The sequence below is a fragment of the Stegostoma tigrinum genome, unplaced genomic scaffold, assembly GCF_030684315.1.
Source record: "Stegostoma tigrinum isolate sSteTig4 unplaced genomic scaffold, sSteTig4.hap1 scaffold_195, whole genome shotgun sequence".
NCBI lineage: Eukaryota > Metazoa > Chordata > Chondrichthyes > Orectolobiformes > Stegostomatidae > Stegostoma > Stegostoma tigrinum.
The window spans coordinates 83,047-227,225 of NW_026728134.1; the positions used below are offsets into that span (position 1 = coordinate 83,047).

General features: G+C 44.7%; 3 long non-coding RNA genes across 5 annotated transcripts; 2 read left to right on the forward strand and 1 right to left on the reverse strand.

Annotated features, from left to right (window-relative positions):
• Positions 1–6,720: 6,720 nt before the first annotated feature.
• Positions 6,721–69,529, forward strand: LOC132207891 (uncharacterized). Of its 3 annotated transcripts, XR_009443971.1 has the most exons (5): positions 6,721–6,908; positions 8,013–8,144; positions 15,306–15,517; positions 17,049–17,162; positions 69,214–69,529. It is a non-coding gene; the product is annotated as an uncharacterized LOC132207891 (long non-coding RNA). The 3 variants fall into 3 exon arrangements; XR_009443970.1 differs by lacking the exons at positions 15,306–15,517; positions 69,214–69,529 and adding an exon at positions 19,446–19,642 and having other exon boundaries at positions 6,732–6,908; XR_009443969.1 differs by lacking the exon at positions 15,306–15,517 and having other exon boundaries at positions 6,734–6,908.
• Positions 69,530–89,131: 19,602 nt separating this feature from the next.
• Positions 89,132–94,906, forward strand: LOC132207883 (uncharacterized). Its single transcript, XR_009443954.1, has 3 exons — positions 89,132–89,228; positions 89,590–89,699; positions 92,706–94,906. It is a non-coding gene; the product is annotated as an uncharacterized LOC132207883 (long non-coding RNA).
• Positions 94,907–95,202: 296 nt separating this feature from the next.
• Positions 95,203–100,656, reverse strand: LOC132207884 (uncharacterized). Its single transcript, XR_009443955.1, has 2 exons — positions 98,044–100,656; positions 95,203–96,774 (listed from the first exon to the last, which is right to left on the reverse strand). It is a non-coding gene; the product is annotated as an uncharacterized LOC132207884 (long non-coding RNA).
• Between the last annotated feature and the right edge of the window lie 43,523 nt (positions 100,657–144,179).

Below are 144,179 nucleotides of genomic sequence, written 5' to 3' on the forward strand. Positions count from 1 at the left end.
ATGAGATTTTTCTCAATTGTCTGATTCTATGTGGTAGCAGCCATGAAAGGCCTGATATATTCCAAAGTACTAGCCAATGGCACTTGTTTGTCTGTTCCATCAACTGTGTTCAGAAAGTTTTTTTCAAAACCGCATCTCTCATAAAGTATCAGCACTCACTCAACCTGGGACTGCCCAGCTGTCTCTGAAAACATCCAGCTTTTTTCAAATGGTCAGTGCCAGATTATTCCAGCTGTTAATCACCGTTATCTTAATGAAGCTAATAAAATGGATACAGCTTTCCCTTCATTAGAATAATGTATTTTAGCTGTTATGTTGTCATTCCTCAAAAGAACAATAAACTCCTTGTTCCCAAATGCACATTTTGATGATGTATTTGTTTTCCTGCCAGTTCTTAACCTCCACTCCCTTCCAGTGCTGTTTCCATGATCCGGTTCCATGTTTGTGTCACTCGAATATGCATTGTCAAAGAGACTGTTTCTGTTTGAGCCAGGATTGTGAATGCTCACAAACTAACAGAACATATTGACAGGAGATTAAAACATCAGCAACCCAACTGTACTGAAACCGAGTCCTCAGCACCATTTTATGGTCCTCAGTTACTGCAGTCATGTGTCGTTATTCCAAAAGATGTGGGCACCATTCAGGTTTAGCTGATGAATGGCTAACAAGAGTAGTCCTTCAGTGCTGTCTGGCAGGAATTATCTCCAACAGGAGGCAAACCAAAAGCCCTCCCTTGATATTCAATGAAATAATCAACTTCCAGAAACAAATATCCTGCATGTAACTATTCATCAGAAATTCACCAAATCATAGAGTCAGAAAGTTGTGAAGAACGGAAACAGAGGCTTCAGTTTCACCTCGTCCGTGCCAACTACATATTCCAAATAAATCTTCTCCCATTTGCCACCATTTGGCCCATATCCCTCTAAACCCTTTCGAATCACATACCCATCCTTTCAAATGTTGTAATTGTACCAAAATCTAGCACTTCCCCTTGCAACTCATTCCACACACACTCACACCACCCTCTGTGTGAAAAAGTTACCCCTGACGTCCCTTCTCAATATTTTCCAGCTTACCTTAAACCCACACCGTGTAATTTTAGACTTCCCGACCCCAGTGAAAACACCTTGTCTGGATGCCCTATCTATTCCCCTCCTGACTTTACAAACATCAGTAAGGTCACCCCTCAGCCTCCGAATCTCCAGGAAAAAGTTTATTCAGTTGCCCCCTGCAGCTAAAACCTTCCAACCCTGGCAACACCGTTATAAATCTTCTCTGAACCCTTTCAAGTTTCACAACATCCTTCCGATAACAGGGAGAGAGAATTGCATGCAATATTCCAAAAGTGGCCTAACTAGTGTACAGCTGCAACAGGACCTCCCTACTACGATACACAATGTACTGGCCAATAAAAGCAAGTTGTACCAAATTCTTTCTTCACTATCCTAGCTGCCTCTGAATCCACTTTCATGGAACTATGCGCCCACTAACAGGACACGTTTTCCAGCAATACTCTCCAAGGGCTTACCATTTAGAGTACAAGTCCTGCCCTAATTTGAATTCCAAAACACAGCACATCACATTTATTCAAAATAAACTCTATCTACCACCTCGTGGCCCAGTGTCCCATCTGAACAAGATCCCATTGTACTCTGAAGTAACCTTTTTAAGTGTCCACGACATTTCCAATTTGGTGAAATTCGGGCTGGAAGTTTTCAAGGTCAATTAGGGCTGATCTAGCTACATTAAAATCCCAAATGAATTCAAAAGAAAGTCTGATTTTCCCGAAGATTATAAAACAATGTAGACATTTGTAATGATCTATCGAGCTAATCACTGTCTTTGATGTTGTGGGATATATTTGCAAAACGCAGTTCAAGCATAAAGTGAAAGAAAAAAGCAAAATCTCAGGTCACAGATAATTTAGATAACTCAGCATTTGAGAAGCAGCTGGAGGAGCATTCAAAATGCCAGAGCCTAGTGGCTGTAGACTTCTAGGAAAGTGTGATTAATGCAGTTTTGTTTGTTTGACTGGAATAGACATGCTGAGCTGAAGGTCCTGTTTGTCAACTGAATGACTCTCTGACCTTAATTTTTGAAAACAGAAAATACAGTCTTACAATTTCCATATGTTGTGAGCATCAAATGTTGAGGATTACGCTGTCCAAGGCCACACAGCATCCTGGTTTGGATATATATCATTGTCCATTCACTGTCACTTGCTCAGAATCCTGTACTTCTCCATGAAACATATCTGTTAGTGTCCCTGGGTTTCATCATCATATTCTGAATGGGAATTAGACAGAGGCAATAAATGCTGCTCTTGTCAATGAAACTCATCTCACCAGAACAAATAAAAGTAATCTGTTCTATTAAAGACATATATTCAGCCCAATCTGTTTACTAAAGCAGTTTTAATGAGAATTTAACTTTGTTCTATTCCTCTGTTCTTTCTGGAAAACCATGAAACTTTCCCGAATATTTTCATAGTGCTGTTTAAAAATCGGATTTGGAAGTTGTACCCATTGTTCTGAAAGGGAGAGCCTTCGTGGCCACATGAATTCTTTCCTTATTTTCCAGTTTATGAAGACAATAGACGTACAAACTTGGATCAGAAGTAAGTGATCAGAAAAATCAAACCCAGTCTGCCATGCCATGAGTTCTTGAAAGATCTGGATGTGGCCTCAAATAAACATTCCTCTCCACCCCTTATAACATTAGTGTGCCATTCTTAGTCAAGAATCTTTCTGCCTCTCCCTTAAGAATATTCAATTTTTTATCCTCCATCTCTCTCTGGAAAGACTTCCATAAGCACACAATCCTTTGAAAGGGTAAAAGAAATAAGTCACCATTGTCTAACTGAGATATTCTCCATTTTACAGTCCATCCACTGTTCACAAATGGAAATATTGTTTCAGCATTCAACTTGAAAAGACTGCTCAGAATATTTTGGGTTTAAACAAGACCATGTGTCATTCGCCTAAAGTCCAATAAATCCAGGGCCAGTCTGGTTATGATTTCCTCTGAAGATAAATATTTCTCACAGGAATCAGTTCAGCCAATCATCTCTGGATAGCTTCTGATTTCATCATGCCCACAGTGCTCTCAATGCAGTCTCACCATTACCCTGGAAAAGCTTCCAAAAACTTCCCTCTTCAGCCTTGAAACTGCTCGACCACATCCTGAACAAACCAGGTACTACTGCCACATCACCTTTCTGCGTCCCTGCCTATGGAACCAGATCATCCCCATTGGACTACAGTCCACATTCAAGCCTTCCCAATTTGACCCCGAACGTGACAATGTCTACATCCAGAACTTCAGAAGCGTTCAGTACATTAAGACATTTCAGAAGTGTTTCTCCCTGTGCCTCCTGAAACACACACTCGCAACAATGCGCCGGCATCTCCAGGCACTGCAATCCAGCCTTCCCCAGCTCAGAGCCTCCCTCTCTCAGACCTGCAAAGGAGCTCTGTTTTCTTTTATTCTTCGTAGGATCCACAACCTGAACTCACAATTCTACTCAGCTTTAGTGGACACAAAAAACCATAAGTACAGTCAACTTACTGGTGCCTACCATCCAAAACGGGCTTCCTCCACCACCCAAATCGCCAACCCTACCCAGGAACTCCCCCACAATGTGCCCGCCACCATTGGCCATGTGGCCACTGTCGGAGCCACCAGGAAAGATGTCACATCCTCCGCCGCCGGATACACCGTTTCCAGGACAGTGAATGCCACTGCCTCCATTTCCGAGTCCAACACCATAGACACTGAGGACACACCTACCGTCACCGCGGCTGCCACCTCTTACCATGCTCCGCCCACCGCCGATGCAACTCCACCCACTGCCACCGTACGTAATTCTGCCCACTGCTGACGCTGACGCAACTCCACCCGCCATTGCCGAAGCAACTCTGCCCACCGCCTCCACAGCCAGCAGCTCCAGAGGAAACAGAAAAACTGAGCCCTGCCAAGTCTACACCTTCCCTTCCTTACTACCCCCCTTACTGAGGACGAACGGTCAGTCCTCAGTAAAGGGCTCACCTTTGTCCCCCTCCACCCACAATTCAACGAGAACCGCTCATGCTTGGACGCTGAGTAGTTTTTCCACCGCATCCGCCTCCACGCTTACTTCTTCAGTCGTGAGCCTAACCCTCCCTCTACTGGCCCCTTCTCCCTCCTCCAACGCACCCACCCCTCCTGCACACCATCCCAAGACCCCCGACCCTCCCTCAACCGCTTCATCATTAACTGCCGTCATGACATCAATCGCCTCGACCTCTCCGCCCCTCCCACCCACTCCAACCTCTCCCCTGCAGAACGTGCAGACCTCTGCTCCAATCCCAACCTCACCACAAAACCCAAGGACAAGGGAGGCGTAGTTGTAGTATGGTGCACTGACCTCTACATCGCTGAGGCTGTATGCCGACACTCCTACACCACCTCCTACTGTCTCCTTGATCATGACCCCACGCCCGATCACCAAACCATCGTCTCCCAAACCATCCACAACCTCATCAACTCAGATGACCTCCCACCCACAGCCTCCAACCTCATCATTCCCCAACCCCAAACTGCCCACTTCCATCTCCATCCCAAAATCCACAAACCTGCCTGCCCTGGTTGACCCATTCTCTCCGCCAGCTCCTGCCACACCGAACTCATCTCCACCTATCTGGACTTCATTTTCTCCTCCTTTGTCCAGGAACTCCCTACCTGCATCCGTGACACCACCCACACTCTCCACCTCTTCCAGAACTTACAATTCCCTGGTCCCCAAAACCTCATTCTTACCATGGACACCCAGTCCCTGTGCACCTGCATTCCCCATACAGATGGCCTAAAGGACCTCTGCTTCTTCCTGTCCCACAGGCCTGACCAGACCCCCTCCACTAACACTCTCATCTGCTTAGCCAAACTCGACCTCACACTCGACAACTTCTCTTTCAATTCCTCCAACTTCCTACAGATGAAGGGGATGACCATGGGTAACCGCTTGGGCCCAAGCTATGCCGCCCTCTTTGTAGGTTACGTGGAACAATCCCGCTTCCGTACCTACACTGGCCCTAAATCCCTTTTCTTCCTCTGTTACATTGACGACTGTATCAACGCCGCCTCATGCTTCCAGGAAGAGCTCAAACAGTTCATCCACTTCACCAACACCTTCCACCCCAACTTTAAGTTCACGTGGACAATTTCTAATACCTCTCTCTCCTTCCTTGGCCTCTCTATCTCCATCTTCAGCAACCACCTAGAAATCGATATCCATTTCAAGCTCACCAACTCCAACAGCTACCTAGAATACACCTCCTCCCACCTACCTTCCTGCAAAAATGCCATCCTCTATTCCCAATTCCGCCACATCTGCTCCCAGGACGAGGCATTCCACCACTGTGCATCTCAGATGTCTTCATTTTTCAAGGACCACAACCACCTCTCTCAGTGATCGAGAACGCCCTCAACCATGTCTCCTGCATTTCCCACAACTCATCCCTCACACCCCCTCCCCGCAATAACAACCAAAACAGAATCCCCCTCCTCCTCACGTACCACCCCACCAACCTCCAATCCAACGCATCATCCTTCGACACTTCAGCCATCTGCAATCCAACCCCACCATGAAAGACATTTTTCCCTCCCCACCCTTATCTGCTTTCTGGAGGGACCACTCTCTCCATGACTCCCTTGCCTGCTCCACACTCCCCTCCAGCCCCACCACACTCGGCACTTTTCCCTGCAACCGCAGGAAGAGCTACACGTGCACCTATACCTCCCCTGTCCCCCCCATCCCAGACCCCACATCTGTTATTGCGGTATACTGCATCCGCTGTTCCCGTTGTGTCACCCTCTACATCGCGGAAACCAAGTGGCGGTTTGGGGACCACTGTGCAGAACACCTATGCTGGCTTCACACTCAACAACTGCACCTCCCAGTCGCAAAACATTTCAAACCCCCCTCCCATTCCTTCGACGACATGTCCATCCTGGGCCTCCTGCAGTGCCACAACGATTCCACCTGAAGGATGCAGGAACAGCAACTCATATTGGGAAACCTGCAGCCCAATGGTATCAATGAGGACTTCACAAGCTTCAAGATCTTCCTACCCTACCGCATCCCAAAACCAGCCCAGATTGTCCCCACCTCACTAAACCTGTTCTTGCCCCAACCTATCCCTTCCACCCACCCCATTTCCTACCTCCTAACCTCATCCCGCCCCTTGACCTGTCTGTCCTCTATGGACTGACCTATCACCTCCCTAACTCCCTACCTACACTCACCTTTCCTGGCTCCATCCCCGCCCCTTTAACTTGTCTGTCTCCCCTCCATCTATCTTCTCCTCTCTCCAACGTCTATCCACCTCCCCATCTCGCCCTATTTATTTAAGCCCCCTTCCCCTCCCCAACATCTGATGAAGGGTCTAGGCCCCAAACGTTGGCCTTCCTGCTCCTCTGATGCTGCTTGGCCTGCTGTGTCCATCCAGCCCCACACCTTGTTATCTCAGATCCTCCAACATCTGCAGTTCCTACCATCTCTGTTGGAAAAGCTCAGAGATCATGGGAACTGCATTAAAACTGCCCGAAACACCAGCTTTTGTGCCCCTGAGATGCTGCTTGTCCTGCTGCGTCCATCCAGCCCCTCACTTTGTTTTGGTGGAAAAGCTCAGCCTGTCTGCAGCATCTGTGAAGGATCAGGCAGAGTTTAACGTTTCGGATCCGGGGACCCGCCCCCAGAATTGTGGCCTCGTCCTCTGATTGGTTGGAGAACAAGCACATCCGGGGCCTTCTTCCTGTTCCGCCTCTTGCTTGTTATTGGTCGTTAGATGTTTTGGTCAGCTATGGAGCATGCGTATTGGGAGGGATATCCGGAATGAAATGGTCCTCCATGAGAGCCACAAGCGGTGAGTACAGGTTGAAGGGGAGGGCAGCTTCGGTGCTGTATTCGAGTAAGAGGGCTGCATGACAGCTCAGTTTAGGTCTCAAGTCTCAAACAGGGGTCTTCTGGTGCTGCGTGTAGATTGCAGAGAGCCTCAGGCTTCCTCCCTGAAACAGGCCCAGACTGTCCTGTGAGAGGGAAAGCCCTGTCAGGTTTTACCCTGTCAAGCCACTTCAGAATGTGATTACAGCAATGAGAGGTGTTCTCAGTAAAGCAGAACTCCAATGTGCACTCATTGGTTAGAGGTCTTTCCACTGTGACCTGTGTTAGCACCCTCGCTGAGTTTTTAAAAGTCATTTTGGCTTGAACCTGTGAGTTGAACGGTGACGTCTGGGCTGTGAGCAGCAGTTGTGCTTAAAAAATACAAAATCAATTATTGGTTTCTGAGGCCAGGCCTGAAAGTTAATTGCTGGATGTTTCTTATTCAAAAACTGTGTAGACTCTTGGCCATTAATAAGGTCAGCATCTGAGAACAGGTGCCAGCAAGTCTGGGAGGGAACATGGTCAAACAGAAGGACTTTACAACAGGGGCTTTCTGAGAAAAGGTATTTATCTGCTGATGTGACAGGGTAAAGATTTGACAATCCTCTGTCCATGTGAAACAGTGCATCATGGAAACTGCTTATGTAATGTGGTCAGTTTTGTTTTTTTTTAATTTATCTTGTGACTGTCTTTGGTGTGAATGGGGCTGGTATCAAAAGCTAATGATTTAAATCATTGCTGTGTACACTGGACTGTTTGCAATATGCTTGTCCTCGTGCCTGAGACTGATGGAAAAGTGTCCGTCTTCATGCACATCTTTGCTGAGCTGACTGCTGGTGTGGCAGAGGCTCAGAGAAAGACCAGAGTGGAGGGAGAGAGCTGCACAGGGTGTGGCTGTGTGGTTTGCATATTGGGGTTATTCTTCGCCCATCACCCCAACACAAAATCCAGCCAGTTGTTTCTCTCATTGTCCCTCTTCCCCAACTTTACCCCCTCCTGTACCCCCAGCCACTGTCCCACCCCACAGGTCCCCCAGTATCAGCAAACGTCCAAAGATATTTCTGACATACTATGTTGCTTTTCTCAGGGCATTCAACAACTTGAAAACTGGATTGAAAATGAGAGACAGAGCAGCCACTCCAGAAGCTTCCAAAATCACGCTGCACCTTCTTGAACTGCTGCGATCCATGTGGTGACGTAGCTCCCATGTTGCAATTTGGTAAGGAGTTATAGGATTTTCATCCAGTGGTGATAAGGTTGTGCTGATATTTGTGTCAGTTGTAATCATTTTGTTCTTATTCCACCTTCACCATATTAGAAACATAGAAAATAGGAACAGTTGCAGGCCATTGTAGCTTTTGATCCTTCTCCGATAGTCACTTTGATCATGGCTGATCATTCTACTCAGCCTCTTCCCACGTGATAGTCATACCCTTTGATCCCTTAAGCCCTCACAACTATAATATCGTCGTCGTCGTCATCATCATCAGCATCAGTGTTTGGCCTTAACTGCTTTCTGTGGCAGCAAATTTCACAGGGTCACCAGTCTCTGTTTTTTTTAAAAAAGGTTTCCTCATTTCAGCCGTTAACAGCTTAGCCCATGCCCCTAAGATCTGACTCCCTGGTCATTGACAACATCCGTCCTGAATTTAGGCTTGTTAGAATGTTATTGGCTTCTGTGAAATCTTTCCTCATCCTTCTAAACTAGGGCGGCACGGTGGCTCCGTGGTTAGCACGGCAGCCTCACCGCACCAGGGACCCAGGTTCGATTCCAGCCTCGGGCAACTGTCTGTGGAGTTTACACATGCTCCCTGTGTCTGCGTGGGTTTCCTCTGGGTGCTCCGGTTTCCTCCCACAGTCAAAAGATGTGTAGGCTAGGTGGATTGGCCATGCTAAATTGCCCGTAGTGTTCGGGGGTACGTGGGTTGGAGGGGGATGGGTCTGTGTGCGATACTTCAAGGGGTGGTGTGGACTTGTTGGGCCGAAGGACTGTTTCCACACTGTAGGGAATCTAATCTAATCTAAACTCCCGTGAATTTCATCCTAACCAATCAGTGCTGGACTTATACGTAAGTCTTGCCATTCCAGGAATCAGTCTCATCAACTTTGTGAATAGCGTCCATAGACAGAACATCCTTCTCCAGATAAGAATTCCAAATTTGCACATACCATCCCAGGTGTGGTCTCACTAAGATCCTGTACAATTTCAGCAAGACATCCCTGCTCCTGTACTCAAATGCTGTCACTCTGAGGGTCAAAATACCATTAGCCCTCTTTGCCCCCCGTTGCACCTGCATGCTTACTGTCAGTGACTTGTGTTTTCCTAGTTTTGTAATCCAACTGGATAGTCTTGAACTTATCCACATTATATTTCATCTGCCTTGCATTTTTGCCCCACTCACTCAACTCCAAGTCACACTGAAGCATGCTTGCATCTTCCTCACAGATCACTGTCCTAATCCTACAAGCTTGCAGATACGATATTCAAGTTTTCTCATTTAAATAGCTAATAGACGATGTGAGTACCTGGCGTCCATCACTGACCCCTACACTATCACACTGGTCACTGGCTGGCACACAGAAGCAATCAGATCTCATATGCTTTAACTTTATTTGCTAATCTCTTCTGTGGGACCTTTTGAACGCCTTCTCAAAGCGCACATGAGCATCATCCACTGGATTTTCAACTCCAAATGAAACTTTCCAGCAGTTTTGTCCAGCATGACTTCCCTTTCATAAATCCATACTGACTCTAATTCTGTTACTGTCTTCCAGTGTTACATTAAGGTCTATAATTCTCAGGCTTCTCCCGACATCCCTTCTAAAACAAAGGCATAATATTAGCCATTTCTGGCCATCTGGCGCCTCACCCATATTTATAGATGATACCAACATTTTTGCAATTTCTTCCCTTCCCATAATGTCTTGGGATACATTAGATCAGGTGCTGAAGATTTATCCATCTTCATATTTCCAAGACATTTAACTCTTCCTCTCCTGCAACATGAACTGTTTCCAAAATGTCAAAAATTATTTGAGTTCTGCAGCCTCCTTCGTTCCAACTTGTCCATGCCGACCAGTTTCCCAAACTGAACGAGTCCCACTTGCTTGTGTTTGGTCCATATCCCTCTCAACCTTTCATATTCATGTACCTGTATAAATGTCTTTTAAATATTGGAAGTGTACCTACATCTGCCACTTCCGTTGGCGGTTCATTCCACATAGAAACAACCTTCTGTTTGAAAGAGCTCCCACTTGTCTACCTTTAAATCTTTCTCCGCTCCCTTTAAAAATATACCCTCCAGTTTGGACTCCCCTCTACAAGGGAGAAGACCCTTGCTGTACACATTATACCCCTCATGATTTTATAAACCTCTCTAAAGTCATCCCTCAACCTCCTATTTTCAAGTGAAATCCTAGTCTCTCCTCATAACTCATACCCTCCAGTACTGGTAAACTATGGACTGTAAGTGTGGCATGAAGCCACCCAGAGTAGAAAGTTAATCCAACCACGAGAAGCATCACATAGTCTCCATCTGTTTGGCCCTTCGTCAAATAGTTTGGCAAAAGGGACTGTCCAACTTCATACATAGAGAGTGAACGTTTCAGCTGGTTTTCTCCAGCCCCCTAGTCTTGAAATACCTCACGTGAATGAAAAGGGAACTTCCATTCACCTTATCTGTACTCTTCATGATTTTATAAACATATAAGTCCACGCCTCCAATTCTTAGACTGCAGTGGAAAAAGATCCCAAGCGATCAAGCCTCTCCTTAGGACTCAAAGCCTCCATTCCTGGCAACATCCTGATAATTTTTTTCTGAACCCTTCCAAGCATGATGATATTCTTCGTATGACAGGAGATCCGAAGTAGACACATTATTCCAGAAGAGGCCTCACTGATGTTCTGCACAACTTCAACATCACATCCCAACTCCTATACACAAAAGATCTGAGCAGTGAAGGCAAGCAGGCTAAACACCGACTTAACCACCCTTTCTACATGTGATGCCAACCTCACAGAATTAAGGGCCTGAACCCTGAGGTCTCTCTGTTCGACAACACTAACCCCAAGACCCTACGTTTAATTGTCTACGTCCTGATCTTGTTTGTTTTACCAAAATGAAATAACTCGCCTTTATCCAAATTAAACACCACCTGCCATTCTTCAGCCTGTTGACCCTATAAATCAAGATCTCTTTGTAATCTTGGACAGCCTACTTCGCTGTCCACTATCCTGCTTATTCTGGTGTCATCTGCAAACTTACTGACCATGTCTCCACTATTCTCATCTAAATCGCTTTTTTATATAAAGTCAAACAAAATTAGAGCGAGCACTGAACCCTGTGCAACACCTCTGGGAACAGGCCTCCGGTCTGATAAACAACCCTCCACCACCAGTGTCTGTGTCCTGTCACTAAGCCATATTTGTATCCAGTTGACAAGCTCCCCCCGAGTCCCATATGATCTAACTTTACTAATTAGTCCTCCTTGTGGAACATTGTCAAAGGATTTAGTCTTCTCAATATAAACTACTTCCACCACTCCGCCCTCAATTATCTTCTTTGTTACTTCTCCAAGAAAATCAATCAACTAATCATTCCTATCTCTCCAAATACATAAATCCTACATTTCACAATTACCTTCAACTACATACCCAAAACCGAAGTCAGACTCTCAGCTCGATAGTTCCCAGGCTTCTCCTTATGTCCCTTAAACGAAGGCACAATTTTAGCCACTCTCCAGTGATCTGGCACCTCACTCGTAATTATAGATGATACAAATATTTCTGCAAGGGGGCCCCATGTTTTCTCTTTAACTTCCCACAACATGGTTTGATGCACTAGAGCAGGACCTAAAGGTTTAAAGTCAGAGTGTAACACAGCACGGAAACAGGCCCTTCGGCCCAAACTGGTCCATGCTGACTCTGTTGCCCACTCAACAAGTTCTAATTGCCTGCATTTGGTCCACGTCCCCCTACAAACACTTTCCATCTATGTACCTGCCCAAATGTTTTTTTTAAATTGTTCTTTTTGAGCCTGTCTCAACCACTTTCTCTGGCAGCCCGTTCCAAATATGCACCACTCTCTATGTGAAGAAGTTGCTCCTCGCATCCTCCTTAAATCTGCCCCCTCTCACCTTAAATCTGTACACTCCAGTTTCCCATTCCCCATCCCTGGGAAAAAGACTACATGCATTCTTCCTATCTAAGCCCCTCATGATTTTATCCACCTCAGTAAGGTCAGCTCTCATTCTCCTACATTCCAAGGAATAAAATCCAATCCTGGCCAACCTCTCCTCAGAACCCAGGCCTACTATTCCTAGCAACATCCTTGTAACTCCTCTTTGCACATTTTCCAGTTTAGCTATGCCTTTCCTGTAACAGTATGACCAAAACTGTGCACCGCACTGCAAATGTGGCCTCTCCAATGACTTGTACATCTTTAATGTCCCAACTCTTATAAGCACTGCCTTGACCGAAGAAGGCCGGCCTGCTAAATGCTTTGCTCACCACCCTGTCTACCTGTGATGCTGCTTTCAACCAACTATGTACTTGTACTCCTCAGTGTCTCTGTCCCACAATACTCCTCAGAACTTACGATTCACTGTATGGCTCTGACCTCGGTTGAACTTTCCAAAGGCCAACACCTCACACTTAGCTGTATTGAATTTCATTTGGCAATCCTCAGCCCACTTCCCGCTGTAATTTTTGATAACTTTCACTGCAATCAGTGATACCTCTTAATGTTGTATCATCCGCAAACTTACTAATCATGCTGTGTACATTCACATCCAGATCGTTTATGAAAGTGAAAAATAACAAAGGTCCCAGTACTGACCCCTGTGTTACACCATGAGCCACAGGACTCCCGTCCAAGAACCAACCTTCAGCCATCAGGCTCTTATTCCTACCATCGAAAACATGAGCTAGCTCTCCCTGGATCCCGCACAACCGAACCTTCATGACTAGCCTGCTGTACAGGTCCTTGTTAAAGGCCTGACTAAAGTCCACATAGACAGCATTCTCTGCCTTACTCTCATCAATCCTCTTGCTTACCTCTTCGAAAAGCATGAATAGATTTGTCAGACATGATTCTTGTGCACAAAGCCATGATGACTATCCCAAATCAGACCTTGAATATCCAAGCATTTGTGCACCCACTCTCTGAATATCTTCTTCAATGCCGTGTCTACCACTAGTTCAATGGACTGTAGTCCCCTGGCTGGTTTTTGCTACCTTTCTTAAACAATGAGACAACACTAGGCACCTTCCAGTCTTCTGGAATTTCAGCAATGGCAAAAGATGAAGCAAAAATCTCTGCAATTTCTTCCGCAGCCTCCCGCAGTGTCCGAAGCTGGACTTCATCAGGTCCAGTGGATTTATCAACCTTAAAGTGCTTTAAGGCTGTAAACACCTCCGCGATGGTCCAGAACATCCCCACTTACTTCCCTTTTTTTCCTTAGCATCCATGATTCTCTACTTAATAAACACTGAGAAGAAATTCATTAAAATCTCCCCCATCTCGGTGAACTGTTTTCAAACCAAAATATTTCTACTCCTGACTTGTCTAGCCTCCATTTCTTTCTCAACAGTAAAAACTGATGCAATATATTCCTTTACGATCCCTCTCTCCTCCTGTGGTTCAACACAAAGTTGACCTTTTTCAACTTTATGGAGCCCTGCTTGCTCTCTCGGTGCTCTCTTCCTCTAAATGCACTTGCAAAAACTCTGAATTATTCTGAAGCTTATTTACCATGGCAGTTTCAAGTTGCTTTTTTGCCGTCCTGACGTCCTGTTTAAGAATTCCCCTAACACTATTTACACTGTTCAAGATATTCATTTGAGCCAAGTTGTTTGCATCTAATAATTTATTATTATTATTTTCTTGACTGAAACCTGAGTATCTTTTTCACCCATTGTTCTCTAATCCTACCAGCTGTACCTTTCACTCGAAAAGGGACATAATGACTCTGAATTATCACACTTTTGAAAGCCTCCCACTTATCAGACATCCTTATACCTGCAGTCTACTCCTGATACCTTTTGAAAGTTACAAGAACAGAAGTTGCTGGATCAGCTTACCAAGTCTGCCAGCATCTGTGAGGAAAAATCAGAGTTAACATTTCGGGTCAGTTGATCCTTCCTCGGAACTTTTGAAAGTTCTTGTCTTATATCATTAAAATTTGCCTTCCTCCAATTGAAAACTTGTAATTTTTTTCTGGAAGACACATCCTTTTCAACAACTGTTTTAAAACTGATAGAATTACTATCACAAGATTCAAAGTTTCTCTGTTCTGCCACTTCAGTCACTTGCTGTGCCTTATTAACCAAGAAAAGCTTTTTATTTTCATAGGAACATTGATTTATTGGTAAAGAAAACTTTATTGAACACATTTCACAAATTACTCACCATCCAAATCTTTAACACTCTGTCAACCCATTTAAATGTTTGGAAACTGTAGATCACTAACTATTATAATCTTATTATTCTTACACCTATCTGAGATCTCTCGGCACATTTGTTCCTCAATTTCCCTCTGACTATTAGGAAGCCTATGGTACAATCCCATGAGATGATCGTTCCTTTTTATTTCTAATTTCAACATATGTTTTCATTGGATGGTGTTTCTAAAATATCTCTTCTGGTGATAGCAGCAATGTTTTCCTTATTAATAAAAGCTACTCCCTCACCTGTTTTGCCCCCCTTTCGATCTTTCCTCTGAAATCTGGAACATTATTGCAGGAAAAATATCTTGCAGGAGTTGGATGAAGTGGAAAAATTCTTCCTACCAAAATGAATGGAGCAAAATATTCATTAAATGGAATTCTGAAGTGCAGAAGAATTTAAATTAAGAAATTGAGTTTCAGAGTTAGTGTGCAGATATAGAATGTTATCAGAGGGTCATACAGCATGGAAACAGGCCCATCGATACAACTAGTTCATGCCGACCATGTTCCCAAACTAAACTAGTTCCATCTTCCTGCGTTTGGCCCATATTCGCACTCAACCTTTCAAATTCATGTACTTATCTGAATGTTTTTTGAACATTGTAACTGTACCCACATCCACCACACTGAGCACTCTGTGTAAAACAAAAAGTTGTCCGTCATGTCCTTTTTAAATCTTTCTCCCCTCATCTTAAAAAAATGCCCCTGGTTTTGAAACCCCCCACCTGAGGGAAAATACCTTTGCTATTCCTTATCTGTGTCTCTCATTATTTTATTAACCTATATAAGGCCATCTCTCAACCCCTTAGCTTCCAGTGAAAGAAGTCCCAGCCAATCCAGCGTATTTTTATAACTCAAACCCTCCATTCCCAGCAATATCCTGGTAATTTTGACCAAACCCACTCCAGTTTAATAATAATCTTCCCATAACAGGACGACCAGAGCAGCACACAGTCCGACCGAAGAGGACTAGCCAACATAACTTCCCAAGTCCTGTACTCAGACCTGAGCAATGAAGACAAGTGTGCTAAACGCCTTCTTAACCACCCTGTCTACCTGTGATGCAAATTTCAAAGAATGATGTACCTGAAACCCGAGGTTTTTTTCTGTTCTGCAACACTACCGAGAGCCCAACCATTAATTGTGTAAGTCCTGCCTTTGTGAAGTATTGTGTTGTGGTAAAACAAACATTTATGCAGATAAAATTCAATCTGCCATTTATCAGCCCATTGCTCCAATTGATCAAGATCTCTCTGAAATCCAGAAAGCCACGAGGCCATCTCCCTTGTTATGACAACAAGTAATAATCAATTAAAAGATGTTCTGCTTCATTTGTACAAGGAAGGGGTCAGACCAAATCTCAAATACCGTATCAGGTTTTGGCCTTCCGTTCTTTTATTCAAAGTGTCTCAGAGGAGGTTTACAAGATTGAAACCTGCAATCAGTGGGTTGTCTGAGGAAGATGGACTGGGCAGGAAAGATGGTAAAGGATTTGTCAGGAGCTGCTGATTAAAACAGGAAACTCATGTGAGCCAGGATATAGGGTGTAGTGAAGTAGAGTCTGTTTGGGTTGAGCTGAGAAACACCAATGGACAGAAAATGACCTTAGTGCTGCATATGGACCCCAAGCTGCAGTAATATTGGGGAAGGCATTAGGGTGGAATTGAGAGATACAAGGCATAAAGTTATGGCTTTAATTACAGGTGACTGCAACCTACTTATAAATTGCCCAAATCACACTGTACCAGTACAGTGCAGGAGGAATCCTTAGTGTCTATACGGTACAATTTTATGAATCAACATGTTGAAGAAGCAGATGGGTTTTGTACAATGAGGATGGAATAATTGACAATCCAGTTGAGTATGGGCCCTTAAGGTTGGATGAGTGACCACAATAGGATAGAATTCTTCACAAAGCTGGAGAGTGATCATGGGATGTGCGGGAGTGGAATGTCTTATCGTGGGAGCAGATGCAACGGAGGCGGAGGAATTGGGAATAGGGGATGGAATTTTTTGCAGGAGCGTGGGTGGGGGGGAGGTGTATTCTAGGTAGCTGTGGGGGTCCTGCACTTTGTAACAGTACAGTGCAGGAGGAATCTTTAGTGTCTATATGGTACAATTTTATGAATCAACATGTTGAAGAAGCAGATGGGTTTTGTACAATGAGGATGGAATAATTGACAATGCAGTTGAGTATGGGCCCTTAAGGATGAGTGACCACAATAGGATAGAATTCTTCACAAAGCTGGAGAGTGATATTGTAGTTTCTGAGACTCAGGTCCTGTAATTAAATGAAAGAAGTTAAAATGGTATGAGACACGAGCTAGTTGTGATAAATGGTGAATCAGTGTTTAAATGGATGATGGGAAATGGGTAATGACAAACATTGAAAGAGGACAATGACAAGCTGTGGAAGTTATTCATCGCAGCCTGGCATAATAACAAAATGGGAAACATGATCAAACCACAGCACAGAAATGGAAATGAACAGGTATTAAATTTAAGGAAGCAGCATACACAATTAGGCCAATAAAACAACTGACAACAGGATTGGGAGCAGTTTAGATTTCTGCAAAGGGAAACAAAGGGATTCAATCAGAGTGACAAAACAGAACATGAGTGCATGCTTGCAGGGACCATACACCCAATAAAATGTTGTTTTATATTCATTTACAGGACATGGACTTTGCTGGCTTGGCCAGAATTTATTGCCCATCTGTGATTGCACAGAGGGCTATCAAGTGTCAGCTGCATTGCTGTACGGCTGGAGGCACTCACAGACCAAACCAGGTAAGGATAACAGTTCCTTTCCCTGAAGGATATTAGTGAGCCAGATGGGTTTTTCCTGACGATCAACAACGGTTTCATGATCATCATTAAACTCTTAGTTGAAGATTGGCAGTGAAAGACTGGTCAAGAAGAATATAGGCTCTCCTTACAAGCAGAAACAAGGAATTTATAATGGGGTGCAAAGTGATTGCAGACCAATTAGATATGTCTGACGTTTTCAATAAGGAGGATACAAATAACGTCCCAAAATTAAGGGGGATCACAGGGTCTAATAGGAAGGTGGAATCAGTATTAGTAGGAAAATGATATTGGGACAACTAATGGGATAACAGGCAGATAAATCCCCAGACACTGATAACCTTCATCTCAAAGTACCTTAGGAAGTGGCTGTAGAAATAGCAGATTCACAAATGGTTTTCCTCCAAATTCTCTAGACTCAGTTTTTATGGATTGGAGGATCGCTAATGTAACCCTAATATGTAAGAAGGGAGTGAGAAAGAAAACAGGGAATGTGCATAAAATTGATAGTTGAAAAAATATTTTCGGGTCAGCTATAAAAGATGGAATAACAGTGCACTTGGAAGGTAGTGTCAAGATCAGCCAGAGCCAGTGGAGCCTTTTTCCGTGCTGTAGACTCTGCGTTGGACGTGAATTCCCTCTACACCACTCACCATCCTGACTTGGAAATGTATTGCTGGGTCAAAATCCTGAATTCTCTCCCTCAGAGCATTATGCGTCCACCTACCATTCATGGGCTACAGTGGTTCATGGACACAGAACACTGCCACCTTCTTAATGACAATTAAACACAGCCAGCAATGCCCACAGGATTTTGTTTAAAAAAAAACTATCGAGGCCAAGTGGGAAGGTTGAATTGAAGACTAAATAGATCAACTTTGACCTTTTTGAAGCTCGAGAGGCAGAATGGATAACTGATTCCTAATTTGTGTGTTCTCTACTCCTATTAAAATGCATCATCTCACCAGGAATGATGTATTCCCTGTAAGTTGGAAGGATGACAGCTGATGTGATTAAAACTTTTCAAATGTAAATTGAAGCTGGTCGGGGTGTAGAGAGGAACTAATCCACTGGGTGAGTGAAGTGGGAGCACAAACACCCTCCTCACCCACAGTAATCAGACAAGACTTGAGCTTCTTTGTCCTGCGGTTTATTCAAACGTAGGAATGAGGAACAAGTGTGGGTCACTCGGCCCCTCGAGCCTGCTCTGCGACTCAATAAAATCACTGCTGATCTAATTTCAACCTCTGCTCTATGTGCCTATATATCTCAGAATATCTTTCATTGTCTTGGTCAACAAGAATCTGTCTCTGCCTTTAAAAAAAAATAGATGCTGCATCCACTACCTTTTTACGAAGGGAGTCACAAAGATTCTCAGCCCTCAGAGAAAATAAATGTTCCTCACTATTTCAAATGGACTCACCCTTACCTTTCAACAATGACCCTCAGTTCTAGATCCTTCCACAAGAGGGACCATGTTTTCACCATGCATCTGGTCAGGTCCCCTCAGGATCTTTCATGTTTCAATTTAGTCTCCTCTTTCTTTTCTAAACTCCAGACAATACAGGCCGAGCCTGTATTTTCCTCTAGATCATTCCAGATATTAGTCCATTGAATCTTCCCTGAAATGTTTCATAACAACCTTCTTTAAGTCGGGTGACCAGAACTGAACACAGTACTCCAAATACAAATCCCACCAGTGCAAAAGGGGAATTAATTATCGAAAGGAGGACCATGAATTCCGACTTGCTTACAGGAATGCATTTTCAGCAAGCCTCGGTCATTTACACGTATCCAGTTACAGAGTGACACAGGTTATGGTCAGATAGGTGTACGGTTTGTATTGTTACACCGACAGCATTGTTGTGGTCTCACTGAAACCTCCCACTCTGGCTCTGCACAAATAATGATTGGCTCTGCAGCCAGTTCCCACAGCCTGATTTGTCCTGTATTTTTCATCTTCTGTCCTTTCAAAGATATCAAATGATCCAAGTGAAATAGCTCAGCAGGACTGACAACATCTGTGAAGGAAAGAACAGAGTTAATGTTTTGAGTTCGGTGACCCTTCCTCTGAACTTCAGAAAGGATCATCAGACCTGAAACATTAACCTGTTTTTTTCATTCACAGATGTTGCCAGACCTGCTGAGCTTTACTAGCAAATTATTTTTCACTCCTGATCTACAGCATCTGCAGTTTCTAATGATCCAGGTGACAATCTAGCAGCTTTCATTCTACTTTTAACTGTTGTAAATTTATTTTTCCAGGGAATTGGAAAGGAAGTATTTACTGACAGGCTGCTCAACTCAAACTTTGGATCAAGAACTGTCAGATTCACTTCATTCTCAGGAGCTTTGAACATTTAAGGAACAAGTGTCATTCACAGTGAAGAGAAACCATACAGGTGGTCTGTGTGGACAAGCCTTCAGTCAATTGTCTGGCCTGTCGATACGTAAATGCAGTTCCCTGGTTTCTCTGTGCTGTGCGTGTCCTTGTCTTTGTCCAGATTGGGCGATCAGGTGAAATCGAGACAATGCAGAGAGAAGGCCTATTTTTTTTTTCTTGTTGTGAATGTGTTTTTGTTCTTCCTTATTCTCCCGTAGAATGTGGGTATTGCTGGTCAGGACAGCATTTGCTGTTCATCCCTAATTTACCTTGAACTGATGTCAGAGGGCAGATAGGGATCAACCATGTTGTTGTGGGCCTCAAGCCACTTGTATGCCAGACCAGGCAAGGACTTCCCTTCCAAAGGGACATGAATGAATGGGATTTCAGGAAATTAAAGCCATGGCCTCTGTTCCTGAAATTCAAGTTTACTTTCCAGATTTTATTCATTGAATTTAAACTCCAGCAGCTGCTGTGTCTCAGTCCCCAGGGATTATCACCACTGCACTGCTATCTCTCCGCTGTATTGCCTTACTGTAGAGGATAATGTTCACTGTTCAGATCATCCCAGAGTGACAGAACAGGAGAAGGCCATTTGGACCATCACACCGGTGTTGGTTCTTGTTGAGAAAGGGATTGAGTGAAAGGAAAAAGTACCAGCTGATGCATGTTTGCAACATTTACAATGTGTGTCCATGTCAGGATAAATGTGGTTTAATGTAGATTGAAGTGGTTACTGAGAGCAAGAAGCTGATGCAGAGACAATGTGAGCAAAATTAACTTAGCTGCTAACAAACATCAATTTGTTGGTGACGACAGCAGAGAATGGTTTCAATCCAGTGACCTTCTGGGTAATGGGCCCAGCATGCTCCCTTTACACCACACCCTGCCAGGTAACTCAACTGGAACACATTTGACTTCCTTCTTGCTTTCGAATGGCAGTGCGCACACACACACACACACACACACACAGACTCACACACACCAATGTATGATTAACTTACACACAATGTCACAAAGCTGCATTAGAACATTATTCAAACGAGCCACCACACACTGCAGCGCAGAGCAGAAGAAAATCACCTATACAGCGTATTCAAAAAGAATGGGAACCCTATGAACACAGTCTGCCGATTCCGCAGCAATAAACCCAAACAAACAGGCAAAACGGGCTCAGAAACCATAACCACGCTCCCCTACATCAAAGACATTTCCGAAATGACTGCCAGACTACTCGGACCTCTTGGCATCAGGGCAGCCCACAAACCCACCAGCACACTAAAACAGCAGCTAATGAACTTAAAAGACCCTAAACAGACAACAAACAAAACAAACGTCATCTACAAAATACCTTGCAAGAACGGTGACAAACACTACATTGGACAAACTGGCAGAAAGCTAGCCACCAGGATACATGAACATCAACTAGCCACAAAACGACATGACCCACTATCATTCGTATCCTTACATACAGATAAGGAAGGACACCACTTTGATTGGGACAACACATCCATCCTAGGGCAAGCCAAACAGAGACACGCACAAGAATTCCTAGAGGCATGGCATTCCAACCGGAACTCCATCAACAAACACATTGGCTCCAAATCAATCTACCATCCCCTGAGAAAAAGAACAGGAAATGACATCACCAACCCAAGGAAACCTAACCGGATAAATAGAACGCGGGACATAACGCCAGTGCTTCATCGGAGGCTCACTGATGATGTTACCTAGAATGATGACGCAACGTCTGAAAAATAACCTTCCAGCTCAGCGAGCAAACTCACATCCAGAACAGTTCAAGATCCAACAAAAGAAGCTAGTCTTTTTACAAATTCTGTTCATACCAACATCGCTCTGTGATATTTCCCACAGCCTGATGACCTAATATTCCCTGCTCCATGTTAATAAAAGCAGCTCTGGGTGAGGTTCAAGTTCACAGCCTCGGCATTTTACGCACCTCTGTACCATCACAGAAGGACCGCACGCTCACCGATTGTGTGATAGGAACCACAAAGTAGCCCAGAGCGCTCATTGCCATTCCCCATTTCCCGTTGTATCCTCGTATCTGGGCCACTGCGGCTCTGATTCCAGGCCTGGGAACTGGGATTATCTGGTCTTCTGCAGCAGTACCTTGTGCGAGGGAATTTTGGTGAGGTTGCTGATGTGAAACAGACAACAATAGAAGGACACAGTACGGCCTCACACACTGGCCACACTGTCATACATCAAGAATATATTAGAAGTGACAACAAGACCCCTCAGACCACTGAGAGTCATGGTGGCCAGACACACCCACAGCCGCTCAATGACAAACACGTACAAGAATTAAAGATCCCATTCCCACAACATGCAGAACCAATGCAGTTTACAAAATACCATGCAATTACAACTGTAAACATTACATCGGACAGACAAGAATAAAACTAGACATCGGAATTCAAAAACTTCAACCAGCAGCAAAACGGAATGACAAACTCTCCTCAATATTGAGACACGCAGACAATGAAGGCCATCAGTTCAACTGGGACAAGATAACCATAGTAGCCGAAGCCAAACATAGACACACACAGGAATTCCTCGAGGCATTGTTCTCCATCCGTCATGCAATCGTCAAACATAAAGAATTGGACCCCATTTACAAACCCACACAGATCAAAACCAGAAATGACACTCCTCACCATAACAGAGCAAACAGTATAAATTCCAAGTGGAGGAGAAAAACATTGTTTCAACGGAGGCTCTACTGATGATGTCATGTAGCATGGTGATGAACCATCTGAACAAGAACAAGCCAGCTCGGCGAACAAGTCAACAACTCACCCACAAACTGAGCTATAAATCTTTGCCAAAACTTTGAGCCGAGTTCAGCGTGAGAGCTGAAGACCAGTTTTCCTGTTTACCCTGGTACACAGATCACTCCGGATCAATCACCCACATTGACAATCATTTGTGTGTTGCCCTTTCCATGTCTCACCTTGGTTCAGCTTTCTGAGGGGTTCCATGCAATTTTCATTTTGCACATTTTACTGCGGAGAGTTTTGCAGCCTCATTTCAAGACCATTGAGTTTACAAACAGAAAGAGACCATTCAGACCATCACCTCTGCTCTGCCATTCAATGAGATCCTGTCTGATCTGCACTTTGTTGCCTTTCCCCATAATCCTTGATACTTTTATTGCTTAAAGATCTGTCAATCTCAGCCTTAAATATACTTATTGGCCCAGCCACAACAAACCTCTGCTGCAAAGAATTCCACCAATTCACAACTGTCTGAGAGAAAATTTCTTCCTCATGTCTGGTTTAAATATGAAACCCCACTCTGACATGAGATATTCTGGTCCTAGACTGTCCTAGAACGGAACCAACCTTTCTGCAACCAAACCGTTAATTCTCCAAAAAACCTGCATGTTTCAATAAGGAGCAAGGTTTTTACTTTGCAGTACAGTGTTTGGGCAGATGAAGGAAATGAATTCCAGAGCTTCAGAGCGTTAGAAAAGGATTTGCAGATCAGAAACTTGCTTAGATACAGCAAGATCTAAGCGTGCCACTTGATTCTTTAATCATTCATCACTGGATAATATTGGTCTTTGAATGTCAGTATTGAGAAAAATAAAAGTAACATTAAGTTACTTCCTTTCATCTCCCAGTAACTATTGCCCAATATCTTAAATCTCTGTTTCTAATAATTTTACGATCAGTGAAGAGGAACAGCTGCTCTTTACCTACCTGATCTAAATCTATCATAAACCTAGACACCTTTGTCAAAGATCACCTCAGTCTCCTTCGCTTTATGCAGAAAAGCTTCAGTTTCTCCAACCTGACCTTACAACTAATATCCCTCAGTTCCTGAATCATTCTGATCAATCTCCTTTCAATCACTCCACAGACCCTCACATCCTTGGTGCACACCACCCGTTTGTGCAGACGCGAATGCTCTGTGTTCAAGTGGGTGATGTTATCACACACGGGCAATTGCTTAGTGACATCACCCCAATTCATGGGCATTTCATGAACTGTGGGTTTCCTCTGACCCCAATGGTTCTGATGCCTTTTGAGCTGCAGACTCCAGCATTTGGTTTTAAAGTTGAAGACAATGAATTTATTTCAGTATTTTTAACCAGTAATGTACACATTTTGTATCAGAGATAATGGGAACTGCAGATGCTAGAGAATCTGAGATAACAAAGTGTGGAGCTGGATGAACACAGCAGGGCAAGCAGCAGATTAGGAGCACAAACCCTGACGTTTCGGGCCTAGTCCCTTCATCAGAAAAGGGGAATGGGGAGAGGATTCGGAAATAAAAAGGGAGAGGCGGATCAAAGAGGGAGAGTGGAGAAGATAGGTGGAGCGGTGAAGGCAACGGAAAAACTGCTCGATGTCCAAACATGTTTGGTATTCGTTGATGTGTGTGTAGAGGGGGATAAAGGTGAGTCCCTGACTGAGGACTGACCATTTGACCTCAGTCAGTGGGAGGTCTAGGGGTGACGGTGAAAACTCGGCAGGGTTCAGCGTGGCTGTCTCCTCTGGGGCTGCTGGCTGTGGAGGCGGTGGGCTTTTTGGCCTGCTGTGTTCATCCAGCTCCATGCTTTGTTATCTCATGTACATATTTTGCTTCACGTGCTGTTCTCAGTTATCTGACTCTGGTGTTGGTGTGATGTAAATCACGTCCCACTAACTTGAGTATTTTGCAGAGGTGACTAAGAAGATTGATGAAGGCAGAGAGGGTAAACATTGTTTGGATGCACTTCAGAAAGGTGTGTGAAAAGGTTCCTCATGGTAGACTGGTTAGATCACATGGAATACAGTGGAAGCTAGTGGTTTGGTTCCAAGACTGGCTTGAAGGCAGGAGGCACAGAGTGATCGTAGAGTGTTATATATCGGACTGGAGACCTGTGACCTGTGGTTTGTCACAAGAATCAGTGCTGGGACACTGCTTATCCATAATTTTATATAAATCATTTAGATGGAAGCATAGGAGGGATGGTTAGTAAGTTTGCAGATGGCCCCAAAATTCATGTTGTTGTGGACAGTGAGGAATGTTATCGCAGAGTACAACGCGACCTTGATCAGATGGGCCAATGGGCCGAGGAGTGGCAGATAGAGTTTAGTTTAGATAAATGTGAGGTGTTGCGAATTCGTAAGGCAAACTAGGGCAGGACTTATAAGTTAATGGTAGGGCCTTGGGGAGTGTCACCAAACAGAGACATTGGGGTGCAGATGCATAGTTCCTTGAAAGCGGAGCCACAGTTAGACAGGGTGGCAAAGAAGGCATTTGGCATGCTGGCTTTTATTGATCAATGTATTGACTATCGGAGTTTGGACGTTCCAATGCAGATGTACAGATACTGCACTCAGTTATAATATCCCTGCTACAGGGAAGTTGTTGAACTGAAAGGTTTCAGAGAAAAAAAAGATTTACAAGTATGGGACATGGATTGAATGGTTCGAGCTACTGGGAGAGGAGGCTGAATAGGCCGGGACTGATTCCCTGGTACGTCATAGGCTGACGCGTGACCTTACAGAGGTTAATAAAATCATGAGGGGCTTGGATGGGGTGAATTGGCAATATCTTTTCCTTAGGGAAAGGAATCCAAACCTGAGAGCATGGGTTTAAGTTGAGAGGTGCAAGGTTTAAAAGGGACCTGAGGGACAGTTTTACATGTAGAGAATGCTGCATGTATGGAGGAGGTGGTACAATCCCAGCTCTTAAACAGCATCAGGATTGGGAAATGAATAGGAAGGGGACAGAGGGATATGAGACAAATACTGGCAAGTGGAACTAAAATTATTTTGGATATCTGGTTCGAATTGACAAGTTGCAGCATTCAGTCTGTTTCCATCCTTTATATCTCTACAGCTCTTGGATCTTAATTTGCAATTCTAAATTAGCAGATTGTAATTGGAATGTTTGGAGTCGAAGCCAAACCATTTGTGACTTATTCAATGTACTGAATTTCATATCCACCATCCATGAAGGGATGGGAGTGATGTTAGGGATGTTGGAGTGGCTTGGGAACCAGAGTTCAATATATTCCAGATAAGATGGATTAGTCTAAGAAAATCTATTTATAATTGTGACCCAGTACTTCCTGACAGTGATATTACTTGATCAGAATTAGAATTTGTTTCAAGTATTTGATTTGATTTGGGAAGAGGCAGGCATTTTTTGCATTGCTAACAGTTCAGTTTGTTTAGTGTGCAAAATAGAACAGCACAAAATCAGACCCTTTCAGCAACTGCAGGCACATTGACACTGCAGGCAGTTGCACATTCCAAAGAAACAGATGGGGTGGGATCGGTTTGGAGGGAGGGGGTGGTGATTTGCCTTTTTTGCAACAAAGCGTCATATTTAATCGAGGGAGATAGACCCAATGTCTTCAGCGAGTGGTTCCTGCCGGCTGTGCACTGCCTGAGAGGGTGCTGGAAGCAGAATCATTCGTGACACTCAGGAGAGAGTTGAATGATGAGAGATTTAATAGGGCATCGGTAAGAGCATGGTGGGTGGGATTGGTGAAGTTGCCCACACAGACAGCTGATGCAGACAGTGACAGGCTGAAGCACCTTCCTCTGTGCTGGGACATTCTCTGAGTGTGCGGTTCTGTACCGATTGTTGCTGCAATCTCACTGACCCTCTGCTAGGCAGGGAGCTGGTTGATGAGGCTTGTTAGTGACATGCCCCACCTGATCTGATTGGTACATTTCCAATGATCTACACTCATTGCGAAGAGATTTTTATCGAAAAAGGTCTTGAAAAAGTACTGGTGTAAACTGACTATCGGTTTCCCCCGCTTCGGAAACCCAGGAGTACAGGAACAACAGTAAAAACTGTCAGCAGTGATTTACAAGTCTTTGCACTCACTCAGGCTGATGGAAAATATGGAAGGTAACTGGGATCTAAGATATTCCAGTATTACAATGGCATTGCTTCTTGCCTTTTTTTGGCTAAGATCAAGGGTGTGTTTTTACCTGTTCTTATAATTGTGGACTAAGATAAGGTTAGAGCGAGTGTGTTGGAGGTGGAAGGAAGTTGTCAGGTTGATTGCAAGGGTGCACAATCGGTGCATCTTAATGCTGGTTTTGGCCTAACGCTGGTTCAGGGGAGCAGCAAACCTGCAACGATGGCTGCAGCAAGTGCTCGGGCCCCAGGTCAGGGGGTCCGGAACACCATCCATGTTTCCGTGAAGAAGGTGGATGAAGGTGTGGACTGCATCTTCTGTGTGAAGCGGGTTCTTTTGGACAGTTGTGGGTTTGCTGCTGCAGACATTTACTGCCTGCAGGATTTCCCTGGAGGAGGTTTTTAACCATGTAACCTTCAGGAATGCCAAGCTCTGCGAGCGCTTCCTGGAGGTTTTCAAGGAGAAAGGAGGTGAGGGGCCCCCACTCTGCATTGACCGCTGTCCTACTGTTTGTGATGCCTGCGCCGAGGAGCCATATCGTGACTGTACACATGTACAATCCGTATGTGCCAGCAGCTGATGTCCTGGCCTTCCTTGGAAGGTACGTGAAGGTGGAAGGGGACCTAACCAACATCCTGGACCCCTTTGGGATCTGGACAAGTAAGAGGCAGGTCAGGGTGATGCTGAGGATGAGCATGGACGGGAACATCATACATCCATCAGCCAGCTTCGCGATTGGCGGGAGCAAGGACTACCTGACTTTCGCAGGGCAACCCAAAGTCTGCCATGCCTGTGGTAGGTCAGGTCACGTGGCGGCCGACTGCAAAGTCACCATCTGATGGAACTGCAAGGAGGAGGGACACCTTGCAAAGGATTGCCCAAAGGAAAAAAAGCTGCAACCTTTGTAGGGAAGCAGGCTACATCTGCAGGCCATGACCGCGGCGGGGGACCACCTACGTCCAGGTCGCTAGCAGGGGCAATGCGGGGCAAGTCCCCGCCGCCCCCGTAGGAGAGGCATGCACCAGGCCCATGCAAGGACCTTTGTCCTACTGCGCAGGAGGGACCAGCCCCACAGGATGGAACCGAGGCAAGCAAAGCGCCCCTGCATGTTCCACTTTCTCCGCCCCACCCCTCCGACAACCCGGAGTCGATGGAGGCGGCGACAGGTGACCCAGGGGAGTGGACAACGGTCCGGAAGCCGAGGAGGAAGGCGCGCTGGAGGGCCCCAGCGGGTCCAGAGTGAGAGGTTGGCCGTCCTGCAGCAGCTTCCACCCCTGCTGGCTAAGTCTAGGCCAGTCATTCTAGGTGGAGACTTCAACTGCATCATTGATGCAGATGGAAGATCCAGCGTGGGGACAGTGGGTGGGGAGAGTAAACTAGACGCCACGTCCAGATTCCTGCTGTGAAGGACGCCAAGCTCCGACGTCTTCGGCACCCCTGCAGATGGAGCACAGAGAAGATACACCTGGTCGCGGACAGACGGGTCTATCCGCTCAAGGGTAGACTTCCTCTTTGTGTCACGAGCGTTCCTCGGTCAGGTCCACTGGCATCGAGCCGGTGTTCTTCTCTGACCACTGCCTCCTGCTAGCCGAGTGTCACATACTGGACGACCAGCAGGCCGGCAATGGGGCGTGGAACATCAACACAACTCTGTTGACGACAGAGAACGTTGAGGAGCTTAAGAGGGAGTACGCCGGTTGGAGAACCGTGAAACCCCTCTTTGAGTGTCCGGGCAACTGGTGGGATAAGGTGGAGGAGACCATCAAGAGGTTCTTTGTGCTCAAGGGTGTTCGGAAGGTGAGAGAAAGGCGGGGAAAGCTGTCGCGACTCCAGAAAAGGACGCAGAACCCGCTCCTTCTGCAGTCGATGGGGGTCAATGTCACGGAGGACGTCTGCAAGGTGAGGGGCCAGCAAGCCTCCCCCTTTGCCACGGAGGCCTCCAGGTTAATATTCCGGTCCAGGGTCCGCTCCGTGGAGCAGGACGAGATGTGCTCACGTTTCTTCTTTCAGGGGGTGCACAAAGAGCTCTGTGCTCAGCCGGCTGAAGGAGACCGATGGCTCGGTGACGTCGTCTTGGCCTGACATTTTGAGGATCAGCAGATCCTTCTATGCCAGACTGCGTGACGCGAAGTCCACGGCCAGCACAGCCTCCGACTTGCTCCTGTAATCTATCACGGAGGTCTTAGACGGCGGCACGCGGGAGTGGCTGGACCGGCAGTTATCCCTGGACGAGCTGAGCAGAGCCCTCAAGTCCTTTGAGAGGAATAAGACTCCCGGGAGCAACGGCTTACCAGTGGAGCTGTATTCCGCTCCGTGGGACCTGGTCGGCCAGAACCTGCTGGAGCTGTACGATTGTGCGCTTCAGGCAGGGGAAACGTGCAAGTCCATGAGGAAGGGCATCATCACCCTCATTTACAAGAGGAAGGGGGAGAGGGAAGAAATTAAGAATTGGCGTCCCATTTCACTATTGAACGTGGACTACAAAATCCTGGCCAAGGTCATAGCCAACCGGGTCAGGTCTGTCCTGGAGTTGCTGATTCACCCTGACGCAACCTGTGCTGCGCCGGGCAGGAAGAGCGCTGAGAGCCTCGCGTTCATCGGAGATACAATCGCCTACGTGCAGGACAGGCGGGTGGACACCTGCCTCGTCAGCCTGGACCAGGAGAAGGCCTTCGACAGGGTCTCTCAGGCTTACATGAGGGACGTCCTCTCCAAATTGGGATTCGGGGAGGGCATCCACAATTGGATCTGGCTGCTCTACACCAACATCATTAGTGCAGTCTCGATCAACAGGTGGGAATCGGACAGTTTTCCCGTCAGATCTGGAGTCAGGCAGGGCTGTCCGCTCTCTCCTGCCTTGTTCGTGTGCTGTGTGGAGCCCTTCGCCGCATCCATCAGGAAGGACGTGAGCCTGAAGGACGTGACTATCCCAGGCTGCGGAGGCCTTCAGGTCAAGACCTCCCTGTACATGGACCATGTCACCGTCTTCTGCATCGATCGTCTGTCGGTGAGTAGGTTGTTGGAAATCTGCGGCCAAAGTCAATCGGGGTAAGAGCGAGGCCATGTTCTTCAGGAACTAGGACGACCACTCTTTCATCCCCTTAACCGTAGGGACAGACTACCTGAAGGTGCTGGGTGTTTGGTTTGGTGGAGCTGGGGCGTGCACTAAGAATTGGGAGGATTGTATCACCAAACTGAAGCAGAAACTGGGCAGGTGGACGTTCCGGTCCCTCTCCAAAAATGATAAGAACCTGGTTGTCAGGTGCGAGGGGCTTTTGGTACTGTTGTATGTGGCGCAAGCCTGGCCTATTCCCTGGACCTGTGCCGCTGTGGTCACCCGGGCCATCTTCCACTTCATTTGGGTGTCGAGGATGGACCGGGTCCGCAGGGACACCATGTACAAAGACCTGGAAAATGGGGAGAAAGGGTGTACCAAACGCGAACCCTCACCGTGATGGCTACCTTTTGTGTGCGGCTGCATCAAGCTGTGCGTAGATCCTCAGTACGCAAACGCCAAGTGTCACTCCTTACTGAGGTTCTACCTGTCCGTCCTCGGTGTGGCAAAGGATGGGCATGGCCTCATTGCCGCAGAACACTCCAAGTAGTTGGACCGTCCTCTACCACCTGTCGTTCGTAGAGAAATTTTTGAAAGGATACACCTTTTTGACTACAAGGCTGTCAGGCAGTGGTCAGCACGTAGTATCCTCGAGACCCTTCGGGAAAAGGAGAGGGTGGATCCCGTCGTGTGGGTCCCCACGCAGACTGCCAAAGTCATTTGGCAGAATGCCTCATCGCCAGAACTTTCAAACAAGCACAAGGACATTGTTTGGCTGGCGGTGAGAGGGGATCTGCCAGTGAGATCCTTAATGCATGCCCAGAATCTCTGCGCCACTGCGCGCTGCCCTCGAGGTGGCTGCGGGGGCGACAAGACTGTCTATCACCTCCTTCTGGAGTGTGCCTATGCACAGGAGGCCTGTAGGGGGATGCAGTGGTATTTGTCGAGGTTCATTCCGAGCAGCTCCGTGACGTGGGACTCCGTGCTCTAAGGGCTGTTTCCCGGGACGGACACCGAGACCGACATCAACAGCGCCTGGAGGACCATCAATGTGGTGAAAGACGCTCTTTGGTCTGCCTGCAACTTGCTGGTATGTCAGCTGAAAGAACTGACCCCGACCGAAAGTTGCAGACTGGCGCACTCCAAGGTCCAGGACTACGTGCTGAGGGACGCACTGAAGCCTGGGGCAGCTGCTGCCAAGGCACGGTGGGGAAAGACCACCGTATGAAGCCCCTCGTCCAGAATAGAAAAAAGGGCCCTATCTGGTAACTGTGCCCAGCTGGCGCCTTCCACAACTGGTCAGGGGGGCAACTGGGACCATGCGGGGTGACGACTGCCGGGGTATTTTCTTTGCTTTGTTTTTTTTCTTCTTTGTTTTGTTTTTTCTTCCTTTATTTGGAGTACGTACCACCTGGGTAACCCGGTGCGGCTTGCATGACTGGGTAGGTGTATAAATATGGTGGCCATGGGCACCCGCATGGGCCACAGCTATGCCTGCCTCTTTGTAGGTTAAGTGGAACAGTCCGTCTTCTGCACCTACACAGGCCCCAAACCCCACCTCTTCGTCCGTTACATTGATGACTGTATCGGCCCGCCTCTTGCTCCCCAGAGAAGCTCGAACAGTTGATCCACTTCACCAACACCTTCGACCCCAACCTTCAGTTCACCTGGGCCATCTCCAGCACATCCCGCACATCCTTCCTGGATCTCTCAGTCTCCATCTCAGGCAACCAGCTTGTAACTGATATCCATTTCAAGAAAACAGCTACCTAGAATACACCTCCTCCCACCCACCCTCCTGCAAAAATTCCATCCCCTATTCCCAATTCCTCCGCCTCCGCCGCATCTGCTCCCACGATAAGGCATTCCACTCCCGCACATCCCAGATGTCCAAGTTCTTCAAGGACCGCAACTTTCCCCACAGTGATCGAGAACGCCCTTGACCGCGTCTCCCGCAACACATCCCTCACACCCCGCTCCCGCAACAACTGCCCAAAGAGGATCCCCCTCGTTCTCACACACCACCCCACCAACCTCCGGATACAACGCATCATCCTCCGGCACTTCCGCCATCTACAATCCGATCCCACCACCCAAGACATTTTTCCATCCCCACCCGTCTGCTTTCCTGAGAGACCACTCTCTCCATGACTCCCTTGTTCGTTCCACAATGCCCTCCAACCCCACCACACCCGGCACCTTCCCCTGCAACCGCAGGAAATGCTACACTTGCCCCCACACCTCCTCCTTCACCCCTATCCCAGGGCCCAAGATGACATTCCACATTAAGCAGAGGTTCACCTGCACATCTGCCAATGTGGTATACTGCATCAACTGCACCCGGTGTGGCTTCCTCTGCATTGGGGAAACCAAGCGGAGGCTTGGGGACCGCTTTGCGGAACACCTCCGCTCAGTTCGCACAAAAACAACTGCACCTCCCAGTCGCAAACCATTTCCACTCCTCCTCCCATTCTTTATAATGACATGTCCATCATGGGCCTCCTGCAGTGCCACAAAGATGCCACCCGAAGGTTGAAGGAACAGCAACTCATATTCCGCTTGGGAACCCTGCAGCCTCATGGTATCAATATGGACTTCACCAGCTTCAAAATCTCCCCTTCCCCCATCGCATCCCGAAACCAGCCCAGTTCGTCCCCTCCCCCGACTGCACCACACCTCCAGCCCAGCTCTTCCCTTCCACCCACTGCATCCCAAAACCAGTCCAACCTGTCTCTGCCTCCCTAACCTGTTCTTCCTCTCAGCCATCCCTTCCTCCCACCCCAAGCCGCACCTCCATCTCCTACCTACTAACCTCATCCCACCTCCTTGACCTGTCCGTCTTCCCTGGACTGACCTATCCCCTCCCGACCTATACTCTTTCCACCTATCTTCTTTTCTCTCCATCTCGGTCTGCCTCCCCCTCTCTCCCTATTTATTCCAGAATCCTCACCCCATCCCCCTCTCTAATGAAGGATCTAGGCCCGAAACGTCAGCTTTTGTGCTCCTGAGATGCTGCTGGGCCTGCTGTGTTCATTCAGCCTCACATTTTATTACCTAGGTGTATAAATATGTTTTTTTTGTACATCTTATGAATAAAGTACATTTTTTTCAAATAAAAAAAGCGACGAAACTTGTGAAAATGAACCTTCCAGCTCAGTGAGCAAATTTAGATCCAGTCTTGTTGTCTATTCCAAAACATAATACCATGCCACAACTACCATAAAACATGGCATTGGACAGACCGAAAGGAAATTAGCCATCAGAATATGTGAACATCAGCTAGCAGCAAAATGGCACAATGAATTCTCCTCAATATCTGTGCATTGAGACAATGAAGGCCGTCAATTTAACTGAGGCTAAGTGGCCACAGTAGCCCACGCCAAACACAGACATGCATGGGAATTCCTGGAGGCATGATTCTCCATCCATACTTCAATCAACAAATATATAGAATTGGACCCTATTTACAAACCCACACAGATCACAACTGAAAATGACAGTACTCACCATAATGGACCGGACAGCATAAATTCCCAGCGGAGTAGAATAACATCGCTTCAAAGGCTGTCTCCAGGCACGCTGACAGAACGCCTGAACAAATACAAGCCAGCTCGGTGAGCAAGTCAACAGTCTTATCCACAACCCGAGCTATTGATCTTGGCCAAAATTTTAGACTACATTTTTCATTCTGTCCCATTGGAGAACAATTCTTTGTAGCTCACAAAACTGCTACTTCAAAGTAACATCAAAAAAAAAGTCCAAATGAATGCGTTGATGAGGGGAGTTCTGGCCAGTCCTGTCGATGTGGGGATCACCTGACGCATGCAGAGTGCTTTCTGACTAGAGCTGTACCAGATGAGTGTCAGATACACAGATAGACTGGGCAAATAGATTTACATCACAGCTCACATCTCCCAGCCTGGGAATCTGAGGCGGTGCTCAGACATTTAAGTAATCAGCCTCAATATCAGCTCAGCAAGATCTCACAATTGCATTTGCAGATACAAACCATTTTGTTTTACAATTTCATGATGCAATCAGGAAAATCCATGATACAAAAAGTAACCTCCTTCTCACTCCACACCCTTTCTACCTTGGTACCATCCTACAGGTAATAAACATCCCCCAATCTCTAACATTCTGCAGGATCCCACCTTTTCCTACATTTGCACTATTCTCCCATGTCTGCAAATGTCCCTTTCTCTGGAACATGTCCAGGTTCTATAACATTCCTATCTCTGAAACATCCCGAGAACAGCATCGGAGGTAAATGGAGGTGACTGAGATCAGGATGATTTTGTGCACGTGAGAATTTTACATAAATACGGAGGGTTGCAATCACAAGAAGGGGTTTCAGGGAGCTAAAAAGCATATGATCTGAATGTGGTAATACAAATAGGAAGGGTTGTCAGGAGTAGAGGAGATTACACAGACGTCAATAGATGTCAAGATTGGGAGGGCTGTGCTCAGTGGATGAGATTTCATACGTAGACAGGACCTTAGAACTAAGAGGAGTTCACATCAAGACAGAGATGTAGGAGCTGCATGAGTTCATTGTTGGAGGTTAGGAGGGCTGGAGCAGTTTGCAGGGGTAAGGATGCTTATAGGATGGGGGTGCTTTACAAAAAACAGGGAATGTTTTATGGAATGGTGCATTGTACACAGAAAATAGGATCCAAAACAGAAATGGACGCCATTAGCGACTGAAGAAATGTGATGAAACTCGGACAATTCATGTCCCTTCAACATCTTTGTATTCTCTATGCAACTCACAATCCCATCTATGTTTATGCCATTAACAAACATGGAAAAATTTTATTTGATCTGTGCGTCGAACTGATTGATAGATACTGTGAATAGCTGGAGCCCAAACATGAATCCTTCCTCTAACTCAAAAGGTACAGCCTGCAAACACACAAATCAACAAAATTATAAGCACATGCTTTCCCATCTGTTAAACAATTTTCAACACATGCCAGCACATCACCTCCAAGTCCACGTGGTCCAAATTTATTAATTTGCTTTTCCAGTGGGAACCTTTAATATACATCTGAAAAAGCAAATAAAGTTTCCTCCTACCATCATTTTTTAGGAGATAGATATAATAATTCTACGTTTGGATGTCATAATGGAAAATGACAATTTAGTACTGAAGTTAAGTGTCTAAATTTGAGGAATGCAGCTTATTATTAGATTACCTCTACCATTAGGCATTATCACTTTCATTAGACAGGACCTGGCACATATAGATGTGGGGAGGAACTACTTGCATTTGAGTCTATATTCGGAAAGTGGAACTGTTATAAAGTGATACAATGAGAATGCTTGATAAAATAACAAGGTGTAGGGCTCGATGAACACAGCAGGCCAGGGAGCATCATAGGAACAGGAAAGCTGGCGTTGAGAGTCTGGAACCTTCTTCAGAAAAAGGGGGGGGGGGGGGGGAGAGGAATGGGATTCTGAAATAAATTGGGGGGAGGTGGTGGTGGTGGATGGCTAAAAAAGCAGATTAGTGGAGAGGAGATGGACAGGCCATGGAGGCAGATCTGGAGCCAGTCAAGGTGAGTGTCGGCAGGGAGTTGGGATGGGGACGGTCAGTTGTGGGAAGATCGACAGGTCACAGAGGCGTGGATGTGGCTGGTAGGTAGGAGGTGGGAGTGGGGAGTGGTCAGTGAGGTTGGAGGAGCAGGAAGTTGGGAGAAGGGACGGAGAGGTCAAGGAAGAGGGGACAAGCTTCGCTGGTTTTGGGATGAGGTCAGAGGTGGGGAGATTTTTAAGCTTGCAAAGTCCACACTGAGACCATTGGGCTGCGGGGCTCCCAAGCAAAATATGAGGTACTGTCCCTGCCGCCTTCAGGTGGCATTGTTGTGGCTCAGGATGGTGAGGATCTCCAACATGTTCCAATTAATAAGGAGCAAGAATTAAATGCTTTTCAAGCATACTGGTGGATAAATTACCAGCGCCCATTAAAATTTATCCCAGGCTACTATAAGAGGCAAGAAAGGAGATTGCAGAGGCCTTGCAGATATATTTAATCGCTTAGTGGCCACCAGTGTCGTGCTGAATGACTGGAGGATAGTTAATGTGTTTAATTTGTTCAAGAAGGGGAGCAAAGATTGGCCAAGTAATTGCAGAAAAGATAGCCTGACATCGGTCGCAACAAAATTACTGGAAGAAATTCTGAGGGAAAGGACAAATCAACACTTGCAAAGGAAGGAATCATTGGGCTCATCAGCAGAGATTTCTTCAAGAGAGATCCTGTCTGATGAATTCAGTTGAGTTCTTTCAAATTTTGCCGAAAAATATTGATGAGGTCAGTGCAAATGGAATGGTTTGAATGAAAATCAGTGAAGCCTTTGACAATGTTTCACATGGAAGGCTGATTCAAAAGGTAGGAACCCATGAGATTGAGACAAGTCGGCAAAAATAGATCCTACACTGGTGGAGAGTATTTTTTTGTGATTGACAGCCTTTGACCATCAGCAGACTGCAGGGATCGCTGCAAGGCCCACTACTGTTTATTCTGTACATTAATGTCTTTGTTGTGAAAGTAGATGGTATCATCAGTAGGGCTGTAGATGACAAAAGTTGGACGCGCTGTCCATCGTGAGGTGGATGGTCTCAGACAAACGTCTGATATTGATCAGCTGATAAACTGAGCAGCGCAATGGCAGATGGAACTTATTTCTAATAAGTTTGAAATAATACACTGTGCGAGGTATGGCATGAAGGACATACATAATGAACAGTAGGTACAGGCAGAGTACTGAGAAACAAAAAGGACCTTGGTACACAGCGTGACAGGGTGGTGAAGACACATGAACTGGGGCCACGTCCTCACAAGGTGAATTAGTAGAGGTACCCGAAAGGATCTATCCAGCCTAGGAGGGGTGTTGGACCCGAAACAGCAGAGACGGGCAAAGACGTTGAAGACAGCAATTTAAATAGACAAGACAGGCAAAAGCATGGCAAGAAATGAAGTAAAAGTGATTAATTGAACTGTACTTATTTCCATGCAATGGACTTGACAGGAAAGGCAGATAAACTCAGAGAATGGATGAGGACATGGGATTGGGACAGCTAACGTATTACAGAAAAATAACAGCTGAGGGAAAGAAAAGGCGAGCAGCTCAATGTACCAGGGTACAGACACCACAGGAAGGTTCGAAGGGGAGGCAAGTTAGGAGGGGAAGAGGTATTTTTGAATTGGAGAAACATGACGGCAGCGTTTAGAGAGAATATTCCAGGGGTTTGCCCAGCAAAACTATTTTTGTGGAACTGAGAAATAAGAGTGGGCAATTGCTTTGGTATAATTGGACAACCCAACAATTGGTGTGAAATTGAAGAGCAAATATGTTCAGAGGTCTGAGCTATCTATCAGAACAATGGGGGTGTAATGGTAGGGGATTATAATTTTCCAAATTGAGACTGATACCACACAGTGTTATGTGCTTTCAGTGGGTGGAATTTGTTAAGTGTGTTTAAAAATAACTCCCTCAAACAATACTTAGATAGCCCGACTGAAGAAGGGGCAAAATCAGACCTCCGCATGAGAAACAAGGTTGGGCAAGGGACTGATGTGGTATTGTGGCAGCACTTTGGCAAAGAGATCACAATTTTATTAGTTTGAAAACAGCAATGGAAAAAGATTGGCCTGGTGCACAAAATAAAGTTATAAAGTAGGTCAAGAGCAATTATGATGGTATTTGACGGGAATTTTCAAAAGACGGTTGGGGAGGCTTTTTGCAGGGGCATCTGGCAAGTTGGAAGCTTTCAAAAATGAGAGGTCAGAGCCGGCATATTCCTGTTAGTGTGATGGACGATGCTGACAGAAGTAGGAAACTCTGAATGACTTGTGATATAGAGGCTCTGATCAAGAAAAATGGGACACTGCTGGATCAAATGAATCCCTTGAGGACTATGGGAGTGTAGGGATAAACTTTATGAAGGAAATCGGGAGAGCAAAGATGGGGTATGAGATAACTTTGGCCGATAAGGTTAAGGAGAATCCGAAGAAATTCAATAAGGATATTAAGGGCAAAAGAGCGACTGGGCAGAAAATGGGGATTTGTACAGATCAAAGAGGCCACCAACATGGGCAACCACAGGAGATGGGTGAGACGCTAAACAGTATTTCATATCAGTACTCACTGTGGGGACAAACTAGTAAATTCAGGTAAATAAAGAGTAATATCCTGAAAAGAGTCTACACGACAGAACAGTGATGTTAATGTCTTAAAAAGCTTGATCAAGTGTACCTGATGTCTTTTGGGGAACCAGGGACGAATCTGTTGGACCCCGAGCACAGATATTTCACTCAAGCACAGGAGGTTGTGGGGTGACCATTTACAAGTTAATTAATGCCTGAGGAGCATCAATAAGATGAATAGCCAACATCTCTCCCCCAGGGTAAGGGCGCCCAAAACTAGAGGCCATAGGTTTGAGTTGAGAGGGGAAAGGTTTAAGGAGACATGAGGGGTAACATTTGCCACACAGTGAATGGTGCATATATGGAACGAGCTGCCAGAGAAAGCTACAACATTGAAAAGATAATGGGGCAGGTACATAGACAGCAAAGTTTTGAAAGGATATGGGCCAAACTCAGGCAAATGTGACTTATTCCATTCAGGAAACCTGGCACTTATGGATGAATTGGGTCACATAGTCTGTTTCTGTGCTGCAAAATTCTATGACTCCAATTACTGGAGAAAGAGACGACTAAGACGAGACAAGTTGCAGACATTGAAGCAAGTTATAGAGATAGGGATAGTAGTCAGGATTGGAGTATATTTCAAATGTATGGAGGGACTGTCGAGCGGGGAGGTGGTCACAGAAATAGGAGCAGTTAGTGGAGTTGGTACAGTTGAAGACTCTGGTCCACAAGAGTCTACATTTGACCACATAGACACAGTCATAGAGGAGGAACACAGAGCAGAAAGATCAGAGGCAGCATTACCGCCCTCTTGTTGGAAATTTGCTTTCACTTTTATGTTGATCCTCACAAAGACAGCACAGGCCTGCAATGATAACTGAACTTCCTATGCTATCTTTGGAAGGCATACTACAAAAATGCTTAAAGTAGGCCTCCCATGACAGTAGTGAACGAGTTTGGCTCAGTAATTAGGGAAAGAAGTCTGCCATTCTCACTTGGTCAGGTCAGACCCACAGGGATGTGGCAGATTCTCAACTACCTTCTGGCTTGCTGTGCCATTTCATTCAGTTCAAAGCAGTTTAGGCTGTGTAATAAGTGCTCTCCAGGCAGAGACACGCACATCTCATGAGTGAATAAATAATAACTGGAACCACTGTCCTGGTCAATCAAGTCGGCAGATTTATGGACAGGCCTGTAAACTGACAGAGGGGATGCTGAGACTGGGGTCAGGAGAAAGGAGATTCCCAGACCAAAGCAAAAGCTGAAGAATTACAGCAGCACGGTGATGTTGGTGAAGACAAGCAGATCGGGATAGGAAGCAACAAAACTGTACATTTGTGAATTGGTATGTGTTGGGGAATGTTGGTAAAATGTACCTCACAATGTTCCTTTTGGGAAGGGCAAGTATATGCAGTAAGATAGTGTCATTCGAAGGGGAGCTCGGAGATTGTTTGTGTCAGCGTTCCTTTGAATAACACGTTGTGCAACAGGCTAGGGACGTAGCTGTCCCAGATCGTCCGCTGTATCATGAAGTTGAGCAAATGAGTAATGTCACACCGAGAGATCCTCAGGGAAATAGTGAAAAAGTGGAATTCAAAGGAAGTATGAAGTTTTGAAGTGATCATACAAATTACAAACAAAAAGAAACAAGGCCAATTACATGAGTTTTGTGGCGGGGGGGGGGGGGGGGGGGGGGAGAGAACCGGCCAAGTTAAACAGTGTAAAGAGACTGTAATGTATGGCCGCAAATGAACACAGAAACACATTTGAAGGAACAGTGTAAAATATTAAAAAGATATTCCACTGAAACAGGCAAAATCTCAGCAAGAAATTCCTATGTGCATGTCACTCGGAGTAAATGATCAGATGCAATTAATACAGGCTGAGAAGACAACCAAAAAATACCCTAAAATTCTGAAGAGGAACAATGTGGTTCAAAAAATGACAGCAGACTACCAAAGTATAGAAGTCGGTGTTAAACAGATTGTAAGGGGTCTCTTCGCAGGAGGAACATGGTAGGAAGTGGAATCATTGTTGGGGTTCCATGAGATGACAGGATCAAGGAGTGTTGAAGGTAGTGAGAGCGTTGCAGAGTGTGGCATTGGCCTGAACAATGTCACAAACCTAGTACGAATTGCTGCACTGTTTGCAAAGGTTGTGGAGGGAAATACACCCTTTTATTTCTTCATTCCTGGGACTCGGCTATCACTGGATGGGCCAGTATTCAGTGCCTATTGCACTTTTGAGTTAAGAGTCAGCCATTTTGTTATGGATCTGCAGTCACATGTCGGCCAGGCCTGTTCAGATGCTGTTCCCCAAAGGGCATTCGTCATTGAGTTGAGATTACTTTTTCTTTTACAAAAAGATGATCAACAACGGACATACCATTCATGATTATTTTTATTGAATTCTAATTCCACAATCTGCCCAGGTCCCCAGAACATTATCTAGGTCTCTGGATGAACAGCCCAGTGGTATTATCACTAGACTGTGGCCGACCCCATAATGGAGTTGGTTGAGGTGATATGGAGTGTTACAGAACATGGAGACCATTACAACTGCAAAGCACGTTGTGTAATCCATAACAGGCTTCAAAAATGGAAACTGTCAAAGCGGTATGAGATATACCAGAGGCCAACAGGGCAGGTGGCGATGAAACAGGTTCGATATTGTGAGGAGATGTCACAACAGGAGGATGTTAGGGCTTCTGTCATTTACAGACATAAGGAATGCTGTGGGGACTGGATGAAGTCACAGTAATGAGGGTGTGTTTGTTATTTGAGGAGGAGGTGCCAACATATATGCAAAAATGGAACATTCACCGAGCACACAAAGACACACGTATGAATAATCACAATAAAGATCAGCTCCACATTCATGACAGTTGTGTGTGATCTTACTACTCCAAACTCCACAGCATAAAACCTGCTCTCCACACAACACTGACTATTTACAATTCATTTGATGAAAATTAGATCATAAAAATCGGCCATTTGAAGTCCACAGGATAAATAAAAGCTCCCCACAGATCATGCACAATTTGTAATTCACAACATATGAACCAGCAGTCCACACAGAATTACCGAGACGCAGGCGTGAAAGGATGGGGAGGATTTAAAGAGGAGGGAAGAAGAGCTGAACGAGATGTTAAATGGGTGAGAGTGTATGAGCGGAAAGAACAGGGTGGATAGACTTGGATTGTTTCTGCTTGAGGGTCAGTGGCTGAGCGGGCAACTTGTCAAAATATATAAAACTGAGAAGCAAGGATAGTGAATAATCGGAGTCTTTTCCCTCAGGTGAAAAATATCAAATACAACGGTCATAAGTTTAGGCTGAGAGGGGAAAGTTTAAAGCAGACATGAGAGTTTTTAGAGAGGTGAGGAAGTGCCTGGAACAGATTGCCAGGGTATTTGGTCAAAGCAGAGATGAGAGTAATGTTTAAGAGACATTTGGACAGATACATCAATGGGCAGGGAAGAGCGGAATATGGATTATGTGCAGCCAGATAGCATTATTTTCAAATAGTATCATGGTCATCGCAGAAATGATAGGCTGAAGGACCTGTTCTGGTTCATGACTGTTGTATGCCCTATACCCTAACAGGTGAAATTAAAGCTTTAAAATTAAACAAAGAACTGTGAAATCTGAAGATCTGAAACAGAACAGAAGTTGGTGCACAAAGTACGTAGGTTGGCAGCATCTGTGTAGAGAATTGAGCTCTTCAGAAATGAGAGACATACAGATGCACACACACAGAGACATGTCTAGCCATTAAAAAAAACAAAGAATAAACTCAGTTCCCCGCAGAGAAATTAAAACCAGCTCTGCACACACAACTGACCAGAGTCCACAAGGTCAATTGCAGCCTTCAAACAGAAATGACCACAGTCCACAGAATAAAATCAAGCTCTACAGGCAGAACTGACCATTTACAATGTGTAGGATTAACCAATGCCATACACAAAACTACCTGCTTACAGTCCGCAAGATAAATAAAAGCTTCCCAGACAGTATTGACCATTCTCAGGTCACCGGTTGAGAACCAGCTCAATTGATCCACCTAACCATTCAAAATCCAGGGATTAAACCCAAACCCTAGACACAATTAGTGAAACACAATTTGTTGGTGTGAACCCACTCCACACTTCTGCAGTGTTGGGGAAAACAAACAAAGAAGGAAAAAAGAAATTAAAAAAAAGAAAAAAGATAGCAAAAAGAAACCAGCACTTTTATAATCTCCTGAGTGCTGGAGAATGACTGAGAGCTGGCTGGGCACAGGCAAAGTTCTGTGCAGGAGTGAATAAAGGGTGACTTAGTAATGGCATACCGGCCTCGGTGCAGTTGTATAGAACATAACAGCACAGTACAGGCCCTTCGGACCTCGATGTTGTGCCGACCTGTCATACCGATCTCAAGCCCATCTAACTTACACTATTCCATGTACGTCCATATGCTTATCCAATGACGACTTAAATGTACCGAAAGTTGGCGAATGTACTACCATTGTAGGCAAAGCGTTCCATTCCCTTACTACTCTGAGATAAGAAACTACCTCTGGCATCTGTCCGATATCTTTTACCCCTCAATTTAAAGCTATGCCTCCTCGTGCTCGCCATCACCATCCTAGGAAAAATGCTCTCCCTATTCACGCTATCTAAGCCTCCGATTATTTTATGTTTCAATTAGGTCACCTCTCAACCTTCTTCTCTATAATGAAAACAGCCTCAAGTCCCTCAGCCTTTCCTCGTAAGACCTTCCCTCCAGACCAGGCAACATCCTAGGAAATCTCCTCTGCACCCTTTCCAAAGCTTTCACATCCTTCTTATAATGCGATGACCAGAACTGTACACAATACTCCAAGTGCGGCCGCACCAAAGTTTTGTACAGCTTCACCATAACCTCTTGGTTCCGGAACTCGATCCCCCTATTAATAAAAGCTAAAACACTGTATGCCTTCTTAACAGCCCTGTCAACCTGGGTGGCAACTTTCAAGGATCTGTGCACATGGACACCGAGATCTCTCTGCTCATCTACACTACTCTGAATCTTACCATTAGCCCTGTACTTTGCCTTCCGGTTACTCCTACCAAAGTACATCACCTCACATTTGTCTGCATTAAAGTCCATTTGCCACCTCTCAGCCAAGCTCTGCCGCTTATCTATGTCTCTCTGCAACCTGCAGCATCCTTCGTCACTATCCACAACTCCACCGACCTTAGTGTTGTCTGCAAATTTACGAACCCATCCTTCTACGCCCTAATCCAGGTCATTTATAAAAATGACAAACAGCAGTGGACCCAACACCGACCCTTGAGGTACACCACTAGTAACTGGTCTCCAGGATGAACATTTCCCATCAACTACCACCCTCTGGCTTCTTTCAGCAAGCCAATTTCTGATCCAAACTGCGATATCTCCCACAATTCCATTCCTCCGCATTTTGTACAATAGCCTATTGTGGGGAACCTTATCGAACGCCTTGCTGAAAGCCATTTACACCACATCAACCGGTTTACTCTCATCTAGCTGTTGGGTCACCTTCTCAAAAGAACTCAATAAGGTTTGTGAGGCACGACCTTCCCTTCACAAAACCGTGCTGACTATCCCTAATCAATTTATTCTTTTCTAGATGATTATAAATCATATCCCTTATAACCTTTTCCAACACTTTACCAACAACTGAGGTAAGGCTCACTGGTCTATAATTACCAGGGTTGTCTCGACTCCCCTTCTTGAACTGGGGAACCACATTTGCTATCCTCCAGTCATCTGGCACTATTCCTGTAGACAATGACGAGTTAAGTATCAATGCCAAAGGCTCGGATACACACAATAGCAGTTTACAACACAGGACTGACCAATGGCAGCCCACAGGTTGGAAACAAGTCCTCTCGCAGGACTGACCATATGCAGTCTGCAGACACACAAGAGCGAAAAATCAGTGTACAGCACTAAAAAAAAACTTGTTCTGCTAGGAAATGAACTGTTTGCTCTCCAAATACTTCTATCAAAAAAAAGTAACACTTCACACTTGAACAACCGCTGGCAGTCCACAGAATGAAAACAATCACAACCGAACAAGCAGAGACCTGGGCACTCACAATCCACAAGAAAATAACAGACTGCTCCGTGTACAGAACTGGCCATTCATCATTCACAGGATAAAATAAATCTTCCCAAACACAGGACTGATATTTTGCAACGAAAAGGAATTTTAGAAACAACAACATTTCATAGAATGTATGCTGCCCATCTACATTGCACAGGTCATCAATGTCAAAGAATATTCTCCTCCTGCCTGGGTGAATGCAGCTCCAACAATACTCACTGAGCTTGACACTAACCAGCACAAAGCAGCCTCATGTTTGGAATGATATTTACTCACTTCACGCGTAACACACTGTGACAGCAGTGGCTACAAGCTACAAGGTTCAGCAGCTGCAGCTTTTCACAAGACCACAAACAGCCTGGAAGAAAAACAACAGGTGTACGACATGAGCAGTATTTCCAAGTGCTCCTCCAAGCCATGCTCCTTCCTCCCAGCGCCTGTGGCTGTCTGCACTGCCAACGGATTGCAGTGGGTCAATCAAGGCAGCTCACAAATAAAAACAGAAGTTGCTGGAAAAGCTCAACATGTGAAAAGAAATCAAAGTTAACATTGCTCAGAAGCACCACCACCTTCTCCAGGCAATTAGAGATGGGAAGTAAATGTTGGCCAAGCCACGTATGTCCACATCACATGCATGAATGTGTGCCAAAACTCAGACAATTCATGTCTCCCTTCATCCCCTTTGCATTCTCTGCACAGCTCACAATCCCATCTATGGTTTGGCCATCAATAAACACAGAAACATTAGTTTTGATCTGTACATCTCATTGATCGAGCGATTACGAATAGCTGGAACCGAAACATGAATCCTTCCTCAAATTCACAAAGTACAACCTGCAAATTCACAAATCAACAATTCATTAGCATGTGCTTTTCTGTCTGGTAAACAATTCTCAACGCATGCCAGCACATCACTTCCAAGTCCATGTGGTCAAATATGCTGATTTGGTTCTTCAGTGGGACTCTGTTAAAATGGATCTGAAAAGTCAAACAAAGTTTCCTCCTACCTCCAATTTTTTGGGGATAGAGATAATAACTCCAAGTTTGAATGTCATTATGGAAAGCGAAAAGGATAGTGCAGAAGTGTCTAAATTTGAGGAAAACAACCTATCATTACACCACTTCTATCACTCGACATTATCACACACGAGGCAGGAGCTGGCACGTATAGACTGGGGGAGGAACTGCTTGCAGTGATTCTATTTTGGAAAGTGAGACTATTTTCAAGAGATACAATGAGAATCCAGGATCACTGTGTTCCATGAATGAATGACTTGAGGATGAATGAGCATGAACGACAAAGGCAGCAATATCATGAGTTTCATAAAGAAAATATAGCACAACGAAAAAGGGTAAAGCCCTTCAAAATTATAGTTTACAAAAGGAGGTCCTTAAAATTGGAGAGCAAACTATGGCCATGAAATGTCTTTGGCAGGTACTGTTCAGGAGAAAAGCCACAAGGTGTTTTATATGTATACTTAGAGTAAGAGAATTACCAAGGAGAGTGGAGCCTGTTAGAAACCAAAGGGGCAAATTGCCATAGAGTCAGAAGTAAGTGAGGTCTTGAATGAACACTTCTCATCTGTGCTCACAAAGGAGAAACATGTTGTAGCTGTGGATTTCAGTTAGGATGCTGAGGATCTAGAACGTGTTCAGACAAAAGTTGGGGGTGTTGTCCATAGTGAGGTGAATGGTCTCTCACTACAGTCTGATATTGATCAACTGATAAACTGAGCACAGTAATGGTGGATGGACATTACTTCTAAGAAGCATGAGGTAATACACTGTGGGAGGTATGCTCAGTGAAGGACATACATAATGGGCAGTAGGTACACACAGAATACTGAAAAAACAAAAAAAGGACCTTGGCACAAAAGTCCAGAGATCACTGAAGGTGTCAGCACAGAGACGGTGTCGGGGCAGGGGGTGAAAGCACCTGTACGGGGTGCGGGGATCACATGTTCTGGCAAGGTGAATAGTTTGAGGCATTGAAAGTATTTAAACCAGCCTGTCAGGGGTGTGGGAGCCTAAAGAGCAGTGAGGCAAAAGAGAGGCTGGCACAGAAGTTCAGCAAAACAATTTAAATAGACAAGGTAGGGAAGAGCAGGGCAGGATATGAGGGAAAATTGATGAATTAAACTGCATTTAGATCAACACAATGGACCTGACAGGCAAGGCAGATCAACTAAGGGCATGGATGGGGGCATATGACTGGGATATCAAACATCTTACAGAAACACAGCTGAGGGAAAGAAAGGACAAGCAGCTCAATGCTGCAGGGGGCAGGCGCTACAGGAAGGATAGAAGAGGAGACAAGATAGGAGGAATCAGGAAAACATGATGGCTGTGCTTAGAGAATATTTCTAGGGTTTGCCCAGTGCAGTTATACTAGCAAAACAGAAAAATTAGAACGGGTGATCACTTTGGTGCAATTGTCCTACAGGCCCCCAACAGTCGGTGAGAAATTGAGGAGCAAATATATTGAGAGATCTTAGATAATTCTGAGAATAATAAGGGTGAAATGGTCAGGGATTCTGAATTTTCCAGACCTAGACTGGTACTGCCAAAGTGTGAAGCGCTTCGATGGGAGGAATTTGTTAAGTGTGTTCAAGAAAACTCTCTCAAACAATATGGAGATGGCCCGATTGGAGAAGGGACCAAACCTGACCTGCACGTGTGAAACACGGTCGGGCAAGGACTGTGGTGTTATTAGGGAAACACTTTGGAAACTGACCACAATTTTATCAATTTGAAAATAGCTATGGAAAACGATTGGTCTGGTTCACAAGTTAAAGTTATAAGCTGGGGTTAGACCAATCTTAATGGTATTTGATAGGAATTTTCAAAAGATGATTGGGGAGGCTGTTGACAGATAAAAAGGACATCTGGCAAGTTGGAAGCGTTTAAAAAGTGAGATAAAACGAGAGATCAGGGCCAGCATGTTCTTGTTCGTGTGATGGGCAATGCTGACAGTAATAGGAAACACTGGATGACTGGTGATAGAGAGGCTCTGGTCAAGAAAGAGGGGACACAACTGGATCAACGCATCCCTTGAGGAGTATGTAAGTTTAGAAATACACTTTATGAAGGAAATCCGGAGGGCAAAAACAGGACACGAGATAACAATGTTGTGCCAACCTGTTATCCAACTAAGATCAATCTACCCTGCATACGTTTCATTTTACAATCCTCCATGTGTCTATCCAAGAGTTGCCGAACAGTCTCTAAATTATCTGACTCCACGACCATTGCCAACAGCGCATTGTACACGCCCACCACACTCTGTGTGAAGAATCTACCTCTGACATCACCCCCTGTACCTTCCTCCAATCACGTTAAAATCATGCCCCCTCATAATAGTCATTTCTGCCTTGGGAAAATGTCTCTGACTATCCATTCTCTCTCTTGCCTTTCATCATCTTGCACACTTCTTTCAAGTCAACTCTCATCCTTCTTCACGCCAATGAAAAAAGCCCTAGCTCCATCAATCCTTCCTCAGGAGACCTGGCCCCCAGTCCAGGCAGAATGCCGAATTCTCTTCTGCACCCTCTCTGAAGCTTCTACACCTTTCAACTGATGAGGTGACCGGAACTGAACACCACATTCCAAGTGTGATCTAACCAGAGTTTTATCGACCTGCAGCATAACGTCACGGCTCTTAAGCTCAATTAAAGCCAACACTCTATATGCCACCTTTACAACCTTATCAACTTGGGTAGCCACTTTGGGGGAATCTATGGACGTGGACCCCAAGATCCCTCTATGCCCCCACACTGCCAGGAATCCTGCCATTTGGCCTGCATTCTGCGCTCTGCATTCAAATTCGACCTTAAAAATGAATCAGTTTGTACTTTTCTGGATTGAAGCCCATCTGCTACTTCTTTCTCCAGCTCTGAATCCTGTCAATGTCCTGTTACAACCTCCAACAGCCCTCGATGCTGTCCACAACTCCACCAACCTTCGTATCATCGAGAGACTGACTGACCCACACTTCCACTTACTCACTCAAATCATTCATAAAGTGCACAGGTCCCAGAAAAGATATGGAGAAGCAAGGTGTTTGAGATTCTAAACAGTTTCTCATCAGTACTTACTGTGCAGAAACAAACAAACAAACAAAGAAACCTACAGCACAGGAACAGGCCCTTCGGCCCTCCAAGCCTGCATCCTCTGTCTAACCTGTCATCTATTTTCTAACGGTCTGTGTCCATTTGCTTCCTGCCCATCCATGTACCTGTCCAAATATATCTTAAAAGGTGCTAACGTGTCTGCGTCCACCACCTCCGCTGGCAACACGTTCCAGGCGCCCACCACCCTCTGCCTTATCTAGACAGAAGGACTAGTAAATTCAGGGAAATAAAGAGCGATGCATTGAAAAGAGTCCAAACGACAGAAGAGTGCTGTTGGAGGTCAAGAAAAGCTTGAAGAAGTGTATCGGAGGACATTGAGGAAACCAGGGCTGAAATTGTGGGAACCCGAGCACAGATATGACCCTCAAGCAGAGAGGCTGTGGAGTGACATTTTAGAGGTTCATGAATGCCTGAACTGCATATAAATGGTGAATAGACAAGGTCTTTGCTCCCAGGGTAGGGGAGTCCAAAAGTACAGAGTATCGGCTTGAAGTGAGAGTGGAAAGTTTTAAAACAGACCCGAGGGGTAACGTTTCCCACACAGAGTCGTGCAAATATGGAACGAGGTGCCAGAGGAGGTGTTGGAGCTAAGTACAATCACAACAGTGAAGAGACATTGGGGCAGGTACACAGACAGGAAAGGTTTGTAAGGATGCAGGCTCAACGCAGACAAATGTGACTTGTTCAGTTTGGGAAACCCGGTCAGCATGGACGAGTTGGGCCAAAGGGTCTCTTTCCATGCTTCACAACTCGATGACTCCAGTTACTGGAGGAGGAGATTCCCGAGATAAGGCATATTGCACAGACTGAAGCAATTTACAGAGATCAGGATGGTGGTCAGGATTGGAATATGTTTCAAATTTATGGAGGCATTGCAGAGAGGAGAGGCGGTGACAGAAATAGGAGTTAGAATGATTGAAGACACTGGTCCACAAGACATGACACAGACACAGTCATGGAGGGAAAGCACAGAACAGGAAAATCAGAGACAGCATTACCGTCCTATCGTGGGAGATTTGCTTTCACTTCTGTTGGGCTGATCCTCACAAAGACAGCACAGGCCTGGATTGATAACTGTGAACTTCCTCTGTCGTCTTCGGAAGGTACAGTATCTCAAAGCTGAAAGTAGGCCTCCCATGATGACGTGTGATTGAGTCTGACTGTAATTAGGGGAGAAAATCTGCCACCCTCACTTGGTCAGGCCTACATGTGACTTCAGACCCACAGGAACATGGTTGACTCACAACTACCCACTGAAATGGCACAGCAAGCCATTCAGTTCAAGGGTAGCTTGGGGTGGGTAATAAACGTTGGCCAGCCAGAGACACCCACATTTCGTGAGTGAATAAATAATAACTGGAACCGTGCTGGGACCAGTGTCCTGGCCAATCATGTTATAATGTTTGTGGAGAGAGCTTTAAACTGACAGAGAGGATGCAGGGACAGGGTTCAGGGGAAAGGAGATGTCCAAATCCAAACAGAAAATGTGATTGGAACAGCATGGTGATGTGGCTGAAGACAAGCAGAAAGGGACAGGAAGCACAGAGCTTCACAGAAACCATACATCAGTTTGTGACAGGAACTTGTAGTATAAAGTACATGATAATGTTACTTTTTGGAATGTTCAAAGTATGTGCAATAAAATGGTGGCATTCGAAAAGGAGCTTGGAGAATATTTTTGTCAGTGTTTCTTTGAATAACATGTTGTGCAACTGGCTAGGGACGGAACTATCCCAGGTCGACTCTTGTGTGATGAAGCTGAATAAATGAGTCATGTCACACAGAGATCCAAAGGGAAATTATGAAAAAAGTGGAATTCAAAGGTATAATGAAGTTTTAATGTGACCAGACAAAGAACAAGCAACAATTAAACAGAAACAAAGCCAACTGTATGACATTGAGAGGGGAAGTGACCAGTGTAGACAGAGTAAACTAACTGAAATGCAAATGAACAGTGGAAACATTTGAAAGAACATTGTAAAATATCCAACAAAAAGGGCATTCCATTGACAAAAGCTCAGCAAGAAATTCCTAGCTGTGTCTCACTCAGGGTGTAAAGGAATATATTCAATTGAAAGAGCCCCAGAAGACGACAAAAAAAAAAGAACAAAATCAGAAGAAAGAGACTGTTCAGCAAAAGACAGCTACCAAAGTATGGAGATAATGGGAACTGCAGATGCTGGAGAATTCCAAGATAATAAAATGTGAGGCTGGATGAACACAGCAGGCCAAGCAGCATCTCAGGAGCACAAAAGCTGACATTTCGGGCCTAGCCCGAAACGTCAGCTTTTGTGCTCCTGAGATGCTGCTTGGCCTGCTGTGTTCATCCAGCCTCACATTTTATTACCAAAGTATGGACGCAGGTATTAAAGGGATTTACGAGCAGAGGAATGTATTAGGAACATGAAACATTGTCGGGATTTATTGAGATGATAGGAACAGGGAAAGTTGAAGGTGCTGGAGGTGATGAGTGTGTTACGGAAAGTGGCAAGGGCCTGAACAATGTTACAAATCCAGGAGGAATTGCAGATCTGGAGGTGTCTGTAGAGGTAGGGAGGGAAATATGTACTTTTATTTAAATCATTCATGGCATGAGGATGTCACCAGCTGGTCGAGCAATCATAGCCCAACACTAACTGCCACAGCACAGCTCAGAGTCAGCCATGTTGCTGTGGGTCTGAAATCACATGTCAGCTGGAGCAGCTAAGAATGTCAGATGACCTTCACTAAAGGACACAAGTGAACCAGTTAAGTGTTTCCTGATAATTAAGAATGCTTTTATGGTGACCTCATGGATATCCTGTACAGCCACAGCACGACATCCCAATCTCCTATTCCCAATGCTCTGGCCAATGAAAGCAAGCATGCCAAATGTCACCTTCATCACCCCATCTATCTGTGACACCGCTTTCAGGGAACTATGTATCCGTGCCCCTAAGTCTCCCTGCTTGACAACACCGTCTAGGGCCTGAACATTAGCTGTTTGTGTTCTGCACTGGTTTGTTTTTGCAAGATTCAACACTTCACATTTATCCACCTCAATCTCCATCTGCTATTCCTCATCCAATCAACGTGATAGATCATGATCTCACTGAATTCTTAGATAACCTCCTTCGCTGTCCATGATACCACCAATTTTACTGTCACCCACAAACTTACTAAACATGACTCCTATATTCTCATTCAAATCATCAATATAAATGACACATAACATAACCGAACCTGGTGGCACACGCATAGGCCTCCAGGAAGAACAAATCTCTGCCAGCACCCACTGTCAAGCCAATCTTGTACACAACTGGCAAGCTTTTAGATGACGCCATGTCATCTAAACTTGCTGAGAACCAAGTACCACTCTGCCTTCATCTATCTCCTGGCTACCTCCTCAAAGCAAAATCAATCAACTTTCTGAGCCATGATTTTCCACACACAAAGCCGTGCTGACGAGCCCTAATCAATCCTTGCCTTTCCAAATGCACGAAGAGCCAGTCTCTCAGGATCTCCCCCAACAAACTACCCACCACTGACGTCAGTGTCACTGGTTTGTAGTTTCCAGGCTTTGCCTTGCAGCCCCTTGAGTGATGCAACAACATTACCCACCCTCCAGTCTTCTGACATCTCACCATGGCTGTTGATGATATAAATATCTTGCTGGAGCAGCTCACAATTTCTTACCTAGCCTTCCACAATGTCCTGGGATAAACCTGATCAAGGCCTGAGGATTTATCTGCCTTTGTGCATTTTAAGACTCCTAACACCTCATGCTCTCAATTGTGGACTCTTTTCTTGTGATCACAATTTATTTCACCAAGTTCCTGAGGTGCTATATTTTTCTACACAGTAAATACTGAAGTGGAATACTTGTTTAGGATTGTATCCATCTCTAGTTATCCCACATATAATGGCTTTGTTGATCGTCAAGAGGCCCTATTCAGTCCCTACATGCTCTCCAGCCCCTGTTCAAACTCGTCAAAATGATTTTGAAAATTCAAGTTAACCATATCTCCCTAATGCCAATCCCCTCCCTCCCCTTACTTATTCTGCAATTGATAGCCACACCTAAAAAAATGCAATCGAACAGGATCATCAAAAAATTCCCTTTCATAAACTCATGTATCTTCTGTTGTTTCAAAGGGTGCAATTATTGTTTATTGTCATATTCTTTACAAATACAGTCCAGTACATTTCTAACTTACTGTCAGGCTCAGTGTTGGCTTCAGACTGACTGCACAAAGCTTTTCGGGAATTTATAAGTATCAATCTGAAAAAGGGCGCTTACAGGTTCAGCAGGTCATAGAGAAGGCAAATCAAATTCTGACAATTATTAAAAAGGGAATGAAGTTTAAAAATAGGGAGTCCTTGCTAAAATAAATAAGTTGTGTCAAACTATACCAAGAATATTATGAACAGTATGACAGCCCTTTGGAAAGATATCCTTGAATTAGCGACAGGCCAGATAAGGTTCACTGGGCTTATCTTGGGAATGGAGGGATTTTCTAACGAAGACAGGTTAAGTCGTCTGAGCTTGTCGCATTGTCATTTAGAAGAAGGAGGGAGAAATATAATGAAATATTTGAGATTCTTAGTGTTTCTTTTCCCCAACGGCATTAAAAATAAAACGGTATAGCTCAGCACCAGGCCCTTCAGGCTACCACGGCTGTGCCTACCACAATGTTATTCTAAACTAATGCCATCTGCCTGCACATTGTCCATATCCCTCGATCCTCTGCCTGTTTATTGCATTTGTCTCAATCCCACACAACTTCATTCATGCGCCCCACAGATCTCATTTGAAATTTCCTCCATGCCGGGCACCCAAGTATTTGACATTTTTTTCACTGGAGAAAGAGATTTTGACTATCCACATTATCTGCTAGGGTGATTCTTTTCTTTCCTCCTTCCTCTGCTTTTAACCAGAATCCAGGCTGTTTGAGTTCTTTTTCCTGTCCAAGCTGCTTCATCTGCAACTGAATCCTAGCCATTTCCAAAGAGTGTTGTCAGTCCCTTCCCTTTCCTCACAGACGAGGGTAACCCCAACTCCAGCCTGTCTGCCAATTCCAACAGCTTTGCCGTGGTCACTTTTTGCAAAGACCCCAAAGTCACTGCTTCCACCCCCAGAAATCTGAGTGATGACTGAAAGAGCCATTCCTACACAAGGCACCCCCTGTTTAAACCAAGGGAATGCAACACCCGAACCAAAAGACACTGACAACAACCACTCACCACCCTGGAGTCAATTAACCCGAAACCCAAAGTGGAATTGTAGAATTATTGTGGCAAGAGCGCCCAATCTGTTATGGGCCAGGCGGGAATTTCCTCACAAGATTTTAACAAAGGAGCCGAAACCCTAATTTTGAGATAGTCAGAAGGATAACCAAGTGTGGGGCTGGATGAACATAGCAGGCCAAGCAGCATCTTAGGAGCACAAAAGCTGACGTTTCAGGCCGAGAAACTTCATCAGAAAAGGGGCCATTTCTGATGAAGGGTCGAGGCCCAAAACGTCAGCTTTTGTGCTCCTAAGATGCTGCTTGGCCTGCTATGTTCATCCAGCCCCACACTTGGTTATCTTGGATTCTCCAGCATTTGCAGTTCCCATTATTCCAACCTGAAATGCCAACTTTTCTGCTCCTCTGATGTTGCCTGGCCTGCTGTGTTCTTCCAACTCCACACTTACCTTTCGACCCTAACTTTCTTATTTTAAGAGGCAGATGTCATGTGGGTGTTCCAGGTATGATGCACTTGGTTTGAAGCAAAACAAATTTATTTAAACACGACAATTAAAACATGAACAGAAGAAAGTGGAATTTAGAATAACAAAATATCGGAAAGCCTAACACACCCAATACAGTAACTATTACAAATTAACTGCTCCAATCTTGTCACATCCCATAAACACACCCGTTGGCTAAAAGGTAATTTCAAACACAGATTCTTAAAGGCAGAAGGGAACAACATCCAGAGAGAGATTTCCGAGAAAGCCAGTTAGGAATTATTTACTGAAGCTTGCAAACCTTCTGGACGCACAAACCTCATGGCTGCTCCAGCTGAAATATAACTAGAGAGCCTGAACTGGCCACTCCTCTTTCATTGTTAAGTTTCTTTTAAAACAAAAAACCTAAAGGCCTCCTAAAACCCCTGAAACACTTCCCACTTCTGCCTTTACAAGCAATCTTCAAAAAATAAATGACAAAATAACCTTTTTAAAGTCACACACTACACCCGCCTACCACGAGCTGAGACCCTTGTAAAAGTGGAAGCAGCTTCAGTTCATCCAGTATGGTGCTACACTCTGTACATACCCATGAAAGACCGATGCATCCCCTGGGACCCGCCATAAATACTGATGCAATCCCCAGGACCCCTGGAACCCACTGGAAACACCAACACACTCGCTGAGACCCACAGTAAAAACTGATGCAATCCCCAGGACACCATGGGACCCCACCGTAAATACTAACACATTCCCCATGGTCCCTTTAACATCCTGGCCTGCTCACTGGGGCCCCTTAACATACGTAAGAACATAAATATGAATAAGGAGTAAAAGTAGAAGATATCTGCCCACTCAAACTTGTGCTACCAATAACTATGACCATGGCTGGTTCTCGAACTCGGGCCTCTGATCCAGCTGACTCCCTAATATCATGTGCTCTCTTTATTCCCGTAATTCGATTAAACTTCTTCTTGGAAACATTGAATGGTTTGGCCTCAACCACTTTCTGTGGCAGTGAATTCCACAGACACAGAGGCAATGGCCCAGTGGCATTATTACTGAACTATTAAACAACAGAGCCAGATAATATTCTGGTGAATATAGGTTCTGGGGACCTGGATTCAAATCCCACCATGGCACAGGGTGGAATTTGAATTCAACAAATACCTGGAATTTGGGGTTTAATGATGACCATGAATCCAGTGTTGATTATTGACAAAACCCATCAGGTTCATTAATGTCCTTCAGGGAAGGACACTGCCATCCTTACTTGTGCTGGCCTACATGTGATTCCAAGCCACAACAAAGTGGTTGACTCTTAACTGCCCTCTGGGCAATTAGGGACGAGCAATAAATGCTGCCTAGCCAGAGACGTCTTCATCCCATGAATGAGTGAAAAATAAATCTCTGGCAAAGACATTTTTCCTCATTTCAGTTCTAAGTGGCCTATCCTGTGTCCTCAGACTGTAAGCCCTGCTTCCAGATTCTTTAGTCATCGGGAATATTGCTCTTACTGTTATTATGTCTAGACCTGTCAGAATTTTGTACATTTTCATGAGATCCACCCTCATTTTCATAAACATTGAATACTCTCCTAATCAATCCAACGTCTCTTCATGTGTCAGTCCAACCTGGTATCAGTCTGGTAAGCATTGCCTCTATGGTCAGGACATCCTTCTTCAGATAACAGAAGCCAAAACTGTACATCGTACTCCAGATACAGTCTCACAACGGCCCTGCACAAATACAGCAAGATCTCCCCGAATCCTCTCCCTATTAAGGCCAACATACCATTTGCCTTCTTCAACCCCTGCTGCACCTGCACCCACTGTGTAAATACGAACACGCTCACTGGGGAATCTCTATACACACTGACTCATTACCCCACAAATCCTTTATAATTATGAACACACTCCCAAAGGCACAAATTCCTGAAACTGTCCTTGGACACACCTGAAAATTACCGTCAGTCACTGGAGACTCACTGTGGTCTCTCTGTGGAAGCCTATTACGCAGACACACCACCACCGGACCCATGTAAACATGGACACCATCTTATGTAAACGATGACACACTGTCAACAACATTCTGTGAAATACACCCTGTGAGAATCCTGGCAAATACTAACAATTTCCTTATGAGAAGCCTCTACAAACTGACACCCTTCTTGGTGATTCCTTGTGAACTCTACCTCATTACATTGGAACACTTTTTAAAATACTGACACGCACACAAAGATCGCCTGTAAATACTGACAGTCCCACTGAACTCAAGTAAACAACATCAGAAGAAGGGTCCCAACCTGAAATGTCAAGCTTTCCTGCTCCTCGGATGCAGCTGGGCCTGCTGTGTTCATCCAGCCTCACACCACGTTATCACCAGAGTCACCCTAGACCGGCTGTAAATGCTGACAGACTTCCCTGGAGACGCACTGTACAGACTGTTGTATTCCATCTGGAACACCCAGTAATTATTGACACGTTCCCTTTGGATTCGCTGCAGATACTGATATACTGCCCAGAGACCCCTCAACATACTAACACATCGTGCACAAATTCCCTGTCAACATTACTCACTCCCCAGTCCCTCCTGTAGATACTGAAACACTCCCAGTCAGGTTCCCAGAAATTGTTAACACACTCCCAATGGATTTGTTGTAAATATTGATGCACTCTCCTGGGATTTCCTGTAAAAGTCCGTCACACTTCTCAGGAATGCCCTTTAAATATTAAGGCCCTCCCCAGAAACACCCAGGAAATGCTGAAAATCCTCCCAGGACATGCTGTAAATACTGATGCATCCCCTCTGGAACCCCTGTAAATATTAACACACTCATCCTGACTTCCCTGAGGATACTGCTTTTAGAGATACAGAACCATATTGCCTAGAATCAGATCCTTCAGTCCAACCAGTCCATGCCAACCATAAACCCAAACTGAACTGTGACCAAGCACAGGAATGTGGGACGTGCCCCTCTGAATATTTCTTATTCATGTACTTACCCAACTGCCTTTTAAATGCTGTAACTGTACCCGCACCCAGTACTTCCTCCGGAAGGCCATCCCGTACATGAACCCTGTGTAAACAAAAATAAAATTCCATGCATTTATTAAAATCTTTCTCCTCTCCCCTGGTAAGTATGACCCAGCCTTGAAATCCCCACCCTCTTGAATTGCAATCTGCCATTCACTTTATCAATACCGCTCAGGACTTTTAAACCTGTCGGGTTACCCCTCAATCTCCTCTGCATGGGATCCATCAAAATGCTGTCACGATTCCCTGTAAATACTGACGCACTCCCCAGGGATACTGTATTAACATCAGAATCTCCCCGAACACCCCCGCTGTAAATAGTGATACACTACCAGGGACCCCCAAGTAAATAATGACAAAGTCCCTCTGGACCCACTGTATATATTGAATGAATACCCCAGACACACTGCCAATACTGTCACACTCCCCAAGGATACCTTAAATACCTTTCACTCACTGCAGTGAGGACAAACTCCCCAGCAACTCCCTGGGGTACTGAGATAGTTCCAAGTGATCATTCTGTAAATAGCACCCCACACAATCACTGGAAAAATTCTATAGATATTGACTCATTAACCACAGGCTCACTGTGAATATTGACACACTCACTGGGAAACCTGCACAAGTGCTGATTCAAGCAGGACCCAGTTTAAAAATCGACAACAGTAAAACATTTCGACCAATCCTGCGTTTCTGGGCAGAATCCTAGACTTCCAAACTTTTCAAAGAGACAGTTGGACTGAATCTGCGAGAAAGACACAACACAATAATCATGCCTGGGAACGGAGATTGCTGTGTGGGTTTATTGAGATAACAGGGTGTGGAGCTGGATGAACACAGCAGGCCAAGCAGCATTAAAGGAGCAGGAAAACTGACGTTTCGGGCCTAGACCCTTCTTCAGAAAATTATTGTTCGGCCTGGAATCCCATGTTGCACCTCCTCACTTAAAGGACAATTAACCGAAACCAACAGACCCTGATCCAAAAGGAACTGATCCAAGACAGCTTTTACACCTCGGGCTATGCAGCACAGATAGTACGGAGCCTACAGAGATACTTGACATTCCAATCCATTCACACACGCTCTAACCATCGGAAAGCTAATTAACCTCAGAAAAGAACATCAAGAGCAGAGTGAAAACTACAAATCTGGTGTGAAGTTAATGGGACTCTCAGTCAGTATAACTGCCAGCCCCGATCTTATGGGAGGAGGAAACTGAACAAAGAGCTTCCGAACACGGGATCCAAACTTTCTGAACTGAGAACACCATCAGCAAAAACCTGACCCAGGCCATCCAAACCAGACACTGACCAGCACAAGCAATCATTGACTTCACCGAAGCCACGAGTCCTCAGTCACAACCTGAGGTGAGAACCCAAAAGGTGAACAGAAATGGCTACTCACCAAAACACACCTTTGCGCATCAGCCGACTCAACCCAAACGTACAAACCCACACAGTCCCAAGTCTTCATCCAGGCTCTAGGTGTGGTAATCCAGAGGGACCACTGGGACTTGAAAAATCACATTCTGGGATGGGAGCAGAAACCCTGAGATCCCAAATTCCAACATCGGTGGCAGTGCATTGGGACCCTATTGGGAGCAATTCAGGCAGACAGTGTAAATGCTTGTTTTCTGTGTGTCAGTAAATAATGTCTAATAGTGGTGGTCTCTTTCCATAGTGTATTGTATTAACTTCATAGAATTTACTGAGATACCCATTTCTTAAATTCTAATTACCTTTATGCTACTAAATAAAGAGAGATTCCTTTGCCCTTAAATACTTGTCTAAAGTCTCCTCATTCACATCCCCATAAATAAATCTAGTGTTCAGAATCACAGGTTTGGGAGCCGCTTAGACATCAGGAAAGTTCTGCAAACCAGAATCCGATACTCATTCCCCACAGACACTCTGTAAATAATCATACACTCACCGGAGGTTCTCAATAAACACTGACACCTTTCCACAGGCACATTTTGATCGTCCCCATAAACACTGACATTCTCCCCCCCGCACCGCCCCCCCACCCCGAGAAAACACTGATACATTTCCCAAGGAGCTCCCTGAAAACAGTGACATGTTTCCTCAGAAACACCTCTAAGGACTGATACATTCTAGATCCCACTTGAAATGAAAACTACAGGCACATCCATAAATGATTAAAATGAACTATCGAGACAACACAGTTCAATTACTTCTGTGAGAACAGTGACGACACTTCAAGCAGTCTAACCTTCACTATAACTAAATATTTTGTCAGGAATGTGTTCTGAGGGAAAATGTGGATAGTGGATCTATGCCGGTTTGTCCCATATATAGGGAATGTGTCTACATTGAGATCCTCTTACTCAGAATCATGAAGCTGGGGCGTGGGGAAAGACAGGACTGTTTGAGTACGGTCGAGCACATCTGACTGTGTTAATCACAAAAAATAGCCTCTAGGTTTGAGTCCTGTCATGGTCAGCGAAGATCAGTGATCGTGCCCTGATTCCCTGCGTAGGAGAAAGCCTTCCTGATCTTCAACAAAAAAAAAACAGAATTTTCAATTGAAGATTCCAGTGTATCAGAACTCCCGTCCAGTCTCAGCAATGAACAACAGACACTATACCCAGACATCACCGAGACACAGAAAGCGTCTTTTCTGTTTCAGTAGTGCACTCTCAGTGCCACAATCAAACAAACGGGAAGATTGCTTCTCTGAAAAAGAACTTCAGGAGATAGAGATAACAAGGTGTAGACCTGGATGAACACAGCAGGCCAAGCAGCATCAGATGAGCAGGAAGGCTGACGGTTCGGACCTCGACCCTTCTTCAGAGACTGAGTCAGATTTACATTATTTCACACCTGGAGCCTGACTTGCAGTTTAACATTGATAATGGGAACTGCAGATTTGGAGAATCCAAGATAATAAAATGTGAGGCTGGATGAACACAGCAGGCCCAGCAGCATCTCAGGAGCACAAAAGCTGACGTTTTGGGCCTAGACCCTCTCTGATGAAGGGTCTAGGCCCAAAACGTCAGCTTTTGTGCTCCTGAGATGCTGCTGGGCCTGCTGTGTTCATCCAGCCTCACATTTTATTATCCTGCAGTTTAACATTGTTTGTTCCAAAGGAGAATCACATCAGACCTGAAACCTGAACTCTGTTTCTCTCTCCACATGTGCTGCCAGATTGGCGAGGTTTCTGCAGCATTTTCTGTTTTGTTTCAATTTGCCAGCATCCACACTTCATGTGAGTCACATCACTGTTGACTTCTCAGCACTCATCCAGTTTTTGCAACGTGTTTTGATCCCCTTAGCATCACAAACATTGCAAACCATTTTTTGGAATGTGGTCAGATTCACTTCTTGAGGTGGACATGATCACAGATTCACAGGTATTTGAGTGAAGATATTTCTGCTTATCTCAGGCACTCAGGCTGTTCTACCACTTTCAGACTGATCCATAACGTTACATTCCTATCAGCAAAGATAGCTGCCAACATGTATCCTGTCACTGTCTTTGGTAATAACATACAGTGCAAACAGAACACCTCTTTATTCACATGCAATACAGGATATCCAGATTTAGCCTACTCAGTCGCACCTCATTATAATCTCCAGTTGCAAGAATGAGTCTGGTGCCCCTGTGTTACAATCACTCAAATGCTAATGATTGCTTCCTTAAGTGTGGAAAACAAATCTACACACATTTGTGTATCTCTGGCTTCAGAAGGTTCTACAAAGTACATTGATGGAATTCACACTGCAATGAACACATCCTTTTTCCAGGTGCTCCAGTAACATCATGTGTAATTTGGAGACAAAAGAACACTGTGTTCTAGGGAACGTAATCCCATAAATGACAGGCTGTTGCACACAGCAATATCACCCCCTCACAAATACAAACCATTGTCTTATGTTTTAAATCAAAATGCTAAACAGAAAAAAAAAGTCACGTAAAAAAAAAAATCACTCCTCGTCACTTTAATGAAAGAATTTGCTGATAAGATAATGCTAAAAAAAGTACAATACAGACAGACGGGGTAAGTTAGTGTGGCGAACTGGTGAAACCGGCTCATAACGACTTCAGACTCCACAGTGAAGCAATAGATTTACCGAATCATTTACAAAAATAGCTCAGCAACAAAGGGTTGAATTCTCATAAAACTGACAAGTACCATCAGATCGACAGGTAGAGATTGGAATTGTTCAGAAAAAAAAACTTTCCAGATACACTGGTGGATGGTGTGTGCTAGAAACCATTCTGAGTGAAATAACTTTATGATCGAACACTTATTCACTGAGAAATGAATCTCTGCTGCGCCAAAGAAAAGCCGGTGCATAGTTTACTGGCCGCCTGATTTGCAGGCAAAGGAAACCTGATCCCAGGACTCTCGGGTAAATTACACTGTTAGTGACAGCCCATCATGCACAAGAAGAGCCTCTTACACTGAGAACAGAACAGATTATAGTTAAACAGACAAGAATCCCAACATGAAAATCTGCCACTTATTCTGATGTCATCTGCAAACCTACCTCCGACATTCACAGTCAAACCATTGATGTAAATGACAAAAAGCAGCATCCTTTTGTCCCCGACTGTCCATCCAGGTTTAACTTTGATCCACATGTTGCCTCTATGAACAACATGAACATGTAGCCAAAATACTTGGACTTTTAAACTGTCAGTTATAACTATGTAATCTTTTTCAATTCAATGATCATTTGGCTTCTATATATTTTTCAAGCTACTTTGAGCTGTGTATTTACAATTAGTTCCTGGGGAAAACTCTCTCTTGTGTATTCTGTTGAATAAACACATTTTCAACCTGTATGCTCCTTGGTCCGATTATCTTAGCAAAATGTAAATATTTTTAGCCAATTACAGTAATGATCTTTTAAATGGCTAATTCATAATCACAATTAATTTCTAATTATTCCGAGTACAGAACACCTTGTAAACCAAATTATTTTTCTCAGAGCCGATATTATATATCTTTACAGTTTACAGTGCAGTCATCCAATTATTGCATTGGTCCATTATCACAGTGAAGCTAAAATTAAAGTCTTCTTTTTAATTGACATCATTGTTACTGTATTCTTGAATTACAATGACTAGCGTAGTATTTTAGAAACATTAAACAAGGCTGGATTTTCAATACAAGAATTAGTGCAAATAATCATATTGCTTATTTTGTTAATTATTGTTAGCTCCTAATGATTTTTTTTGCTGTGATCACATTAATATCACTTTAATAATCAGTCTACTTTCAGCTCTGTAGATATATAAAATGAATGTCAAGTTATTATTAAGTGAAGTTTAAAATGTCACACTTTGTTCTTCTGTATTCTAATAATCACAGAATATGTTTCATTATTATCAAATCCATGAATCAAAGTAAATATATTTCACTGTACAGTTTAACAGGCACCATGAATATCGACTAATTGTCTCTCGGCCCCTCTTTTATATTTCTCCTCCAACATTCTGCTCTGTGAGCAGAATATTAAACCAGTCAGTGATCAGCTGTGGATCCTAATCACGTAAGTATCTTCAATATTTACCACACTTTAGGCAGACAGTAAACCCCAGAATCGCTCTTGGCAATATAATAAGAACAATGAGGGAGAAGGGAGCTGTGCTGAATTCAGTGGACAATTGACAGACCTCATCCACACCTGGGAGGGGTTGAACCGCACAGCAGGACATCGTGGTGGAAAAGTGGGGCACGAGGGGAAGCATAAGCCCAAGGTGGCCAAAACGGATTCTGAATGGGCCCTATCTAAGGACAACAACAAAAAAAAAAGGCCTCGAGGGGTGGTTGTTACAAATTGTATTGGATTGCAAAAAGAAACTGATCATGAAGATGATCAGGAAGGGTTAAGACCTGGGCGCCCTAAAACCAGAGCAGAGACCCTGGTGGAATAGACAAGAAAAATATGTCAATATGAGAAGGCAGCTGTAACTCTGACAGCCTCCATCAGAAATATGACCAATGAGAAATGGGAACAAGCAAAGGTGGCAGCTCTTACACGAGGGCTTAAAGCAAAAGGTCAAGATGGTTGTTATAGGAAGGGAAGGACGATAACACTGACTCAAATGGGTTGGATGACAAAACACCCATTTATGGGCAGAGGGACAACAATGTGTGGGATGACCTGGAAGTGTGAGAAGGCAGTGCCTATGGCACCGTTGTGGATCAAAGTTAAACCTTGGACAGACAGTGACGGACAAAAGGACGTTGTTTATTGTCATTTACGCAAATGATTTGCATGTGAATATAGGAGGTAAAGTTTGCAGATAACATCAAAAGCAGTGGTGTAGTGAATAGTGAAGGAGGTGATCTCCAGAGTACAATCACATCCTTACCACATGGGCCAATAAGCTGAGGAGTGGCAGATGGAGGTTAATTTAGATTAATGTGAGGTGTTGCATTTTAGGAAGGCAAATCAGTGCAGAAGTTATGGATTTAATGGGAAGTCCCTGGGAGTGTTGCTGCACAAAGAGATCTTGGAGTGCAAGTTCATAGTTTCTTGAAAGTGGAGTTGCAGGTCGACAAGGGAGGGAGGAAGGCATTTGGTACGTGTGCCTTCATAGGTCAGAGTCTTGAATCTAGGAGTTAGTGTGTCACGGTGCAGACATATTGGGCATTGCTTAGGCCACTTTTAGAATAGTGCATTGAATTCTGATCTCATTGTTACAGGAAGGATGTTGTGAAACTTGAAAGGTTCAGAAAATATTTACAAGGACGTTGCCATGATTGGTGGGTTTGATCAGAAGGGAGAAGCTGAATAGGTTGGGGCTATTTTCCCTGCAATGTTGTCGGCTGGGGCTGGGGGGCACGAGGAGGGGGGGGAGAAAAGAGGTGGGGAGTCAGTGCTTACAGAGGCTTCTATGTCATGATGGGCATGGATTGGGGTGAATGGTCAAGATCTTTTTCCCAGGGTTGGGAGTCCAAAACCGGAGGGTATCGGTTTAAGATGAGAGGAAAAGAGTTAAAAGGGATTTAAAGGAGCAATGTTTTCACACAGAGGGTGGTGTATGTATGTAATGAGCTGCCAGAGGAAGCAGTCGATGAAAGTAGAATTACAACATTTAAAAGTCATCTGGATGGGTATATGAACAAGAACGGTTTAAAGTGATGTGGGCCAAATGCTGGCACATGGGACTGAATGAATTTAGGATGTTTGCTCGGCATAGAAGACTTGGACTGAAGGGTCCATTTCCATGCGGCACATCTCGATGACTCAGTGATAGATGAAGTGAACCTTTTCAGATGCAGATTGGGAACGTGACATTCTGGGGGTTGATTTCTGAAAACAATGAGGAGCATCTCACGTTGTAGATTCCCGAACTACGACGGGGGACCCTCCAAGCAGGACATGGGAAGGAGGAAAAAGAAGGCTGCATCTCCAGAGTAGCGACACTGTAGGGAGACTGGGACAGTCAGGCAATCTGGGAAGTTACACTTGGGACCCAATCACAAGCAGGAACATGGGTTATTATCTGTAAACCCTGGAAAAGATCAAGGGCCCTCTCATTCCACCACAAAAACAATACCCCATCAAAGCTGGGGCTGAGGAGGCAGCAATTGTGATCATGAACAATTGGCCGAAGCAGGTAATTGTCAGACCGACAGCATCCCAAACTAAGATAATAAAATGTCAGGCTGGATGAACACAGCAGGCCAAGCAGCATCTCAGGAGCACAAAAGCTGACGTTTCGGGCCTTACCCTTCATCAGAGAGGGGCATGGGGTGAGGGTTCTGGAATAAATAGGGAGAGATGGGGAGGCGGACCGAAGGTGGAGAGAAAAGAAGATAGGTGGAGAGAGTATAGGTGGGGAGCTAGGGAGGTGATAGGTCAGTCCAGGGAAGACGGACAGGTCAAGGAGGTGGGATGAGGTTTGTAGTTAGATGGGGGTGCGGCTTGGGGTGGGAGGAAGGGATGGCTGAGAGGAAGAACAGGTTGGGGAGGCAGAGACAGGTTGGACTGGTTTTGGGATGCAGTGGGTGGAGGGGAAGAGCTGGGCTGGTTGTGTGGTGCAGTGGGGGGAGGGGACGAATTGGGCTGGTTTTGGGATGCGTTGGGGGAAGGGGAGATTTTGAAGCTGGTGAAGTCCACATTGATACCATTAGGCTGCAGGGTTCCCAAGCGGAATATGAGTTGCTGTTCCTGCAACCTTCGGGTGGCATCATTGTGGCACTGCAGGAGGCCCATGATGGACATGTCATCTAAAGAGTGGGAGGGGGAGTGGAAAAGGTTGGCGACTGGGAGGTGCAGTTGTTTGTTGCGAACCGAGCGGAGGTGTTCTGCAAAGCGGTCCCCAAGCCTCCGCTTGGTTTCTCCAATGTAGAGAAAGCCACACCGGGTACAGTGGATGCAGTATACCACATTGGCAGATGTGCAGGTGAACCTCTGCTTAATGTGGAATGTCATCTTGGGGCCTGGGATAGGGGTGAGGGAGGAGGTGTCGGGGCAAGTGTAGCATTTCCTGCGGTTGCAGGGGAAGGTGCCGGGTGTGGTGGGGTTGGAGGGCAGTGTGGAGCGAACAAAGGAGTCACGGAGAGAGTGGTCTCTCCGGAAAGCAGATGGGGTGGGGATGGAAAAATGTCTTGGGTGGTGGGGTCGGATTGTAGATGGCGGAAGTGTCGGAGGATGATGCGTTGTATCCGGAGGTTGGTGGGGTGGTGTGAGAGAACGAGGGGGATCCTCTTTGGGCGGTTGTGGCGGGGGCGGGGTGTGAGGGATGTGTTGCAGGAAATACGGGAGACGCGGTCAAGGGCGTTCTCGATTACTGTGGGGATAAGTTGCGGTCCTTGAAGAACTTGGACATCTGGGATGTGCGGGAGTGGAATGTCTTATCGTGGGAGCAGATGCGGTGGAGGCGGAGGAATTGAGAACAGGGGATCATCTGCCAATGTGGTATACTGCATCCACTGTACCCGGTGTGGCTTCCTCTACATTGGGGAAACCAAGCGCAGGCTTGGGGACCGCTTTGCAGAACACCTCCGCTCAGTTCGCAACAAACAACTGCACCTTCCAGTCACCAAACATTTCCACTCCCCCTCCCATTCTTTAGATGACATGTCCATCATGGGCCTCCTGCAGTGCCACAATGATGCCACCCGAAGGTTGCAGGAACAGCAACTCATATTCCGCTTGGGAACCCTGCAGCCCAATGGTATCAACATGGACTCCACCAGCTTCAAAATCTCCCCTTCCCCCACCGCATCCCTAAACCAGCCGAGTTCGTCCCCTCCCGCAACTGCACCGCACAACCAGCCCAGCTCTTCCCCTCCACCCACTGCATTCCAAAACCAGTCCAACCTGTCTCTGCCTCCCTAACATGTTCTTCCTCTCACCCATCTCTTCCTCCCACCCCAAGCCGCACCCCCATCTACCTACTAACCTCATCCCACCTCCTTGACCTGTCCGTCTTCCCTGGACTGACCTATCCCCTCCCTACCTAAACTCTGTCGACCTATCTTCTTTTCTCTCCATCTTCGGTCCGCCTCCCCATCTCTCCCTATTTATTCCAGAACCCTCACCCCATCCCCCTCTCTGATGAAGGGTCTAGGCCCAAAACGTCAGCTTTTGTGCTCCTGAGATGCTGCTTGGCCTGCTGTGTTCATCCAGCCTCACATTTTATGACCTTGGATTCTCCAGCATCTGCAGTTCCCATTATCACTGATACTATAGCATCCCAAACTAATTCACTGAAGCCTGATGACTCAGATTGCCTCCCTATTGATTATACCTCCCTGAACACATCTGTCTCTGAACAGTATCCTACAGTAGCAAAAGCACACTGTACTTAACAGGCTGAAATCGCAACAGGATACTATCTCAGTCCAGATCTGTACCTGTGGACCTGGAATCCCAGAATAAGAATACTCTGAGGAAAACAGCACACATGTTCCCAGTTGTTCTGGCAATTCCACAATATTCCAGCCATATTCCACTGACGTATGGTTCACGGAATTAGCCAAACTGATCTTACCAAGACCTCATCACCTCAGTCAGTCAGAAAGAGCATATCTGGATCTTCAATAGAGTATTGAGTCACATGTGCCAGGCAGGGCTTAAAATTAAACCACAGAAAGCAAATTGGAATGACAGGGAGTGATTTGTCTGGGATATCAGTCAGGTAGGGACACAGGATAGTCCCGCAAAAACAAAAGAATGCGATTTTCAACTACCCAGTCACACACCGTGAAAGGAAAAAGGCAAACTTGAGGGTTGTTTAATTATTGTAGGAATTATGCGGAAAATGTTCAGAACTGGCACAACTACTAAAAGCCCTGACATCAGCCAGGAGCCAGAGAGTCAACATATACACAGACAGTCCTGATGACTTTGGTATAGTTCACGACCATATATTGGCCTGGCCTCAGCGCGGGTACGTCACCTTGTCTGGAGGCCACATACAGCACGAAGACCAGATTAAAGAGTTGATGGAAGCAGCTAATTTTGTGACTGAAGCAGCAGTAATGAAGATTAGAGCTCACAGGAAAGTAGAAACCCCACAACAACAGGGCAATGAGTATGCGGGTCAGGCAGCTAAAATACTTACTGAAACAGTACAGATATTTGAGGAAGTGGCAGTGGCAGCAGTTACTGGAGGAAGAAAAGTAAGTTTGAAGACATTTCAAGAAACAGCCCCACAACACGAGAAATGTGAATGGGAAAAGGGTGGGGCAATGAGAGGACAAGATGGAATCAGGAAGACATAGGATCAGACAGTGCCACCACATACCATCGGCTGGCCCATGCTGGGTGGTATAAAATGCAATATCAGATGCCTCATTGCTGGTGGTGGCCTGGAGTAGGGGATGATATAATAAAGTGTTATCGAAGACTCTGCACACAGTGTCAGGGAAAAGATTAAATGCAGACAGTAGCCATAACCCAGGGGGCTAATGGGAACAATTGCAGATGGATTCAACGGGTTCCCGACCCCAGAAAAATAAATGCTGAATGTCTAAACATATAGAAACAGAAAAGTAGATGCAGGAGTTGGCTATTTGACCCTTTGAGCCTGCACAACCATTCAGTATGATCATGACTGATTGTGTAATCTCAGCATAACATTCCTACCCTCTCTCCATACTCCTTCCTTCCTTAAGCCATAAGGGGAAACAACCAGCTCCCTCTCGAATATATCTAATTCATTTGCCCCAATAGCTTTCTGTGGGAGAGAATTCCACAGGTTCACATTCTTGGTGAAGGGATTGCTCTGCATCTCAGTCCCAAAGGCTTTATTCTTAGACTGTGACCCCCAGTTTGAGATTTCCACATCATCCGGAATACTCTTCCTACGCCTAGCCCATCCAGGCTCATTAGAATTTTATGTTTCTATGCCATACCCTCCTCATTCTACTAAATTCCAATGAGTACACACCCAGTCGATCCGGTCTCTAACCCAGCTGATCCAGTCTTTTCTTAGATCATAGATTGTAGAATCCCGACATTTGGGATGGGTCATTCAGCCCATCAAGTCCACACAGACCCTTTGAAGAGGGACCCAGTCCACCCTATCCCTGTAACCCCACAACTACCATGGTTAACAGATTGAGCCTGCACATCCCCGCACGCTATCAGTAATTTTACATGGCCGCCTCACCCGAGATTTACTGGGTGCGTGGAAGCATTCCCCTGCAAATTCTCAAAAAGGGACACATTTACAGGGAAAGTAATTAAACAGTACGTGTGCTGTTAGGTACTAAATGGAGATTCCATCTCCCGTACCAGCCCCAAAGTTCACGTCGAACAAATTAACCAAACACTGGAAACTGGTCTAAGACCCTGAAAGAGACAAGGCAAGGATGGTTTAGAGTACATCCCACTATTCGAATGAAACTGAGGTTGACCCCCTTTTGAATTTGTGACTAGACAGGCTATTCAGCTGCGGGAGGGTGTGGTAGGAGAACAACTGGAAACGTGCGATGGAAATAATAGGGTGAAACAATCTGAGAGAGAACTGGCAAAACAGCTGCATGAGCGGTGAGGGGAAGTTGGAGACGGACAGAGAATCAGAGATTTAGAAAGGGAGCATAGCAACATCTGAGCTGGCATTCCTAATCCAGGAGATCAGGTCCTGGTGAAAGTATTATCCCATCATGTGCCACTGTGACCACGATGGGTCAGCCCCTACTAGGTGATTATTACAGTGAGATATGCGCTCTTGTAGATATGAAAAAGTGGGGGCCAAAGTGGAAGCAGTGGTTCCAACTGAAGGTATACAAAGTCCAAACACAACCATTCACCCTTATGGCAAGTTGTGTTGGGTTCCTGTTCTTTACAGGCTGGTGGCCACCGCCATCACCCGCTTTGGGAATTATTCATATTCAAACCTCACTGGCCTTTGTCCTAAGCCCATAATTCAGGCTTGATTATATGTAATACTTATTGGGGTCCATATTAATCAATTCACTCTCATTCTTATTTCAGTCTGCTGCATGCCTGCCACAGCCAGCTTCACCCCTTCCCTTTCCATACTGCCACGAAGCCCATTTCTATCACTATCACTCCTAGAGTCATGTGCTGCACACAATTCACAATTTAACCTTCTCATTACAGAGCCAGGAGCGGGGACAAAAGATGGCTGTAAAAACGCAGTAATTAGGACTGCAGAAGGGCCACCCAGTGATCAACGGAAAAGTGGCAGAAACAGATTACAAAATAGAGTGAAGATGCGGTTATGGCGCCTAGAAATTTGAAGAATATAAACAAGTTTCTTTTAATGACATGGTAAATTTGTGAAGAGATTGAATTCCACAGATGAGAGTGAAATTCAAATTGATGCTGTCTCACTAAGTAAAGAAAATTAGTGATGCAGAGTGTTTAGAGAAGAGGCAGTAAAGATTTATCCATGAGTTAAATACTGATTCAAAACTCACTGGCCACATCGGAGTGCTGGAGTGTGTAACTGGAACTGCAATTCAGAGAGACTGTTTGTTTGATTTCTCAGGTCAAGTGAGAGAGCCGCTGTTCCCAATCTGTCAGCTGTCACAGAACTGTAGTAACGTTAGAGTTTATTTTAAAGAACTTACAATAAGTAGTAGAAATTAATATCATTTCTAATCTTATGAATTTGGGTTAACAGCGAAAATAAAGCCCAACCAAATTTGGAAGAGCCCTCAGTGATAACGGAGCATTGAGGTTATTCGTAATTAATGTGGTGCAGCTGGTAAATGTTTGGGAAGGAGTACAAAACTGTCAGGATTGAAATGTGATTTAACAACAGGTATTCTAAAGGCAAATAATAAAGGAAACAGTTAAACATCAACAGACTGTGGGAGCACCAAGTTCTGTAGAGCCATTAACCATGCGTTTACTGGACTGGATGTATCGCTTAGGCAAATATGGCTAACAATTACATTATAACATTGCGTGTCATTGCTGTAATGTGAAATGCATAAAAATGTTACACTTGGTTGGGTGGAGTGAGACAGCACCAGAAAATCTCCCACAATGAATTGCTAAGGAGCTCCGCATAAAGGTTGCTCATGCTGCTGAACCCAGAACACAAGACTCCTGTTTGATATTTCACCCGTCAACAGTTGTGGAGTGTGTTTTTCTGACTGGAGGTCAGGGCTAGCGCTGTCCCACAAGGATCAGACCTGAGACCATACACACACGCACACGTAACTGTGAGGTGATGCATCCTGGGAGGCCAATTGCAAGGGGAGCGTAAACAATAAATGGAAGAACCCTGAGTAGCACTGATATACAGATGGATCTGTAGGTCCAAGTCCATAGGTCTCTGATAGTGGCAACACCTATGCATAAAGTGGTAAAGGAGGACTATGGCATGCTGGCTTTCTTCTGTCAGGGGGCTGAATAGAAAGTTGTAATTCGGCCACCTTTGGAGTGATGTGTGCAGTTTCGATCACTACATTACAGGAAGAGGGTGGAGGCTTCGGAAAGGTTGCAGAAGAGGTTTACCAGGATTTTGCCTGGCTTGGACAAACTTGGATCGTTATCATTACACAGAGCGAGGGGCTGAGGGGCGACCTGAAAGGGAGACAGTGGACACTGAGCCTTTTTCCTCAGGTGAAAATGACAAATTCTAGGGGCAAATGGATTAAGGTTAGAGGGGGAAAGTTTAAAAAAAAAAAGAGTTGTATGAGGCACGTTTCTTATACAGGAAGTGATAGGCGGCCACAATGTACTCTCTTGGGAGGTGATAGAGGCAGAAACGATCAATCACGACATTTAAGAGGCACTTGGGCAGACATATGAACAGGCAGGGAAGAGAGGGATATAGATCCTGTACAGGCAGATTGTATCACTTCAGAGTGGCATCAATATTAGAACAGATGTGGTGGGCCAAAGGGCTTCTTCCGGTGCTGTACTGTCCTGTTTTCCAAGTGGCAGGAATAGTGGAGCCACAGTTAATATTTTGAATAAACATCTCTTCTTTAGAACACACAGTGAGTTTATGCATCTTGAGGGAAACAACGTGGAAGGGGAATATATATTTGAATGGCACAGACGCAAAGTGCATGGAGCGGGGAGTTACTATGTACAAATCTTTATCGAAGAGAGAACATAACTAAAATGCATTGAGGAGACTGTGTGGGATCTTGGGCTTCATTAATGGAACCTGCAGTTTCATCAGAGTTCGACATATGTTCAGCTGTACGACCCAGCACTGTTAGGAGAGATGTGTGACTGTTAGGATAAGTAAGAATGTCTCCAGTGGTATCCCTCTGCCAGATATTCAGCTTTTGGAACTGTTGAAGGACGTGGTCTCTCTGAGGAAAACGGAATGGCCAGTCACTTTTTCGACACTTGGAATGATTCTTATGTTATGCAGAATTTCGGGAGATTTAATAGAATTATTTTTGTAGGGGACTCTCCTGTCAGAGGCTTAAACAGGAAATTCTATAGCAGTGAGTGTAAATTTAGGATGGTTTGTTAATTGCCTTGTGCTCAGATTAAGGACGTCTCGAAACATGTCAAATCTCTTGTCAAAGGTGAGATTGAGAGGCCAGAAATTATTGTACACATTGATAGCAATGACATTTTTAGGGAAAAGATTAAAAGCACTACAAAGTGAATTTGATCAGTTAGGTAAAATATTTAAAGAAAAAACTTGATGAGTCGTGCTTTCTTGTTTACTCCCAATGCCAAACGAGGTAGGGAGAACAAGGTTAAAGGAGACAAATCGATGGTGAAGATCTCGTGAATTGTTCAGGGATTCAGGTTTTTGGACAATTGGAATGTCTTTCGGGGTAGAAAAGACAAAGAATGGTCTAATGTAAACTGGAAAGGGATCAAGATCTCAGCAGGGAGCTTTGCTCATTCCATTAAAGGAGACTTTATATTGACAGAGATGGGGAGTGGGGGAATTATACGTAGCAGCGTAAACAGAAGGATTGATGAGGAACGTTCTGAATGTGAGGAGAGCACAGCAATTACAAAAGAAAGATGAGAGAATCAGAATATGTAGTAACTCTGAAGAACTTTTCTTTTCAATGCAACGAGTCTTAAAGTTAAAGCTGATGAACTCATAGCTATGACAGAAACTTGTCTGTGAGATGGACAAAACGGCAGCTCACTGTTCTAGGTTTTAGGTGATGTAGGAACAATAGAAAGGGTGTGTGTCTGTGTGCATGTGTGTGCTTAACAGCAGGAGCCAGAGAGTAATGGCAGAGGGTTGCTTTTCAGACTGGGGGCCTGTGACCAGCAGGGTTCCAGCAGGATCAATTCTGGATCCTCTTTTGTCATTTTATATAAATGATTTGGATGAGAATATAGAAGGTACAGTTCGTAAGTTTATGGGTTACACCAAAATAGGGGCATAATAGACAGTGAAGAAGGTTACCTAAGATTACAAAGGGATCTTGATCAAATGGGCTCAAAAAAAACCATATTGTATTCAATCTGAATAAATGTGAGGCGTTGAATTTTGGTGTAACAAACAAGGGCAGGACTTATACAATTAATGGTAGGGCCTTAGGTAGTGTTTGAGAACAGGGGACCTATGGGTGCAGGTACATTTCTTTCTAAAAGATTGCATCACATATACCCACAGGGTGGTTAAAAGGCATTTGGCATTCTTACCTTCATTGCTCAGTCCTTGGAGTATAAAGAGTTGGGATGTTATCTTGAGGTTGTACAGGACATTGGTGAGGCCTTTTCTGGAATACTGTGTCCAGTTATAGGAAGGATATTATCAAACTGTGCATTGTTCTGAACACTTACCAGGATGTCGCCTGGCATGGAACAATTCAACTATAAAGATAGGCTGGAACTTTCTTCATTGCAGTGTAGCAGGTTGAAAGGCAATCTGATAGAAGTTTATAAAATAATGAGAGCAAAAGATAAAGTTGATGGTAGTTGTTTTTAGGTGGGGAATTTCAAAACTAGGGGACATATTTTTAAGGTGAGAGGAGAAACATTTAAAAAAGTCACGAGGCTTTTTTTTTAAAACACAAAGGGTGGTTTGTGTGTGGAATGAACTTCATAAGGGTGTGGTGGATGCAAGTATAATTACAATATTGAAAAAGCATTTGGATAGCTACATGAATGGGAAAAGTTTGAAGGGTCAGGAGCAGGCAGATGGAACTAGTTCAGTTTGGGATTATGTTCAGCTTGGACTGAAGGGTCTGTTTCTAGAGGGTCTGAAGGCTCTATGACTCTGGCTTTAAGAAATAATAGAGGTAATGAGAACACACTCACGGAAAAGATGCTGAACCTTGATAAAGATCTGGTGAGGTCACAGTCAATCATTGCATCCAATTCTGGTCAGAAAAGATACGAGAGCCCTTTAAGTTGTGGAGTACAGATTTACTGTGGTAGTTCATTGAGAAAGAAAACGCTTCCAACCCCCAGGTCCTCAGTGCAAAGCAGGGACCATTCTGTCCGAAACACGCGGGGCTTTGGGGCCAATAAATATTCTGGCGGTAACCTGGGCCTCTCGCGGCCTGAAGCCTGCAGCCCTTTTCAGTTTACTGAAAACGCATGACCAAGAAGCTGTAATTCGGATCTACAGTTGTACAGAAGCGGTGATAAAGTCTCCCAGACCACACTAACCTTCACTGTTTCCCAAATAGCTTATTCTTTGTTCCTTTACCAGCTCCGACAAAACCGGCAATCACCAGCGTACGGCGGTCAGAATGACGCTGCGCCTGCGTGCAAACACCGGCCGGAACGTTGCTGTTCTGAGGAAGGGTCACCGGACACGAAACGTTAACTCTGATTTTTTTTTCACAGATGCGGCCAGAGCTGTTGAGCTGTTCCAGTAACTTCTGTTTTTGTTCCTGATTTACAGTATCCGCAGTTGTTTCGGTTAAGATTGATCACGTGTCGTCGCACGCCCCCACCCCGCCGCACCAGATCTGTCCTCCAGTCCCACCCCTTCCTTTCTATTGGCCGAGCCCGCTGCCAATCACACGTGCGCTGGGCTTGGGGAGGGGAGAAGAATGTTTCGAGTTTCCCGTTTTCCCTGCTGTAGCTCAGCTTCAGGAGTGAGGGTAACAAAGTGTGGAGCTGGATGAACGCAGCGGGCCAAACAGCATCTCAGGAGCACAAAAGCTGGTGTTTCGGGCCTAGACCCTTCATCAGAAAAGGGGGATGGGGAGAGGGTTGTGGAATAAATAGGGAGCGAGAGGGAGGCGGACTGAAGATGGAGAGAAAAGAAGATAGGTGGAGAGGAGAGTACAGGTGGGGAGGGGATAGGTCAGTCCAGGGAAGACGGACAGGTCAAGGAGGTGGGATGAGATTACTAGGTAGGAAATGGGGGTGTGGCTTGAGGTGGGAGCACGGGATGGGTGAGAGGAAGAACAGGTTAGGGAGGCAGAGACAGGCTGGGCTGGTTTTGGGGTTCAGTGTAGGGAGGGGACGAGCTGGGCTGCTTTTGGGATGCTTGGTATTCCGCTTGGGAACCCTGCATCCCAACAAGCTTCAAAATCTTCCCTTCCTCCACTGCATCCCAAAACCAGCCCAGCACGTCCTCTCCCCACACTGCATCCCAAAACCAGCCCAGCTCGTCCCCGCCTCCCTAACCTGTTCTTCCTCTCATCTATCCCCTCCTCCCACCTCAAGCCGCACCTCTATTTCACATCTACTAACCTCATCCCGCCTCCTTGACCTGTTCTCCAGATCGACCTCTCCCCTCCCCACCTCCACTTTCCCCTCTCCACCTGTCTTCTCCTCTATCCATCTTCGGTCCGCCTTCCCCCTCTTTATTTATTTCAGAACCGTCTCCCCATCCCCCTCTGTGAGGGGTCTAGGCCCAAAACGTCAGCTTTTGTGCTCCTAAGATGCTGCTTGGCTGCTGTGTTCATCCAGCTTCACACTTTGTTATCTTGGATTCTCCAGCATCTGCAGTTCCCATTATCTCTGTTCAGGAGTGATGGTTCATTGTGAGTTCGGGAAGAAATGTGTCTCAGCTGCTCTCGTCCATGGTTCACAGCTCCTAGACTCGGAACACTGCAGTCAGTTAGAACAACGGGAATGCTGAAAACGGGCTGTCAAGATTAAGTTTCCAGTTTGAAAATGATTGTGGCCATGATGGTCCGAGAATGTAAAGCCTTTGAGTGATAATCCTGTTCCTCTCAGTGTAAGCCAATAACAGCAACGATTTGCATTATTATGGAAAGTTTCAGATATTTATCAAACTAAAATGTTTCAAGCATTGAATAAAAAGGTTTATTTTACATTGTCTATCTTAAAGAAGTTTTAAGAGATTTAAGGAGGGAATTCCAGAGCTTGTAGTCTCCACAGCTGAAAATGGTGAATGTTGTGTTAGAATAGGGTTTCGGAAAATGTTTGTAGCAAGTGTGCCTGGAGGGGTGCCAGGAACTCATTGGGTCTTAAGGCCGGAGGAGTTTAGAGAAACTGCAACAGACGCCACAGCTGTACAGGAGGTGTCTGCTGCCTGAAACAATGTGATGGATACTGTTCGGAGGACAAGTCAGTCAAACCGAAACTTTAGGCATGATTTCTCTCTACAGATGTTGTCAGACCTGCTGAGGTTTTCCAGCAAATTCTATTTTTGTGTTAATAACAGGTACTGTATCATGCCCTTACAAATTGTCACTGATTTCTGGCAAAGAGGTCTTGGTCTGATTGGTACTTACTGGTGTTCCAGAAGAGGGTGTTGACCTCCACACAACGTTGTAGACTGGCACATTCAAAGTCTAGGACTTCATGATGAGGACTCAATAAAGCTTGGGGGGAACTGCTGCCAAGGTGCAGTGGGCAACAGCCACTGTACAGGGCTACCTGCTAAAGTTAAATGGGTGTCCATTCAGGTAGTGGACCCTCCTGGTGCCTGGAATGCATGTAAATACAGGTTGGGTGAAGTAAATAATGCCTTTGGTTTGTTTGGATGCAGACATAGAGTTGTGCTGCATGGACACACACCCTTCAATCAGCCCATCCATGCCAATCAGATATCCTAAATTAAACTACCCCCATTTGGCCCACAACAAAACCCTTACTCCTTATGTACCCATCCCGATGCCTTTGAATGTACTTGCCTCAGCTTCTACCATGTCCCATGCTATCTCATTTCATACGCTCAGACCTTCTGCATGAAAAATTGCCCCATATGTACCTTTTATTTCTTTCCCCATCACCTTTAGCGTATACACTCTTGTTTTGTACTCCCTCACCCCATGGAAAAGACCTTGTTTATTTACCGTATCCATACGCCTCATGATTTTATAGACCTCGATAAGGTCACCCCTCAGTCTTTGATGCCTCTCTGACAAACATACCCCACCAACCAGGCTATTCAGCCTCTCCCTATAGCTTAAACCTAGCCACTCTGGCAACATCATTGCAATTTTTTTTTTCTCAACCCTTTCAATATCCTGCCTGTAGCAGGGAGAACAAAAGTGCACACTGTATTCCAAAAGTGGACTAACCAATGTGCTGTGAAGCAACAACATGACCTCCCAAGTCTTCTACTCAAGGCAATGACAAATAGAAGCAAGTGCAGCAAACACCTTCCTCACTATACTGCCCTTAGGTTCATCTGAAGCAATTATCTCAGGCAATTGGTCTTCAAAATTACGAACCTCATCTTTAATGTCCAGTATGGACCAGCCACTTGTTAGTTTAATCCTGTATTATCATTCATTTCAGTTTTACTAGTGTTCCCTGATGCCACACAAATTCAAGTGAGTCCCATTTTGTGATATCACACCACAGCCTCGTGCCAAACATCAACATGATTCAAAGTTTGAGTTTCTGGTTAATTTCAGTATGGCACCTTGGAATTCAAATGGCTTTTGTAAAGTTAGTTGTAATTCAGAATTCACAGAGAAAGTAAAAAGAATGTGAATAATATGATTGGTATCCAACAATCATAATTACTAAAAACTCACATTCCAATTTTTCACGCTATTTTATCAAATGTATTATCAGGTATGAAGATGCAACATGAATGTTGGAAATTTGTCAAATTCAGAGCCTGACTAAAGTCTGAGTCTTTATAAAAAGTGAATGCAGTCTGAAAATTAGATCAGTTTCTGGCTCAACCTTCACATAAATTGAAGTTGCATCATTTGAATGGGCTGTATATCACACAGTCACTAGTTTAGTGAAAGTTTTAGTCTCCGTTTGTTGGGTAATGTATGTTTGGTTGATGTGCTGCTGTGTATATACATATGCACACACATACATACACACAAGACTTTTTTTTAAGAATAAAGTATATTTTTGGAAAAGGAAAAGGTCTGCAGCAGAGTGGGGACATTGAGGTAACTGCTTCCCAAGGGAGGAGTGATGGAGGACACAGGGAATTCGGTTCTCTCTACAACCAAACCAACTGAGTGCAGTTTGGTTTCGGGAAGTGGTGTTGAATGATCCTAGAGAAGTTACTTCAGTGCATATTGGTCTTGGTCAAAACTATTGCTACTTTCCACCAATGTTGAAGGGAGAGAATGTTGAAGGTTGTCATTGGAGTTTGATTCACATAATTGATGCAGCACACAAGGAAACCATTTGACCATACTATCTGCACTAGCCTTCAGAAAGAGAATATCTCACCCAATACCATTCTCCTGCCTCTGCCTCTAAACCTGTACATTGTTCCTTTGCAGCTAATAGACTAATTCCCTTATTGAATAATTTGATTCATGGACAAAGATTATGGTCTGCTTTGTGCAGGATGAATTTGAGTTGCTTAGTATTTTTGAAGCTGCACTAATCCAGGCAAGTGGGGAGTATTCCATCACATTGCTGACACATGCCTTGTCGATGGTGGGCGGACTGTGAAGTCATTGTAAATTTCCTAGCCTCTGACCTATTGTAGTCACAAAGTTTATATGACTGGTTACGTTCAGTATGTGGCCAAAGAAAACTCCAAAATGTTGATCGTGCAGGACGCAATGATGAAAATTCCCTTGATTGTCATTGCAAGTTCCTTAGATTCATTCCTGTTGCAGATGACCGTTGCCTGGCAATTGCCTGTAATCATTCCAAGACTCGATCTTGTCAAAGTCTTGCTCGACATGGATATAGACAATTTCAGTGATTGAGGCAAACTGAATAGCCTGGAATATTGTACAATCATCAGGGAATATCTCCATTTCTGACCATCTGAAAAAGGCAAGCTCGTTGATAATGCAGCTGAAGGCGTGAGATGCTGAAGACACCACCCTGAGGAATTCTTGCAGAGATGCCCTAGGGCTGAGATGATTGGACTCCAATAAGCACAATCATCCTCTTTTTTTGATCAGGAGTACTCCAACCAATGTAATATTTTCACACTCATTCAAATTTTGGTCCTGGATACGACACTCCATCCAATGCTTCCTTCATATCACAGGTTTCTCTGAGTCAACAGTACATTTATGTTCTGATCGGCTGAATCCTTGTCCAAACGTAGAACATGTGTATAGCTTCTCTCCAAAGTGAACAGTGATATTTCCTTTAATGTTCAAAATCCAGGAATATTCAGGTTTCTATGAATTGGTTGTCTGTCAGATTCTGATCTGCTGTTTGGGTTGAGTTTCCCAACTGCACATCCAATCATGTATTCCTTACAATGCAGAAAGAGGTCATTTGGCCAATCAAATTTGCACCAACCCGTCGAGAGTCATCCGACCCAGATCTACCTCCTATCCCATTCACATAGCCCTACATTTCCCATGGTTAAACCACCTAACCTGTACACTCCTGGGATTAATATTCAATTTAGCATGGTCAATCCACTGGCCTGCACATTTTTGATCTGTGGGAAGAACCCACGCAGACACGGGGTGAGTGTGACAACCCACACGGTCAGCCAAGTCAGGAATCGAAGCCGGGTCCCTGGCCGTCTGAGGTAGCAAGGCGAAACATTGAAACACCGTGCTGCCTTCCTCTAATATTGTCTGTAGCTTATTAATCTGAAATTTAATTTAAAAAACTAGAAAATAGAATGCAAGAGAGCACACAAAAGCAAAGGGCAGGTTGTGAAATGGAGCTGAATGAAACGATATTTGTGGGGCTGGTCGTCGTGAAATTTGTCGTGAAAGCTGTTGGATTGTCATTCAAAACACAACTCGTTCACTCCCATTGGTTGGAGGACCAGCCGCTCCCGCGCGGCCATACAGTCCCGCCTCTCCTTCACTCCCATTGGTTGGGCTAATTGATTGATAACCTTCTCTGCAGATCCAGCCGCACGATTTGCAATCGCTTTGAGCATGTGCTGCCCACACAGGAAGCCGACTATTGTACTGAGAGCGGTTTCTGTGCCTTTTGGAATTGTGGGTTTTTCTGCTTCCATCAGCCAGTAGGAATTGGTATTTGCATCTTAAGCTAGAAAATGGATCGATAGCGTTACAGCATTATTCAGGTGAAGGTGTCTCGCCAACCAAAGGCATTTATGAAGGTGTTGGCCAATTATCAATAACAGAGCAAGCGTTTTGCTGGAACAGAAAAGGAAATTGCCAGGGAAATGCTGGAGGTGTGGCAGCATCAGAACAGAGAAAGAAGTTACAATTTCAAATTCAGTGGCTCTTTGTCAGAAATGAAATTGTTTCAGTTTATTACAGTACCTGTTCTGCTCCAGCTCGTATTTTGGTCAGAGCTTGATTTTTGACCCAGAATTCCACACGAGTCAGGATGCTGTTGATCTTCATTAGCACGATACCAAGCCACTTAGATATTTCACATTTTGAAAAGCATTGTCCATCCATACTCACCCTTTCTCTGGTCAACAGACTCAGAACGTTTACTCTGACTCTTCTTCACAGAGGCTGCCAAACCTGGTCAGCTTTTCCAGCAACTTGTTTTTGTTCCTGATTTATGGCATCTGCAGTTCTTTAGATTTTTGCGAAGGGTCACTGGACCTAAAATGTTAGCTCTGATTTGGTTTTCTTCTTCACAGATGCTGCCAGGCTTGCTGAACTATTCCAGAAACATTTTCTTTTTGTTCCTGATTTACAGCATGCACAGTTCCTCCAGTTTTTTAAAAAATTATTTTGCATTATATCTGTTCTCTATCTATCTTCTACCCTCCACACAGTTTCCATTTATGTTTACTGAGGATTTCCTATTACTACCAAGGACTGTGATCGAATCGGGGAGGTGGTTACATTCCAACGACATCGGAATCATCTCCCAACTGAGAAAGAGCTCGAAAATTAATCACAGTTTCTGAGGAGGCTAACAATTACAGACAAATTAAATGATTTAGGCCATTTTTAGGATGAGAGAACTGGAAAACACTGCCGATGGTTTTAATCTGAAAGACTAATCGTGAATCTGAGTGACAATCAGCAAATCAGGACACAGTCTGATGCAGCTCTCCCCCCACTCCAACAAGATCACCAGAGGAATGGGGAGGATTTTCTTTCATTAAACTGCGAGACAGGGACCACTGCAGGAGGTTGGAATCACTAGGAAGGGAGCAACGGGAAAAAAAGTATATGATTGGGTCAGTGAAAGAAGATCTCAGTGAGGTATTGAGGTACTAAATTTGAACTATCCCACTCCTCGGCATGGCTGCATTAAGGATCTGGAAGCTGTGAGATGGAGGTTTGCTCTGAACTGGGCGGGAATTCGGGTGTGAGTGACAGGCCTGTGGGGATATTGAGCCTGGGATTTCGAATTGGTGAGCGTTTCTGAACTGTCTGGCCCTGTATTGGTCGGGTTGATGGATTTCAGTTCTCTGCAAGTGTTAGATTTATTTCGTTCCCCATTTTTCTTGCCGTTTCTCCCATTCCCACTTACAGGATGCAGACTTGGGGTCTCTAGCGAATGAGGGACTATGGCCTACCTCAGCGTTGATTTGGGTGTGCAGGAAGTATTTGTTGGCAATGGCAGATCCTCCTCCCCAGAATGTCTGGCAGGGTAGAATCGAATCACTCTCCATCAGCAGGGAACCACACAGCCCGCAAAGTTTGGGGTTAGTTTCTTTGGAGCAGAGAGAAGTGAGAGGGGACATAATTGAGATGTGTAAAAGTGATGAGGGACATAGACAGAAGAGGCAGCACGAATAGCTCCCCTTGTTGGAGGCATCAATGACTGGGGGCATGAACTGAAGTAAAGGACTGAAAGTTTAGCAAAAATGGGAGACTTTTTTTCACCGAAGTGCAATGAGAATCTGGAACCCATTGCCTGCAAGTGTGGTAAGTGCAGAAATCCTCAGTACACTTAAGAAGTATTCAGGTATATACCTGAAATGCCAAAGAATTGGAAGCGGGTCAGGTGCTGGAAAAGGGATTACAGCAGTTAGTCTGTTGGTGTTTTGATTGGGACAGACTCAATGGGTCGAAGGGTCCCTTTTGTGGCTCTGGATATGTGGACCATGAATCCAGCCACGTCTGTGGGAACAGAAACTGAGTGAATGTTCAGGCCAGTGAGCAAGGAGTGGAGGGTGACAGTGAACAAAAGGAATGAGTGGGTGAAGAGCAGGAATTATTGACTGACAAAAGGGTTCACGTTGCAAAATCAGAGGGGATGATGGTGCAGAAGTAAAGAGATAAAAGAAGTGTCCAGATGAAGGCCGTGACTAGGCCGTTAGCAACCCCGAATGCAAAGTAAAGACAATCAGTGAAAAAAACAGAAAGAAAAGGACCAGATGAAAACCATTTGGACTGAGGTGAGAAGATTTTCTTTTAACTCAGAAAATGCCGAGTGCGTGAAATTGTTTGCAACAGGACATGGCTGAGTCGAATACACTCACTGTTTTCCAGGAGGAGTTAGGTATAGTTCTGAAGGCCAAAGGAATCGAAGGATATGGGGTTCCTGACCTGGACAATCAGCCGTAATCATACTGGTGAGCAGAACAGGCATGAAGGGACGAGTGGTCTGTACTTGCTGCTAGTTTTGAAGTTTCCATGACTACCACAGAAATGGAGAAGAGCGGCCAGAATAAGTAGCGGGGGCGGGAGCAACAGCATAATGTATAACTCACTGGGAATGGAGAAATGGGAACAATCCAGAGAATGAGGACAGAACAGTTGTTGTTGTTCTGTACCAGAAATGCCCAGACTGAGTCTGCACACCAAGGCCCATCAGGTATCTACAGTCTGTGTTTACAGGGCCATGGGGATGGTGAGGGAGGGTCAATTTGGGATAAGAAACAGGGCAGGAGATCATCCAACACCGATTCCCCCCCACTCCTCCGTCCCACCTAACTGGTTACAGAGGCTCATCTTGGTCTGACCCACTCCTGAACAGGACTGGGTCAAGCTTCAGGAAGTTGCCAGCTGACAAATGGCTCTCTCAGCTGTGCGGGGTTGAAGTGGTTCCAGGAACAGGTTTTGAGTGATATAAGTGTAGGCATCTTCCCTGCTCCTCTTTCTCCTCCTCTCATGGCTCTCTTACTGGAGCTGTGTTGGTAAGCGTTTCTAAACACTTTTCTCCCTGCATCCTTCTAACTCCATTTTGCTCCACTAGCTATTTTTTTTAATAAAACTCCATTCTTGAATGTGGACAAGTTTAAGGAGCAAGAGACCAGGGAATATGGTCAATCCCCGGGAGTCTGTGAGCAGGTAAGAGCGGACCACGTGAACCATGAGCATCCATATGCATTCTTTCTGAGAATTCTCACACCGTAATGATGAACGAACACTGATAGGTGTATAAGTTACCCAACAAAATTGACATTTATGTAGCAATCTCAGGACAACGAAATGCTCTCTGGAATTTCACAGACATATGATATCGCAGGATTTACCACCAAGAGACATAAAGCTGATGATCAAGAACTTTGTTACATGTATCAGCTTTTGAAGGGGAATTTTGAAAAGGAGGGACTGTTGGAGACATTTGAGGAGGCAACTACAGAACTTGAGGCTGAAGTTCAAGGTTATTAATGGGCGGAAAAGGACAATTTCAGATGCTGCCAGGACTGCTGAGTATTTACAGCATTTTGTTTCTACATCTATTCTTAGTTCTGAGGAGTAAAGGGATCAAATTGTTTGGGGAGAAAGCTCGTTGGCTCCCGAATCTCCCACCTCTGTAGTTTTGTGTAAATACTGACTGATTTTTATGGTACTCATACAGTTTACATTTTAATTTTTCCCCAAGTCTTGGCTTCACAAATGGCCAGATTAATTTCTCTCAATTTCGCAACCCGTGTGTGTTCTTTTGTTTTCTCCTGTCTTTTTCTTTTCTGTTTGAAAGGTTGGTTTGCAATTTAAGATGCAGATGAAACCATATCCAGATCTGACAGTCCCTGTCTTTATCATAACCAAATTGTTAGAAGGTTTTGAACACTGAAGGAAGAAACAGCATTCGTACTGGGGAGAAGCCCACGTTTTCTCTCTGTGTGGAAGAGTCTGTGAAGATTCATCTAAAATGTCAAAACACCAATGCAGCCACAGTGGAGAGAGTGTGGAATTTTTTTTTCACTCATCACAGCTGAAAGCTCACCAACTCAAATCGTGAATTTGAAGGCTGGAATCTGGAATTTGTTGTAAAATAATGGATGGGTCAAGAGTGCATGGCCTCATTAAGAGGTAAAGTGCTTTTCTTAGCTTCGGGAATTATACACAGAGAGAAAAGAATGTGCCTGCATGTAGCTGATGATGCACAGCCAGTTCTAAACCGGAAATGTGTATCAATTAACTGTGTGATAGGAAACCTTAGGCTTGTTTTGATGTTTTGGCAACGAACTGGAATCAGCCAATTAATTCAAACCAGTGGGGAGTGCTGTCCATTTTAACCTTTTGCATTACTGCTTCTGCAATCAGTCCTGATTGGTTTTTTTTGCATATGTTGTCATTGAAGGTGAAGTGTGTTGTGAGGCACAGATCTAGTAGTTTCATGTTGGTTTCTTTATTGAGGTTGTTGGTCTCCTGGGTTGCCTGCCTACTTTATCATCTTCTCTCCTGCTGTCCTTAATGATATTGAGGAATTCCTGGGATGAGTGAATGTGAGTGGGTAGCAGTGCCCACAAAGTATTTCAATTTGTTGTAGTTCATTGGCAAGTCTATATGTTGGTGTGCCTGATAGTGGGACAATGGGTCCGAGAGGGACCCCTGGTTTGTGTACCTTGGGGTGTCCATAGAATCGGGATGTGTTGGATCCCTCTGGCTTCACTTTTTTTTTGGTAGTATGTCTTGTTGATGTCTCCAAAGTTGTGTAATTTGTTCAGAGTAATTGTAATCCTGTTCCCGAACGGTGATGCAATTGTATTACTGTTTAAAGTGGACGTGCACATCTTATTGATGAAAGATACTAACTCATGCAGTATAGAATCTTATTTATATTTATTTATTTATTTATATTACACTCTTATTTCCTTGTTTCTCAATTATCTACATGTAGAGTGTTATATGGAGCACCAAACTGTAGTGATGATTTTGAGATGGCTTTAAGCAGGAAATCAGAGATGCATGTGGTAAAACAATATCTATCGTTGTGAGAGATGTTAATCTTCATACAGATATGGTGAATAAAAATACCCACAATACCATGGACGGGCCATTAGTATAGTGTGTACAGGATGGTTTTCTTGATGAATAGTTTGTGGAACCAACGAGTGAAAAGAACATTTCGATTGGAGTATTTAAGCAATGAGAAATGAAGAATCGACAATGTCATCGTGGAAGGCCATTTGGGGATGAATGACCATAAAATAACAGAATTCTTCATGAGGTTGGGTATAATGGATTGAGAAATGTTTCTCACATGATAGTGTTCCAACAATGGCAAACATTCAAAGAGTGAATCAGTGAACGACAAAAAATGTCATTCCTGTATGCTGCAAGAGGACAAGGAAAAGAACGGCCAAACCATGGCGTAAGTGGCAAGTTAAAGTCAATGTTAGATGCAAAAACAGGCATTCAGATTGGCAAGTAAAAAAATAGATCTCAGAATTGGGAACGGGTTAGAAGTCAGCAAAGGGGGACCAAGAGATTAAATAAAAAGGGGAAGTTGAGTATGAGAGTAAACTTGCAGGCATGTAACAACTGACTGGAAACACTCTGTGTGTATATAAAGGGGAAAGGATTGGTTGTAACTAATATAGGTCTATTCCAGCCAGAAACAGGGGAATTTATAATGGTACAAGAAATGATTTTAGACAAATTGATGGGATCAAAAGCTCATACATTCCCAGTTGTCTTAAAGAAGGGGTCTTCAAAATAATGGATGAATTGCTGGCTATCTTCCACAATTTCTTTGACACTTTGACAGTCCCTCCAGACTACAGGGTAGTTACTGTAATCATATGATTTAAAAGGGAAGAGGAAAACCCTTTAATTATGGACCAGTGAGTTTGAGATAAATCTTATGGAAGATGCACGATTCCATTGCCAAGAATTTTGGAGCACAGTACGCAGAATACAATAACAGAAGCAAACAGTCTCCATAGATTTGCAAAAGGCAAATCATTCTTGACAAATCTGATGACTGCCTTTCAGGATGTCACAAGTGGAGTTGATCATGGTGACCCAGTAGATGTGTTTCTTAGGTTTTATGAAGACCTTTGAAGAAGCGATTAGAGATTAATGTGTACGGTTGAAATGCAGGGGATTGGGGTGAGTGTAATGAGTTGGTTACGAAACTGGTCAGCACGTAGTCAACGTGGATTCAAAGTAAATGTGTCTTTTGCCCAATGGCAGACAGTAACTAGTGGGGTATAACAGGGGTCTGTTCTTGAACCCCAGCTGTTCACAATGTCAGACAGTAACTAGTGGGGTATAACAGGGGTCTGTTCTTGAACCCCAGCTGTTCACAATGTCAGACAGTAACTAGTGGGGTATAACAGGGGTCTGTTCTTGAACCCCAGCTGTTCACAATGTCAGACAGTAACTAGTGGGGTATAACAGGGGTCTGTTCTTGAACCCCAGCTGTTCACAATGTCAGACAGTAACGAGTGGGGTATAACAGGGGTCTGTTCTTGAACCCCAGCTGTTCACAATGTCAGACAGTAACTAGTGGGGTATAACAGGGATCTGTTCTTGAAACCCACCTGTTCACAATGTCAGACAGTAACTAGTGGGGTATAACAGGGGTCTGTTCTTGAACCCCAGCTGTTCACAATGTCAGACAGTAACTAGTGGGGTATAACAGGGATCTGTTCTTGAACCCCAGCTGTTCACAATGTATGTTGCTGATTTAGATGAGGAAACTAAATATAATTTTTCAAACTTTTTAGATGGCACAAAGCTGGGTGCATACATGTTGAAGTGTGATTTGGAGAAGCTTTGTAAGTGAAAATTAATATTGGTTACGTTATATTTGGATAAATGTAAGCTTATCTAGTTTGTAGCAATAAAAAAACAAGGCAGATTATCGTTTCAATGGCACATGGGAGTGTCAATGAGACCAGAGGATCCTTGCGCACCAGTTGCTGACAGTAAGTGCACAAGTGCAGCAGGCAGTAAGGAAACAAATTATCTGTTGGCCTTCACAGAGTGAGGATCCAAATAAAGGAACAAGAATGCTTTGCTGCAGTTACACAGGGCCTAAGTAAGTCCACACCTGTTATATTGTGTACAGTTTTGGCATGCCTATCTGAAAAAAAGTGTTCTTCCTTTTGACGGCGTTCAGCACGTGTTTACCAACTTGACTCCTGGGATGGTAGGAATAACGTATGAAGAGAGATTGAGTCGGTTAAAATTGTATTCACCGGAGTATAGAAGAATGAGGGGATCACATTGAAATCTCCAAATTCCAAACAGTACTGGACAAGTTAGATACAGGAAGGATGTTCCAATGGTGGGGAATTACAGAACAAGGGGCCACAGTTTAAGGATATGGGGTAAATATTTTAGGACTGAGATGAGGAGAAACACCATCACCTGGAGAATGCCTGGAAGTGCATTCCTTTTTTCTCCCCCTTTCAAAATAAATTGATCTCCATCTCTTGTTTTCACGGTCTCTTCCTGATACCACACTGGCTTAACAGGGACACATTTAGGAAAAGCATCCCAAGCAGATAACAGACGTCTCATTTCATTCAGTCAAATGTCTCAGCTTTTACTTAAATTTTGATCTTTTGAGCTTACACCCGAATGTCTGTGAATAGCATCAATATGACTATACATGTACATGTCAGCACTAGGAGCAGATATGTGCCATTTAGCCACTCTCGCCTGCTTGGTCATTAAATAAAATCATGTCTGAACTGAGTGTAGCTTCAACTCCACAAGCTATTTATCATAATAACGTTTTGACTCTCTTGTTGACCATCAATATATTTAGCATTAATATAAAAAAACTACCTCCTCCATCTTAGATAGCAGCCCACCATTTTTTTTTGTTCATTTGTTTGTGGGATGTGAATGTTGGTAGCTAGCCAGCATTTATTGCCCATCCCTTATTGTCCTTGAGGGAGTGGTGGTGAGATGGCTTCTTGAACTGCAGCGGTCTTAGTTTTATAATTCGCCCCACTATGTTGTTTGGGAGGGAATTCCAGAATTTTGACACAGCAACTGTGAAAGAATTGCGATACATTTCCAAGTCAGGATACTGAGCGATCAGCAGGGGGAATGGTGGTCATTGGTTTTCCTGTGTATCAGGTGACCCAAAACCCATTGGTGGAACTGAAGGTTGGTGGTGGAGGGAGTGGATGTTTATGGATGTAGTGCCAGTGATGTGGTTTGCATTGTCCTGGATGGTCTCAAGCTTCTTCAGTCTTAATGGAGTTGCCAGTGGGAAGTTATTCCATTTCACTTTTATGGAAGATGGACAGGCTTTGGGAAGTCAGCAGGTGAGTTACTGACGGCAGTATTTCATCGGTTTTGACCTACACTTGTATTCACTGTGTATCTGTGGTAAGTCTAGTTGAGTTTCTGGTAAATGGAATCCACCTGCATGTTAACAGTGGGGCATTTAGTGACGGTAATGCCATTGAATGTCAACGAATTGTGATTATATTTTGTCTTATTTGAGAATGTCATTGCTTGCCATTTATATGGAGCAAATGATACCTGTCACTTGTTAGCCCAAGCCACGATAGTGTCCAGTTCTTTGGACTTGTACTCCTTTACTGTGTCTCCAAAATCTTCTCTCTCCACAAGGCAAGCAGCATTTCTGGACGCTCTTTCTCTTTGCAGAGAAAAGAAAAGTAACATCTTAAAACAAAGGATAGAAGTGCTGACTTGATTTGTTCTTGGAGCTGTCATCTAACTCCTGTGCTGAGCCTGACAGACAGACTAAACACGGAAGATGTTTCCACTAATGTGTGGACACAGAAAAAACAGATACGAGTCACAAATGAATTGATTGTGCAATTCAGAAATCAGTTCTTTGACTGAGTATAAAACAAGAAGATATTGGAAATATTCAGTCTCGATGATAAGTCTCTGGCTTGAGAAGAAGAGTTAATTTTCCCTTTCTGTGGACTGATGCAGAGAAGTCATGTAATATAAAGTGCATTTCTCTCTCAACTGTTGCTGAATATTTCGAGTTGATTGAGTCTGCTTTTGTTTATTCAAAGAGTGCTGAGGCAATGAAACTCATGACAGGAAGTGATTGACATCTCAGTCTCTTCTGAAGCTCGTGTGTAACATTTCACGCTTGCCTGAACATCTTAAACTACTGACATATCAGCACAGTCACCGCACAGGAAGACTCTTCACACTTCAGTGTGAGAACGGATTTATTTAGTTTTCCTACCTGACATCGTTCAGCTTTGAAATTTGAAATGATTTTATCACCAATAATTGCATTCTACTTGCGGCGAAATTCAAATATTCTACACAGGAAAGGTGTATATTTTGTTCACTTTATCCGTTGAGTGTGTGTTCATATCTCTTTGTTCTGTTGTTTATTAGAACCAGGACAGACAGGGACCATGCACTTGTATCAATGGATTCCTGCATCTTTCGTCCTGGCATATTCCTTCATATCTTCGTTATATCAATATTGCTGCTCAATGGCAGCGTGTTTTTCCCAGCATTCTGGGCGGGAATGCATTTGCCCAGGTAACAAAGTGTGAAGCTGGATGAACACAGCAGGCCAAGAAGCATCTGAGGAGCACAAGAGCTGATGTTTCAGACCCACACGAGTTATCTCAGGTTCGCCAGCATCTGCAGTCCCCATTATCTCTGAATGTATACGCCCACTTGTGCGCGCGCAATCTGACGCGTTTCAAACATGCGCAGTACCGGAGGCAAAGGAGAGCCGGAGGAATCGAATGAGGAGCAGGCGCGATAAGGATTTGAAAGGTGAAAATTAGAAATCGAGTGAGTGAGTATTCCACGAAGTGGGCGGAGAGGCTTTTTAAAATCTGACAGTAGCCACCGTCACTGAATTGAAAAATACCGATCCCGGTTTTGTCACGAATAGACTGGAATTGCTGAATTCCTTTGTTAGCCGAGGCAGGGCTGGGCGCCGCGAATGTTTTCTGAGCCGTGTGAGCCCGCCATCTTTATCCGGGGCCAACTGGAACCGGAGAGTGCGCATGTCCTTTACTTGTTGGGAACGGGGCGAGGGGAAGGCGAGCAGGATTTACGAACAGCAACTTCAAACCAAGAGAAATGCTTTTCTTTTTCTGTTCTGAATCTCTGTCCTGGATTGATCGTGATGGATTTTACACTCTTACAGATCAATGTCAGCAGAGGAATTTGGCAGACTTGAACCTCAGAAAGAGTGAAAGAGTAACTCGATTGATGAGGATCTGAATGTTATCAGCATCTGAATGTGGTAGCTTTCAGGTATGTATGTATGTGTGTGTGTGTGTGCGCGCCAGTGGGAAAAGATTTGAGATATCAGAAAATGAGATACACTATCTGTGGTTAGATTACAGTTGATTAGCTGTTTTTAGTTCTCGGACTTGCTGTCAGGAACGGTCTAACAACTATGGAGTGGATGTAGCACAGATTCACCTGATTGATAACTGAATCTGTAGGTTTGGAATACAAGAAGGCCCATATTAAAAAAAATCAAAAAGTGCAAACCATTTAGCCCATGCCAAATGTCTGGAGCAATCCAGTCAGTCCTATTCCCTTGTTTTATCCCTGCACCTTTGCATTTTTCTCTCAAATGCTGATTCAGTATTTTTTTGAAATCAATTAACATCAAATTTGCTTTGATGAATTAATCTATTTATTACTTTCAAATATCTGTGCATGTGAATCCCTCAGAATCTGCACACTCTTTAGTGTTGTGTTATTGCCTCTACCTATCCCTTCTGCTAAAACACATCACTTCATTCTGTGAGAGGTATCCCTGGAAATTGATTAATAAGAAATATTTTTGATCAAAGTCTTGGGAATATGATTAGTGACTGTTAGCGGAGTTACAGAGAAACTATTTCCACTGAGTGGGGAATTGACGACGAGCAGTAACAGACTGAACATGACATCAGTACCAGCATATTTCCAGGTCAAGTTTTCCAGATCCTTATAACTGTTTGATGGTTCAGGGACTGCAGAATTCCACATTCAATCTGGAAGATTGGAAAGTGCCAAATTGAAAGAAAGCTGCTGTGCGTTCAAGTCGTGCGAGCTTCATTAGAATGGCGCAGTAGTCTATCAGGGCAAACTGGTACAAAGGATGATGTCACATGAGCTGGAGAGATAGCTACATCGAAGACAGGGTGTAGCAGTGGAAAGATACTTTTCAGAATGGAGGGTTTTGATTAGTGGTGTTCCACAGGAATCAGTGCTGGGACCTCTGCTGTTTCTGGTCTATATAAATAACTTGGAAGAACACGTGGCTGGTCTAATCAATAAGTTTGCGGACAATACAAAGGTTGGTAGAGTTGCAGATAGTGAGAAGGATTGTCAGATGATACAGCAGAGTATAGATAAATTGGAGTTATGGGCAGAAAGATGACATGTAGTTTAATCTGGACAGATATGAGGGGATGTAATTTGGAAAGTCAGGTACAGGTTTAAATTATAGAGTAAATGGCAGAACTCTTAGGAACATTGATATGCAGAAGGATCTGGGTGTGCAGGTCCACAGGCTACTGAAAGTGATGGTGCAGGTAGATAATTTAGTATAAAAGGCCTTTGGGATGACTGCCTTCATTGGAAGGTGCAATGGCGATATGGACAGGCAAGTTATGCTGCTGCTTTGTAGAACTCTAGTTAGGCCACACTTAGAATATTGCATTCAGTTCTGGACACCACATGTGGATGTGGATGCTTTGGAGAGGGTATAGAATAGGTTTCCCAGGATGTTGCATGGTTATGGGGGAGTTCAGCATTGAAGAAAGGTTGGAAAGACTTGGTTTGTTTACACTGGGACGCAGCAGGTTGAGAGGGTGGCCTGAGAGAAGTTTATAAGATCGTGAATGGCATGGATAGAGCGGAATGTATGAGACTTTTTTCCCCCCAGGGCAGAGGGATAAATTACTAGAGGACACAAGTTCAAGCTGCAGGGGGAATGTGTGAAAGAGATAAGCAAGGCAAGCTTTTCACACAAAGGTTGCTGAGTTCCTGAAATGTGTTGCCACAGGAGGCAATGGAAGCAGACGCAGCAGCAGCAGTCAAGAAGCACCTGGCTGAATACATGAACAGGAAGGGAAGAGAGGAATGCGGATCCTGTGAATCAAGGCATTTTTAGCATGGAGGGTTAGAATGTGCAGGCACAGGCTTGGAGTGCTAAAGGGCTGGTTCCTGTGCTATGTTGTTCTTTGTTCTTAACAGAGGATTTTGTCTGGGTTGGGAAGCTAAAATGAAAGTCATGGCGCAGCTTGCAAACGGAATGGATTTTTTTTCTGCAGAATAATAGCCCAATCTGTATTTTCTATTCACTATGTGGTACAGTCCCCGTCATAAGCAGTGAGGACAGTAATTAAAATGTGTAAGGTACAAATGATTCATCATTTATTTTCTTCTTGCAAAAACTTGAAAATAGCCTGAAGAAAGATGTTATTTGCAGAGTAGGTTATATGATACAGAAAATCATTGGCAAAGTATTACATTCTAACTGAACTAGAGGCTAAAATAAACTCTGACTGTCAGAATCCCTATTTTTTCAGCAGGTTTAATTTTTAATAAAATGCATTCTGACATATTGAGCAAGTCAATAATCTTTTCCAGTCTGAATCTGCTGCTCAGAGTCCTGGAAGTGATGGTTTTTCCATGCACCACCTGATCTTGTGTTTCTGTCTGGTGAGTTTGGGAGGTTGTTAGAATTACTGGCAGATGAATTAGATTACCTACAGTGTGGAAACAGGTCCTTCGGTCCAACAAGTCCACACCGCCCCTTGAAGCATCCCACCCAGATCCAGACCCATCCCCCAATAACCCACACCCCCCTGAACACTATGGGCAGTTTAGCATGGCCAATCCACCGAGCCTGCACATCTTTTGACTGTGGGAGGAAACCGACACAGACAGAGGGAGAATGTGCAAACTCAGTCGCTCAAGGCTGGAATCGAACCCAGGTCCCTGGTGCTGTGAGGCTGCAGTGCTAACGACCGATCCACCGTGCTGCCCATATGAAGCCCATCTCCATTAATGCTCTCCCTATTTCTCAGTTTTCCCACAAAGAACACCTTTATGCAGCCCCAGATTTGGCAGCCAGTTCCTTTCACTGAAGCTCAATACTGAACCAGTTCTATTGTTATAACAATCCAAGAGCTTTCATGGTCGCATTGTCCACTGTCTATTGCACAAATGATCAGATGTATTCAGTCCAGTTTTAAAGTTCTGCCTTTTTCCCTGTGGGTCATATTTTCTTCTTACTGTCTGTTATTCATTTTACAGGAAGTTGGAGCATTTGCAGTCAGTGAACTCAAATCTCGCTGCAGATTCTAACGAAATGTTGAATTCATCATGTCTTGAATATCATCAGGCTTTGATCATGGAAGCCAAAACCAGTGTTCACACTGAGAAACCATGGAAACGTGAGGACTGTGAGAAGGAATTCAAATATCCATCTTCCCTGGAAAGTCATCAGTGTGGTCACACTGGAGAGAGACCGTTCACCAGCCCTGACTGTGGAAAGGGATTCATTTGATCATCCAGTCTGCTGACACACCAGCAAGTTCATATAAGAGAGAGGCAGTTCATCTCCTCTGAGTGTGCGAAAGGATTCACTCACTCATCCCATCTGCTGACTCACCGGCACGTTCACACTGGGGAGAGACCTTTAAAATATCCACACTCTAGGAATTGCGAGAAAAGTTCGAGAGAACTAATATCTCACATTAGTGAGAAACCATTCAGGTGCTCTCACTGTGCGACTCGGTTCAAGCGATCATCTAAACTCCCAATACACCAGCACATTCACACTGGGGAGAGACCGTTCATCTATTCCATATGTAGGAAGTGTTTCATTCACTCATCTGACCTGGTGAAACACCAGAAAGTTCATTCTAATGAGAGACCTTTTTCAATGTTCAGACTGCAGGAAATGCTGTAAATGTTCTGGAGAACTGATGTCCCATCAACATGTTCACACTGTTGAGAGCCCAATAAGATACTCTCATGATGGGACTGGGTACAGATGAATATGTAACCTCGCTGTCCACCAATGCATCCACACAGGGGAGATACCGTTCACTTGCTTCATGTGCAGGAAGAGATTCGTCAGATCATTGTACCTGCTGAAACACGAGCAAGTTCATTCTGACCAGAGAATGTGGGAAATGGTATAAAGATTCTGAACAATTAGCCTCCATGAACTTGCTCACATTATTGAAATAACTTTGAATGTTCAGATTGCAGAAAATGCTTTAAAAGTCCTCAACAATTGATGATCCATCAATGTGTTGACACAGGTGAGAGACCGTTCCAGTGCTTTCACTTTCAAACTGGGTTCAGGTGATCATTTCACCTCATTGTATGCCAGTGATGTTCAGACTGGAGGGAGGTCGTTCGCCTGCATTGAATGTGGGAAGGGATTCACTCAAACACCCGACAACCCCCCCTGCTGCCCCCCCCCCCAAAAAAACATGAGTGAATTCACAAATAACCACAGTGGTTGCATTTTGCTATTAATTATGTTCGGTAATGAACACATTTCATTGTTGTCTGTTTCTACTGATGTTAAATTGACTTTCCTGAAAATATAGGTTTTTATTTTCTGAGTAAAAGGCAAATAAATTAGCTTTGTATTTAACACAAAACTTACACTTTGTTTTCAAATGTCCCAAGCACAAGTTAGTTTCTTTTGGCCTTCTTAACGAGAGGATTCAGATTCAGGAGCAGGAACGTCCTTCTGTGATTCCACAGGTCTCAGTGAGCCCATAGCTGGATTCTTGTGTGCAATTTTGGTCTCATTATTCTTGTGGAAGAATGCTTTGGCTGTGAAGGGAGTACAATGAAGGTTGACCAGAATGATTCCTGGGATGACAGGACTGACATGTGAAGAAAGACTGGATCAGTTAGGACTATATTCACTCGAGTTCAGAAGAGTGGTCTTTCATAGAAACAAAAGAATTCTGACAGGGCTACACAGGATAAACAGAGGAAGGCTGTTCTCAATAAACAGGGTGTCCAGAACCATGACTTTTAGGATATGGGCATACATGGGAGCATAAAGATGGGATCCTAGTGTCTCTTTAACCTGTCATCGACAAGCTATTTAGGACTGAGATAAGAAGAAATTTCCTCACCTCTGGAATTATCTGCCACAGAAAGCACCTGAAGCCAAAACATTGAATGTATTTAAGAAGGATTTGGATATAATCCTTGGGGTGAAAGGGATCAGAGTATGGAGAGAAAGCAGGAACAGATGGATGATCAGCCATGATCGTGTTAAATGTTGGAGCAGGTTTGAATGACCAAACGGCCGACCACTATTTTCTTTGTCAATGGTTATTATTTTCACAAATACTTTTTCTCTTCTGATCAATATTATGGTTCTTTCCTCCCCTTTTGTGCTGCTGAACTACTTAATTTTTTTGTAATGTTGTAAGTGTTCCCTACTGTGAAGATTGATTAAAATTATTTGTTTAACTCCCCTGCTCTTTCCTGGCTCCTCATTATCACTGACAAATCTCATTCTCTAAGGGGCCGATGTTCACAGCTCTCTTCTCTTTTTATCTTTTGAAATACTTCATTGACCACAGTATGTTTTCTCCTGTTATGGTTATTTCCTCCCCTTTTTGCTGCTTGACTATATTTGTGTATTTTAAAGTTGCAAGAATGCCCTAATGTGAATATTGTTGAAAAGTATTTGTTTAACTCTCCTGCCCTTTCCTAGCTCCTCAATGTTACCCTTTACAAAGCTCATTTTATAAGGGGCCGATGCTCACAGTTCTGTCCTCTCTTTATTTATTGAAATAATTAATCAACCACAATACACATTGTTCCTCCATAATCATCTATAAGGCCTTGTGTGGTGGCATTGTGAGAGAGGCCGAGCCACAACAATGTACAACAGTTCAATAATGTCCAACTGTATGCAAAAAAGGCAAGTTTCATCAAAGCTTTTTGTCTTGCACACTTCGGTTCATTCACAATAAGCACCAATGGAAAGGGAGCAAACGTTTTATACTGTACTGACCTGGGCGAATAATAGACTCTGATTGGTCAAGGCATTGCAAAGGAAAATGCACCAGTTAGATGATGACCAAACTTTGTTTAAATTTCACGCAGACAGATTGACTCTGATTTTTCAAAGCATCACTGGAGACCTCAACTAAAGAAGGGCTGGCCCCTGTCTGGTTGAGTTGAAGGAGGTGTTATTAATATTAATTGGGCACTATTAATATTTGAGCACTGTAAGCACAAACTGGTTGGCTGTGGCTAATGCGTTATCTATTGTGAAGAGACAAAAGAAAATGCTGTTTGCCAAAATCTCCCAACCTTTAGGTGGAGGTGAGGAATGCTGCAGAATGTGATTGTTAATATTGTCTCCGAAGTGGAAAACAGGTGAACTGTTGCACTTAAGAAACAATTCCTGTGAAAGATAATGTGGGAACATCATGCTGGTAAGCCAGTCGCACATAGTGAGGGGATGGGCAGTGGGAGAAGACACAGTAAATGTATAGCCTGAAACAGAATCTAAAATACATGCAGGATTGGAGGCAGTGGAAGTTCGACAATGGCAGAGAGGTGATCAAGGAAAGCAAGGGTCATAAAACCATACAGATGGACAGAGTTATACAGATTTACAGCACAGAGTGTGCCGTCTGCCCACCATTCCGATGCTAGTCATCAAACATCAGTGAAAGAGAGCAATAGATGAACATGGATTCAGATCCCACAGCAAAGGTGTCACTCCAGATGCAGAGACATTGAACCTCTCCCAAATAACACAGGACAACAATAAAATCCTTAAATTATTAATGACTCATTAAAAAATATTTAGCCCTGAAACAGTCTTATTGATTACAATATTACAATCTGCTGGAACCTGTAGCTGGAAAGATTTCAAAAGTTCCATGTCAGAGAATAGTTTCAAAATTAAGGAAATCCCTTGGAATCGGGTGATGTAACTGAGGTTACTCCGTGGAAATTCTATGAGTTAGTTTGTAAAATCAATCTCCATCAGCCAGAGCGAGCCATTCAGAAGAGATAATCATTTCAATTGATTTGGGTTTTGCTGTGTGTACCAGCCACTCTGAGCTCTGATAAAAGGAGTTTCAAAAATCCATCCATCAGTCCAGTACAGATGTTCACAACATCCCCTCTTCATAGCTCAGGATGACTGACTATTCTCCCTGCTGTACAATATCCCTCAGCGTGGCCAGCAGTCACTCAATTTGAGGATAGCGTCTCCTCAGGGCCATAAGTTTCTATCCTAGGTTTTCATATGAATGAATCAGGCTTCTCCATCCACCCAACCAGAAATTGGCCACTTGCTCGTGCTGCAATCCTAATGTGCCTGAATGAAACCGAGAAACAAAACCCAGGTCATTGCCGTTGAGAAAAAATAAGTAAATTAATAAACCATGTAATTAATAAATAATTAAATAATATAATATTGTAGATTCTATTAAGTTCTCTTCTAATCTGTCCTTCTATGTTCAATTACTTATGCACATATATACCCAGGTCATTCTATCCTTGCAACCCCTTTAGAGATGTACCCTTTATTTTATATTGCTGATGTACATTCATCCCATTAAAATGTATGACCTGACACTTCTCCACATTGAAATTCATCCACCTCTGATCCACACACCCCACTAACTTTACACAAGTTTCCAGAAAATTACGAGAGGCATTGATTGAATGGAGAGTGAAGTATTTTCTCAGGTGAAAATGTCGATTACTATGGGATCTAAGTTTAAGGCAAAAGGGTGTATGTTTAAAGGAGATGTAAGAGGCAAGCGTTTAGACAGTGGGTTGTAAGTGCTTGGAATACACTAGTAGAGGGGGTGGTAAAGGTGGATATGAGAGATAGGTGAATAGGCAGAGAATAGAGTGATATGGATTGCACAGAAACAAAAGATTTTTAGTTTCGAAAGGCATCATGTATCAGCACAGTCTTGGTGGCCCAAAGCACCTGTTCCTTTGCTGTGTTGTTCTTCTTTGTACCATTCTGCTCACATTTTTCTCTGTTTCCAAATCCTAACGTATGCACAAATATTGATCCTGTTCCCTGTAGTCCTATGTTTAGAGCATTAATATATATTTGGAAAACACAAGGGTCTCAACATTGCCACCGAGGGAATTTCAATAGATTCATTCAACTATCCCAAAAAATATCCAAAGCCACTGTTGTATTTCCTTTCTCTCAGCCAATTTTGTACATGTATTGTTATTGTAGTTATTTTCCCCAAATACATAAGCTCACGGGTCAGCTCAATAACATTGAATCACATACTTTCTGGAAGTCTTGGACAAACATGAACTGTATTCCTCTGATCAACCCCATATTTCACACGTTGAAAAGAAAACGTAGGTCATTAACAGCAAGTTAACTAACATCATGTCTCCTGGAGAAATATATGGCAACTTCCCATGAATTGACTGATCTTTGCCCATGTAACTCTTCATTTTGCCTTCACCGTTGCGTCTACAAGTTTCCAAGCAACCAAAGTAAATTGGCTTGTCTGTAACAGTTGGATATATTCTTGCAACTTCTGTTTAACAAATGACTAAACTTTGCAATTTCCCTGTATTCCAGCACTACTCTCGATAAACTTACAAATTCAGCAAAGTTTCTGATCACTTCGAGCAGACTTTGAAAGTAGACATGGCGAGCCCCAGTGAGACAGTTCTCATTCTTCCATGTGGCTCACGATCTCAGAAGATACCCATTTTGGAAAAGCCTGATTGGTTTTTTTTGCTGCTGAATACCACGGGATTGTTACAGCTCCACTTGTCTCACATTCAAAGCCATTTTCAAAACTTAAACACAAGCACAAGACTGATGAATGTAGAAGGGGTAATGTGCACTGAGCATATTCATCTAACTAGTACATGGGAGCATAAAGATGAGATCCTTGTGCCTCTCTAACCTGTCATCGACAACCCCATCACATTGTAACACCTTGTGTCTTATGTTCCTCCAGCTCGCTTTCCAGGTAAACATTGGATTTGCCATTGGCCTGCATTGGCATTGAACACTAATTGACATTGGATCTGGCTGGGCTGAGGGAGGTGAAGGTGAGACAGGGCCAGAAGCAAAAAGAGATGCAAAATCGGGGTGTTGTGAATCAGTTGATTTCAGTGGGGACCGAGTGCTGTGATTTGCAGCCCGAGTTTCCCAGGAGTTACAGTGATTGGGCTAGTGTTTTTTTTAATTGAACGTTTTCCTCAAGCGTGACTTCCTTTTTGTAAACCATGCTGACTCTGCCTGGCTCCGATCTGATCTGGACCACTCATAAACAAAACATTTTACTGTATTTCAGTACATGTGACAACAAATCAATCTGTGCATCCCTCTGTTTCCCTCTCGGTCTGTCTGTTGATCTCTCTCTGTGTCGGTTCTACACTTTTTCTCTCCCTGTGTACCATCCGCACTCTTCTCCAAGAGCAAAAGCCTGTAAGCCCATCACCATTCTGTTAAGCTAGCAATGGCCTGTCAACACATCTCCACTGTTCTACCAATGACCTGTGAACACGTCTGCATTCCCTTCTTCTTGCAACAACTTATTAACACACGACCAGTCTTTTCTTGTAGCTACAGCATGTGAAACATTCCCAATCTGTTCCCCCAGCAACAATCTGTGAGCCCATTGCCACTGTCTTGCCCGAGTCAAGGCCTATGAGCAGATCCTTAGACGGTTGCCCTTGGAAAGGCCTATGAATCCATCCCCACTCTGATCCCCTTGAAACAGGCTCATACCCATCCCCAATTTCATTGCAAAAGACTGTGACCACATCTCCAATGTACCCCAAGCAACAACCTGTTGAACATCCACAAAATGTTCTCGTAGCAACAACGTGTGAACTGATCCTGCCTCTGTTCTCTTAGTAACAGCCTGTCAGCCAATCCCTACTCTCTTCCCCTAGCAACGGCCTGTGAAACCACCTCCACTCTGCTGCACTGACAACTGCCTGTGACCCCATTCCCAATCTGCTCTGCTAGAAACAGTCTGTGAAACCATCAATACTGTATCACTTGCACCAGCCTGTGAACCAATCCTCACGCTTTTGCCTTAGCACCAGACTGTTCAACCATCTCCACACTGTTCTCCTAGCAGTGACTTGGGAACCCAATCCCAATTTAGTTTTATAGCAATAGTCTATGATCCCATCCCCATTCTGTTCCTCTAGCAATGGCCTGTGAGCCCATCTTAATCTTGTTCCCCTCGCAATGATCTGTTAACCCACTCCCACTGTGTTCTCCTTGCAATGGCCTATGAACCCATCCTAACAATGTTACTCTAGCCATAGACTATAAACCCATCCCACACTCTGTTCTCCTAACAGCGATGTGTGAACGTATGCTGAAACTGTTCTCATAGAAAATGGCCTGTTAACTCATTCCCACACTATTATACCTAGGAATGGCCGGTGAGCCCATCCCCATTCTGTTGTGCTAGCATAGGCCAGAGAACCCTTCCTTAGTATGTCCCTGTGCAGCAGCCTGTGAATGCATCCTCTGTTCTCCTCGCACCCCGCCTCTGTTCTACCAGCTATGGCCTTTGAACACCGCCCCACACTGTTGCTTTAGCAATGATCTAGTGATGCATTCCCACTCTGTTTTCCTTGCCTTGGCCTGTGAACCCATCTTCATTCTGTTACCCTAGCACTGCCCTCTGAACCCATCCCCATTCTATTACCCTAGCATCAACCTGTGAATTCATCCCCACTCTGTTCTGCTTTTAACAGCCTGTGTACAGTAGATAGGGGGAGATTTGAAGGATGGAGGGGAGATGGGGATTTATAGAAAGCTGTGAGAGAGACAAGAAGCTGGGAGTATGAAGGCAGAGGAAGGCAGTAAAATCTGTGGGATCAGACTGTGCAGCAGCCCCATTTTTGTCCCTTTGTCTCCCCCAAGCGCCAGCCCAGGTCTCACGCCCTTGTGGTCCAAACTCCAGAGACTGCCTGAGCCCCATAATTCATTCCCCCATGAGCATGTGAGTGTGGAATTGAACGACAAGGACACGAGATGGTTGATTATAATTCTCTCGGTCTCTCTCTCTCTGGTCCCAGCTCCTGTCTGACGATTCCTCACTGCAGAATGATTTGCTTCTCTCTGACTCTGCATCATCCCGAGTTTCAGCTCCTGAATAAAATCTCCTTGGGGGTGGAAGTAAGACAGAGAGAAATGAAAATGGATTAAAATTTTTAAAAAGCACCGAAAGCACAGCAAAATCTCACCGCTTGCTGCTTCAGCAATCTGAGACATTCCCCACCCAGCACAGCAAGATCCCACTGCTGAACATGCCTGAACACCCACAGTCTCACACTCTCCTCACCCCACCCCACCCCGCCCTCCCCACCCAAACATCAGCACAGCTCCTGATTTTAAACCCAGAGAGCGGGGAACAGGAAGATGTCTCAAACTGCCTCAGGGCTGTCCCAGTGTTTCTGTTTGAGGGGAAGGGCAGGAGAGATATTTACTCCAGGGCTGGGATTCACACCCCCTCACACATCCCACACCCCCAATCCCAGAATCTGTGTGCCTTACTCTGTCTGCAAGCTTCAGTGTCAGATATCTCCCCGCCTGCCCCAGCACAGAAAGACAGAGAGAGAGACAGAGGTGCCCTGTTTTTTTGGGAGGGGATGTGGGGGAAGAGAGAGAGAAAAACAGACAGACAGAAATTGAGCAAATTAAATGGAAATAAAAATAAACAGAAACAAAGGCAATCCCGCCACTGACTGACCTCCAACATTTCCCCATTTTATCAGCACTTTCCCCTGGTTTTAAACCCAGAGAAATTGAAGAGATTTCAACTGAGATCAAGGGGCAGATGCTTTCTGACTGCCCCCAGGGTTTATTTCCTGAGAGGCTGGGCAGAAACTCAGTGGTGGGGAGTCACTCCCCGGAGCCTGTGTCTCTGTCCATCTCCATCTCCCCACTCAGTGTTTAACCTGTCCCCCCCCACAGCTTGTTCTCTGACACTCTGGCGATGTGGTAAAAAAACACGAAGAAATGACCAATGCTCCCCTCTGGCCACTCCCATTAACCAGGCACAAACCCCATGCCCGTTCCACCTGGGATTGGTGCTGTTTCTACATGAAATATTAACGATGAACCTTCCAAAGTGTCCAGTCGCCTGTCTCTCTCCCTCCCTGTCTCTGTCTCTGCCCCTATCCATGGATCCATCTCTGTTGACTTTCTCCTGCTCGAGAATGATCAATGTCCCTCACTCCCCCCATTTCCTCGATGTTTCAATAGAAATGCCCTCTCCTGCCTCACGTTTGCCATGTGTTCCCATCTCCCCGCTGTGTCTCGTGGGTATTTGCAATGTCAATGTCACATTTTGGAGGTTGAGGGGGTGATGGGAGGTGGGGTGGGTCTCGGCTGAGGTAGTGGGGGTGATAGAGGGACAACACACCCTCTCACGACACTCACTATCAGGCTATCAGCAGACTCAGGCCAGGGCCCTGTGGACAGCATTGCATCACATGTGAGGGTGACCTACAGGCTGCAGTGGTGCACAGTAAGATCCCGCCGGCAGCTGTGTGTGGGACCGCTGAGGGATTCCCTCAACACCTTGTCGGAGCCCGGCCCACCCCCTCCACGGGCTGCAATGTGAAAGCATGCCTCTCCCCCACTGAGCCTGCCAGCAAATATTACACTCCCCCATTTCAACTTGGAGCTGGCTCGGACTGAACACGGGAGTTAACCACTCACCACCACCTCCCTAGATCTTGTACCTAGCCCCCCTAAACATGCCCACCTCTACCTGGTTCAGCTGTATTCCTTTTCCCCCCAACACTCCCATCTTCACCCCAACCCCACCCCCACACTCCTCGCTGTGCAGGGTCCCACGAAGAGCAAAATGTGAAAATGGCCACACGTTGATGGAGAAGGTTAAACTCGTTCTGAACACTGGCATAGAGAGAGTGGGGGTGGGATGTCATACCCTGCCGTTTCTACACCCTTGTAACGCTGAGCCCTTCCCCTGTCCCGGAGCCTGCAGTGACCCCCACTCCCTCACCCCCACCCCTCCCACATATCAGAATAAGGTCCCAGTCAATGGGAACAGTTCCCTCCATTCACCCCCAAACCTCGCAGACAGGCCAAGACGGGCCAAGAGGTGGGATTGGGCCATGGGATAGTTGGGGGAGGTCGTGGGATCCTACTCTTCCTTTCCCACATCCTGGCATCCCCATCCTACCCCAAACTCTCCACTAAAATGACAATATGTCCCAGCACAGTTTCTCCCAGATATTCCAAGATGAAATGCAGAAGAGAAAGCAGTTTGATGGATGGACAGGAGTATCCAGCTCACCCCTCCCCTCCCCTCCCCTATTGCCTTCAGCTCGCCAATACACTTCATTCAAGTGGTGCCTGTACCTTCCATGTTTTGCTTGCTGCCTCATGGCCCCATCTGAAACACAGATATGACTCACAAAGCTTCACATAGGGTTAGGATTCCTGATCTGCCCCCCCCCCCCACCGCCCTCCCCTCTCCCCATCCCCATACACAACACCCAGAAGTGGCTAAAATTGGAATGAACGAGCAACCACACAGCAAGATCCCAACACAGTCTCACTGCATTCCAGTAGAAACACATCACAAACACAGTTCGAAACCAGAGGCTGCAAAGGCTGAGACAGTCATCCCCCTCCCCTCATGTCTGTGTATCTCTCCGACTTGTCTCTGTCTCATTCTGTCTATCTCAGGCTGCCATCTTACTCAGGTGTTGTGAACAATTTTCTCTGCATTTTAAATATTCAATGACTGGAAACCCCACCCCCACCTCCCCCAGCCCTTGTATCTATTCCCCGCCTCCTATACATCCCCACCTCCCCACTCCCACTGCCCTCCGAACTCACTCCCATCCCCGCCTTTCTAAGCTTTTTCACTCTGTCTCCATCTCCCTTTCCCCCCAACACTGTCTCTGAATTATACCTCTGTGTCTGAAATGTTGTCACCCCTGCCATTTAGTAACCCTGACCTGTCACACTGCGGCATTGACTGTCTAAAATGGTGGGACGGTCTGGACAGAGTGGTGGGAGTGGGGAAGGCCTAAACTGAGGAATGGCAATGGAGAGAGGGAAAGGGGGAAGAGATAAAGTAAGAGAGAAAGAAAGAGCCAGAATATGGTCAGAGAGAAAGGGAGGAAGACCCCAGCCTGAGGAAGGTGCGTGGAGAAGGAGATGGACGGAGTGAGACAGAGAGACAAAGAAAATGTAATAGCAAAGGCTCTGTAAACAACATTTGGACACTGGGCATCTTGTTGCAATGTAGGCCACACTGCAGGTAATTTGACACACAGCAAGATCCCACAAGCAGCAGTGTGACTGCAGACAGATTGTGTGTCTCACTGATGCTGGGTAAGGGCTCAATTCTGGCTCCAGGCTGACAAAGAGGGACCAATCTTGCCATTTATGAAGTTCAACATATTTCTTTCTTTCTCTCTGCGTCTCCCCTGCCCCTCTGATATCTCTCTCTCACTCTCTCTCTTTCCCACCTCTTTGTGTGCCGTTCTCTCTCTCCCTTCTAACTCTTTTATCGTTCTGTCTTTGTTCCTCTCTCACTTCCCTCCCCTGATCTTTTTCTCTCGCTCTCCCAGATTTAATCTTGAGCATTGTAATCTTTATCTTTTAAAAAGTCTGTGACATTGATATTTGAGGATATTCTGTTTTTCTAAACTGGGGCTCTGTTTCCCAGCATTCTGTGCCAGTAATGCTGCAGGTCATTGATTCCTGCTCCAAAATGTGTTGAAATCACAATTTCCATTCAGGGAAGAGGCTATCAGTTTCTTTGGGACAAAAAACACCCCCTCCATCCCAAGATGTAATTTGGTGGATGGCACTTTCTGGAACAAAGTGATTGGAGCTGGGCAGTGAAGAGATATTGGAGACCCCAGTTCTCTCCCCAACAACATGCCTCCTCCCCCAGATCCTGTCTCCCTTTCCCAGCACAGATACAAAAATATATCTTGCCCCATTACCTCGCTCCCTTCCACACACCCTTCTTGTATACATCTGTGTTTTTTTGCTAAAAAAAAACTTTCTATTGCAAATTATTTCTAACTCCCCCACTGTTTCTGTTTGTTTGAAAAAAAAGACAATGAGAGGAAGCTGGAGGGGGTTCAGGAGAGGAGACATGGAGAGAAAGACAGAGATGCCCTTGCAGATACTCAGGGCATTGAAGTAAAATGGCCAAATAATGTTTTAGTTATGTGGTTATCAATTTTTTTTCATCCTGGCCTCCACACATCACACATTACTCTGAAGTGAGAATGAGTCTTAGGAGAGAGTTTCACATTTATGGTTTTAATTTCCTCCGTGGGGAATCCTGTCTGTCAGACACTCACTTGGAGGAGAATTAACATGTTTGTGTCAAATCCCAGGCTTCTTTCTTTAACCCCAGGATTCAAAAGGTTTTAAAAGTTACCTGGAGGCTCTTAAAAGAAAACCAGGGTACACCAGAGGAATTCAAATCTTGAGTTAATAAACAAATACAACTCACATGGGCCCCGCGGTGTGCAGCCTGTTGAACAGGCCTCTGGCCAATGCCTGAACCCCACCCGTCCTCACTGTGGAGAAAACCTGGGTCCGTGGAAAGGATTTCTTGTCCCATTGTGGTTTCAAAAGAAATGGATAGAGCAAGAGGGGGAAATTTACTGGAACTGGAAAGGAAGGACATTGTTGAAGAAATCGCACAGCAAGAGGCTAGGGTTTGATGTCTCTGATTCACACAAGTCATCCCTTATCAATGCCAGGCTCTGATTGAATTGGTGAAAACTTAGGGAAATTTCAATCCCAGACCAATGAGGCAAGGTTAAAAGGAGGAGATTATCGAGACAGTCGCATTGCTGCCAGCCAATGAGGCACAGCAAGCTCCCACTGCCAGCAATGTGTCAAGAACAAGATAAACTCAATCTTTGTGATGGAATACTGGTTAAACGGAAAATGTTTTCTGTATCCCCAGGCACTACCATGACGGATACTTAAGAATCTCAAATATCTCTCCCCTTTCTCCCACCCTCTCCCCTTTCTCCTGCCCCTCTCCCTGTTGCAAGTCTGTCTCTCACTCCCAATGTCGACTTCACATTCTCACATTATTACTCTGACATCAGAACAAGTCTTTTGTGAGATTTCCCATTTACAGTTTTAATTTCCTCCTTGGGGAGTCCTGACACATGTTTATGTCAAATCCCAAGGCCCCAATTACTTTAACCCCAGGCTTCAAACCCCGGGGTGCAGCCTGTCCAATAAGCCTCAGATGATGTCCCCTTTGGAGAAAGCCCTTGTTCTATGCCTTATGGGCCCCAAACGCTTCCCCTTTGGAGAAAAAAAAGAGACAGCATGAGTTGCAAGGCATAGCAGAGATAGTGCAGCAAGATCCTGGGATTTCCTCTCTGTCACACGGACAATCTCTCGGCAACATCTGAACACAAACATATTGGGTGATGAGTTGAGTTTCCATGCCAGTCCCTTTGTAAAGCTTTGAAATGGTGGGTTACCTGATTAAAACAGTCACAGCCTGTAACAATGGCACTGGGACAATTAATACACAGCAAGATCCCACATGCAGCAGTGTACCAGCAGCCAGATAATCTGATTTTTTTTCCCTTCTGTGATGCTGGCTCATTTTAATTATTTCCTGTGGCCCCAGAATCTGACATTACAGTTAATTCACAATCTGAAATACTCTCCCTGGCTCTCTCCGTCCAGTCCCTATACACCTGCATTCCGCATGCAGATGGCCTCAAGGCTCTCCACTTCTTCCTGTCCCGCAGGCCCGACCAGTCCCCCTCCACCGACACCCTCATCCGCCTAGCCGAACTCGTCCTCACCCTCAACAACTTCTCTTTTGACTCCTCCCACTTTCTACAGACCAAGGGGGTGGCCATGGGCACCCGCATGGGCCCCAGCTATGCCTGCCTCTTTGTAGGTTACGTGGAACAATCCCTCTTCCGCACCTACACAGGCCCCAAACCCCACCTCTTCCGCCGGTACATTGATGACTGTATCGGGGCCGCCTCTTGCTCCCCAGAGGAGCTCGAACAGTTCATCCACTTCACCAACAACTTCCACCCCAACCTTCAGTTCACCTGGGCCATCTCCAGCACATCCCTCACCTTCCTGGACCTCTCAGTCTCCATCTCAGGCAACCAGCTTGTAACTGATGTCCATTTCAAGCCCACCGACTCCCACAGCTACCTAGAATACACCTCCTCCCACCCACCCTCCTGCAAAAATTCCATCCCCTATTCCCAATTCCTCCGCCTCCGCCGCATCCGCTCCCACGATAAGACATTCCACTCCCGCACATCCCAGATGTCCAAGTTCTTCAAGGACCGCAACTTTCCCCCCACAGTGATCGAGAACGCCCTTGACCGCGTCTCCTGTATTTCCCGCAACACATCCCTCACACCCCGCCCCCGCCACAACCGCCCAAAGAGGATCCCCCTCGTTCTCACACACCACCCCACCAACCTCCGGATACAACGCATCATCCTCCAACGCTTCAGCCATCTACAATCCGACCCCACCACCCAAGACATTTTTCCATCCCCACCCCTGTCTGCTTTCCGGAGAGACCACCATCTCCATGACTCCCTTGTTCGCTCCGCACTGCCCTCCAACCCCACCACACCCGGCACCTTCCCCTGAAACCGCAGGAAATGCTACACTTGCCCCCACACCTCCTCCCTCACCCCTATCGCAGGCCCCAAGATGACATTCCACATTAAGCAGAGGTTCACCTGCACATCTGCCAATGTGGTATACTGTATCCACTGTACCCGGTGCGGCTTCCTCTACATTGGGGAAACCAAGTGGAGGCTTGGGGACTGCTTTGCAGAACACCTCCGCTCAGTTCGCAACAAACAACTGCACCTCCCAGTCGCAAACCATTTCCACTCCCCCTCCCATTCTTTAGATGACATGTCCATCATGGGCCTCCTGCAGTGCCACAATGATGCCACCCGAAGGTTGCAGGAACAGCAACTCATATTCCGCCTGGGAACCCTGCAGCCTAATGGTATCAATGTGGACTTCACCAGTTTCAAAATCTCCCCTTCCCCCACTGCATCCCTAAACCAGCCCAGTTCGTCCCCTCCCCCCACTGCACCACACAACCAGCCCAGCTCTTCCCCTCCACGAACTGCATCCCAAAACCAGGCCAACCTGTCTCTGCCTCCCTAACCTGTTCTTCCTCTCACCCATCCCTTCCTCCGACCCCAAGCCGCACCCCCATCTACCTACTAACCTCATCCCACCTCCTTGACCTGTCCGTCTTCCCTGGACTGACCTATCCCCTCCCTACCTCGCCACCTACACTCTCTCCACCTATCTTCTTTTCGCTCCATCTTCGGTCCGCCTCCCCCTCTCTCCCTATTTATTCTAGTTCCCTCTCCTCATCCCCCTCTCTGATGAAGGGTCTAGGCCCGAAACGTCAGCTTTTGTGCTCCTGAGATGCTGCTTGGCCTGCTGTGTTCATCCAGCCTCACATTTTATTATCTTGGATTCTCCAGCATCTGCAGTTCCCATTATCTCTGATACTCTCTCTGGCTCTCCTGTTTGTCCTGCTCTTTCAATTCTTCTAATCTTTCTCTCACTGTCACATTTTATCACGCTGCCCTCCTCCATAACCCACATTGAACCTCAGGGTCAGACAGAGACACAACTCATATGGGGCCCTCATGGGATGCAGTGGGAACAGGCATCAGGCCAATGTTTTCCCCCTCTGGAAGTTGTTCTTTTTCAAAGCTTTCCTGGCCCCAGACATTTTGGATCTTCACACTGTAGCTTTCCCAATCAGAAATTCCTGGGGATAAAAGAGAAATGATTAGTTGAAAGGGGGAGCTAGAGCATTTTGCAGCAAAATTACACAGCAAGAGGCCAGGCCTATCTACTATCCCACCTCCACAGCATTACAATACATCATAGCAACGTCAAACTACCAAATAAATCATAAGCTGGTAATATAACAGGTTTAAAATATTAATAAACACACATACACACACACAATCTCAATCAAACAGGGAGAGCTGCTCACTCTCAGTGTGTCGGGATAAATCTGACACATTTCTCAGTGAGTGGTTTTCAGACTCCACCTCGGACGCAGTGCAATGTCACTCAGTCTGCTCATTAGGGAGGCCTCTGTGTGATAGAGATGGTAATTCCCAGGATTGGAGTCTTTTGTTGGATTTTCCAGGCCATTGAGATGTTAATTCTCGGGCAGCAAAGCTTTACTATTCCTTGTTCTTTGAAACCTTTTTAAAGCCATGTTATCTCTGTCAGTGCAGCTTGAAAATATTTAACATTGGTCTCATAATAGCACCGAAGAGCCTGACTGCAGACACCCCAAGAGACAGGAACAGAAAGATAATGGGGATATTTGCTGAGGATCTCTTAGTATTTTCCTGCTGTCAGTGTGGCTCCCAGAATCAAACTCCTGAGATGCTGCTTAGCCTGCTGTGTTCATCCAGCTTCACACTTTGTTATCTCTTTCTCACTCTCTCTCTCTTCTGCCCCTGTCTCTCCCTGGCCTGCACTACATGCAGCCATTTCAAACTTGACTTTCAAAGCTTTGTTTCTTCTCCTCCTCCTGAAAATGTCAGTAGAGTTTGAGAATTTAAAGCATTTATCATATCTCTGCCCCTCAAACACCCACATTTTCCCGTCTCTGCTCCCACTTTGCCCCCAGCACAGGACTGTGGAGAACATGGAGCACTTTATACAGGTTTTGTCAGGGGGTGTAGTCAGTGAGGTTCAGAGCTCAAGGTGTCAGCATGTTGTGTGTGTGTGAGCGCGCGCGCATGTGTGTGTGTGTGTGTGTGTGTGTGTGTGTGTGTGTATGTGAGCGTGCAAGTCTGTGCATGTACGTGTGAGCGTGAGTTTGTGTGAGTGTGCACGTATGTGCATGTACATGTGTGCATGTGTGTGTGAGCGTGCAGGTGTGTGAGTGTGCGCATGCATGTGAATGTGCACGTGTTTGAGAGCACATGCATGTGTGTATGAGCACGCACGTTGTGTGACCACGCATGTGTGTATGTGTGCTCATGTGTGTGCGGGTGCTCACATGTGTGCATGTGTGTGTAAGTGTGCACGTGTGTGTGTGTGAGAGCATGCATGTTTGTGTGTGTGTGAGTGCACGTGCGTGTGTGTGTGTGTGCGCATGTATGTATGTGTGTGTGCGTGTGTGTATGTGTATGTGCATGTGCATGTGTGAGCATGTGCCTGTGAGCGTGTGCTTGTGAGCATGTGCGTTTGTGGGTGTGTGCACGTGTGTGTGTGTGCATGTGTGTGTGTGTGTGTGTGTGTGTGTGTGTATATGTGCATGTGTGTATCTGCATGTCATACAGTCTGACAGCACAAAAACAGATTCTTTGGTCCAACCAGTGCATGCCGAACATAATCAAAAAATAAACTAGTCTTATCTGTCTGCCCCTGGCCCAAATGTATTTTAAGTGATATAATTGTACTCACATACACCTCTTACTCAGGATATTTATTCCACACACCTACCACCCTCTGTGTAAAAACTTTGCCCTCATGTCTTATCTAAATCTTTCTCCTCTCACCTTTAAAATTGTGTCCCCTAGTCTTGAAATGTCCCATCCTAGGGAAATGACAGCTACTATTACCTCTATCCATACCTCTCATTATTTTATAAACTCCTTATCAGGTCACCTTTAACGCTCCTACGCTTCAGTGAAAAACATCCGTATGGAGGGAAGGTCTTATGAGGAAAGGCTGAGGGACTTGAGGCTGTTTTCGTTAGAGAGAAGAAGATTGAGAGGTGAGTTAATTGAGACATACAAGATAGTCAGAGAGTTAGATAGGGTGGATAGCGAGAACCTTTTTCCTAGGATGGTGACGGCGAGCATGAGGGGGCATAGCTTTAAATTGAGGGGTGAAAGATATTGGACAGATGTCAGAGGCAGTTTCTTTACTCAGAGAGTAGTAAGGGAATGGAACTCTTTGCTTGCAACGGTAGTAGATTCGCCAACTTTAAGTATATTTAAGTCGTCATTGGACGAGCATATGGACCTACATGGAATAGTGTAGGTTAGATGGGCTTCAGATTGGTATGACAGGTCAGCACTACATCGAGGGCCGAAGGACCTGTACTGTGCTGTAATGTTCTATGTTCTACGTTCTATGTTCTATGAAGCCCTTTTGACAGTACCTTCCAAATCTACAATCTCTGCCAGCAAGTACGAGAGCAGCAGATACTTTGGAGCACCATTATTTGCAAGTTCCCCTGCAACTCACTCACTGTCCTGATGCGGAAATACTGTTCCATCACTGAGTCAACACCTTTGAACATCCTCCCTAGCAGGACCCTGGGTGCATCTAAAGCAGATAGACTGCTGTGGTTTGAGAAAGCAGCTCATTGCTACCTTTTAAAGAGCAATCAGAGATGTTTAACAGTAGCTGGCCTTGCTCACTATGCTCATATGCCATGGAAGAACCATGGAGGATGTTATGCTATTTATTACCCCTTTCTTCTCTCTTTCACAAAAAAAGGTCGGCACAACATCGAGGGCTGAAGGGCCTGTACTGTGCTGTAATGTTCTATGTTCTATGTTCTATGTTCTATATCCAGCCTTTCTTTGTCCCTCAAATCATCCATAATCAGCATCATCCAGGTAAATAGCGTGTGCGTGTGCGCGTGTGTCTCTGTGTGTCTGCGCACGCGTGTGTCTCTGTGTGTCTGCGTGCGCATGTCTCTGTGTCTGTGCACGTGTGAGTCTCTGTGTGTCTGCGCACACGTGTGTCTCTGTGTGTTTGCGCGCGTGAGAGAGAGACCCAAAGAGAGGCTCTGTGTGTGTGCATGCATAAGAAAGAAAGACCATGTATGTGAGTGTGTCTAGTGGACTGCAAAGTCTGTGTCAATGATTCCATCCTGTAATTTCATTAAGTAACTGTCTTCCCCTGTGTTTCTTCCCCTGCCACAGTGAAGACTCTCAAACAGTCCCTTACGCTCAATCACACACACTCTCGTGTGTGCAGACGCTCTCACATACAGTCTTGTACATACACACACGCACACACTCACATATATTCACAGGGACAAAAAGAAAGAGAGAGACACACAGAAAGACACAGAGCTGGTGAGACAGAGAATGATTACACTTGTAAATGTATCAGCAATTCGACAATTTATACAGCGAGGGTGGGAGAGACACAAATTTTCATAGGTTTTGAGAGAGACAGAGAGACGATGACACAGATAGGTGCAGTGACAGAGAGAATCACAAATAGACACAGTGACAGGGCAGAGAGAATCACAGATAGACGCATGGAGAGAGAGAGAGAGAGAGAAAGAGAGAAAGAGAGAGAGAGAGAGAGAGAGGGAGAGACATAGATAGACACAGACTCAGATAGAGCGAGAGAACCAGATAGAAACAGGGTCAGAGAGATAGATAGAGAGGCACCATGGCTCAGTGGCTAGCACTGCTGCCTCACAGCACCAGGGACCCAAGTTCTCTCCCATCCTTGGGTGACTGTGTGAAGTTTGCACATGGTCTCCAAGTCTGTGTGACTTTCCTCCGGGTGCTCAGTTTTCCTTCCACGGTCCAAAGGTGTACAGGGTAAGTGGATTGACCACGCTAAATTGTTCAGCAATGTACATAACAAGTGGGTTATGGGGGTGTGTGTTTTGGTGGGAGGCTCTGAAGGATAGTACAGCCTTATTGGGCTGAATGGCCTGTTTTCACACTGTAGGGAATCCATGAATGAAAGAAACAGATATTCACAGGGACATAGAGAGATTACTGATATATATAGGGACACAAACAGAACCACAGGTAGACACATGGAGCAGAGAGAGATTATCACACTTATGAACCGAACAAAGAGACATCGCAGCTACATTCAGCAACATGGAGTGAGATTATTCACAGAAAGAGAGACAGACAAACAGATTCACAGAGAAACGGCATGAGACAGATAGAGAAAGAGACAAAACTAAGATGAAAACGATGACACTGTTATCACAAGGAGAAATGGAGACTGAGACAGACACTCTCTCTCCTTTACCATGAGTACAGGGGGACAGAGTTGTACATCATTTAAAGGTCCCTACAGGGATCACTCAGGATTATACAGCATCTCCTCCCAAAAATGATCTTCCACAACAACACCCACTATTCCAAGATTGACTGCTTTCACCCTTTTGGGAACATGCACATCCCCGTTCTCTGCTCCCAGACACAGAGCACACTGACTCCGAACGATATTCCCATTGCAATGCTGTCACTGGGTCTGAATCCATGAAGTGCCACCCTCACAACACTGTGGGTGAGCTACATCTCATGGACTGTGAAGGGTTCACATCCTGACTGATTGTCACTCATATCCCATGAAGGAAGTAGAAGAATATTGGACACTGGAGAAGGAGAAAGACACAAAGACAAGGAGACACAGATGCAGAAACCTTACCAATGACTCACTGCTACGCCGTCTGAGTGCATCTCCCCCACAGTCTCACTGTGCCCAGTTCCCACTTTTCAGGAATGCTGGGGAATAGTCAGAATAACAAGCGCAGCCTCAATCCAGTGAAAGACCTCATTTACTGCAATCCTGGATAATCGTAGGGGAACTCTCAGCACACAGTCTCCAGCAGATCCTTCAACACAATCACAACATTATAATCACAGGGACAGAGACAGTCACAGAAACACACAGGTACATAAGAGGCAAACCATGAAATCCGAAAGGACCGAGAAATAGGCCTCATCGTATGATCAATACTGCTCACACACAAACTCAGCCGAAGTCCAGGGCACCAAGGTTCAAATCCAGCCACGACTGAGGGTGGAATTTAAGTTCAATAAAGAATTCAGAGCTGAGAATGCAACAATGATGTTGAACCCATTGTCAATGTTTGGGAAAAAGAAAACACTTGATTCAGTAATGCTCGTTGTCTGGTTTGGCCTGTCATGGAGTCCAGGCCCACAGCTCTCTGCACAGTCAGTGATAGGCAAGAAATGCAGGCCTGGCCAGAAATGTTTCCATCCCAGATGTGATTAAAATAAATAAACATTGGGGCAGAGAGAATCAGAGACACGGTAGTGAGAGAGACAAGAGAAATGTATACATGGGGATAGAAAGAGAGAAACACAGCACAGGTCATGTCAGAAACTGAGGATCACAAATGCACACAGGGACAGAGAGAGACACAGCTCTACTCAGGAAGAGAGAGAGAGAGAGAGAGAGATAGACATGCACACATAGAAACACACACACACAGATCAACACAGGCTTGACAGAGAGAGTCATAGATAGACACCAGGACACAGAGAGAGACAGATAGACACTGGGACAGAAAGAGAGAGACAGACAGACAGACAGACACCAGGACACAGAGAGAGAGAGAGACTCATAGACTCTGGGACACAGAGTGAGAGAGAGAGAGAGAGAGAGAGACAGATCGACACCAGGACACAGAGAGAGAGAGTGAAATAGACACCGGGACACATAAAGAGAGAGAGACAGAGAGAGAGACACTGGGACACAGAGAGAGAGAGAGAGAGAGAGAGAGAGAGAGAGAGAGAGAGGGACAAACAGACACAGAGGCACAGCGAGAGCGAGTCACAGATAGACACGGGGGAGACGGAGTGTCACAGATAGACACAGGGGCAGAGAAATTGTGACGGATATGAAATGAGACACAGCTACATTCTGGCCACAGAGAGAAATTTACAGGAATACACAGGGACAGAGAGTTGTCGAGAGATTCACAAAGAACACGGAGTGACAGAGAGAGAGAGAGAGAGAGACAGAGAGCACAAGAAACAAACGTAAGATGAAGACAATGACAGCTCTACTCAGGGGAAGATGGAGAATATTAGAGACAGTGTGTAAAACCTTAATGACTCTAGCCCTTTACCATCAGTTCAGAAGGACAGATCTATGCATCATTTGCAACATCCTCTGCAAGTATCATTCAGGGTTATTCAGCACCTCCTTCCAAAAATGATTTCCCAAAACAGAACCACTATTCCCATATGGACAACAGCAGTCCATGCCTGGAACATCCCCACGTCCAAAGTCTGCTTCCAGACACAGAGCACAATGACTTCAAATGATATCCCCGTTCTGACCCTGTCACTGGGTTCGAATCCCATCTTCACAATACTGTGGGTGAGCTACACCACATGGATTGCAGAGGGTTCCCTCACTGACCGATAGACACTCATATCCCATGAAGAATCTGGAAGAAGGAGAGAAATAGAAGCATGCAGGAACAAAGGGAGGCTCAAAGATACACCCAGAGACAGAGCAGGGAAATTAGCACAGATTTGGTCTGAAGTTGCTCTGTGGGATCTGAGGGATACTCGATGGGCCAGCTGTCATTCCCCTTCACTACCTGCCCTCAGAAAGGCGATGGTGGTTGGTTTCGCTGACCCAAAGCAATCCACCTGATTTAGGGAAGGCCAGAGCGTGAGTTAGGAAGGAGTTCCTGGGTGAGACACAGTGCCAGGGAAGGAGCAACCATCTTGATCACAGCCAGGACATCGTGCCTCTTGCAGGACACATGCAGGTGGGTGGCAGATGAACTCCAAGTGCTTCTGTCACCCTGGTCATTCTCGGTGGTGAGGGGTCATATAGTCAATGGGAACAAGTGTTGGAATGTTGCTCCTATTGTTGTTGCTGTGGGACTCATGCCTGACCCTCTGCATTGAAGGAGAGAGGGAGAGAGGATAAGTATACAGTTAGAGAGTTAATGTAGTGAGGGTGGGAGAGATAGATGTAGATATTTGGAGGCGGGGGCGGGGTGTGGTGAGAGAGAGAGAGAGAAATAGGGACAGAAAGAGTGAAACACACGCACAGACACACACAGACAGACAGACACACACACACACAACAATTGAGTGAGAGACAGAGAGATACAGAAACAGAGGGAAATTGATAGACACAGTGACAGAGAGAGATCATCACACATAAACTGAGACAGAGACAGATTCACAGCTGCATTCAGGGATATGGAGAGAAATGTGCAGGAACACACAGGGTCAGAGAGAGACCAAAAAGATTCACAGAGGGACAGAGAGAGAGAGAGAGAGCACAAGATAGAGAGCAAGAGTCATAAATGTAAGGTGAAGATAATGACAGATTTACACAGGGACAAATGGGGAATGAGAGCAACACCCTTCACCATCAATTCAGAGGGACAGAGTTGTGCTCCATTTCCAAGCACCTACAGAGATCACTTTGGATTATTCAGCATCCCCTTCCAGAAATGGTCTTCCAAAACAGCACCCACTATTCCTGATTGGACAAGAGCAGTCCATGCCTGGAACATGACCATCTCCAATCTCTGCTCCCAGACACAGTGCACACTGGCCCGAATGATATTCCCATTCTGACACTGTCACTTGGTCTGAGTCCAGGAAGTGCCACCCTCACAATGCTGTGGGTGAGCTACACCGCATGGGCTGCAAAGGGTTCAATCACTGGCTAATGGCCACTCACATCCCATGAAGGAACTGGAAGAATATTGGACACTGGAAGAGGGGGACAGAGAGAGAGAGAAAGAGAGAGAGAGAGAGAAACACACAAGGACAAGGGGAGGTTCAAAGATACACACAAAGACAAAGAGCGCGAGCGAGGGAGCGAATCACAGACCGGGTCTGAAGTTGCTCCATGGGATCTAAGAGACACTCGATGAGCCAGCTATCATTTCCCTTTCCCACCTGCCCTCGAGAAGGTGATGGCACTCTGCTTTGCTGAGCCAGTGCAGTCCATCTATTTGAGGGAATGCCACAGTGTGATTTAGGAGGTAGTTCCTGGATGGGGCACAGTGCCAGGAAAGGAGCGATCCATCTTGTTCACAGGCAGCATGTTGTGCCTCTTGCAGGGGCACATTTATTTGTGAGGTGGGTCCTTTCTCTGCGCTTCTGTTGCACTGGTCATTCTCGGGTTGGGTGGAGTGGGCAGGGGGTGGGGGAAGGTCACATTGTTGCTGGGACTGAGTTTTGTAGTGTAGCTTCCATTGTTGTTGCTGTGGAACGCATATCTGACCCTCTGCTCTGAAGGAAAAGAGAGAGAGAGAGGATGATTATACTTGTAATCGTTATATCAATGAGACCGTTTTTGTAGTGACGGAGGAAGAGACACACACAGATAGTCACAGGGTGAGAGGAAGACTCTGATCCAGGGATAGAGAGAGAGAGATACGCACATAGCAAATGGGAGAAACACAGAGAGAGAGAGAGAGAGAGAGATGTAGACTCACAAATAGACAAAGAGAGACAGAGACAAGGATAGGCACTGGGACAGAGACAGACAGTCACAGATTAACATCAGAACCAACACAGACACAGGCCCTGGAGTGTGGGGAGAGATAGCGTCACATGTAGACAGAGCGAGAGACAGACAAAGAGTGACAGATAGACACAGGTACAGAAACAGAGAGAGTCACTGCTGGACACAACACTCGAGATAGAGACAGCTACACATAGGGGCAGAGAGAGAAAGAGACACTGTCTGTGTGGAGGTGGCATGTTCTCCCTGTGGCTGCGTGGGTTTCCTCCAGGTGCTCCAGTTTCCTCCCACATGCTGGCGAGGTTGATTGGCCAAGCTAAGTTGTCCATAGTGTTCAGGGATGTGTAGATTAGGTGGGTTGCAGGGAGATGTGCCTGAGTGAGATGCTCTGAGGGTCGGAGTGGAGATCTTGGGCTGAAGGGCCTGTTTCCATACAATAGGAATATCTGAATTCTATGAAAACAGTGCTCAGCGATCTCTGATGGGATTGGAAATAATGCACAGCTCTGTCCCTCTGAACAGACGGTGAAGGGGTAGAGTTATAAAGGTGTTACACATAGTGTTAGTCTTATTCTCCATTTCTGCCTGTCTAAGGCTGTCATTGTCTTCATCTTACATTTGTGACACTGTCCCTAACTCGTGTTCTCACTCTGTCCTTCTGTATTCTCTGTGCACCCGCCCATGCTCTCTGTCCCTGTGTGTTCCTGTGTATGCGTCTCCATAATCCCTAAATGCAGTTGTGAATCTTTCTCGATCTCACTTTATATGTGTGATGATCTCTCTCTCTGTCCTTATCTATATGTGACTCTGTGACAGAGAAAGAGAGAGATGCAGATAGTCATTCGGAACGACAGACAAACAGAGACAGATAGAAACAGTGACAGAGTCACAGATAGGCAAGAATAGAGAGAGATCATCACACACTTAAGTGAGATCGAGAATGATTCACAACTGCATTTAGGGATTATGGAGAGGCATACACAGGAACACACAGGGACAGAGAGCATGGGCGGGTGCACAGAGAGTACAGAAGGACAGAGCGAGAACACGAGATAGAGACAGTGTCACAAATGTAGGATGAAGACAATGACAGCCTTAGACGGGGAGAAATGGAGAATAAGACTAACACTGTGTGTAACACCTTTATAACCCCACCCCTCCACCATCTGTTCAGAGGGACCGAGCTGTGCATTATTTCCAATATTCCCATCAGAGATCACTCAGCACTGTTTTCATAGAATTCAGATATTCTTACAGTATGGAAACAGGCCCTTCGGCCCAAGAACTCCACTCTGACCCTCAGAGCACCTCACCCAGACACATCTCCCTGCAACCCACTCAATCTACACATCCCTGAGCACTATGGGCAACTCAGCTTGGCCAATCAACCTCGCCAGCATGTGGGAGGAAACTGGAGCACCCGGAGGAAACCCATGCAGCCACAGGGAGAACATGCCAACTCCACACAGACAGTTGCCCAAGGTTGGAATCAAACCCAGGTCCCTGGCACTGTGAGGCAGCAGTGCTATCCACTGAGCCATTGTGCCGCCCTTCTATTCAGCATCTCCTTCCAAAATGTTCTTCCCAAACAGCACCCACTATCCATGAAGGGACAAGAGGAGTCCATGCCTGGAATGTCCCCATCTTGAGTCTTTACTCCCAGACCCAGAGCACAGTGACTCCGAATGATATTCCCATTCCGACACTGTCACTGGCTCCCAATCCAGCAAGTGCCACCCTCACAATACTGTAAGTGAGCTCTACCTTACAGATGACAAAGGGGTCACTCACTGACTGATGGCCAATCAGATCCCATGAAGGACCTGGTGGAATACTGGGGACGAGAAGAGGGACAGACACACAAACACACACGAACAAAGGGAGCCTCGAAGATACAGCCAAAGAGAGAGTGAGGGAAAGAACCACAGAATGGGTCTGAAGTTGCTCCATGGAATCTGAGGCTCAATAAATGGGACAGTAGTCATTCCCCTTCATTGCCTGCCATCAAGAAGGTGATGGTGGTCTGCTTTGTTGACGCACTGCTGTCCATCTGGTTTAGGAGAGGCCACAGTATGATTCAGGAGAGAGTTCTTGGATGGGACACAGTGCCAGGGAATGAGCAACCCATCTTGCTCACCATCAGGATGTTGTGCCTCTTGCAGGTGAAATTGAACCAGCCTCACCCCCAATAACTAAATCTGAAACATCCAAGAGAAGCACACCTCACCCTATAATCTGGTAAAAGAAGTGTGAAAAGTGGTGTAACTTGCCTCTCACCCTAACCTGTTAATAAGGAGTGATCAAACAAAATATACCCCTTATATGCACTCTGTAATCAACAAGTAACAATATATTTATATAATTCTAACAGAGATCAAACTAGGTAAGCCAGCAACAAACTGAACATTTCCCCTCTAACTGTTAACTATTCCTGAATAAAATAAGATTCTAATAGTATGCTGTCATTATAAATTCAAGTCCCACTTATATAAAGCAAAATAAAAAAAAGAACTTAGTCTCTCAAAATTACAGCAGGTCACATCTTCTGGAATGTCCTGTATCTTCTCCGCTGAATTCTTCTGTCAGGAATGCCTTCTCTGTGGAATTCTTGTGTCAGCAACATTAACTAGTTGTGCTGTAGGTACCTTTGCTTTCGATGGCCCTTACTCCACGGCTTTTCGAAATCTGTGAGAGCCAATGAATCTTTCTTTAGAGATGATTGTCGTTAACTCGAACAGGTGGCAGTTTGCTGTCCTGACTTCCCTCATCTTTTACACCCTTAGTGACATATCAATTTCTTACAATAGAATTGATCCCATTTTGTCAAATGATTAGATTTAAATTTAATTGTTTTTGTTTTGGTATTTAAGTCCCTGGTTTAAATTAATTGGCTAAAATCAAAACTGTTGCCTTGAGAACAAAATGAAACTGCGGATTGGCCTGCTAACTATGCAGCCTTTTGATACAAATGTTAAAATTCAAGTGCTCTTTGAACCTACTAACCAGCAAGCTGGTCACGGAACTATTTCTTTAAATCTCCAAGCCGAAAAAAAACACATCATCTTTTAAAGGGACCACTCACTTCTTTCCTCCTTCTCATTTAACAATCATCAAAATTTTACAAACAAAATTCTAACATCCTGCTTTCCAGGCCAATAGTACTCTATCCAACTTTGCAACACTTTCAACAATCTAGATCTCTGGCAGTTCTACTTGTTGCAGCAATTCAGTCTAACTAAATATTACATTAATTTCCATCACGAGTCAGGAACACATCCTATGGGAAAATGTGGATGTGGATCTGTCCTAGATTGTCCCATCTGCAGGAAATATTTCTACATTGCGATCCTCTGGCTGAAACATGAAGCTGGGTTGTGAGGAAAGGCAGGACTGAGAGCACTACAGTATACCACAGCTGACTGTATTAGTTACAAAAACAAATCTCTAGGCTCATTCTGCACCATGGACAGTGAGGATCAGTGATTCCCTACCTTGGTGAAAACATTCTTGTTTTCCAAAGATAGCATCTTGAATTGAATATTCTCAAGTATCAGAACTCTCTCCAGCCTCCGTGATGCACAATGGGCATTAATTTCTACCCAGAATCAACAAGACACAGAAAGTGCCTTTTCTGTTTCAAGGGCACAACTTCAGTGCCACAATCAACAAATGGGGAGATTGCTTCTCCAACATAAACCTTCATGATAGTGGCAGAATTACACCATTCAGCATCTGGAGCCTGATTAGCAGTTTAATAATGCTGTTTGTTTGAAATGAGAGTCACATCAGACACAAAAAACTTACTGTTTCTCTCTCCACAGATGCTGTCAGATTTGCTAGGTCCCTCCCTGTCTTTTTTTTTAATTTCGAGGATCCACAGTAGATGTTTCTATTTTAGTATCATTCTAGCTGACTTCTCCACCCATCCAGTTTCTGCGACATCTTTTCGATCCCCTTCATATTGCAAACGTTGCTACTCATTTTCTGGAATATAGTCAGTGATTCAGTCCCTGAGGAGGAATGCCAATGTGTGCTTCCTTCAGTGAGGAAAACAAATCTGCACACACTTGTGTTCCTCTGGCTTTGGGAGGTTCCACAAAGTGCATTCATGGAAATCACATTGCAAGGAACATATCACTTTTCCAGGTGTTCAAGTCACTTCATGTGTAATTTGTAGACAAAGGAAATCTGTGTTCTAGGGAGCACAATCCTATTAGACACAGTCTGTTGAACACAGCAACATGACAGTCTCAAATACAGAAGCTATAGTCTTATATTTAAAATGTTATATCAAGCAGAAAATGTCACATAAGCACCCACTCCTTGTCACTTTAATACATGACCTTCCTGACAAGATAACTCAAAAACAAATACAATCTAGTCAGACAGCTAAGCTAGTGTGGGTAACAGGTAGAACTGGCTCATATTGAATTGTGAATCAACATTTTCACTGCAAAACTGACAACAAAACACTTCAACATCATTCACACTTGGCGTGATATAAATAAATGCAGATTGGTTGGACAGGCTGGCTTTATTTTCACTGGAGTTTGGAAGAATGAGGGGTGTCCTGACAAGGTAGATGTGGAAAAGGGGTTTCCTCTGGTGGGTCATTCCTCAACGAGAGGGCACTGTTTTAAAATTGGGTTCACCCTTTCAGGACAGAGATGAGGAAGTTTGTTTCCTCTCAGAGGACCGTGCTATTTTGAAACTCTCTACCTCAGAAGGTGGGGTCATTGAATATTTTTAACACATGGGTTAATAGATTGTTCTTTGGCAGAAGTGTCAGCGTTCATTTGCGTTGAAGTAAATATGGTATTTCAAACACAAACAGATCAGTCATCAATGTATTGAATGATGGAACAGGTTCGAAGGGCTGAATGGTCTACACATGGTCACAGGACTGTGATCTGGAAAGGGAGATTTAAAATGATGGAAGCCAAAGTCTTGACCAAATAGGCAGGTTTTCCAGGAGCCTAAAAGATGGAAAGAGGTCCAACAGACCAGATGAAGAGAATTTCCCAGCTTAGACCCAAGCCAGCTGAGGGTAAATGCACCAATAGTGAGTGCGGAAAATAATATCAGGAATTCTCCAGCAGCCAGAATTGGATAAGTGCAGATACTGTGAGAAGGGGTGAAACTGTAGAAATAAGATAGGGCGAGGTCATGGTTAGATCTGAAAGCAGCGAACCAAACTTTGTAAGAATGTTTAGATTGAACATAATGAAGATCACGGTGAAATTGTGGTGGATATTTTAGAGGACCTGTAAGGACATAGACAGTAGAATCTGTGATGATCATGAGTATATTAAGGGAGAATGTGGAAGACAAACTTGGACTGTTTTGGAATTGTCATGGTGAAAGGGAACAAATGCGAGGTGGAGGGTTTCAGCAGCTGATGGACTGAGGCCAAGGCGAGCCAGTGAAAACTGAGCAAATGGCCATCATCCAATAGGGCAAAGAAACTGATCCATCAGCCAGAAACTGACTGACCACGTAGCGGTTAGTGAATCCAACACAAGTGAATGGAAACACTGCCCAGAGTTTGTTTCTGCAACATTTAATACAGCCATAAAATGAAAATTGAATAATTAGCTGAAAAGAAGTCCATTGCTCAGTTAGAGTCAAAAATTATTTAATATTCAGTGACTGAACGTTACTTTCTTAAGATTAAAATATTGTGTGAATCGGTAATCTCACAGAATTACAGTCAAAGGAGAATGTAAACTTGGCAGATACCTAATGAAACAACCACCTGTATAAAAACAGCTCAGAACAAAGGAGCTGAATCCTCACTGACAAGCAACATAGATATCATCAGTTTTACAGCGAGAGATCAGAACTGTTCAGAAAATCTTACCAGAAAATGCTGATGATGATATGCTCGAAATTTTTCTCAGTGAAATAACTTTGTGATCTGTGACTTACTCGCTCAGACATGATTTTGTCCTTCAACTATGAAAAGCAGGTGTATAGTTTACTGGCCGCCTGATTTACAGACAAAGGAAAGCTGATCGGATAAATTACACTGTTAGTGACAGTCCATCGCACACAATAATAACAGCTTCTTACGCTGAGAACAGAACAGATTCTAGTTAATGAGACGCACATCCCAAAATGAAAATCTGCTGCTTTGACAAATATGCTGCCTGTTTGAACACCATAAACATGTTGCCAATGTAGTTAGACATTTGAACTGCCCGATACAACTATCATGTCTTTCTCAATTCAATAATCACTGTTTCTATGTATTTTTCAAGCTATTATGAGTTGTGTATGTATAATTAGTTCCTGGGACAATCTAGATATTCTGTTGAATAAACACATTTACAACCTGTATATTGCTTAGTCTAATTTTCTAAGTAAAATATAATTTTTTTTGGTCAATCACAGTAACTATCTTTTAAATGGTAGATTCATAATCACTATAAATTTCTAATTATTCTGAGTGAGGAACACCTTGCAAAGAAAATTATTTTTCATGTCCACACAGACATTATGTATTTTAACAGTTTCCAGTGCAATCATCCAGCTCTGTGTACAAGTATCCCTTAGGTCCATAAAGCTGAAACTACAGCTCTTTTTCTGACATCATTTCATTACTTTGTTGTTGAGTTACACTTAATAGCATAAAATATTAAAGGTATCAAATAAGATTGAATTATCAATGCAAAAACTGGTACAAATAATCACATATTATTCAGCTCATTAATTGTAGTTAGACTCTAATGATTTTTTTCACTGTACGATCACATTAATTTCACTGAAATAATTACATTACACTTTTTAACTCTATACATATGTAACGTGAATGTCAAGTAATTCATAAGTGATATCAAAAACTGTTCACATTTTGCTCTTTTTTAGTCCAACAATCACGGAACATGTTTTCCAAAAATAAGTAAATTTTGTCCCAAAGAATCTTCTCCAATAATTTCCCAACTACTGACCTAAGGTTCACATTTCCGTAATTTGCTGAAATGGGAAAATCCTGGATGAGTTGATTAATGAATGAATTTGATTGATTGATGAATTTGGGTAAAGGGATATTTCAGCACATTAATTAATGTTTAGAGTTTCAGGTCGTGTTGCTCTTCCTCAGAACTGATTCCCATTTTTTGTTTCAGATCCAATGACTTCATTTCACAGGGACAAAGCTGCCAATTTGTATCAGGTTAACTCTTGGCCTCCTCTTTTCTTTAGAAAAGAGTTTTATGCTATTCAGTCTGGCCTGGTAATTACAACCTGCGTTGTGTAAGATTTGTGAATGACCTTTATTTTCCCGATCCTTGTGAGTGATGCCAGCAGCAGAAATATTTCCTCATCTGCAAGTGATTTTGGTTGGGAAATCTCTAGTTACAAATTCACTCTTATCCTCAAATAGACTGTGTAAACCATAAAAGGTCTGAGTACAAACCCACAAAAACAAGAAGGCAGCATGACAGCCTGAGCTGAATGAACCTGGTGATGTGTGAGCTGTCATGGGGAAAACATGACCATGATCACAACTGGTTAGAATCACATCCCTACAGTGCAGAAGAAGGTCATTCGGCCCATCACTGCACTGACCCTGTACTCCCATAACTCAGCATTTACCAGGGTTAACCCAACCACCGAACCCGCACACTAGGGGACAATCTAGCGTGGCTAGTCCACCTAACCTGCACATTTTTGGACTCTGAAAGGATCACAGCTTACCTATAATGTCGCAAATTTGTGAATGAAGGATAAAAAAACTCAATGTTGAAACAATTTCACTGTTTTTGTTTTAAAAATAAAATCTAGGGAAAGCTGCTGCCACAAAGATTTCAGATTTTCTCTGGAGGAAGAGAATTCAAAACTCGCGCCACTGATCCGAGGGCACAGTGAGGTCACAGAGGGCTGGGACGTAGAAATGTAAAAAGTGTTGAGCAAGGTGGGGGTGAGAGAGGGGCAAAAAGGCTGTCTGTCACGGGGGAAGACAGGAGAGATTAAATTGCAGAAATGTTATTAGTTTTTCATGGCCACAAAGAATGGAGTTAGGGCTAGAAAAAACCACAAAAGATGTGCCTGGAGCCGGGTGTGTCGAAGACACAGAAACAAATTGAAACAAGAAATGCAAACAAATAGGGGCAGAGTTCACAGCCTGAAATTGCTCTTCTCAATGGTGAATCCAGAAAGCTGCAAACCTGTGTGTTTCAGTCTCAACCAACACAAACATGATGGGCCAAATAATACTGGCCAGTCAGCAATACCCACATCTCACAAATAAATTTTTAAAAATGGTCTTGGTCTGCGCTGGAATTTTCTGATGCTTTCGTTTTGAAATTTGGAGTTTGTTTCTGACGATGTTTATAACCTCTCAAATTGGGCTAAAATTTAACATTCTAGGGAAATGTAAAATAAATCAGCTTTGCTTCAAATACATCACTGTACCTTGTTGTATTTGTCCTGAGGGTTGAACAGCACCTGGAGCTCAGAAAGGACAATCTCAGGGTTGTGGGGGTGGGGATGGGGGGTGGTGGTGGGGGCAGAATGCCGAGTGGGGGCATTCGAATGGCAGCAACAGAGCTTCAGCCGGGACACATCCTTCAGGGTCTCACTGAGGGGGTCAGATGGCACTTTACTCTTTCACGTCTCTCTTCACTGACAGCCAAGCCACGGTATGGGTTAATCTTGCTGTGTGTAAGAAATGTGTCCCAGCTACTGTCTTCCATGGCTCACAGCTCCCAGACACGGAACAGAATTTCATTCCAACTGGGTTTAGAGTCAGGGGAAGTACAACGGTGAATGCTGGAAATGTGCTTCAAATTAGAGATTAGCGTAAATCAATGACCTGTTCCTGACTGGAAGTGAATCTGCAGGTTTGTGTTTCTGCTACACTGTTAAAGGTAAAACAATATTTGGTAAATGTATAACATAGAGATCAAAAGGACATGAGCAAGGGGAGCAGGTTTATGAGCAGCCTGTCTCTGCCTCTGCTGTAACCACACAGTATGCACCAGGGTGACGTGAGAGAAGGGCCTGGGTTAGACATTATACTTCACCAACAGTGAGTATACAGGAAGGGTTCAAAAATGTTAATTTTCATTTTCAATAACCGTGTGTAACATTTATTGGTCAGGAAGGGGTGTAACAGGAGTTTGTGCTGGCTGCAGGAAGGCTTTTCTTTCTGAAGGAGACTTTTTGGGGAAAATTTCTAAATGGCAAATCAAGCCAATCATCACTTCAAAATCTGACAGGATTTCTCAATTTATCAGGACCTGTGTATCATCTGTGGAATGTGGAAAACGAAATAACTGGGAAAGCACTGGGACAGATGCAACATGAATGGGAGACAGTAAACTGATGATGAAAAGAGCTTTATCCAGTCTCAGTTCCCGAATGACAGTGCTCCAGTCAGTGAACTCAGATGTGTTCTGTGTGTAGACAAGGTTTAAATTGATTGCTCAACGTGGAGAAAGACAAGGACACGGTCACCATGGAGAAACAGTGGAATTGTGGGAAATGTGGGAAGGGACTCAATTACCCATCTCAATTGGAGATTCACTCATTCAGTCACACCAGGGAGAAGCTGTTCCGCTGCCCCATGTTTGGGAAGGGATTTACATTACATTCAACGTTACATTCCCATCAAAGGTGTCACACTGGGGAGAAGCCATTAACCTGCTCTGTGAGTGGGAAAGGGATTAATTCTCTGTCCCAGCTGTTGGGGCACTAGCTGGTTCACATTGATGAGAGATAACAAGGCAAAGAGCTGGATGAACACAGCAGGCCAAGCAGCATCAGAGGAGCAGGAAAGCTGACATTTCGGATCTAGACCCTTCTTCAGAAATGGGGGAGGGGAAGGGGGATCCGAAATAAATAGTTAAAGAGGCCGGGATGGAGACAGTAGCGGTGAATGTAGGTGGGGAGGTAGGGAGGAGATAGGTCAGTCTGGGGAGGACGGACAGGTCAAGGGGGCAGGATGAGGTTAGTAGGTAGGAGATGGAGGTGCGTCGTGAGGTGGGAGGAGGGGATAGGTGGGAGGAAGGACAGGTTAGAGAGCTGGGCTGGTTTTGGGATGCAGTAGGGGGAAGGGAGGTTTTGAAGCTTGTGAAATCCACATTAATACCATTGGGTTGCTGGGTTCCCAAGCGGAATATGAAGTGCTGTTCCTGCAACCTTCGGGTGGCATCGTTCTGGCACTGCAGGAGGCCCAGGATGGACATATCATCTGAGGAATGGGAGGGGGAGTTGAAATGGTTCGCGACTGGGAGGTGCAGTTGTTTAGTGTGAACCGAGCATAGGTGTTCTGCAAAGCAGTCCCCAAGCCTCCGCTTGGTTTCCCCAATGTAGAGGAGGCCACAACGGGAACAGCGGATCCAGTATACCACATTGGCAGATGTGCAGGTGAACATCTGATTGAGGTGGAAAGTCTTCTTTGGGCCTGGGATGGAGGTGATGGGGGAAGTGTAAGGATAGGGGTAGCACTTCCTGCTGTTGCAGGGAAAAGTTCTGGGTGTGGCGGGGCTGGGGGGAGTGTGGAGTGGACAGGGCAGTCCCGGAGAGAGCGGTGCCTCTGGAAAGCAGATAAGGGTAAGGAGGGATTATATGTCTTCAGTGGTGGGGTCAGATTGCTGATGGCGGAAGTGTCAGAGGATGATGCGTTGGATTGGAGGTTGGTGGGGTGGTACATGAGGACGAGGGGGATTCTGTTTTGATTGTTATTGCCGGGAGGGGATGTGAGGGATGAGTTGCGGGAAATGAGGGAGACACGGTCGAGGGCATTCTCCACCACTGAAGGGGGGAAGTTGAGGTCCTTGAAAAACAAGGACATCTGAGATGTACGGGAGTGGAATGCCTCATCCTGGGAGCAGAAGCGTAGGAGCCGAAGGAATTGGGAATTAGGGATGGTGCTTTTGTAGGAAGGTGGGTGGGAGGAGGTATATTCTAGGTAGCTGTGGGAGTCAGTGGGCTTGAAATGGAAATCGGTTTCCAGGTGGTTGCCAGAGATGAAAACAGAGAGGCCCAGGAAGGAGAGAGAGGTGTCAGAGATGGTCCAGATGAGCTTAAGTTTGGGGTGTAAGGTGCTGGTGAAGTGGATGAACTGTTTGAGCTCCTCGTGGGAGCACAAGGCAGTGCTGATACAGTCATCAATGTTGTGGAAGAAGAGATGGGGTTTAGGTCTCACATTGATGAGAGGCTGTTTAACTGCTCTGATTGTGAGAAGAGCTTTAAAAGATAAACTGGGTCAAACACCAGCTTTTTCACACCAAGAAACAGCTTTGTGCTCTCACTGCTGGAGGTCATTTAGACACTCAAGGATCCTCATTAAATATCATTAGATTCAGACTGGGGAGAGGCCGCTTCCGTGCTCCCTGTGTAGGAAAGCATTCACTTGCCAATCTGACCTAAATTCCTATCAGCCTGTTCACATGGATAACAGCCATTTTGAATGTTCTGAATATACTCTGAATGTAAAAGCAGAGGACACTGCTGAGACACCAGTGAAGACACATCGGGGAAGAGGGTGTTCATTTGCTTCATGAGTGGGAAGCAACTCACTCAGTCATGTCACTTACAGACGTATCAGTGAGTTCAAAAGCGACTTTAGGGGATGGATTGTGTTGTTGCTGCTGTTAATTTCAACAGAGTTCATGCTGAGTTGTGTTTTATTTATGCTGATGTTGTTAATCCCAAATCTGGACTGGAACGTACGTACTCTATTGAATCAAAATGTATGAACGTAATTTGAAACAGTGTATCCTCAATTTCTGGAAGATACGGTGAGAATAAATGATGTCCTGTTGATGACTGCTGCATGTTTAGGCCTCTTCTCTTTTCAAACTCTGGATTCTTTCTGTCCCCAAACTTCGGTTACTCCTGTGGACAAGGGAGTGTCTCCCTTCATCTTGGTATCCAGCAAAGGTCCTGTGATCACTTAAAAACAAAACCCAATCTTTCCGTCACTTTCAGCGTCAAGACCTCATATGTGTCCCTCAGCAAACATTTTGTAAAGCTGTTGGGAAAATATGGTGCGACTTCAAAAATGAAATTCTCAATGTCAAAGACTGAAAAGTCAAATTTTCCACTCAAGATTTTAGCAGAGACAAAGAGCTTGGTGGTAAGTAGTGAGACTCCTGTTTGCATGCACTTACACCTCATTATTATCTATTCCCACCTGATTTATTTGCAATTTGATATTCTCCCGTGTGACAGTGAGAAACTTGGTGCTGATGATTTCCAGCATAAAAGTCTGACCAGGTAATTAGTCATCCTCGCCTGCTTCTGCATCCTCCATCTCGGCAGTGTTCCCCAACATCTCAGGATTCATGCTCCATGAGCAGTGATTTCCTGCATCTTCCTTCTTCTGAGGTTGACATTGGAAATGCACGAGCCTCCCATCACCTCCTGGCACATTGCTGAATCACTTAGAGAACTGTTCACCACTTCAATATGGAGCATACAGAATGAACTGGGTGAGAATGTGTGGAAGCTCAGAACTGATAGGGTCGACAGTATCACAAGGAACAAAAAGGAATGAAGGTTTGGGGGAATCATCTTGATTAAAGGGCTGAGATATGGCTCAAACTGCAATTGAGGAAACAGTTTCTACCAAACTTGGAGTGGGCAGAGTAAGTGGCTGTTCGTGTCTGAGGACACAGGCTCAGTGAGTAATGTGAGAGCCTTCTGGGGTCAAACTACACTAATCAGACACTCAGAGACTGGGTGAAAGAAATCTGTAATCATGTGTCCTGCATGTGAAACCCATGCAGCGATCAACAATGTGTGATTCAATTCCTGGCCACAAACAACTTTAGCCATGTCATTGATCATCCCATGTTGATCACAGTCATCGCTGTGAAGCAGAAGTAATCTGAGGTCACCTTAGAATTGTCAACTGTAGGGATCAGAGATTTTTGTGAATGGAATCAAAGGTTATTTGGAGAATAGAGGAACAGACACGATCTTATTGAATGGCAGAGCAGGCTCAAGGGGCTGAATGGCCTACTTTTCCTAGTATGTATGTTTGCAGGTTGGCAGTAAGGACTTTGTCACCTGGTACCCAGGACCAGCCGTACAACACCATCAACTTAATGCAGCAAAGCAACTGACCAAGGGTGCTGAGTCAGCACATTCCAAAACCATAACTTGATCGCCCAGAAAGTCAAGGGCACCAGATAGTTAGGAAATAACGGTGTCTACAATTTCCCCTCCAAGCCACACACCATTCTGACTTGGAAATGCATCATGTCTTTCACTGTTGTAGGCCAAATTTGCAAGCGTCATTGTTGAATCATCTATTTCAAATTGGAGACTAACTAACACATTTGATTAATTACAGGATGTCATCTTCAATTAAATGTTTGGCGCATAATTAATTTTATTACCTTACTTCAGTCAAAATAAATTGTAACTATTCAGAAGATAGAAACATAGAAGATAGGAGCGTGAGGATGGCATTCAGCCCTTTGAGCTTGCCCCGCCATTCATCACAAGCATGGCTGATCATTCCAATCAATAGCCTAATCCTGCTTTCTCCCCATAATCTTTCATGCCATTTACGCCAAGTGCTATATCTAGCTGCCTCTTGAATATGTTCAATGTTTTAGCATCAACTACTTCAAGTGGCAACGAATTCCGCAGGCTCACGACTTTTTGGGTGAAGAAATGTCTCCCCATCTCCGTCTACCCCGAATCCATAAGACCATAAGACATAGGAGTAGAAGTAAGGCCATTCGGCCCATCATGTCCACTCCGCCATTTAAATCATGGCTGATGGGCATTTCAACTCCACTTCCCTGTACTCTCCCCACAGTCCTTGACTCCTTGTGAAATCAATAATTTGTTGATCTCTGCCTTGAAGGCATCTAACGTCATAAGACCATAAGACATAGGAGAATCCTCAGACTGTGGCCCCTGATTGAACACACCTACCATCAGGAACACCCTCCCTGCAATTATCCTGTCCAGTCCTGTTAGAAATTTATATGTCTGCATGAAATTGCCCCTCATTCATCTGAGCTTCAGCGAAAACAATCCTAACCTAGTCAATATCGCCTCATATGTCAGTTGGCCTGGTAAACCTTCATTGCACTCCATTGAGAGCAAGAGAACGCTTCTTAAGAAAAGGAGACCAAAACTGCACTCAATATTCTAGGTGTAGTGTCACCAATGCCTGTATAACTGCGACAACACATACCTGCTCTTCATCAAGTTCTATTAAAATTCATTACCCAAGCCATCTTACTGGTATCTGAAGACATCTGCTTATTTCCCCTATTAGTCCCAATGCCTCAAGCAGTGGCCAGGCTATCAAATGCAGTTTTATTGAAATATTCATAGACAAATATACAAAAATCTCCAAGACAAGCTTTCTAGTTATTACTCTAACCTAAACTTTTCTTGCACTGGAATCTCCATCAGCAAAAAGATTGAATTTAATCCCTTTCGACCCCTCCACCATTCAATGCAAACAGGGCTGATCGTTATTCCAGAGATAATGGGAAGTGCAGATGCTGGAGAATCCAAGATAGCAAAGTGTGAAGCTGGATGAACGCAGCAGGCCAAACAGCATCTCAGGAGCATAAGAGCTGACATTTCGGGCCTAGACCCTTCATCAGACCCTTCTCTGACGAAGGGTCTAGGCTCGAAACGTCAGCTCTTGTGCTCCTGAGATGCTGTTTGGCCTGCTGTGTTCATCCTGATCCTTATTCCAAATTGCTCCAAGCTTTTTACAAAAATCTAACACTGCAGTTTTAAAATGTATAATTGGTCCTCATTATCCAAAACCTGTTGGAGCAAATTCTACGTTTTAATTCTTCATATTGCTGTCACGCTGGTATTTCTGTCATCAGCTCAATGCACTCTCCCAATGACGCTAAATGTCAGCTCCAAGAAGGCAGCACACCTTTCAATTCACCACTTTACAGTTTTCTGGATTCACCATCGAGACTAACAATTAGTGTGTGAATGCTGCCCCCTATTCTGTCCTCTTTCTTTGTTTCAATTTGTTTCTTTGTCAGCTGCATACCTGCTCTAGCCACATCTTTTCTTTATTTCTTTCACAGCCCTAATTCCATTCCCCGTGGCTAATTAATGTGATGTTCCCTGGTGGTGTAGTGGTTAGGATTTGGTGCTCTCACAGCAATTTCCAAGGTTAAACCTCATTCAGGGATTTGTTGTACTTGTACAAACTGATAAATGCCCAGGAATTCCTCACAGTGACAACAGCATAAACAGTGTAACTCTATCTGAATCACTGCAGGTTTTACATCAGAGATGAAATCAACACGCTGGGCCGGGAACAAATCACATATTTGTCCGCACCTGAGTATGTAGCTGCTCCTAAATACTGGCCACAGGACTATGTAAGCCCTGCTCCTTCTTGAAACACACAAGATTCTTAGGAGCTTGACAGATTCTGGTCAAAGTTGTTTCCCCTTCTGGGACAATCATAGAACAGAAAATAGAATTTCAGAACTAGGTTCACACATTTCAGACAGAGCTGAGGAGGTATTTCTTCTCTCTGAGAGTTATGAATCTGTGGAATTCTTGACTGCAGACAGCTCTCGAGACTGGCACATTAAGTCAGATTTCTAATCAGTAAGGGACTCTAGCGGGGAAAGTCAGGACAACGGTGTTGAGAATTACCAGATCATCCATAATCTAATTGAACAAACCATGACTCAAAGCCTGAAAATACATTTCACTGGAGTGGCTGACGGTGAGTAAAATAACAGAAAGTTCCAGCACAGATAGAAGGGCATACTGAAGCAACTACCTGAGAACAAATGTGTTTCTTTTTTGCCGGTGAAATTCACCTAATCTCAAAGTGGGGGCCACTGAAGTGCAGCAGTGATGGTGATGTCCCTGTTAACACCACAACTCTGCAGCATGTGAACACTAGCAGGTCAATGGTGTAATGAGTAACACATCTGACTGCAGATCTTAGGTTTGTAGGTTCAACACCTACCTGCCTTGAGTGCAGTTTGCAGCTTTCCCATCAGGAAATGCCACTGAGAACATCAGAGTCCTGAAGTTGGGTGTTGGGAATTGCAAGTTGCACATGAGCAGCTTATGGGATGATTTCACCTTCCCTTTCTCTGAGACTGCTGGGACATTGACTCTGGCATTCTTGATGATGTTTACTCATCTGAGACATTGAAAGGATTCTTGTTTCTGCATATCAGGAATTCAAATCTCATCTTCGCTAGAGCATAGTGAGAAAACTGATATGAGAACTAACTCTGTTCTCGGATTTGTAATATACAGGAGAGCTTGTTAAGGACAGAACTTGGTAGTATTTTCTGTTAATTTGATTCAACAGACAGCAAAATCAGGCACATTGTGTGATCTGATTAGACTGTGGTGATCCAGGGAGTCCTGGGGATTGAGAGTCAGTGCACTCCCCCCCAAATGGGGAGGTGATGGCCTCGTGGTATTATCGCTGGACTGTTAACCCAGTGACCCAGAGAATGTTCTGGGGCCTGGGTTTGAATCCCACTGTGGCCCATGGTGGAATGTGAATTCAATAAATATCTGGAATTAAGAAGCGAATGATGACAGTGAATCCATAGCCAACTGTCAGGAATACCCATCTGGTTCACTACTGTCCTTTTAGGAAGGAAATTGCCATCCTTCCTGGTCTGGCCTACATATGACTCCAAACCCACAGCAATGTGGTTGACTCTGAACTGTTTAGGGATGGACAATAAATGCTGCCGAGTCAGCGACACCCTCATCCTGTGGAAATACATTTCTAAGTGTCTTTTAAACAGTGTAACTGTGCTGACATCCACTACTTCCTCAGGAAGATCATTCTCTACATTAGAAAACGTGTTTTTTTTTAATTTGTCTCCACTCACCTTAAAAATACACCCTCTTGTCTTGAAACCCCCATCCTTGGAAAATGGCACCTACCATTAATCCTGATTTTATAAACCCAATAAGGTCACCCCTCAACCTCCAATGCACCAGAGAAAGCAGTCCCGGCCTATCCAGTCTTCCTTTGTAACTCACATTCCATGCTAGCAACATCCTGGTAAATCTCTTCTGAACCCTCCCTAGTTTAATGACACTCTATTTTTTTCCTGTTCTTTAGAATCATTCTTTGTTCACGCAAATTTGTACAATCTTCTGATCTACCACTGACTTTCGTAAATGTGTGCAGTGTTTCTTTAAATTTGGAAGTATTCTTAACTTCATTATTTAGTCACTTTCTGACTGGGATACATTGTTGCTAAGAGTTGGTGAATGTCTTCTTGAAGGTCTGTCACTATACTGCTACAGTCAAACCCAGTTTCTCAATAGTGTCACACTTACCTGTATTTAGATTTCAAATGCTGTTCTTAGAAATGTAAGAAAATCCCCAAACCTGCCTTACGTGGAGTCACATTTTCATGCTCCGAACCAAGGACCAAATAAGAAGAGAATACGTATGAGCTGTGGCTATCACCTGGAACAAACTGTCCAGGTAACTTTCTCCCTGATATTTTTAAGCGTTTGTATAATAACATCTAATTCACTGATTATGGGCTGAGGTTCCTCTAGCCGCAGACACTTATTGAAGATATATCAGTCTGGGATCACACCAGTCTCCAGGAGTTCCCACATCCTGAGGTCACAACACATCACCTTCTCTACCACCTGATTGGGCTTTAAAAACTAATTATTTTATTTAAAATAAGTAAAATTTACTGCATCTACTTATGTTCTTCTTATTTATTATGGGTGTAATTAAGCCTGGGGAGGAAATCCACCAAATAATTATAGAATGGGATTAACTTGGTCACACAGCACCACAAACAAACAAGGAGACAGACAGTTCTGACATTTCAAGAGTGTAAAACCACTAATTCAATTTTTCTTCCTTCACATGTACAAATTTTGAAACTTTAAAGCGTTCCTTCCATATTCAACACATTTAAACTGAAGAAAGGTTATTTTAAATGGGTTGAAAATGAACAGTAATTCAGTTAATTCTTCTACATTCTTCATGGTTCTCATGGCCCCACTAAAAACATCTCATTGATTTCAGTCTGTTCCTGCACACAATGTGTGGAGAATTCAAAGCAGACAAGGAAGATGAAAGCAAGAGACTGGAGTGGAGAAATGAAATTGTATAAATGCTCTAATATTTGGATTTCAGCCAACGAGGGCCAAGATTAACAGATTCACTACAAGGACAGGTTTAAAAAAGATCCAGCGGAGCACCAAGGTCCCAAGAGCAAGCGCTGCTGCTGCTGCATGCACACCTCAGAGTTCAACACAGCAAGGGAAATGAGCAGCAACACTCTCAGGGAACAAAGAGGGTGTTGGGTGAACAGGACCAGAATTCCCGCTCATTTTCATTCCAGTTGTGCAGGCCTCCAGGGATGGTGCACGCTCATGACTTCCAAAACTGGAAGTCAATGCCTCAGTCAGACCACTTAAGCTTGGAGTGACTGCACTCACACAGTTTAGTGGGAATGTCAACAGGAATGGCAGAACACAGATTTTGGGAGACCTCACATTTCCACACGGGTCTGGGGTGAACGTGAGAAGGTGATCAGGAATGCATTGCAATTATCAAGTTTAACATGGGCACAGACAAGGATTTCAGGATCAGATGAGCTGGGCTGAGGTGGAGATGGCTGACTTTATGGAAATTAGAAGATCTGGTGTGAGTGAAAGGATGGTTTTGTGATTGAAAATTCACCTTCAGGTCAAATCTGTGACTGAGACTATGAGCAGTGTAATTCAGCCTTACTCTCAGGAAAGAGTTACAGGTTCAGAGTTTGAGAATGGAATGTGTAGCAGTCACTGAAGACAATGGATTGTTCTTCCAAATGTTTCCCTGGAGGACATTTCAGCTTTTCCAGTATCAGGTATGGGATCATTGAATAACAATAGAGGAATGGGCAGGGCTGGTGATGAGTTAGAACGGGTAGTTGTCAGTGACCATGTGAAAACTAACAAAATGCTTCTGGATGATGTTAAAAAGTAGCAGCGTGTAGGTGAGAAATAGGAGGGACCAAGAACAGCTCTTTGGTGAACACCAAGTTCAAGTCTTTGCAAATACCATGAAATCCAGGCTTTTCAATAAAAAAATTGGGAAGATGAAATTTTAAGGGACAGTGAACTTTAACATTATTAGCAAATATATTTAGTGAGAATAGGTCAGTGGAACAAACATGGGCCTCGTGGGCAAGACAAGCTCTGACAGGAGAGAAACTGGAGAAAGCTGGGAATCCAGGGTCAAGCTAGAAGCACTCGACAAGCAGTTTGATCCAATGAGCTCGTGGAAGGGAGGGGAGCAGCAGAGGCAGGCAATCAGATTGTCTCAAATGTACTGGGGTCTCAGCTCCTTGAACATCTCACCCGCGTCATGAGGAGAAAGAGGGAGAGCCTTCAAAAGGGACTCACTTGTGTTTGAGCTACGAAAAAGACTCAACACACTGGGTTTAACACTAAGCTAATTCATGTGTGTTTTTATTCTGAATATTTGCATTTAAAACTTCTGGAATTTATTAACACCAGTAGAAAAAAGACAAAATGAGAAAATGAACGTGTCTAGCATCTGATTAACAGGAAATCCAACTCCTGTAATCACTAATGAACTCACTGGCGCCTCAGAAGGTGGAAGGTCTGAGTGAATCTTCTCATGCTCAGACCAAGTGAACAGCTTCCCTATTCTGTGAACACACTGATGCACAGTGAGACAGACGATTGCCTGAGGCCAGTCCTGCAATAAGAGCACCTGAATGGTCTTTCCTCTGTGAGTAAATACATTGGCCGAAAATCAGACCCATTTTCCAGAGCAATTTTCCCAGTCTGGGCAGAGGCAACTGATCAGATGGTCTTCATCTCAGTGACAATGGAGCTTTCATACTTCTTGTTAAAGGTGAGGATGGAGGGGAGTGGGACAGCAATTGAAAGGGAATCCCCTGTGTTAGAGACAATAAGAAGATGAAACACTGTGTTTTACACAAAACTGGTTTATTTGATACGTATCTACATTAACATATACCTGAACAGGTGGTTATTAATATCAGCAGAAACAGATCACAATGAACCTGGTTAATTCCTGAACGCGGTTAATAGTAAAGCCCAATCACTGCAGTTTCTTGTGAACTCTCTGGTCACTCAGCAGATATGACACCTGTGTGATTCCCTTCCCACAGCTGGGGCAGGTGAATGGTCACTGCACAGTGTGAATGTGCTGGTGCCTCAGCAGATGGGGTGACTGACTGACTTCCCTCCCACGGTCAGAGCAGGTAAAGGGCTTCTCCCTAATGTGAACATAATGGTATACAGTGAGCCGAGATGATCACTGAAATGCTGTCCCACAGTCAGAACACCCAAACAGTCTCTTTCAGTGTGAGCACATTGATGGAGCATTAGTTCCCCAGACCTTTCATAGCACTTCCTGCAGACTGGGCATTTAAAAGGTCACTCATCAGTGTGAACTTGCCGGTGTGTCACCAGGTTTGAAGAATTGATAAATCTCTTTCCACACTCTGTGGGGGTGAACAGCCTCTTGCCACACTCTGGTGTGTCAGCAGGGTGGATGATTTGAGTGAGTCTCTCTCCACACTCAGAACAGGTGAATGGCCTCTTCCTGGTGTAACTACACTGATGATTTTTCAGTATTGATGGATGAAAGAAGTCTTTACCACAATCCCCTCATCTCCATGGCTTCTAATCATTATGAGTGTGTTTACATTCTGATAAGCCAGCTGATTGATTGAAGCCTTACCCAAAAACAGAACCAGTTTCTCCCCACTGGGAACAGTGCTTTCTCCTTCCATGTCCAATATTCTGTTGTATTCAGGTTGTGATACGTTTGGTAACTCTCTCAGATCCTGAGTGACGGTTGGTTTCAGTTTGTTAACTGCAAAATCTCCTCTTCTGAAAACCGTGTTCAGCTGATTTGGACGAAACAAGGAGAGTGAGACAGAAACCAAAAAATCAAAATGGTAGGTTATAAAATGTGAACTGGATGAATCTTGTAATTTGCAGAGTAGAAGTTGATAGCAGAGCACTAAAAACAATTTCTGACTGTTAACAATTCTGTGAGAATATCAAGTTGGTAAAGCAAAAGCACACGGTCAGGGGATAGGCAGTGGTGGAAGTCTAATTTAGGCACAATTAGCAGATGTAACAGTAAAACACAAAACAGAGCTAAAATGCAGGGACAGAAGTTAGACAATCGCAGAGAGAAGATCTAGGAGGGTAGAGATGAAATACAGCAATGGTGAACATGAATTCAGAGCCAGATTAAAGGAGTCACATCAGCCCTGGACCATGCAATCTCTCACAGATAACAGAACACAGCAGTACCAGCTCAAAATTTGTTGAATAGTCCATAATGCTCAGCTCTGAAACAATTTCACTGCTTCCTATATTACAGTCTCCTGCTGGAACTTGCGACTGGAAATATGTCAGAGCACTGTAAACAGAGGATCTAATTCAACACATTACCCTGTTATCCATGGGTTTTTACTTTTGACCAGTTTGCCGTGTGGGATTTTGTCAAATATCCTAACAAAATCTATGAAAACAATATCCACTTCACTACCCACACTGAGACTCCTTACCAATTTCTCAAAGAATTCAGTCAAATTGCTTAAGTATGACCTTCCCTCATCAAAGCAATGCTGACTATCCCGGACAAGTTCATGCATTTCTAATTGACATTTTCTCTGATCTCTCAGGATTGATTCTTACAGTTTGCCCACCACCAAAGTAAGATTGACTGGCCTATAGTTGTATGGCATTTCCTTTGTACTTGTTTTAAACAACAACAGCACATTTGCATTCCTCCAGCCCCTTGGCACCTCACCTGAGTCAAGTGAAGATTGAAAATTAATCCTCACAACATCTGCTATTTCCTTCAACACGCCAGGGAACTATCTATCTGGGCCTGGTGACTCATCCACTTTCAATGATTCCAGCTCCTCTAACACTACCTCTCTCTATTTTGTCTTGTATTTCCCACCACACCTTTTGGATTACTTTATCCACATCATTCCTTTCTTAGTGTGTGTAGCAGGGGGAGGTGGTGGTGTGGGGAGCAGGGCCCTGCAGTGGGTATGCCTAAACCAAACAGTGCCTCAGACTCTGTCTTGTTTTGCAAGAGGGAAATGAAGCAAAAGTGAGGGAACATCACCCACTTCCCGCTTTGGGAAATGCTTTAAAGTGTTGTCAACAAGTGACATCATCTCCAAATCTGACTTGAAACCAAGACAACAACTGGAGCTTCTTCTTGATTCATGGTCAGTGATAACTTTTGTCCCTCACTCAGCAACACAAGAAATTGCTGTTTGCCTGCAGCAAGAATAATGTTTCTTTGTTTTGGAGACCAAACTTGCTCATAGATTTCAATGCGGCCTCACAAAACCCAACACAGCTGCTGTAAGAGCACCTTGCTGCCATACTCAAACCTTTTTGAAATGAAGGAGAAAGTTCCATTTGCCTTCCTAACTGCTTGCTGCACCTACAAGCTTGTATTGAATGACTGGTGTACAAGCACACCCAGGTCCCTTTGTACATGAACATTTCCAAATCGACCACCACTTGAATTATACTCTGCCATTCTGAATTTGGTACCAAAGTGGATAACTTCACACTGATACTGCATCTGCTATGCATTTGCTACTCACTCAAATCATCTAAATTACTCTGAAGTCTCTTTATGTCCTGCTCACTCACAATCCCTCTTCTTTTGTGTCAACAAACCTAGAAATAGTACATTGGATTCGCACATACAAATCATTGATGTACACTTTGAACACATGAGGTCCAAGGGCACTGATCTTTGTGGTGTCCCAATTGTCAAAGCCTTAGACACCGAAAAAAGATCATTTATTTCTACTGTTTCCTGTCTGCTAACCAATTCACAATCGACACCAGTAAATTCCCAACAATCTTATGAACTTTGATTTTGCACACTAACTTCTTAAGTGGGACTTTATCACCAGCTTTGAGAAAATCCAAATGACCCCATCCACCGGGTTCTATCAGTTACATTTTCAAAAAAAACTTTTGTAGATTTGTCTAACATGATTTACCCATCCGAAATTGACAGGCTTCAGGTCCAGTAGAAACGCTGACTTGCCTGGTCCCCAGCATAATAGGCAGTCAAAGATTATAGACATGGCCCATGGCAGCTCGTTCTCCACAGCACCTGAGATGGGCAATAAATGTTGATCCAGGCAGCACTGGCCACATCTCACCAACAAACATTTCATAACAAACAATCTAAGGCCCGCTGTTCAGCCCCATCCTTATTTTCAAATTCCTCCATGGTCTTCCTTCTTTGCTTCCACATGGTCCATACCTTTCCCCACAGACAGAACAGGCAAACCATAAACAGACAGAACAGTCAGAGGCTGATCATGGTCACCTTCTGATTCAGCAATTGCCGCCGGAGGGAGGGGGAGGGGCAGATCCCGAGCACCTTCTCGCTCTGATTCGAGCCGCCCGCTGGTTGCCCCGGAAACCTTGGCAGCAGGAGGGGAACAACAGGTGGGGGCGGGGCTCCCGTGTCCACGTGCCTGAAACCTGAGACATCACCACGGAGCACAGCAATTCCTATTGGCTGCTTCAGTTATGGGCTCACAATGCAGATGTTGTCTTTCCAGTGAAACCTCCTCCTCTGTGCAACATCTGGGAGCAAAGCAATGTCTCCTTCCTTTCCATTTCTTTCGTCTTCCTGAGTGGTAGGGTGGGGAAACTGTTCACTTGCAGCAAAGGAAGGGACAGGGAGTGAATCCAGGGAGGGTGCCGACACTGCAAATGTTGGTTCTGGTACGTCTCTTAAATTTACTGTCATCATTTGCTCTCTGAGCTTTACACATTTGTTTTCCTGCTAAAATGGTGGCCTCTTTCCTCATGTTCATGTTTGCATGATTTCTATTAGAGATGATCAAGATTTAGGGGACAGCAAATTGATGAGCAATAAAAGCCAAAATGTGATTTTCGTTCCTCATAATTTGCAGCACCATACATTAGAGCCTCTCATTTGAGGTCTAACTGTGGAGTGAGCAACATGTAGCAAAATTGTCTTACAGCCAAAATCCCCATTTACAATCCAGGACTGTGTCATGGTGTATGTTGATGGGAAAAGGAAATAGCCTCCCTCCCCTGGCTAGTCAACTAATCACAAACTGTTTGATTAACAAATGAATTCAAGGACAGGATAACTTGTCCATGTATTGCTATTCACGAATCTAGATCAAATTCCATTTACCACTGATCAGCCTGTCTGTAAACTAAGGCTATCCATCTCATTATTTACCATCTATTACTTTTGCATCATCTGAACTAACTGATCAACCTTCATACATTCAAATCTAAGGCATTTACCTAAAACAAAAATAAGGGCCCAACATTGGCCACTCTGCCACACCAATGTGCACAGATTTGCGGTTAGAAACAAGAAAAAACCCACCTCTCTGCTTCCTGAACCTCAGCCAATTGTGGATCCAATTTGCTAAATTTCAATGGATTCTATGCGCACTTAGCTTTGCTTTCAGTCTCCCAAAAGCCTTGCTGATGTCCAAAGAGATTAAATAAAAGTATTGGGAACAAAAACAAAGTTGCTGGAAAAGCTCAGCACTTCTTGCAGCAACTGCGAAGGAGAAAACAGAGTTAACGTTTTGGGTCCGGTGGCCCTTCAGAAGGGTCCCTTTGTGGTTAGTGGGGAATTAAGAACCTTGCAAGCACCCTGCTATTTCATCCTAACATCACAGGAGACATTTCACTTGACCTTGGATACTGACCTGCATTTAAACCTTCCAGACTACTCAGTACTTCCTCTCTCTCTCTGTGATAGTTTCTTCACATTCTATCACAGACCTTCTCCCTGATTCATCTATTTCACGAGTGAGCACTGACACAAAGTATTCATTTCGACCCAGGCCAACACTCTCTAGTTCTACGCACAGATACCTCTGTGGTCCTTAATGGGCCTTACACATTCCCCCTTATCCTTTAACCATATGTCTACCTGTAAAACAACAGAGCATTTTGCTTCATTTCACTTGGCAGTATCAATTCATATTTCCCTTAGCGCTCTCCTTATCTCTCCATTTATGTTCCCTCTTGCACATGTACCTGAAAGTATCTGCTTCCTGTGCACTATGGCCAAATCATATCTTATTAAAATCAACCAAGTTAGAACTTTGATTACAGGTCCATCCTTGTCCTTTTCCATAACAATCCCAAATCTTTTCAAAAGAGTTCTGATAACTGCCTGCAAAATTCTCCCCGCTAATACTTCAAGCACTTGTCCGCGTTGGTTGTCTGAAGTTAGGTCCCCTCTTTCCTCATTGGGGGGTTCTACATCCTGGCTTCAAAAACTCGATCCGAAACTTGAGCTCTGATTTCTCTCCAAGATGCTGCCAGATCTGCAGAATGTTGTCAACAATTTCTTTTTTGTTTCTGATTTACAGCATCCCAGTTCTTTCCGTGTTTATTTTATACATCTCAATAGTTCCGGAAGTGTTATGAACATTTGTAGCTCGACTAGGCTGCCAGGCAGTGAGTTTCAGTTTCCCCCCATTATCTGAGTGAAAAAAATCCTCTCAACTCATCAAAACTTCCCGCCGCTTACCATCAATCCATGTCGCCCGATACTGATTCCACCACTAAGCAGAAAGATTTGTTCTTGTTTTCTCTATTTCCCTCATAAATTTATACATGTGTCATGTCCCCCCCTTAGTCTACAACAAAACGGAAGTTGCTGGAAAAGTTCAGCAGGTCTGGCAGCATCTGGGAAGAAGATATAGCGTTTCGGGTCCGATTACCCTTCCTCGGTCTGTTCTGCTGGAAAGAAACTAACCCCAGTCTGTGAGGGCTGTATGGTCCCTGCTGACAACATTAGAATCTGTCCTGCTGGGCAGAACGATCTGTCATTACCTCAAAAACTAAACCGTCTTCTGTGAACCGAAACCAGCGCCGAGATTGACCACAGCCCCGCATCCGCCAGAACTCACTGAGCCAGCAGCGTGTAACTGGGGATTGGGAGAAAGGGGATGAGAGAGGGTTGGCGATATGATCTAACACACAGTGACCTACAGTTCACCTACATTACCGGGAAACCGACAGAGTTCTAAACACTCACCAACTCGACTGCAGGGAAACATTCACCAAGGAAAGGCGGAGCAGAGGCTGTTTCTGGACTGAAATACACCCCCTACCTGTCAATCACAAATTTAGTCCCGCCCACTTCACAGAACTTGCAGTTTCCGGAAACTGAACTCAGACCTGCCCAAAAGCGGGGCGGTCCAAGGCGAGTACCACAGGGAGCCTCCCTGTGCTGTCCCCATTCTCTGACGCAGTTACGTGTCTTTATCCCGCGATTCCCAATCCAGTGACTCCCACTTTTCGCTGTTGACCCTGTATCCCGGTATAACCAACAAATTCCCTCCCCATTCCCCTGGTTATCTTGTAGTGTGTGTGTGTCAGACTGTGTCCCGCCTTGCTAAGTGTCTCTTGCATTTCACTGTTAGTCTTTCAGCTTCGAACCATCAGCAGTGTTTTTTCGTTCTATAATCCTATCACACCGATTAAACATTATTAACAATTCAATTCATTGCTCCATATGTGTTTTATAACTTCCTTGAAATTGTGTTCAATTTTCGAGGGATTTTTCAGTTGGGGGAGGATTTAAATGTAATTGCAATGTAACCTGTTCCTCCGATTCGATCACGGCTGCTGGCACTGATGAAATCCTCACAAAACATCAATGGAAGGACTGCATCCACTGTACATCTGCCAATGTGGTATACTGCATCCACTGTACCCGGTGTGGCTACCTCTACATTGGGGAAACCAAGCGGAGGCTTGGGGACCGCTTTGCAGAATACCTCCGTACAGTTCGCAACAAACAACTGCACCTCCCAGTCGCAAACCATTTCCACTCCCCCTCCCATTCTTGAGATGACATGTCCATCATGGGCCTCCTGCAGTGCCACAATGATGCCACCCGAAGATTGCAGGAACAGCAACTCATATTCCGCCTGGGAACCCTGCAGCCTAATGGTATCAATGTGGACTTCACCAGTTTCAAAATCTCCCCTTCCCCCACCGCATCCCCAAACCAGCCCAGTTCGTCCCCTCCCCCCACTGCACCACACAACCAGCCCAGCTCTTCCCCTCCACCCACTGCATCCCAAAACCAGTCCAACCTGTCTCTGCCTCCCTAACCTGTTCTTCCTCTCACCCATCCCTTCCTCCCACCCCAAGCCGCACCCCTTTCTACCTACTAACCTCATCCCACCTCCTTGACCTGTCCGTCTTCCCTGGACTGACCTATCCCCTCCCCACCTCCCCACCTATACTCTCCTCTCCAGCTATCTTCTTTTCTTTCCATCTTTGGTCCGCCTCCCCCTCTCTCCCTATTTATTCCAGTACCCTCACCCCATCCCCCTCTCTGATGAAGGGTCTAGGCCCGAAACATCAGCTTTTGTGCTCCTGATATGCTGCTTGGCCTGCTGTGTTCATCCAGCCTCACATTTTATTATCAATGGAAG